Raw genomic sequence first — 144,179 nt, forward strand, 5'->3', positions numbered from 1 at the left:
AAGGGTTTTAAAGGAAAAGGTGAAAAACACCGGTATCATAAACTGTGTTCAGCCACCTTAAAGGGACATAAAAAAAGTTATCAAAAATGATATCTTTCCATGTAAGGATATCTTATATTGTACTCAAACAGAAGCCATAATCGGGGACGGAGACCGTAAACGCGCGCTATTTCTAGTATTGGGGCTGTCCCTATAATATGGCACAATTTTTCTATTTTTAGAACAAATTGCCCCATCATGTGCGGCACACGCGCGTACACGCTGCGAGGATTTTTGCGGATGTAGCGCGGGGAAATGGCGTCCGAAATTTCCAAACTGTTTGATGCCTTTGGCCCACAGCTCAATACATTCATGTCTGTCGGAATTTTACTTCAGTATTTTCGTCGAAAACTGCCCCAGTTTGAGTGAAGTAAGACAGTGGTTAGTTATGTCCCGCTTTATATCACTGACAAAGTTATGTTCCGCTGCTTCTTTTACAAGAGCTCCACATTACCCCACTCTAAGTTTCATATATGTTGAAGATTAACAGCTGTTCCATAACGCAGCAAAAAACTAGTTGGATATATCTGGATACAGCAGCGTCTCAGGACTTCAAAGCTTCCTTCCTCTTGCCACACGCTTGCGAGGATTTCGCCAGAGTCTATTGCGACCGAAAAGTAAAAAAAAAAAAAAAAAAAAATTGATTGCAAGTTTGAGTCTCGCTCAAATTATAAGTAACGCTTGATGTTTCATCAAGACCCAGTGAGTGACAATAAGTTTGTCTGTAGATGCTGCTCAGTTTTTATTGTGTAAAACTCCAACACATTTTCTGTTGTCGATGAATAAGAGCGCCCACCGATGTGCATGTGTTTTGTACAGTCAGTAAAACATTACAAATTGGACTCCCGCACTTTCGTGTGAAAACGTACATCGAACTCAGATAATATCTCTAGTTTTTAACTATGTTTAAATAAATGTTTGAGATCATATTAAAAGCTTAGCTGAAAATATGTGAATACAGCAGAAATAATCGGCGAAGTTACGATGAAGCAATTCCTTAATCAACTTGAACAACAATTTCGATTTTGCTGGTTGAGTTATCAAAACCCCTCGTCTATTTTATTTTCGTTGTAAAATTTCACTGTATTAAAGAAACACACAGATGTAAGTAGCCTTTTGGCGTTGGTGAAAATTGTTGCAGCATCTCAGCACAAAAGACAACGAAAGAAATCTTTGTCAAGATTTGTTGACAATTGAAAACACCGACTCGGACTTGAAAGTGCACTATGCCAGCAGATTAGTGAATAATCCGTAGGTTGTGCGCGCAATCCATGATTTCCAAGAGCAATGTCAAGTTCACGTAAAAACATGGCTTGTCGAAAATTAACTGTGTTCGGTGCGATAATGCGTTTGTCGTTATTTCCTTTAAAACAATGTACAATAAAGCAATTATGAGATTCGCTTTTTGTGATATCAGAAATAATCAAGGTCTGGGTTAGTGACAACACTTACCTCGACCTTGATTATTCCGGATATCACAAAAACCTCATCCAATAATTGTTTATTATCGACATAGAAAGTCATTTAAAGCTATGGGCCGGGTTGTTGAAAGCCCGATTAAACTAACCCAGGATTAGCAAGAATTTTGATTTATATTTTGTAACTTTTCGGGTGAGGTTTTCCGCTTATAATGTTTGTCCTTCATTTTTGAGTTTGTCTAAGCTCAAACTACATAAAAAGTGAGCAGTAAAAGATATTTTTATACAAGAAAAATTAATGGTTCGGTTGACATTTAATCCTAGGTTCGTGTTAACAGGCTTTCGACTAACCCGGCCATTGTGTAAAGGAGATTCATACCGTAATGCGCTTGCGAAATCTGGTGAGGAACTTCCGCTCGTGTTTACAAATTTAAATTGCAAATTATTCCAAGGGCGCATGCTGACGCTTACTAATTATTCATCACGAGTTCAGTTTGCCATCAACTTCGCTACTTCTTGCTTCGTTTATGTAGCTGCAATGGAAAGGAAGTTTGCTGTAAAAATGTAATGAAACCAGAGATTGTTGTGCTAGAACAAGAGGGCAGATGTGCCGCATGGTCAAGTATCGATGTTTGGAGCGAAACTAAAGTTAAAGAGGTGATTTTGACTCAAAATGGCCTTGGTGTCGAATACGCGTGCAGAATTTTGGAGAGCTGATTGAACTTGGAGCTCGTTCTCGGAAGGAGTTTTTCAGGTTGGTAGAATCCTAGAAACAACTGTTGAATAGATTAATGTTTGTACTCATTGTTTTCCTTAGTGGTCGTTACATCGCCGTCACTTATGCTGAATATATTTATTCGGAAGATAATTTTTTTAGGGCTTTGGTACTTCAAGACAACAACTTGCAGGTAAAAAAAGGAAAGAACTCGCTAAACAGTGATTTAGATGCTGAATTAGCCCTTTTTCTCGTCTTTGTTGTATTAATATTAAAGATACACAGCGCTTTCATTTTTTCAAGTACAATATGCGTGACTGCCTTAAACCTTAAAATTCAAATCTGATTACCAATAGGCATGTCCTGATTGATGTAAAATCGTGATCTTGGCAGTCTTAAGAGCGATAAAGAAACTATCAATCAATATTTCAGGGTTAAATTTATAGACCTAAGACTTGCTTCATTAGTGTAATGTACTCCTCAGTATGAAGCCTTATGCGCCACTCTAGTACACGTAGTTTAGTGAGGCTGACTCCTCAATATAGTCAGTGCAGATTTTACCCTCGCTGCGTAACCTTTGTCCACTTCGATTTTAAACTCTAAATCCTATATCGTGTCAAAAAGAGGGTACTTATTTTGTTGTAGAGGCAAGCGGTTCCACGTTGGAGAAGAAGTGCTGTACATATCATAAGAAACCTTACCTATAGTCCTAAGTGAAATGCAATGAGAAAAGTCTGTAAGCTCGTACGACAAGAAAAAAATGTTCTTGAATACATGCAAATTTTCCCAGCAAGCAGACAAACATCAACGTCAAGGTATCGGTGGGAGGAGTACTCAATATTTTTGGTAGGAGTGTCCTCTGTGACCCAAGAACCCTTTACCAGTCCATGTTCAGCTGCAATGTTACCACCCTAGCTATTGTGGACTATGTCTTTGTACTATGTGTGCAACAAAAGCCAACGAAAAAAGCCTACGCTTTGTGAGATAAGTGGGACCTTGCGTGGTACGAACCCGGCTTGTTTTAACAGCCTTTAATAATACACCAATAATTGCAAGTTCAGTAACATGTTTCATCTCTAGATTACTTAATCCACGAGTTTGGCCATAGGTCACCTTTCATTATGAAAGGCAACGAGGCTCTCGTTATTTTTCTCTGTTTTTGTTTGGCTTCTGTTTTATTGATATATTTTGATTGTGTTACGTACTTTTAATTAAATAATAATAAAAGGGCCGCACTCACCGAAAAAAAAAAAAGGAATCAGGTGTCATGTCACGCTCCTACCTTCCAATAACGGCAACCTTTCTACAACGGCTACTTTCCTCTGTCCCAAGGTGGCCGTTGTCGAGAGGTTCACATGTCGGGTGACAGCAAAATAGTTTTATCAGACAAATTCCCAATCACTGTGGAATTAAATATGATTATTTTTCTGATATCGCTATCGTAAGTAAGGCGGCATAACCCGTCAAAAACAGCCTGAAATGTTTTTATATTACTGATTATAAGTCTTGAAGAAACTGACCTTCAGTCGAACAAAGCGAAACGTTCGTGCATGATCTTGTAAAAATGTGGACTAGTTTTTCAGAAAAAAAAAACCTTATGTCTAAGTTAATTACAAATAAATACATAGCTCGGGGAGCTTTTCAGTTACTAAACTTTCCGACGTGCCATGCTCACTTCTTCGTATTTTCCTTCAGGGACCGCGGAGAGGGAGGGGCTGGTAGGGCTAGAGCCCTACCACTTTTATTGATGCTGGAATTTATTTTCTAGGGCTCCAGATGGCGCGCATATGCAAGATAAATGGCAAAACACTGACGTTTATTTGTATTGGCCAGAATTTTTAGCCCTTTCACTTTAAAATGGTGTCCGCGGCCCCTGTCCTTATGATCGAGGAGAGAAAAACCACATTTCAGTGGCTAAAGCCTGGTTCACAATTGTGAGATAGGCAGTGAATAAGCATAAGCGCCAGCACAAGAAAATGGAACATGCTTCTTTGCCTTGTGCTTATGCTTGGTCTTATTTCACTAGTGTTATGGTTATCTCACGAGTGTGTACCAGGCTTTAGGCTATCAATATATCTCGAACCGACTATCAATTAAATGTAGCGCCACAAATCCTTTATCAATATTCAATATGGTCTAGATATGTCTATATTCAAGAATTTAAAGAGGCCAAATTAACACAACCGAACGTGCTGTAAATCTTTTTCGACAGTATCCACACTTCTTCGAGATCAGACACAAATAATGACAACTACTTTTAACACACAAATAACAACAAATAATAACAAATACTTTTAACATTATTTTGTGAGTGGTCGAGTTCTGGTGCCTGTGGTTTCCTTTTATTTCCCTTCTTCTTTACGTCGTTTGTTCTCAGCACACGAAGCAGGAGTCAATTGATATATCTTCGTTCTCATCGTAATAACTCTCATGAGTTTGACGATGTTGGCTTCACATACCCTTCGTAAGTAGCCTGAAAATTTACATTTAATGGGTGGTAATGGACTCCATGATCAATTTCCTGGTAAGTGTCCTCCTGTTGTGGACCAACGTTATCATAATGAGTGACCTGGCCAGAACTTACGTCATCAACAGCTTCATAAGTGGACTGCCTCTCAGTTTCTAGCTCGTTAAGAGTAGTGTTGCAGTAAGTTGGTTCTGTGGATGGTTCACTATAGGGAGACAGCTCTAAGATTTCTTGCGTGGAACCTTGTTGAGGATTCCTTGAAACTGACTTTTTCTCTGCTAGAATATGAAAGAACCAGAAAAAGAAAAGAGCAGCGTGTTTTTCTATGCTGCATTTTATTTCGTTTTGAATTATCATGGGTAGTAATTGTTTTTATACGTCCTTCCTTCCTTCCTTCCTGCCTGCCTGCCTGCCTGCCTGCCTGTCTTGTCTCCTCCCTTCCTTCCCTCTGGCGCTCTTGCTCAACTGCTATCCTTCCCTCTCTCCCTGCATGCCTACCTGCCTTCCCTCTTTCCCTCTCTGTCTGTTTGCCTGCCTTCCTTCCCTTACGATATTGCTAGGTGAAACAAGAAAGCTAATCTACCAAATACCATATCACAACTATCTGTAGTCGAAACCCTATCAAGCGGCCAGCTATTAAACGTCAATCCCTATATAATACGCGGCCAGTAATCAAAGTACCGATGAGAGTTTCCCGAAGGTGGCCGTTTTAATAGGGGTTGAACCGTATACAGATACAAAAGTTAAAACTCACCATTAGGATGCAACCGACGCCACATTACAATCCCACCGGCCAAGATCACAAGAACAAGTAAACCAACTACTATTGACAATATCAAAGTTGTTGTCGGGATCCCATCATCTTTGGTGGTAAACGTAATGAATCCCTCATTTTCATAATCACCATCTTCGTCAAAAGACCGTTGAAAGACCGCGTATCGTGTGCCTTTTTCAAGCTTTCCGTTTTGATACTTTATGAAAGCTGAAAGAAAAGGCGGAGAGGCACCTCGGGATTAAATCAGTTCTGTGCGTGCTCGTATGAGTACTGACAAAATGAAGTATTAGGAGAGAAATGAAGCCCTCCCAAGTCTAGGAAAAAAATGTATCTTGACTATTATATATTAAAGGGACCCTTCAGGTGCTGGTGGAAGAAACAGAAATGATGGCATTGAAGTCGCAACAACACAAGACAAACAACAACAACAACAACAACAACAACAAAAACAACAAAACAAGCAAGCCAGCAAACAAACGGTTTCAGTCTTTACTGTTTAAGTCCAAATTATTAAACTTATCTATTATAAATTATTTTATATATTAAGCGGGGATTGTCCAAACTTAGGCCACAGTGGCGTCATACATTCTCAAAGTTCACTATGGTTTTCAAAATGTTTCAAAAATGTTATTCCAAAGGATGCATAAACTTTGAAGATTTGGGAAGAAATTTTTATATATTTGGAGTCTATTAACAAAATCTCTATTTATGTTCTCTAAGGGGACACGTGCTCGTTGCTCGTCTGAAAGATTATTTTGATAAGGGTGTGGTACTTTGCTACTTTGCAATAAACGTATATTATGCCAATTACGATCTCTGATAACTCTGATCAATTTAAACCCAAAGCAGATCATTTATGAAAACCTGTGGTTCTAGGCTTTCTTTTCATTTTTTCCCAATAAAAACTTGTTTCAATTGTTTTTTTGTTTTTTTTTGGTTTTTGACCTACCCGTTGGTGGTCAAAATTTCAAATTTTAACCATCATGCTCTCAAGTCAATACATAGGTCTATAAAAACTTGTTTCAATTTTCAGTTTTTTTGGTTTTTGACTTAAACTTTGGGGGTCAATATTTCAAATTTTAGCTAGCATGCTTCCAAGTCAATATATACGTTCTTATAAATGGATGTAGACCGTCCTTATTTCTAGAACGCCATTAGGTGTGAACTGACTCACATGTTGTTTCTCTGCGCTTTCTCTTAGCTTCAGTAACACCATCTCGGGAATAATACTTCCGGTCACCAACAGCAAATGATGTCCTTGACTGATCGTTGGCGAACTCAGCCGTAATATAAGGTTCTCCTTTCACTTGGTTATCGTAATTTCGCATGACTTTAACGTATTGTGTGTCCGATGGTTTTCCTAGGTTCTGTCCGTCAGTTAAGGGTGTGACGATCATTTGATAAAAGCTGTAAAAGAGTGTAGTAAGTTGTTTTCACATAAGGTGGCTGGCAATAGTATACCGCATTTTGTAGCAGTCATACTTTGACGGATTGTCACTACCGCTGTTTTTGTTTGTTTGTTTGTTTTGTTAATAAATAACAACATTTACTTACATCGAAGTACAATACATTACATTACTAAAAGGCTACTACAGAACTACTTAGCATAAATGTATCCAGTAAGCTATGAAGATAAAAAGGTCATTACTACGAATCTCAGCTAAATTATTAATATATTCCCTGACATATATGGCTTCCTTTTAAAACGTATATATTGAAATTGTTTTAATTTTATTTTTATGCATTTATTTATTTATTTATTTATTTTTTTGAGGTTTAAGACTCAAAAGGTACTAAAGAAGATAGAAAGCTATGAATTCTGTCTATTTTTGGGAGTACTTCCTTTGTTTTGTAGGACCATATGTAATATCGTGCAAATTACCACCACTATTATCAGGTTTCTACAAAATTGATGCTGAAAACGATTTGGTCATTTACTTGACTTAGCAGGTTACTATAGCTACAGTACAATCAGCCACACCGTTGATTTTGGATTTAGGTGCTAGAAACTCAATAACGAGTTCCGTGACCGCCACTGACCTGACAGGTTTGCCATTACTCAACTCTTTCTTAGTTTTAAAGGGGACAGACACTTCTGTTGTTCCAATGTTGCTATCGGGAAGCGTCGGAGCGGTCGGTGGGTCTGAAAAACAACATATTGATATAGGTATAGGTATTTTAAATGATTAAAACGTTAACATACTATCTGGCAAGGTATAATTTCGGCCGGAACTTACGTTTGGAAGTCGATCGTTTTTCTAAGCCAACATCCAACGTACATTGACGAAGGGTGAGAGATTTAATCCTCCATATGGGCCATACTCCTCTAAAGTAATTTTTAGACATAGTACCCAACTCTACCGTGGATAATACTCCCACGGGTGTTTCTTCTATCATTTCGTTTGAACAGTCCACCTTCAGTTAATTACTGCCATTTAGATGTTTCGCTCAATTTCAAAATAATATTGTTCATTTGCTTTTACTGCTTTACTATACAGCTGAATTTCTGGTAATTGCTATTTGCCGTGTTTATGAAAAGCATATATATCTTTACCTTCAGTAGTCGCACTTTTGGGATCACTTTTTGGACCTGCACCCTTCACAGTTTCAGCCCTAACTCGAAATAAATATGTTGTAGACTGACTAAGCCCATTTACGACCGCTTTCAGAAGCGATGCAGGTACTTCCTTTTCGCCCGTCCCTCTCTCGGCTGTGTAGAATATGACGTACTTTGTAATGATACCATGTGTAAACTCTTCAGGAACTGGCTGCCATTCCACCTCGACACTAGTACTGTTCAGTACCTTTACAGAGATAAGTACAGGAGCACTCGAAGGTACTGCAACATACAACAATTTGAGCTTTTGTAAACTGAGTGCAGGTAGGTTTAATACCAGTTGCTATATTGAGATAAACTACTACTATGTTAAATCATTAGGCAAGAACGCCTCCCGGTACCGATGGTATTTAAGGCAAAGGGACTGTCTATGTACGTATTTTATGGTATACCATTCCATTTAAGATGTTGTTTTTCTTTAAAAATCTTGATCATGATAAAAAAAACGAATTTTCCTGTAAGATAGTTTTCTTCTGTTCAAGACTGTGTGTCCGTCCTGAAGGCCACTAAGCTTTCACGCAGGTTATTACCTTTATCTGTTATCGACTTGTATATTGTTTGTTTTCAATGGCGACAGTGATTTGTACAGGAGTATAACCGTATGGCCAACTTTTCTGCATGATCTTCACCTTAGTTAAGGGCATGAGTTGATAACTTTATCGATGATTTTAACTTAAGATATGAATATAATCTACACCAGGCAACAGCATAGAAAGTCTATTGACTTTCATTTTCGAATCGAATTATTTCCTGTTTATTTCGCGTGACCGTATTAGCTGGAATAACAAGAAGCAGAATGAAAAATCCTTTCTCCTTTTTATCACGGCGCTTGGTTACTTGCTAGCCGATTTCTTTTCCCGAAACAAAAGCCAACTTTGTAAGTAGTGAAAATACGTAAAATGCATCGGTTGATTGCAGAAAGGTATCTTGATGTTGCATTTGTATTGTGCTCTGATAACAGATCTGATTGGCTGAGCCATTGTACAGTATCAGCCATTAGTATAAATCTACCAGCGTTCTATCACGGATGCCGTCCTCTGATTGGCTACGCTACTCGCGTTCTATTCTGTGATAGATAGTGAGTAACGTAGCAGCGTGCGCTGGGGGCCGCTTCTTTGTGTTTTCGAAGCGTCTGTGAAGAGGATTTAGATGAAAGTTTTGAACGACTAGCAGATTTATACTAAAACATTTAGATTATTCGCTCTCGATTTCTAAGCGTGATAGTTGACTCGGGCTGCCCCCACGTCAACTATCACGCGATAGAAATCTCGAGCTCATAATCTAATTAGTGTTCAGTGGTTTGGTGTGGTCGTTAAAATTTCAACGTTTACTCGTTTCTCCGAAGTTTTGAAAGAACATTTAAAAACAAAAGGATAATTAAATTCCTGAGAAGACCGAAAAAAAAAAAAAAAAAAAAAAAATCGAATATTTTGAAAGAAACTGATAAGCGCAGGCACACAACTGAAAATGTCAAATTGACTGCTCAGTCGGCGCGAATTCTGTGAAGCGAGAAGTTTAATATTAAGACCAGAAATACTTGGAATCGTTATTTGAAGCAAATTTCAGTTAGAATTCTACTGAAACAATTAGATTATTCGCTCTCGATTTCTATGAGGTGACAGCTGATTCGGATTTCGGCCTCATCAACTATCTCCTCATAGAAATCTCGAGCTCATAATTTAATTGTTAAATAGAAACGCAATTTTCAACCAATTAGCGCGCGTATTTTCTTAGGACTGTTTTCTAACAATCTTTATTTGTACTCTCTCACACTATAATACTAATTGTACAAAAATATCGATAATGAAAATTAGAGTACTGGCTGCCTGGAGTAATCATAGGGGCTAGCGGAGCCAGGCAGCCAGTGGACATCAGTGTTAAATGAAAATGAATTGCAGATCAGCAAGAGAGCACAAATGCTCACATAAAAAGAAAGGAAAAGAAGAGAAAAAAAAGAGAGAAACAACAAGAACGCTATTACGACGCTATTAGGGAAGTCTGAAATAATTACGCAATAGTGTGGTGCAAATGGCTAAAGAATGAATCAAGGAAACAAGCAAGCAAAGAAAGAACTGAACAAAGGACCTTTTTGGCGATACCGCAGCCATTTTAAATTCTACGGTTTCAAATAGCTATTGTAGGATTCTAAGGGGGCAAATTAATATGTATTCGCCCCCAAAGCATCCCAATAGGGTATTGGGATGAACAGAATTCAAAATGACCGCCGGATCGCTGAAAAGATCCATTAAAAGAAAGTGAAGAATGATCATCGCAGTTAATTTTCCAATTTAAGCAATTGGAAAGAAGAAGCCTGAAAAAATCAGGGCTTCAACGGGATTCGAACCCGTGACCTCCGCGATACCGGTGCGATGCTCTACCAACTGAGCTATATAGCTCACACATCGGGAAACCACACATCGGGAGCGAGGTCAGTTAATTGAGTTCATATCTTCCCGTGAGGAGTGAAAGATCCATTAAAATTACTTTAATTACCCAGGAAAGTTCTGGAAGCAGCAATTCCCCAAAACCAGTGAAAACACCTAATAAATAATCATATTAGGCTCCGCTGTCTGATGTTTTCAATCAGCTTTGTCCTTTTAGTTTCAGAACTGTCAGCATCTCCTTAAAACTAAGAATAAACCTCTTCTTTCTATATTATGCTTAAAGCTTAAACACTGAGAAAAAGTCCTGAAACTACGGGAAGATCTAAAGTCTGCAATGACACAAAATAATCAATTTTATGTAGCGGTTCTCTGTATCTTCAGTTTACAGTTGACACAATTTCTAGTTAAAATAAAGATTAATGATTCAAAAGAGTATGTATAAATCTTTATCATGGTAAGGTCAACGTAACGACCCTAGAAAGTTGTACCCATTCCAAAAGTGTGCTGAATCCGAAAGCTTGACTACTTTAAGAACTTTTACCCATTGAAACGCGGAACTTTTTGCCAAAAATGCATTTTTGGGGCATTTCGGACATTTTTAGTCTGGACATGAGCCAAATTAGCTGCAATCTACTCAAAAAGACATTTGCAACATGACAGTATGCCTTTCTTTCCAATAGCATCAGACTCTATGACATTTTTCTTCGGGCATGTGCAGAAACCTGCGACTTTAGGATTTTCGGGCTTTTTTATTTCTTTTCGCCTTTCCTTTTTTCTCCTTTTCTTATCTTTTTGTTGCAGTGGTTAGCCTTCTACTGGGCTTGCTTCCAGTTCAAGAATTCCCGAGAAATTACTATCGAGACGGAAAATTCTTACCATGGGGTAGCCAAGTGTAGTTGAGGGAAATTATGTTCCGAGTTTTTTGCTCAAACTTCTGAGTATTTTCGTGCATATTTCTGGATCAATGGTCTCGAAACCTCTGATCTGTTATCATTGGAAAGATCTTTTCCTCCTGCAGAATTTGAGTACTGTATAAGTGATGCCAATTTTGGTCAAGCGCGGTGACGTCAGTAGCGGAACAAAGGCCGAACGTTCGTCACGGCCGGTTAAGGCAATGAGTTAAGGCATATCGCAAAAACTTTATATGGGGTTTATATCCTGGTCCTGGAAGTTTTGTGTTCTTGCTTATAAAGCAAAAAAGCTGAAACGTTTTAATTATGCAAACCAATCAAATTGATTCACCTAGTCTTTGAAATATATACCAATCAACGCTTGAGATTTAAACCTTGATTGTAATTTAAGGTTGAAAACAAGAACTGGAGCACAGTACATGAGTTGCTGTTGCCGCTATCCATGATATAACTACGAGATTCTGATTGACTGAGTCAGCATGCCAATCAATTACGAACAGCGCATGGAATTGAGGGAAAATTGGCTTGCCTTAGCAAATTTCACTTTCAATATTACTGTATGTGTGATATAACAAAATATCAAAATCAGATAAACTTACTATCTTCGTCTGTCCTTTTCTCCAAGACTGAGCTCTTTTGACTGACCCCTTTGCTGTTGAAAGCTTGCATAGCAAACTCATACGAGGTGAACTCCTTTAAGGATGATATCACGTACGAAGTGGTTTCTTTTCCATCAACCTTTCTATTTGCCAATGTTGGATTACATTTTATGTTGTACAAAACGTAATAACCCAAGATTTCTCCTCTGGCTTGCTCTCTCGTCAGCACCTAAATAATGACCATTGATAACAATATACCACTCAAAGTTACCAACAACCAAGACTAGTAACATGAGTTGTTAAAACATGGCATTGAAACGGAAAATGCTGAATGGTTTCCTGAATGGTCCGAATTTTGCAATACGGACCACTAAGATGGACTGACCGCTCACGAATTAATTTCGCCTTTAAAAGTGTTTCTTTTTAATATTACAACAAAGAAATCAGTTTGGTGTTAGGTATATATTTTTTTTTAATATTTGGTGGACAATTTAAGTTAAACTTTCACGAAGGCAACCTGAAAAACGAAACTACACTGTAAATCCTTAACTTTGGTCCACACGTTTTCCGTGAATAGATAGTGGAACACATTAGTTTATCATAAACGATCCATTAAAATAATTACTTTAGAAAACTACTGCACATTGTGTCGCTGCATTAGCGAATATTGGTTTCGTTTAAGTTTATGGAGCTCGCCTGCCTATGTCTTTCAGGATGACTAATCTAGGACCGTTGTTTATCCCGGTAATTTCAGATCGCATGAACTTGTGCAGATGCCTTCAACGCGCCAGCGCAACAAAATGTGTTTTGAACAGTAGGCATTAGCAAACCAGGTTAATCCCACACTTCAAGAATTCATCAGTTTTGAACAGGCAGGTACTATAATTCTAAACCTTTCCGATTTCATGTAAAATACCTTCCCGTTAGTGTGCAGTCTGTCATGGTTGTAACATAAAGGTGATTCCTCAGAAATAAAAACTGGCGAACGTTTGTTTTTGTTTCAAAAAACTTTCTCTGAACGTTCCCTACCAAGCACTGTTTCAAAAAAATACAATAAAAAAGATAGGTCACCATGCTCGCAAAAGCGATATGATGGGCCAATCTTACCCCATTTATGCCTAATCATGAGCGTTATTTCATCGGTTTACGTTCCATTTTCGGTAGCGGAAAATATTTCATGAAAAACTTAATAAGTAGAAAGTCTCGACCATTTGGAACAATGTAATATACAATTTCTGGAACATTCACACTGTTTTAAACGAAATCGACTCTAAACGTTCTGAAGACGTTGTTTTCAAGGTCATAATTTGCATCCTCATGTAACGGTTTTGTGCACGCTTTTAGCTGTATATATTTTCCTTCCGAACGATTTTTTTGAAAAACGTTTCTCTTGGAGATGATAAATTACACGTCGCAATTACGTAATAAAGAATATAAGAAGAAACGAGGATTTATTTCGCTGTCGGGCTTAGCTTAAGGAAATCTCTCGAGGTTGTGTACTGTATGTGCACGCGCTAATGTACACGTGCTCGTGACGCGAAAATCGTGCGAAGTAGGGATGCCCAATTCAATTCTGAGGAATCACCTTGATGAATGTAATCAACAATAAAAAAGCTTTCAACGATATGAGCGGTTTCGTCTTTTCAACTTTGACGTTAGTTCGGGCAATCTTGCTGAAGCCGTAAATAACTGTGGCTCCTTTCAAATACAGCTCAGCATTTCGCATTTTCATTAGACAATGAAATTATTTGAGAAATTCTAATAAGGATTGTGATTGGCTTATTTGAGCGTGCTTCCTCAGAGAACAGATGCAGGCCACTTTTCTTCGTTTGGAAAATAAAGTTTGGTTGAAAAGATTAGCTGAATGTATGGGGAAATTAATGGATTCTTTATCATAAAACAAATAAAGAAGCCTTGACTTTGCCCTGTTCTGTTGTAAAGCACGGAAGAAGCGGTGAAACACGATAGAGGAAGGGGAAGCACTCGATTATTTCTCGTGTTTTCCCTGCACTTCTTTCGCGCTCTACTGCTTCCTGATGGCTTTACAAGCTAGAACAGAGCACAGTGGAGGTTTCTTTATTTGTTAAATACGGTAATAATAAAAAGAAATGAAAAGCATTGAGAAAAAACATGGCAACACGAACAGTGATTTTTTTGTAATAAACACATACACCAATAGCAGACTTAAATATTGCATGATGGATCTCATGCTAAGGTTTCTTTGGGTTCTGTGCAGGGTTCATATCAATTCAGGTCAATTGTTTCAAGCAATCATTGTCAATCACATCAGGAGTTCGGAAAGTACTTTCAATGTCTGGGATTTTTGTTTGAACTGTTCAGTAATAAGACTGAGATTGCAAGATGCCATGTGAAACACTGATGTACATGTAATGTGATTCGCTGTCCACGAGGGAACATTTAGTGTATTGGCCTGGGCTGTAGAGCGCTAATTCATTACTCACGTAACAAAATATTGCCGACATTCTCTATGCTCCTCAACTTGAAAGAAGCCTTTATTCTTTCAAACAACTAAATATTTGGGTCAACCTGATTTATTTTTGTCCTAATTGAGGATCTACTGTCTTCAGTGAGATTCCACACAAACAGTTTTCTCCATAGCTACCCATCAAATGGCATTGATCAAGTCGGAATTAAACACTGCAAAGTTAACTTAATTATGGGAAGCTACACAGGCACACAAGATAAATCATATCCTACAAAGAGGAATACCGATTTCTCGGACCCTTAGTTTTTCGAACCTCCCGATGACTCGAACCGAAAGTCGTTTCCCCTCTTCAGTCAAAAGCTGTAATTTTACCCCCGATTTCTTGAACTCTCCGATTTTTCGAACCAATTTTCGTTTCCCTTAAAGGTTCCAAAACTCGGGATTCCACTGCATATCCTATATTAATGGTGTTCTTCTGTAATGCCATCATTAATTGACCATTTTAGTCTTTTTTTTTTGTTCAAGATGGCTGGATGTTGACTTCATCCTTTTTTGTGTGACTATGAACCTCAACTGTATTTCAGTAGGGTAACATGCAAAAAGGCTAACTTGAGACCCAGTCACCTTACTTAGACCTCATGCTTAGTCCAATACGTGTATCATTACAATACCTGCCAAGAGACATTAACGGCAGTGGAATTGACAACAGTCACATCAAAGATTGGAGCAGTACTTGGAACTGTAAAAAGGAATTACACCATGCCTTTAGTAATCAGTAACAAAAGTTTGAACTGATTCACCTCATCATTAAAATATCAGCACCTGAGTAATTTAAGGATGATACAAATGTTACGTAAACATTGAAACAACTACATTGTTTGCATACAGCACCTTCTTCATCTGTGGTAGCATTCACCACAGAGCTCTCATCACTAATGCCAATCTTGTTTCTTGCAAACACTTTAAAGTAATATAATGTCCAAGGTGAGAGGTTTCCAAGAGAAGCACTTGTACTGACCACCACACAGGAACTATCTGATAGGGACCCTTGACAGAGAGCATCTACAAACTGTTCATTATCTCTACTTATCTTCACTGTGTAGTTCTGAATTACACTGTTCCCATCAAAATCAGCAATCCAGGAAATATTCACCACTCGTGAGCTCTTTGAGTCAACTGACACATTCAATGGTGGGTTTGGTCCCACTGTAGAGTTAATAAGATATACACTTCTCAACAACCATTCAAATGTACAATTCAAGCTCATTAGCAATTACCCAAAAGGTAGAAATAGGTACAAGTGGTACAAGGTACAAGGGAAAAGAAAAATGTTCTGAAATTTCTACTGGCAATTAGTCTCGGCAAACAAATAAAACCAGTTTTTTTTTTTTTCACTTTTACTGATGATATCACGGTCTCGTTATTAATGACGTTTGTACTTCATCAGATACAAAATCAGTTGTTATTCAGGGCGTGTTTTGCTTTGAGAAACCATGAACTAAGAGTCCTAGAAGAAACAAAAACCCTCACAATTTTATTTGAATTGGTAATCTTTGTATTGAGGAATGGTCTCTCGTGATTCACTATTTTCCGCACTATAATTTCTTGCAATCACAGTTCCATCTTTTTCCCACTGCATTTCGAACACCGGTGGCAAAGCAGTGTACTGGCATGTCAGCAGGCACTGTCTTCGTTCAACGACTGTTATTACACACTAATTATTGTCTCTTCTGGCACAACTGCAATTATTGCAGTTAATCAAACATCCAGTAAAATGAAGTTGAATTGCAAATGAATAAGAATGAGCAACCATGGAATATTTAGAGAGCAAATTGGAATTTAGAAGTGTTGGTTTTTGTGAAAGGGCGCGAAAAACGAAAAGCTCTAACAAACCCTTCTGAACATAGTCAGTGACAGAGCATATAAATTTAATTGGAATTCAACCTACTTCCGACTCTCGTGGCCTGAAATAAATTAAAATGGCTAAGCAGAATAGTTATAAAGTTCCTCTACGAAATGGAGTGTTCCAGGTACAAGTAGTTGTTGGTATTGCCATGAGTAGCAGATTGTAGATGACATCATTTCACGAAAAACCACGAGTGATATCTGTTTCAGAACATCTAGTAGAGGCGATTTCAAATGTCAGACATATTAAACATAGCGTTTGGTCCCAGAGCCGCCCGTTTGCCTGTTCCATTTGGAAGAGATTTTCTCCAACTAAGGCTTTCAATTATCGAAGAGGCTTTCTTGAATGTACCATCGGAATGTTTGAATGAAGCTACATGCGACATTGGAATATAAAAGTAAAAACTAATAAATAAATAAACAATGTATTAGATGATGGAACGATTAGAGTTGAAGATGGAGCCGTAATCCTAATCAGCGGAAGGCCGCAGCTTGAGGCAGGACTTAACATTTGCAGCGTGGCTGATTCTTGCTAGACACCCAGTGGCTCTCCACATAACGTTATTGAATGACACTCTCTCGAGGATTTTTGTCCGATTTACTTTGAGTTTAGATATCGTTCGTGAATCAACATTCATTAGCATGAATTTCATTTCACTTTGCGCTTAGGCCAGTTTGTCACTTTGTACATGTATATCGTAGTCGACGCATGTCTAGCATAGAAATACCCAGGAGATAACCAATTAAATATAGAAACAGGCTACAGAATCCAGGCTCATTGCAAAGAAGCTAAAGAGTTTCATTGGTTTTGTGAAGCTTTTATGAAGCTCAAGCTATTGACGTCGCCGTCCTATATGAAAATGTTGAAAATACACTTCCCAAGCATTTTGTCTTTGGCAATACGACGAGACAGGTTCCCGCGTCCAGTGCCACTCCCGTCGTGGCCTTCCCGTCCTCGTATATCAAGGTCCCTAATGTTGCGTATACTGATGTAGAAAACATATATTTCGACCAGTCAAATTTTAAAACAATACTTTGCAATAAAACCAAAACTCCGTAACTGCTTTTGCACCACTGTAGTTAGTTATACTGTCCAGTAACCACATGTCCTCTTCGGGGACTTCTGTTCCTTTTTATACACTATACTGGCGGACCCGGAAGCTCACCGACACCAATAAAGCTTTCATCAAAAGTTACGAGGCAATATATAATCCGTCAGAAATACCGTCGTTCACACAAGTACATAATCGATGTAAATTTGACAATATCAAAACGCCTTACAATGATGTAGCGCATTCGTCGTGAAACTGCATAAAACAACTAACCTGCCTGAGCGAGAGGTACAAGGAAGAAGAATGGAAAAAATGCTTTGAAATCCATCCTAGGAACTGGATGGGCAGCCTTCTTCCCTTTAGCGTGCATTTAGTTCTTAATTCTGTCGATCACATGATTCTAACAATTATCTTCCGCTCATTAATAACCGTCTGACAGATTTGTATGCAAATGTTTTTCACATTTCCACAATAATAATGTTAGCTCACGTATTAAGTCAAGGACGTGTTTAGTAAGGGTAAATGTTAGACATGCCTCAATACCTGGAACGTCTTAAAATTGCTCAACACCACAGTTTGAAAGTGTTATTTAATTTCGACGAATGTGATTATTTCTGACGGGTAAAAAAATTAGAAGACGTCGTACTTCTTTTTTTTCTGTGACGACTTTACCACACAGGCACTCTCCAGTCAGCGGGTAACAGTTAAATACAATAATAAACGAATAAACTCTTCTGCCGTTTACAAGAATTAAGAAATCCATCGACCAAACGTGAGCTGTTTTCAATAAAAATATCAAGTGTCAGCGTTGTTATGGTTTGTAAATTGTTCCGCTTCCACGTGGCATTGTATTTCAATTTCGTTTGAAAATTTAGGTCAAAACAAACAAACGTCAAAGAATGCAACTGCAGAAAAAAAGACCAATGCCCGCTGGACGGAAAATGCCTCACAAAAATGTAGTTTGCCAAGCCACAACCACAACACAAGCATCATCAGAATCATACGTGGGCCTCGCCACAAATTTTAAAGAGCGCTACAGGAATCACACAGCATCCTTTCGACACCAAAACAAGAGAAACGAAACTGAGCTATCTAAACACATTTGGACACTCAAAGACAACAAAAAACCTTTCATCATCAAGTGGAGAATCATCAAGCAGTGCAGACCTTATAGCAACATTAGTAACAAATGTAATTTATGTCTTTTTGAGAAATTTGTGATCATCTGTAAGAAGATACTGTAGTTGTAGTCAGGCATAGTAATAAAATCTTAAAAGTTGTTGTCACTGACTTAAAAATCTTAAAATAGACGTTTCGGCTAAAATACTATAACCTTTAGTGATGAAATGAATGTTAATGGCGTCTAAATGTAAATGAGATGTTTATAAGAATGTGAGGAGCTCGCTAGGGATTATTTTAGCATTTTGTAAATGTCTGGAATATGCGCGTGGTCATAAATTGAGTTCGGTTCGCGAATGGAATGCCACGCTTCCAAGAACAATCTACACGACCACAAGGGACAGCGGTCTATGACCTTGACATTATTAAAATCAAATTCTTGGTTGTTTTTCATACAGTGTTGCGCCAAAAGAGATAATAAAAATAATCAGAAATAATCAAAATAATCAGAAATAACCAAAATAATCAGCTTCAAAGCCACAGAGGCTTTGTTACTTTGCCATATTTTCAAGGAATCTCTGAAAAAATTGCAAGAACTTTGGGACAATTCGACGTAAATGTTGCTCATAAACCCGTCAAAACGGTTGGTTCGATCCTGAAGAAACCGAAGGACAAATTTATCAAGACCTGTCAACTGGTGTCATATATAAAATCAATTGTAAAAGCTGTGAAAAACTTTACATCGGTCAAACATCCAGAGCACTGAGATCCAGAATAAAAGAACATAAAAGAGCCGTCCTCACATGTGACAAGAACTCTCTTTTGGCGCAACACTGTATGAAAAACAACCACGCATTTGATTTTAATAATGTCAAGGTCATAGACCGCTGTCCCTTGTGGTCGCGTAGATTGTTCTTGGAAGCGTGGCATTCCATTCGCGAACCGAACTCAATTAATGACCACGCGCATATTCCAGACATTTACAAAATGCTAAAATAATCCCTAGCGAGCTCCTCACATTCTTATAAACATCTCATTTACATTTAGACGCCATTAACATTCATTTCATCACTGAAGAAGGTTATAGTATTTTAGTCGAAACGTCTATTTTAAGATTTTTAAGTCAGTGACAACAACTTTTAAGATTTTATCTGTAAGAAGAGTTTGTGTACTTTAAACAAGCGAAACGAACTAGCAAGTGCGTGCCCCCACAGAAACAGATACCTACTCAAGAAATTTGTGATCAAGTAACGCAATCTTTAAGTAACACGTAATTTCAGATTTTAAATCCCATAGCAACTGCTTTTTATTGCCAGTTTTTCAATGCCATATAGCATCTGTTTTTCCATATCATAGCAACTGTTTTTATATCTCATAGCAGCCTAAAGTTAGCTTTTAATTGCCAGTTCGTGAAATTCAACGGTCATTCGTTGATATTGCCTGATGAGTGTGGTCATTCTTTGACCATACGAAACAGCGTTGTCGCAATAAAACGAGGAATTGAAGTCTTGCTACCACTCTTCATCATATAGGAGGATTTTTAACGTTTTGTTTTTTAACTTGTAAATATTGTTCCAATCTGAAGAAGGCCGAAGGCCGAAACGTCACATTAAAAGCCGGAACAGTTAGAAGTTTGCTTCATGACGCCTCATCTTACACTTAACTATATATATATATATATATATATATATATATATATATATATATATATATATATATATGTATATTAATATTTGAATTTATTTCGATAATTGCTTAAAATCATGCATTAGTTTAGTCAGGCAGTCACAGATGAAGGTGGTAACAGCTGTACTGCGCTACCGCCGTTTAGACTGTCTTGACTTTGGCTGGAACTTGGTCAAGCTTTTAAACAATTCGAGTTATAACCACCAAATTTTATGACTTCGTTATCGTGTGTGTTGTCAGTTTAAATTTTCCCATGACAGCATGTTTGTTATATTAAGACCCATGAAAGATGGCAAATGTTTACAATTAATTATGTATTGCGTCATTGTTGTTGACAATAATAAACGAGTTAGTAGGCATAAGATTTTTATCAAAGACGCAACTAAAGTTGTCTGACTGAACGTTAAAATGTGATGGAAATAAAATTGACCAAATGACAGTGCGGAATCATCTTGTGTCATTTCATTCCAGGAATTTATTAAAACTGTAATATCGGTTCTCGTCATCTACCAAGCCCGTGTGTAATCTGTCATAAGCCAAATTGGAATCCCGTCGAGTCATCCGCTTTTGGCCGTCCCCCACTCACGAGTAGTCCCTCTTTCGCTTAGTCCGTCGTGCGTGACGCGAAAAAAAACCGCGAGAAAAAAATGGCCGCGCGAAATCCTGGAGGCGAGAAGAACGGCTGCGCGAGATCCTGGGGGCGAGAAGAACGCCAAAGGAGGGACTACCGCCTAAGCCCAAGAGTTTGAATTATACGTTGCTCTCACAACGCAAAAATATGATTGGCTAATGCCGGAGCGTTGACAACCAGATGTCAACGGGTCGTCAACACTCGAAATGCTTCAATAATTACGATGGGTGACGTTTTACAGGACTGTTTATCTCGATTTCCGAACATAGATTCCTTGAAACCGGAGCAAATCGGGGCTTTGGAATCGCTTCTCGCAGGCGATGATGTCCTCGCGATTCTGCCAACAGGCTTCGGATAGAGCTTGATATATCAAGTGTTTTGTTTGGCAAAGCAATCCTCAAACTCGAATGCGAGCGTTCTTGTGATTTCGCCGCTCAACAGCATAGTCGAGGAACAAGTCGGGGAGCTGACAAAGCTTGGCCTTCCTGCCGTTAATTTGAAGGAGAACGATCCAAAATGCATGGCAGATATTTCCCAACGAAAGTGCCGCTTCATTTTTGTTCTGCCAAGCGATGCCTGTCAAAAGAATTCCAAGATTTGTTGAAATCTGAGCACGAAGGACCCGAAATCGAAATGGTATTTGTCGATGAATCTCACACGGTCGAATCATGGTAAGATTTAAAAAATAGATATACTTACATTTATAAAGATTGAGCTTATATATTCTCGGTGATGTATTGAGAGCGTGTGTTGGTCGATGTATTTGTGCAATTTGTAGTAAAGTTCATGTACTCGCTTCTTGTTTACCTCTTTTATGATTTTTTCTTTGTCTGTCAGGGGGACCGATCAAACGAAGAGAAACAAACGGATGCCTGCCTTCCGAAAAGATTATGGTAATTTGGCAACACTTAGATCACTTTGCAAACAAGGTAAGGCTCATGATCCTGTTTAACTGTTTTAGTTCCTTTACGTGAACGACTTCCCAACTATGCAGGATATGACATTTATGCATTGCCTGTGGAGCCATTGAAATACATTGAGGTCACACTTCTCACACACAGTAGAAAGGTTTTAATTTCCTGCACTTATCAAAACTTTTTTTTATTTTAACAGGAACACCAATACTGGCCTTGACAGGAACAGCTGGCAAAAAGTTGGCAGGCGAAATAAAGAAGCTGCTATGCATGAGTGTAAACACGAAAGAAATACTGGTGAGTCCTGACAGGAAAAACATAATGTACCATGTGGAGCTGGTGAAAAAAGCAGAAGAACTGGACAAGTTGATGTGGCTGGTAGACCTTGCAAAGAAACAGGGACCTTCTACCCCAAAAACTATCATATTCTGCAACACATACAATAAAATTGCAGCTGTGTTTGTTTACCTACTTCGCATGCTCCAGGATCATGTGTTTGTGCCAGGCCAGCCCAAGACACCAGCCAACAGAATAATTGGAATATTTCACTCAATGACGTTAAAGAAGTACAAAGAAAGAGTAATGGATTCATTTAAAGTTAATTCTGGAAATGTCCGGATTGTGCTTGCTTCTTCAGCATTAGGCACGGGGGTGAACTTTCCTGATGTTCGCTACGTGATCCACCTGGGCCCAGCTCGGAGCATAATTGATCGTGTTCAACAATCTGGTCGTGCTGGCCGTGATGGGAAGCAGGCTTATAATGTTGTTATAACATCTGGCCAAAAACTAGCACAATGCGGGACTGCCGTTAAGAATTTTGCAAGAACAAAGGACTGCTTAAGGAAAGCTTTTATGCAGCACTTGATGTACCGGTTGAGAGTGTATCCCCATAGCACAATTGCTGCTCAAACTGCAAAACCTTATGCAGATGCGATGATGAAGATTGCAGTTGTGAGGACACTCCATTTGCAAAATGTGCAAAGGAAAGTCAGCCAAGGGAAACACGGGTAATTTCCAAAGAAGATGAATCAGTATTGGAGGAGGCATTGAAGGAGTTTCAATCATTTTTGAACAATGGTACAACAACACTGTTAGGATCAACCCATGCCTTTACGGATGAACTTATCAAGGAGATAGTTAGCAATGCTGCCAGTATTTTTAATTTGGATGATATTATTTCAACACTCCCAGTTTTCTCTACTGCACATGCTCATTTTGTTCTAGACATTTTCCAAGATATATTTGGAGACATTGTTTACACTGAAGCTGATGACAATGTTATTAATTTCCACAGTGGATAGTTTATTGTTTGACTCAGAATCCAATGTAGATGACAACAGCCATTATTTAGAGAAATATTTTGACAGTTCAGACAGTGGCAGTGAAAATCCAGAATTTTGTCATTTTTAATGGAGTGAAGAAAGTGTGTATTTCCAACTATCTGTAATTCATACATAATCAGTTATTACATACTTTTGTACCATATATTTGTTATTTTCTATCATGCTTTCTCACGGTATCCAAAACCATTCGAGGTATAAAATCAATGATTCTAAGTACACTGTGAACGGCAATCCTGGACGGCCAGAATGTTTTTAAGCTAAATATAACATATTTTTCGGTATTACGCACGAGTTGTACATTATTTGAAGCAGAAGTTGATTCATTTTTGTTACAGACTTTAAACACAGACTGTTCACAACTATCCTCTTGGGGGACGTTGTATTTCTAAGCTAAATATAACAATTTGTTGTTACTATATTACATCTATAGTTACACATAACTAGTTGTAAATTATTTGATGCAAAATTGATTCACTTATGCTAACAAACTGTGAACCGAGATTGTGCACCGCCATCCTGTTGGGCCCCATGTATTTAAGCTAACTAAAACAATTTTTTGTTAATTGTACCTGTGTACTGTAAAACCCACTTAACCCCCCCCCCCCCCAGGATATAGGCCCACCTAACTGTAAACCAGAAAATACATCGGTTTTAAGCCCCCCTGGATACAAGCCCCAACTCCATTAGCTTTACTTGTTTTGAATTTTTTTATTATGATTTAAAGCTTATCTACCAGTATGAAAAACTAAGGGCCCCCCCCCCCCACACCACCTTTATAAGCCCATCTAAAAGCCCTTACAAAGCTGTATAAGCCCAGGGCTTTTAAGCGGCAGTTTACGCTACCTAGAAACAACCACTTATAAATAATTGGATCCAAAAATTAATCACTTTTGTTAACAGACAGTTTTGTTACCATGTTGTCGGTGCACCATGTATTTATGGCAAATATAACAATTTTTCGTAATAACAAACAACAAGCTGTAAATTATTGGTACCTGTTCATCTCTCATGTAGGAGACCATAAGAGAATAAAAAATTAATGCTCATAAATTTTAGCCCATTTATCTCGCCTGGTTCGTATCCATTGGTACAAGTCCCTATAGTCCATACCACGCACAAGGTTAGCACTAATTTTTGGAAAGGAGGGATAGCCCTCTCTCCCTGGAGTGTAAATAAAAACATCTTGAGTTAACAGGTCAGCCTCGACTTGCTGAACAGCTTCTGTTGGATCAGTTTGTGATCGATTGGCGACTTCTTTGGACTCCTTGCAGTCCACATCAACACTAAACAAAATCTGATTCCGGTTGCCCTGGCTACTCTTTGGGCTGACTCCTCTTTGAAGTTGGACCCTAAGAGATCAGTGTAGGACTTAACAGATTTGTTTTCGTGTTCAAGGAACAAATCCATAGAAATGTTTTTGCCAGGTTTGCCATGGTTATTGCAAAATCTGTTTGCAATTAAGCTTTCTGCTCTTTCTGCTGGTAAGACTGACTTTACCTTGGTCAAGAACAGGAGGGTAGTATAAGCATACTTTGTATGGCCATGGTATTTGTACAGCAGAACCGCAATTTTGTACAAATTGACGAGACGCTTTCCATCCCCCTCGCGGATGGAATCATTGAGGTCAGCTAGAAGGAGGCCAAAGCGCATCTTTGCTTTGTGGTAATTGAATTTATAATCCTCCTTGCTTTCCTTCTCTTTTGGATTTGTGGCATCATTTGCATTACTACTAGTGGTAACTAACTCACTTCCATGCTGCTTTTGGTGATGCCTGAATTAAAAAGATAGAAAATAAACAAGGAAATTATAATTAATTGGTACCTTTACTATTGCGAAAACAACATTTTATCTCGTTCCATTTTACTCCTCGGAAGGGTTTGGGGACTGCTCTCGTCGCGCTCGTTTGCTGAAGCACGTTTAATAAGTTAAGCAAACACTGCGAGCAAACAACTTTCTGGCGTAAATAAGGCCACTAGTGTGACGTTTATTTTTCTCAAATAACCTATCTTAAAATAACAAGCATTTGATGATATCTTCAGCAAAGGTGGGTGTTACGAGTATTGCTGTAGAGCAAGGTTGTTTCCAGACAGAACTCAGGATCGCCGGTAAGAGCAACAAACTAATTTATTTCCGTAAGGTAACTTCGCGAATTTACAGCACTAAGCTTCTTCAAATTTGAATCAATCTCTCTTACAGCAGAACCTCTCGCTCTAATATACATGAGGCTTAAAGTTCTAGAAACTTCTAGTTGGAACTAAATTAAGTAGTTTGACACAATTTCTAATCTGAGTAATTACATAAGGATCAGAATGTTCTGGAATGTTCTTATACAAATCGGTCACGGCTGAATGACATCCGGTTCTAGATTGTTCTAGAAATTGACTTAGACAATTTTTCGTAACATAACCCCCTCTTTGAGAAGAAATTTACAAAATTTCTGCATAACAACCAAAAATTGTCTATGCGGATAGGCAGTATACACTTATTCCAGCAATGAGCTTACTCCAGCACTCGACTTAGTTAATCAGCTCCCACGTTGTCTGATCCCTTATTAGCTTCCACTTTCATATTGTAACTCTGTAAGAACATAGCCCACCACATCAACCGGTTGTTAGTGAACTTTGCACTGTTCATATACTTGAGAGGCTCGTGATCGGTCTGTAGTACAAAGCGCACACCATACAGATGCATATGGAATCTCTTGATACCCCACACGACTACTAGGCACTCTTTCTCTATCGTAGAATAATTAAGCTCTGCATCACTCAACTTCTTACTTACGTAACAGATAGAAAACAATTTGCCTCCATGCTCTTGTATCAGAACTGCACCGATCCCGTAGTTTGAAGCATCCGTTCTTAGAACAAAGGTCTTTTCAGGATCTGGTAGTCGCAAGATTGGATCACTAGTGGGAAGGATCTTGATGGTTCGATAGGCTTTCTCCTGGGCGTCACCCCACTCCACTTTACTTGGTTGACCCTTTCGTGTAAGGTCAGAAAGGGGAGCTGCAACAGCAGCGAAGTTTGGGATGAAATCTCGGTAATATCCTGCCAGTCCCATAAAGGAACCAACCTGCTTCTTGGTTGTTGGTCTCGAAGCTTTTCTGATTTTGGCGACATTATCCTCATGGAGACCAATCAAACCCTGCTGCAATGGATAGCTGAGCAAATCAATGCTGTCAACACCAAAGATACACATGCTCGGTCTAATCGTCATGCCAGCTTGAGCTAAGGGCCTAAACAGCTTTCGGAGGATCTTAAGGTGATCCTCCCATGTACGGGTGTGGACCAGGATATCATCCCAGTCAAACTCGACATTCTTCATGCCTTTGAGCAATTTCTTCATTCCACGCTTCAGTGTAGCCGCAGAATTCACCATGCCGAAAGGCATCTTCAGAAACTCATAGGAACCATCTGGGGTAACAAAGGCCGTCTTAGGAATATCTACTTCTGGTATTGTAACTCGCCAGTATCCTTTGCTAAGATCGATCTTCGAAAAGAACTTGTCTCCATTCAACTTCTGAAACAAGTCAATAGCTGCTGGCATGGGTTCGGGATCGAAGACGGTTAGCTTGTTGAGCTTTTGTGATAAATAATGATAACCAGATAACGTAATGTTTACTATAGGATCTTGATTAAGTTTAATTTTGGTTTCAGTGAGACCTATCAAGGAAAATGTAAAGGCTAATTCAGATAACAGATTTACAAGATTGTCAAAATTGGCAGAAAGGCTCCTAATATTACAATTTAGTGCTGAGAAGGAATTTTTCCCATTAAAGCATTCAATAATGTCATTGTCATTGTCATTATTAAAAGTTTCAGAAGTATAATAGTTAAAGTTTAGCTCACATGGCATATGTAGATCTATATCAGATCTGGTTAAATAAGGTATATTTGATTTTGATGAGCTTATATCCAGGCGAGGTAATAGACTATATTCTTGGGTCCTACTTTGTAAATTACTATTCATAAAGTAAACTTAATATATAAGCTATACTTAGCTGGGAGATGACTTGAGTTACGATGAAGAATGCGATGAAAAGTAAGCTCATCCCTTGATCTTTACAAGGTCATTCATGCCCATTATTGGGAGGACAGGGCTGGTATCATTTCTACGAAAGAATATTTTCCCTGAAGAAGTCCAAATATACTTGAACTGTTTGTCCTTCCTCACTTGGTAAGCTTCCTTGAAGAGCTCCTTATTTTTCTGGGTGAGACTCTCTGCGATGAAGATTCTCTGGGCAATTGGGTAACCAAGATCCTTAGTTGAAAGATCGTTTAACTTCCTTCGGGCTTTATAAAACTTATCCTTGGTTATCCTTCGCACAAACTTGACAATAATTGGTGGGCATTTGTTACCCTTCCCTTTGTAAGACTCGCTGTTCCTGAGTCTGTGACTTATGGAGATATCTCGATCTTCGATATCAACATCCATCAGGTTAGCGACTTTAAGAAGTATTTTATTTGTATCCTCCCTTGACTGGCTACTTGGAAGTGGTATACCACGAATTTCCACACATTCCCTTCGAACACACTGCTCTAGATCATTATGGGCCGCAGATAAATCTTGCAGTTTCTTAGTGGTCGCTTGAAGTTCCATTTTAAGGGCCTGGTTCACATTAGTAAGTTCCTTCCTCTCTTCATCAAAGGTAGAGAATTTCTTAAGCATATGCTCGTATTTCTCGTTGATGAGGGACATGGACAGATTAACATCTTCAATTTTCTGATTCAGTGGTGCTAATTTTTTGTCAAGGATGGCTTCCAAAGCCTCCGCTGTAATTACTGACATGATTAAGGCGACTAGAACAACATATAACATAAAAAAATACTGAAGATACAACAGTTTTGGCAGAGCTCACAAAATTGCCGCCATCTTGTACACCAACCGCTGACCAATCAACCGCTGACCACTTAAAAGTTTTTGGCATAATTTCTCCATAGAAATATAGGAATCCTGAAAATACCCTCTTTCTTTTTAAAATTTGATGTAAACTTTCATACTAGTCATCCATTTGTTTTATTTAAAAATCCAGACAAGAAAATTAACTCTCTCCAATTATCTCAGGCATAAGATGATGATGATGATGATGATGATGACAATACATCTGATAATAACATGAAGGGGGAATGACAGATTTTTTACCTTGTATAAATTGACCTTGGCATGCCAGTCTGCATGAGTGGGATCCAACCCCCCTAGTCTATCAAACTGATCATCATCATCTTGAAACACCCACTGAACATTCCTAGCCCTTTCCTCAGTTAACTGGTCACCATCCAAAAAGATTGGTTGAAGAATCATCTTGCTATCACCTTGGGTCAGTTGTGGCACATACTTTTCTTGGACAGACATCAAGTACTGTGCCATCTCACCAGAAATATTTGTATTGTAGAATTCCAAACCAAGGAAACACTTCAAATATATTGAGAATAAACAACTAAATTAACATAATTATGTATTCCACAACCAATAACTACTTCTTTAATCTACTGAATACCTGTGAACTGAGACACCAGTTGCAACTGCTGTAGGCTACCTACTACATCAATTATTTTTCAATTGTTTAAGTCATGGGTTGCTTCATTTTTACCTTTAAACTTTGCTGAATGAATTTTTACAATGTATAAAATTTATAAAGTTATCAATCATTTTTGTTGTGAAGTGTAAGGTTGATAAACTGGACAAGGTAATGGATTAAGTTGGTAAAATACTGGGTAAATAAAATGGTAAGGTTCTGAAAAAAAAAACATTCTTGTCCTATTTTACAAATAATTCTTACCACATCAGACTTTCTGGCCATTTCGTGGCTATATTGGTGAGGAGTATGGTGAATGACTACATCCCTGAACATTGTAAAAGCTGGCACAAACTTTACAACCATTCGTGTAACCAAGACAAGAAAATCACTCTCCACAGCAAGGTTACTTTCTACATTTGGTAGTAATTCCGAAAGCTCTAGATCTGCAATCTTGCACTGGCCTTTTGTAGGGAAGACAGATGGGCCTGAGCTGGGGTCTAGTATAACCCTATCGCGAATAGCCAGGTGATGTGTCCAATGAATTGACTGATTCCGGAACTTACTGGTCTGGATTCTAGCTGAGAGACTGAAGTCAAGATTGTCAGCAACAATTCTGTAAATGAAATAAAACAAAATAAATAAATCACTTAATTTAAGAGTCGAAGTGGTTTAGCACTGCTGTAGACACTGACAAAAGCAAACAAATATTGTAAATTAAACGGAAACTTGACAAAAATCCCAACTGGCAGGAGGCAGACCAGTTGGCTATTTACTTCAGCAAGTGGAGAAGCCTAAGCCGTGTATTGCACTGTGATAAAAAACGACGAGCATTTGAGAGCACGAGGGAAATGTAGAAAACACGAACCGCAGGCAAGTGTTTTCTGCATTTCTCAAGTGTTCTCGAATGTCCAGAGTGTTTTATCACAGTGTAATACACGGCTTAGGCGTCTTCACTTGCTTTATGATATAGGCAAAAAAAAATAGAATAAAACGCGCTTTGTCTATGCTTTATACTCTGATAAAACATGAGTTTTTTGACCAATCAGAGTGTGCGCAGATGAGATAAGATAGGATAAGATAAAACAATTTTATTTCATGTCAAATTACACAGAGGGTGGTCTCCCAGTCCCCGGAGCCAGAGGCTCATGATAAAGGGTCCTATCTATATCATAAAAGAAATTATAATAGAGTATAGAGTAAGAATTGCTCTCTGAAAAGAACAAGGAAGGGGGTGACTAGGTTTTTCGGATCGACGGATTTGGCCTTAATAAGCGCACGGATTGTGGATTTTTGCGGGGAATAGACATTCAAAGAAAAGCCGCAGAAAACTCAAGTCATCAGTTTTACCTGTAAGACACTGGCTCTTCCTTGAGCAGCTTACACTTAGCCTCTTTAAGATCTACTTTGCTGATGTTTCTTGTGTCACAACCAGCCAGCAGATCCATAAGTTTCTCGAATGCCTGAGAAGAATAATAAATCTTGCTCTCCAGAGATGACTTAGAGACATCTATAATATCATCCAGTAATTGCTGGCCAAGAATTTCCTCAATCAGCGACAACGTGCCATTCCTCTCTTCAATCGCCTTTTTCCATAGCAATACTTTAGAATCATGATTTCTTCCCACCTCGGCTTGATCACGAGCAACCTGCCCGTGTGAGATGCAAATTCCAAGCCGATTTAGACGCGTGAAATCGGCCGCTTTTTCCCCACTGAGGACAAGAACGGTGGAAACTCGCTTTGCATGAGCAGACATTCGTGGATTTCGCAGGCGTGTAATTGCAGAAGTCGCTAATGCCAGGGAATTTATGCTCTCGTCGAATTTCTCATCAGACGGATCGACGCATGCGGCCCCTGTAATGCACGTGTACCACAAAGGGCAAAAGACCTTTATTTCGTGCACCAATTTGCGATTAGAGAAGCATGCAAGTTCTGACGGAGTACTGAATTTTAGCATGCTCTCGCTACGAGTGTACTCGGTCATTTCACGAGCCAAGTGTTTGGCGAGCGACGACAAGAGTTCCTTCTTAAGTTCTTCGTGCACAAACGTCGCGTTCACAACTGGCTTCCAATTTCGGTTGCAGATATTTTTTACGATGTCAGCCGTTGCGGCATCTGGTGTTGAACGAAAGGAGTACGTGTTATCACCAGTTGGAATAACAACTTTCACTGCCGGTTTCTCGACTGCCTGCGCGGACACGAGTTCAGAAATTTCTTGCCGGGTCGCATTTGCAAACCTATGAGAAATGGAATCGTCTGGCCGTTGATGCTTTCCTTGACTCTACTTCAAGTTTTGAAATTCCATCCTCCTTCGGTGAGTCGGTCCTGCCAATTTTTCCAGAATTCGCTGAATGAGGCCGCGAACCGGACCTTCGCTAAAACATTCCGCTGCAATAGGCGAACAAGTCATGGCGATGGCATGGGATGCTCTTGCGAGACAAGAAATCCACTCTTAAGATACCTCATAAGTTCTGAAGCGTTCCGAATTTTAGTGGCACATTTGGCGCACACTCTGTTAGATTCAGCCACATTTTTCTCACAAGAAAAACCAAGTTCTGTGACCAGATCAGCCAGACGACATTTTTCTACTCCCGCTCGTTTGGACAGCTCAAATAAATTCTCCGTCGAAACTCTACGTTTAAAATCGCCGTAAAAACTTTTAAAGTTGCATCTACAAACGCGGCAAAAATCGTTACACGATTGTTCTTTCGTTGGTCTTCCTTTCGCAGCTTTTTTGGGGGTTTTGCGATCGCTTGAGAAAGACATCCTTCACGACATGTTTTGGCACCGCTACTTGACATTTGAGCGATTATTTTCCTAGGCATCTCTCGGGGTTGTCGACGACAGCCGATAATGACAGGACGTCAAGATAAGGAATTCGATTGGATACGCTTAATTAGATTGGAAATTTCACACCAAAAAATCAGTTAACCGTGAAAGGGCAAACTCTTGGGCTTAGGCGGTAGTCCCTCCTTTCGCGTTCTTCTCGCCCCCAGGATCTCGCGCAGCCGTTCTTCTCGCCCCCAGGATTTCGCGCGGCCATTTTTTTCTCGCGTTTTTTTTTTTCGCGTCACGCACGACGGACTAAGCGAAAGAGGGACTACTCGTAGTCTACCCACTCATTAAATTACAGCATCTTGAAAGCAAAAATTTACTTTAATAAATGTACTGATTTATGAAGAGTATTTGACAATGTCACTACAAGGTACTTGATTTAACTCAACAACGTTTAAGCAATAGAAAACATTTTCTGCCCATACACCAAGTTATAGAAACACGAGTGGAAGTTGGGGAGGGAGAAATGCTGCGGGAACACGAGCCGTGGCCAGAAGTTCTCACAGCTTCATAGAGATTGTTTTCCATATCTTTTAAAACGCACCTCCATAATTCCGTCTACAGCTAGATTTGTGTTTCCATCAGGCCAATGCAGTACGGCTTTTAGGGTGCGGTTTCCTACGGGGAGTTTTCTTCATTAAATTATACTGATAGTAACAACCCTGTACTTTGTAAGCACATGTACCTGTTAAACTCACACTAGATGATCTGTTCCAGCCTTCAGTGCTGTTTGCCTCGCACCAGTACTTCCCTTGGTCGTTCAGGCGAATAGAGTCAAAAGCTAGTATGGAGTGACCTTTAAATTCCTTCACAGAAAAGCTTGGCACGCGATGACCATCCTTGAACCACGTAATGACTGGGCGGGGGATACCTGACGCGTGACAGCTCAGATTCGCTGTACTTCCCGCGGAAAAGTTTCTCTGACTTGGAAGATCGACATTGAAATATGGTGGTAATGGGTCTGCATTTAAAATACTTTCCACTGTTAATGACACTTAATTAAGATCTAATCTCGTATAAATCATCAGGACAAAACATTCAAAATGCAATTACCCAAATTTAATGACTCCAAATTAAGCAAGACGTTTTAACCTGGGGCTTTTAATTAGGGAACTTAAGCATCGACGATGAGAGGAAGACGACGACGATGACGACTAGAAGTCAGTTCATAACACTTGCAAGGAACTGAGCATGTTCGTCTCTGTCAGTTCGTCGTCGCGCAGTTATCGACGACGTACTTTATAGTGATTTGCTGTTTAGCTGAAAACGGAAGTAGTTTTACCCGTTTAATCAGCACACTAATGGCTAATACTTTGCTAATCGTTGAATTATAAGAACGCCATTATAACAACAACAGATCACGGGGTAGTGTCACGACTTACCTTTAAATTTCAATGTGAGTTTATCCTTCGTGCATCTCATGCTATTCTCTGACACGCATTCATATTTACCCGAATCGCTCTTACTGGCATTTTGAATGAAAAGCTTGCATACCAGTGATTCTCCGCTGCCATCGCAATCCTTTATATAGTCATCGTAGTTCTCGTTGTAATAGTATTGGATCGTATAAGGTTGAGCAGCCTGATGACTTCCCTCCTTTGAAGAGTTACTGGTGCAAATGATTGTTATGTCGTAGCCAATTGGGAGGACGTCCTCACCCGGAAATTCCAAAATGTTCAGCGACATGGAAGGAGCTTTAGGATCTGGTAGAGATTTTATTCTCTATTAATCAAATTTTCGCTTTACAGCCTTGAAATAAATAGCACTTTCTTAAACTCGATACAAACTGCATAAGGGTCAGTTTCTAAAGTAAGGAGTCGTTAAATCCTGTATTTCGCAACGTTTGCTTATTGAAGCCTTTTTGTGCCTTTTTACTAACCTAAGGTAAAGTCTGCATACGAGCCAAGTGACCCATTAGGTCGGAGCTTATCCCGGTGTCTGTAGCATAAAGCGACTACGAATATTCTAATCTCCCCTCGATGAGATGCTAGTCCATCCCAGGGTTATCCCCAGCCGTTAGCCAATAGTACACCTGGGTGGAGAGAGGCACTGTGAGAGAAAAGTGTCTTGCCCAAGAACAGAGCACGATGTCCCCGGCTAGGGCTCGAACTCGGACCGCTCGATCCGGAGTCTGGAGTCGAGCGTACTAACTATGAGGCCACCACCATGAGACCTAACTGGCTTAGAAATACACTGGCAAAGAAACCAAACTACATTGTTACTCTGTTTTTAGTTTTTTTCCTTAGAATAAATCATTTTCTTAATTAGCCCTTCTTCCATGAAGTCAGTTTCGAATTTTACTCCCCAACACTAGCACTGGATTGATGCTGGTATCTCTTTCCCACAGTTCGTTACACAGAATTAAGCAAACAAAGTCAGACTACTTTTCAGTCGACACGACTTGCGGGAAGGAATTTCAGGGGATGTGCCGTAATTTTAAAACGGATAAAAACACTTTGTTATGATGGCATGACCAGGACTGTTTTCACACTTTAAAAACGCCTTCCCTTCATTGCAAGAGCTTCCTTCCCAAATGAATGGCATTTAATTTTGTAAAAGGAATAACAATAAAAACAAAACGCGTAACAAAACATCAAAAAAGGTAATTATATATGGAAGAATACCATACCCTTGTTTTGCTTAAGGGGTGGGGAGGATTGGAGAGAAACACAATTTCATAAGTGAATTTAAACGATTTTACTATTTTTGTGCTCAATGTTTTAACAAAGAGTAGAAGAGCAAGAAAAGGTAGTCCCTAATTCAAGATGAGTATTTTCTAGTTCTGTATCACTCACATTTATGTAGATATTCAACAGCGACACAGCCAATTTCTGCATCAACGACGATTACATATAAAGCCATAACCAACAGCATGACGATTCTTCGTTTCTTCTCTTTTTCCCCTGAAAAAACAAAAAACAAAAAAAACAATCAACATTATGTTACTGACTAACTAAACACGGTCAACTGATTGGGTACTGAATCTCTAAACTTTCTACCACAATTTGCTTGAAAGGTATTTTGTTTTAATAAATTAGCATATGGTAACTGAAGAGACTTACCCCAAGTTTTGAATGTTTTCATGCGATAAGTCAATTTTAAGATAAACTCTGGTACTTCCCATTGAGAAACTTCCGTCTCTAGTACTACCCAGAAATCCAAAAACATCACAACACCATATTATCAAAATTTCCGCTCTATTACCTGTCAAGAGATCGCTTACGGGAGGATAAGAACAAAAGAAAATTCGAAACTTTTAGCTCTAAAAGTGGTTGCGGTCGCTTACGAGCAAACGTTACAGCAGGAATTGTTTTTTTATTATTATTATTATTATTTGAAAACCATACCTGTAAAAATTGTTGATCTGTGAAATGTCATGCCGGGAAGAAGATGCTCTTGTCTTTGTGAAAATGCACGATTCACAGTTAATGCTTTATGCCGATTATTCCCAAGTTTCAACTTCCTGTATTAAGTTATCTTAATAATTTAAACAGCTGCTGAGCATACACATTGGAAACATTTCTAAGACAAAAATATAAAAAAAAAATATATAGATTAGCTCCTTTGAAGCGCTCATCATTATAAAATCTCTCTATAAAAAAAGAGAAAAAATGCTTTGCGCGAAGATTATCGGCGACTGGGAGTTATGACGTCTTTCTATCAATGCTGACAATTTAACGAGAACAATTTAATTAAATATTATGATTAGAAAGTTGATCTGGAAATACGGCTCTTATTTTAAAAGCTTTTATTTTTCATTAAATTTTATGTTAAAATGCTTCGACATTTTATTTGACACTCTAGGACGTTGGAAAGATGTACTTAGATGCTTCCCTCCCAACAGTTTCTTGCACGGGTACACAACGGGACTATATGACGTTTGATTAAATAGCGTGGTACTCATTACGCCAGACTCGGACAAAATAAATTTGTACTTTAAAATAATAAGTCTCATGCTTTACACGATGAAACGACAGTCGACAGTTACGGAAGCTTGCTTTGCAATAATCATCTATTCCAAAATTTTCAAACATGATGATAATAAGTTTATAGAACAACCGTCAGCAATAATGTTTCTCAACATGAAGCAAAGATTGTCGGTCGCCGTCCAAACTTAAGATTTTTCTAAAAAAAAATTGAAATTTAAGAGAAGAAAATAGTACTTGCTTACCTTTTTTAATCGCGTCAAATCTTAAAGCTCTCAGTCAAAGACATTAACAGTATTCCTTTCCACCTGCCAGAAAATGAAACCACTGGCATCTGTCTTAGCCTGATATTTAACTGCGTTCTTGTCTTTGCCTTTGCCTTTGTTCTTTAATTGCTGATTTTAGAGCAAAATTCCTATTTCGGTGGTGATTTCAACACGTTTGGGTCTTCTAAGGATAAAACTTTCAACTTTCAACTGATGCTAAAAAGGGTTATTTCGACGGAAAAGAGGCACCGTACTTTGTCACACTGCTCAATAAACCACCTGTCTGATGGTGCCATAGCAACGGTGTATTTTATCATATAGCTGGTAATTAAACCTCAGAGATGGCATTTTAATTTTTTCTATGGTTTTCAATTTTTAAAAGAAAATAATAATAAAAAAAAATTACTGATAGATAAATATAAAAGACACAATCCTCTACGGCTGATATTATAAGTTACCTGTATGACGTGCTTGATCCTCGGGGCTTGCCTTCATTTATACATCTTAAGCCATTTCGTTGTCAGCCCTGATACCAAGTTCACTTACCTTACATATCTTTATTTCTATTGTTGTCATTTATTTGTTTATCTATTCACGTTGTGAGCAATGCAGGATTAAAGTGTTAAAGCCCAGACACTGCCTGCCTAAAGGTAGAATGAAAGAAAAACTTAATATTCCAAACGTTTCCCGGAAAGACATTAAACTGCCAACTGGGAATTGAAGGTACCAATATCTGCATGCAACCTGATATGAAGTAATATGTCTGTTCGAGACACCTGCAGAGGTTTCTGAAGGCTGACTTCAAGCCTAGATACCTGCAAAACTGACATTTAGAAATTATCAGGAGACCACTGGGGTAATCAACATTTCGGAAAATTTAACTGTTTCTCTGTCCATAACTTTCTCTCTTTCTTAATTTAAAATGTCCTTTATAATGAAAAACATGTAGATTATATTAATTACTAAAAGAGAAGAAAAAGAAAATTAACGATAAGCACGTTACATGACGTCTCGACGACGTCATGTCATGATTGTGGAATTGAAAAGAAATTAAAATAAGTGACCTATAATGCTATATATTCAGAAATGGAATTCTGACAAAATTCATTCATTCAAAGAGGGTAAAAGCAAGTCCTTAACTGATACGAAACGTTTCGCGCGAATAGAGTCTTATGAGTGTCCAGTTCCGGACATTTCTGTCTAATTTTGAGCATCGCAAAATTTCAACACTTAAGCTTGCCCCGGCATCCCTTAGGGATATTGAAAATCTCACAAAGGTTCACCAGCGGTTTTACATTATGTCCGTCCTTGAATGTCTTTTTTTTTCCTTCTGATCCTGTACACGTTGATGGAGGTAGCGCCACGTGTAGCCGATATATTTTGCATCTCACAGTTCACACTTAAATTCCTCATTTTTTTCCCTAATCTTTCTGCTTCTAAATTTAAGGCTGCAAATCATGATTGTTTTGTTTTCTTCTAAGGTCGTGAAGTTGTCTGTGAACCATGTCGGCAGATTTCTGATCCTTGTAAGGCATATATACTGATCTGTAAAGGACTGCCCTATGGCATACGAGTCAAGTGTGGAGGTTACTGGAGACCGTTGATGTTCGAGGCGATGAGTTTCTCGGGATATTTTAGTTTCAAAAACATCCCTTAGAATTTGGTCTACAGATAAAACGCGTCGCACGATCTAATATAGTTCTTAAACACGGTGACCGTTCGCACTTGCCATCAAAAGGCCTTTTGTAGTAGATGGCGGTTGAGGAGCCGATTGTTCGTATTTTTTTCTGTAAACACAGTTTTCAAGATAGTGATCTGTTTTGATTAAGAAAGATTGAAAGATTGTAGGGAAAAAAAGAAACACTAAAAAGCAAAGAAATATCTTCATGATGCGTAAGCCAGATTTGACCAGATAACTTGGACTGTCAACTACAAAGCTAGTCAGAAATGTATAACTTAGTGGTATTGTTGTGATAGCAAAGCGGTCAACTGTAGCCACTTTCTGCCGTTATGTCTGACGTCATGTCACCAAATAGTAACCCGAAGAACCGTTAACGCTGACGATGTAATTGACTGCTGTTAACTCTGACGTCACACAAAGACAAGTCCGGCACAACTAGCCTTTATAAAAGTAGTTAACTGTGTTGATGTGACCGCGTAGTCGACTGCAGCCATGTTCCACTGTAAATTCTAAAGTCATGTTACAAAAGGCTGCGACCGTTTGTAGAAGCACTCTTTTGGACAACTCCAGGCACACATACATGTATGAACAGTAAACGTGATCCGGGCAGCCAGGGAAGGATTGATAAATGCCACGGCCATTTTATGTTTACAACAGGTGTTTTTAGTTCCCAATCTTCCCGTGAGTATAACAGGAATGTGATCCTCACCGGAACATTGGGAACTAAAACACCTGTTGTAAAGACAAAATGGCCGTGGCATTTGTCAGTCCTTCCTTGGCTCCCCGGATCACCGTTTACTGTTCATACATGTATGTGTGCCGAGAGTTGTCCAAAAGAGTGCAAACCTTTCAAGAGGACTCTACATGATTAAACCGGCTTCGAGGAAAACAATGGTCAGTAATACAAAGAACATCGAAGTATGTGATCGTCACGCTCGACACAGATGAGGAACGTATAAATGTACTTTATATACAAACCTACAGCTGGAAGGAAAAGGTGGCAGTTTTAATGCTACTTAGGTTTCAAGGATCGCTGCAAAGGACCAAAACTCTAACCTTGAAGCCAGGTTAGAGATTTACGTGAATTTATCGGAGCACTTTAAGAAGGCGAGTGTGTTGGTTACTCGCTGGAATATTTTCCAAATTTCCTGAACTTTAAGCGGTCCTTAGTTTTGAAAACCTAGTGGGCAGACAAATTTTATTATTGTTTTAAATTAAGGGACATTTATACTTTCTATTCATGTACTTCAGCGGTTTCAAGCAGGTGCCACATTTTTAAAACATGCCTTCAAAGTAGAGCTATTTTCGCGTTTGCTTCAAAACTCGATTTAACGGGTAGAAAATCTTCTTTTAACCGTTGAAGGAACAACGTTGAATTATAACTGCAGCATGGCTAAACAAACTGCTATGATATTTCTATGGTTGAAAAAAGAATTGGGACTTTTGAGCGAATACTATTTTTTTTTTTGCAGCGCCGGCAATACGTGCTATTTTTTCACTTTGGGCAAACACGTAACTTGTGTCGAGCGGACCGAACTTCAATTAATCCTAGAAAACTTCAATTAGAATTTTTAATCAGATTAAACTCATTTTAGTAATTGACTAGGTAAGGGCTTCAAAATCCCAGCTTATGAGAAAAATCGAATTTTCGAAGTAAAATCAGTGGTCGGTTTTTACAGAGACAGCTTCTTAACTTCTTAGCATAATTACGTAACCTGCATACCAACGAATTTACATACCAGCACAAAACTATCTTACAATAACAACGTGAAAAATTATATTACCTATTTTTGAGAGGAAATGCTGCTGTCCGACGCGAGGTGCTCCTCAGGCAGACTGGATGGTTGGATGGCAGGTTGTTCAAGCTATGCAAAATGATCTACTAAGGGGAGTGGGGTTGGGTAATTGTGACGAGAAAAAAAATCAACCAAGCTGCTTTTAGACAAAAAAATACATACTAACATAACGAGAAAGGAAAATCATAAAGGGTTGAGAAAGAGAGATTTTTAGCGTTCAGTGTCCATAAATAAATTTAATTCATGCCTAACTCGAATCACTGACTGGAAAATTTGACCATTTACAGACTTTATGAAATGGCTGTAGATCCTGAATTTACAGACTTGGTCACTTATCCCGCTTAAAAACAAAATGCGTGTAAATTTATTTTGCAAAGATTTTGTTTAGTTTTTAGTTTTGTTAATTTAAAAATATTTGTAAAATGTTTGTAAATGGTACCGGCTAGAATAAGAGGAAAGAACTCATAATTTACCGACTTAACAAAATCTTCTAAGAATGTTTGTGAATTTACCGTTTACAAAGATTTTACGCGTTTAGCCCTATCATGTAAAATCTCTGTAACTTGACATACACGGGGCACCATAAAATCTCTGTAAATTGACATACTCGGGGCACCATAAACTCTGTGTAAATTGACATACTCGGGGCACCATAAAATCACTGTAAATTGACATACTCGGGGCACCATTAAATCGCTGTAAATTGACATACTCGAGGCACCATAAAATCTCTGTAAATTGACATATACTCGGCTATCAAAAAGAAAGCATACGTTATCCCAGGGACTATGTGAATACTCCTCGTTAAAATTCCGAAGCCAGGTATCATCAATTAAGCACAAATCTGGGCGTACCAAACTCTACCTGGTCAGGTATTCAGTTAATTGGGGCGCATCGCATGTAGATCGCCGACTGGAGATACTCCTTCCGCGAAGCGTGCTAAAACCTACTCAGGAGGTCGACAGCTATCGACCTGCAAATCAAGGTGTTCTTTCTCGAAGTAAAGCTACGGTAGTCTCCGAAGGAAAATCGGGCGAAGATAAATGATAAATATGACATCCGTGAATAGAAGCAACATACTTTTCTTGCGAACAGTTCTAATCAAACAGCCGGGCCCTAATAACACGACATAAAGTACCCTTCATAAACACGTTTGAAACAAAGAAAGGTCGAGAGACCGAGAAGAGAACGGTAAATGTACAAATGTCACGAACCGTATTAGTCGTGTAAGCCCGTTAACCCCATTTTACACTGGCCGCCGTATCGGAACCGAACCGAACCGAACTATTTCGCCCCAACTCAAAGTCGTGTCGTCCCCGAAAAAGTCGATTCGCCCCGATCGACCAAAAGTTAGTTCGCCGAAAGGTTTTTTGTACAATTTACAAAGGAATAAATGGTCGCAGTCATAAAGAATCAATTATATTGTTGCTATGAGAGTGCAACAACACTTCTACGAGCGTAATCCAGCAAATATATTTATTTTAGACGCAATGGCTCCTTAACTACGCAAACCTTTAATAAAATGGTTTAAAAGGCGTTTCATATACTCTACAGGGAAAAGCCGTGGAAGGTTTATTAAGTTGATCAAAGGTTTATTAAATCGATCAATCAACGGACTTTGTTTCTACGCCGTAATGAAACAAATATATTTTTTTCTGGTTAGCATGATTTGCACGAAGTGAAAGCCTATCTCAATTTGCTCAGTAATTTCCTAAAATTTTCATTCTCGGAACAGGGTTCATTTTCGGAACAGCGGCTAATGTAGTAGCTTTGGCCGAGGAGGTCTGGGTACTCAAGCTCGTTTTGTGGCGCTCGTGTTAACGATCTGAATATGTATTTTCCTTCGGAAGTTCAGCGTGAGCACGCATGTGATTTATGCTAACACATCTTGTGTTAGCACGTGGAGTCTCTCGAGACTCCAGTTGGAATATATATAAGGAGTGAATAGGTCGATATATTCATCAAGTGCGACACTACTCGACGGTGCTTGTAGTTTTCTTGTTTGTTTCATCGTGTTTGAGATGCCCTCGAGTCCCGAAATTTCGAAGAACCCTAAAGAGTCTGCTACAGAGGACGTTTTCGAACGTTTTAACACGTACCTTGACCACAAGATTGAAAATCTCTCGTCGGGATTAAGCTCGCAATCGTCAAGTGAAACTGGAAAATTGCAAAGAGCGTCTGAGGCCGGCAAGCTTAAGTTCCAAGGCAACAAAGACCAGTTCCTGTTTAACTCCGAACTTCAGGCGACGGTAGACGAAGCCGCTAATTTTCTTGGCTTGCGCGACGTCGACAAAGCTGCTGAAAAGGTTGAGGACTTAAGAAAAAGTTTGCGACATCGTCAGAAGATCATAAAACTGGCAGACAAGAGCGAAGCAGGTTGGCTTGCGGTGAAGGAATACGAGGCGGAGGAGTTAGCTAGTGATTCGGACGACGAGAAGAGGATCAGGAAGGCGCAGGAGAGGGCTTTGAAGAAGAAGAAGCAAAATGCTTTTAAGAAATCCGAGAAGAATAAGACTCCCCTCAGCGCTCATACTTCTCGTGCTGCTGACGACCGGTCTCTTTTTCGAGGTATGCTCCTTGCCCTTTCTTTGTTTTTTCAACGTGGCAGGCAGGTGCTCTCACTCTGCCTGCCTTACAGTCTTGTGTATTTGTGTTATGCTTCAGCGTTCTGAAGAAGGAAAATGTATTTTCCTTCGGAAGTTCAGCGTGAGCACGCATGTGATTTATGCTAACAAATCTTGTGTTAGCACGTGGAGTCTCTCGAGACTCCAGTTGGAATATATATAAGGAGTGAATAGGTTGATATATTCATCAAGTGCGACACTACTCGACGCTCCTTGTAGTTTTCTTGTTTGTTTTGTTTATTTTTTCCACGTTTTTATTTTTTCTTTAGTGAAGGCTTTCTGCTGTGCGTTCTTTGTTTTTTCGTTTTTCAGGCCGTAGAATGCCTTCTCCAGCAGACATCTGCTTCAGATGCGGAAAGAGAGGTCATTGGAGTTCAAGTTGCGGGAGGCTCAGCGACGGTCCTGGATTCGGGAATTACAGAAACACAACCAGACTTGGCTCAGGCAGTACATCCGGAGAGCAATCCCACAGACCAGACGAGCGACAGTCAACTATTTGAACATGATGATGCGGTCGGATGTTTCGAAGATATCATTAAGGATTTGACTGAAGCCACTTCTTGGGGACGGACCTGTGTTGCCAAAAGGCGTTTAATGCTGAAGCAAGTTTTATCGTCTAAGGCTAATTCTTCTGTTAAAAAGTATGTCGCTCAATGCAGGCTTTTCTGTCTTTATATGAAGTCCAGAGGCCTAAGATTGGTTTTGCCTTATGATAGTTTACTTATATCTGAATACCTGTCTAATCATCACGAAACCAAAAAATCATATGCTGTTGTTTTGTCGGCGTTTTGTGCGTTAAAATGGGTCCATGATCTCATTCCATACGGGATACAAGGTAATCCAGTTGATTCTGCACTATCTCGCAACATTCTGGAGGCTAGTAAACGTATATTTAGCAGACCAGTCAGAAAAAAGGAGCCTATTACTCCTGATATGATACGTCGAATTTGTATTAAGTTTGCTTATGAAGGCTGTAATCTTAGTGGTTTACGTACAGCATTAATTTTTGTTTTAGGCTTTTATGGCCTCTTCAGGGTTAATGAGCTTTTGGATATACAGGCTTCGGATATTGTAGTTTTTGATGATCATCTAGAGATTAATGTTAAGCATAGCAAAACTGATCAATATAAGCAAGGCAATATTGTGTTTATTTCTAAAAGTGGTGGTCTTGCATGTCCTCATTCATTATTAGCCCGTTATTTTTCAGCAGCAAGTATTGATCTAAGTTCATCTGCTCACATTTTTAGAACCCTTAAATTTGTCAAGAAGGGCAATTTGTATACTCTAGGCCCTAGGAGACTAAGTTATACTAGGTGTAGAGAGCTAATTAAAGAATCGCTTTCAGCTATAGGGATTAACTCCATCCCCTATAGTACTCATGCCTTAGATCAGGCGGTGCTACCTTTATAGCAGACAATCTTATGAAATCAGGTGCTTCTGGTAGGTTATTAATGCTTCACGGGCGATGGAAATCAGAGAAAGCTAAGAATATGTATGTTAAAGATTCTCTGGAAAGTAGGTTACAACTAACTAAATATTTTCCTACTTAGGCTTTTTCAGTCGTAAAGATGTAGCCAGTTTTCCCCTCCTCACATTGTTTGTACTTATTTGCCTAGCTTAGTGTGAAATGAATTAAAGCATCGTCGGGCAGGTGCTCTCACTCTGCCTGCCTTACAGTCTTGTGTATTTGTGTTATGCTTCAGCGTTCTGGAGAAGGAAAATGATTTTCCTTTTTTACGAACGGAGTGAGAGAGAAGGAAATATAAGTTTCACGCACAGAATTTACACTTCTATAGAACCAAGTCAGAACTCGCTTCTTTTGTGGGTAGGACTAGCCTTAAACGGAATCTTCTTACTGCGATCTCAGATCTGTACGGCTTTTTCTGCCCAGATCTCGAGTTTCGTAGAGTGAACAGAGTGAAATCATCCGCCATTTTTGAATCTTGCCAGAATGCAGAAAAAACTTCACCTTCTCCATCTATAATTTAATGTATAAAGTATTTGACAAATTTGGTAGATCTTAACACATGCAAACTCTATCAGATCAGTTTCTATAAAAGACTTTTGTCCGTACAAGTGTGATTAATAACCTAAAAATACACGTGGCTCAACGATGCGACCCAGCCTAAATAGCACATTTTACAGTTTCATACTTTGTTATCATATAAATCTTTAGTACATGAATAGTGTTTTTTCTCTTATTATTATTGTTATCATATTATGATAATAATGAAATTCTGTTGTTTAAACGCCAACCGGGCATGTGTCCACCAATTTTAGAAAGTCGATGATAGCATGAGTTTGTTAATTAGTATTTTAGGATCTCATGATATTTTATTTTCATCAAAATTTTAGTCTATGATAGTGGAATTTGTGAAGATTTGTAAATAGGTGTTCTGAGGAGATTTTAATAAAGTTCTTGTTAGTTTTGAAATAATAATAATAATAATAATAAATATTAAATATTAAATGTTAAATAATAATAATAATAATAATAATATTTGTTACAGGAAGCTCACTCACCTACCTGTGATATACAGAGAGGTCATGTTCTAAATATATCAGTAATCACATAAATAAAGGAATAAAATATGTTCTAGAACTAAAATAATGCAGAAAGAAAAAGAAATTACATAACTGAGAATGATTCCAGAAATTTACATTTAAAATCAGATATGGTACACGAGTTTCTTAAATCACTATCTAAATTTTTCCAATCTTTGAAGACATGGTAACAAGTTCTTTCCTATCCCCAATTTCGTTTTACAGATGGAAGTTTAAGATCGTCTTTGTTGCGTGTACTGTAATTATGTACACTGTTGTTTCTTAGCAGTTCTCAGGATACTGTGGGAAGTTATTCCATTACCGCACTTGTAAACATAGAGGCAGCGATAAAAGAGCCTCCTTAGTCTATTAAATGGTAAAAACTATGCATGCACTACCCCGCAAGGGATGTTTCATTGTTTTCATGATATTGGGGCAAGTTTTCGTAATGGAGTGAAAATCTCAACTAGGCACAGTGACCAGGATGAAATCGCACTTGTCTTGTTTGCACTTAAAAGAGGGCAACCTCCTGAGGTATACCCAAATTTTCGAAAAAAGGTTTCCTGGAAATTTCAGTTCCATCTGCACTCTGGAAATTTCGGAATTTTCGGTTGAATGATTCGCTTTACGGAAATTCATCAATTTCCGGGTTTTCTGGAACTTTTCCCGGAAAATTTCCATACCATTTGTCCCTTTTGTTTTGTTTAGTTCAACAAAGAAATGGTACTGTTTTTCGTTTCAGAGTGATTTATTGACATAGTGAGTATGAATGTTATCAGGGTGAACGCTTGCAATTCACAAGGTAAACATGTTCAGCAAAAATAACTTCTCGAAACTAAATTTTATGTCGTGTCACGGAAAGAAAACGAAATTAAAATGTCATGCAGGTAGCAATAATTGGCGACTTAAATGTTCCTAAGTCTTACTGAAACGATGTGTTCTAGAGAAACGAAGATATCTGTTTACGTGCTTGATTTAAATGTGATTAAGATGACAACTACGGCGACATAATTTTGGTCAAACAGAACACTTGTCAGGAATAACAATCCCGCCCCTTTTCTGTGGCTGTTTACGAGAAAAGAACACGCACTTGGTGCGTTTGGACGATACAACAGATACGATATATTGTGGAACGTAACTAATTCATCATATTGTAGTTTAATTAACGTTGGTATAATATGGCTTTTTTATGAGGTTTTCTTGATATCGTAGGTGTCTACATTTTCCAGATTTAGTTGAATTTCTCGAATTTCCGCCACAATTCCAGTAGCTTTACTTCAAAGAGCGCGCTTTTAAAAATAAGAAAATTTGTATTTCGACAAACCGCGGCATTTCAAGAGCTGGTCTCCATGAAAAAACCGATAGCATTTGTATTTTAGCTTCATAACTCAGTATTCAAGCCAAAGTGGAGGAATAATTGCACAACTGTCGTCACACATGAGGCGTCCTTTTTGAAAAGAAATTATAACATAACTAAAGCAAAGCGCGCGCTCTGATTGGTTAATTTAGCGTCTACTATTTTCCCATGGGTGTACGCTGCTGACGTGTATGCTAATGTTTACAAAGCAAATCTTTTGACAGACATTGTTTCCAAAGTAATGGCCGACGTTCTTTTGCCAGAAATGCGAAACTGTCTTCACAGTTGTGTGAAGATGAAACTTTATCGAGTTACTGGTATGCAGTCGGTTGTCATGAATGAATTTTCGCGCGCTTGTTTTCTCTTGTCATGTAAGACTACACGAACATTTTTTTGTGATGTAGCTCAATAAAAGGACTTCTGTTGTTCCAATGTCTCAATGTTATGTTATAAAACAAATGGTAAACGCCATAGCGTGCACTATTGAGTTATGGATGCACTTGGGTGGTTTGCTAAGCACTCAAGAAGCTAGAGTCGCACTCGACTATCGCCTCGTGCGACTCTTACGCTTCTTTCGTGCTTAGCAACCTCCCGCGTGCATCCATAACTCAATAGTACACGCTATGGCGTTTACCATTTGTTAAATATACTGCGTCACTAACAACGAAACGTAAGGTGCCGCATCCATTCGAACCAAGACTGCCTGGCACAGAAATGGAAATATTATGCGTCAAATGCTTTTGCCTCTTAGCTTTATTTAGCCTCACACACAATACTTTGAATTTCTGAAAATTTGGTGGGGCTGTGCGGCCCGCTTCCCAAAGCACTTACCCTATTTAAGACCAAAGTCTGTGATTTTTCTAACCTATTTATGGCCTGAGCCTTAAATTAATACCCTGTTTCAGACCTGCCGTAGTTCTCTAGTTCAGAATGATGTTAAAGGTATTGTGAATGGCTTTAGTTGCTGGTCTTACCGATAATGATGAAAAAAGTAGCTTCTCCTAAAAAACATACCTAATTCAAGACTAGCTTGCTTGCAAAAACCATACCAAGTTTGAGACCAAAATGACCAAGATCGATACTCTACTGACTAAAATGTCTTAAAAAAACATGTCCCTCTGACGCTGGCCATACCTATATAGTAGATATAAGGGAGCATCCCTCCTCCCTTAGGGTAGAGTCAGAGTGAAGTATCACAAGTAAATACATTTCGAAGCGCGTTGACTGTAATAAAAATTAGCCCTTTCTGTTTTACAATAGGTTCTGTACTAAACCTCACCTGGACGAAAAAGCTCAGGCTCTAGCAAATGGGCAGATCAGTGCGGTGCAAGGCGGCGCATTAAAAGCACATATACCCCTCACCCCGGGAATTCTCATGCACAAGATATCAAAACCCCAGCCTTTCTCAGACTTTGAATGAATATCTTTCCGGAAACGAAACACTATTCTTTCTGAGAAATAGCTCCTTGTTGAGTTTACCATTTGAGATTTTGGTTGAATGCAAAGCATCGTTTGACCCAGACCTCTCACGGCTGGAAATGTTTGAGGCACTGCCCAAGCTCCGGACTCCACGCGGCTTCTGTATTCTGTACTTTCGTTGTACCTGTACGAAGCATAATTTCCTCTGAAATGTTGTATTTCTGTTAAAATGCAAGTATGATATTGTCAAAGAAAGTGGCAGAAAGAATTGAATTTTATTGCCCTTCTCAAATCTCAAATCTGGAGTGGAGTAAGGCATCGATCAGCTTGCCTTGAACACGAAGAAATTGATTAGGAATTATTTAGCAGTAAAGACGGACTCCAGAAATGCTTAAAGAGGTAAGGAAATCTTATTTTTAACCATTAAGTTACAAACAGAACACTTCACATTTAAAAAAGAGAAAAAGTGTGGGGTGGAAGAAGGGAGGGGTTAGCACCAATAAACTACTCTTTATGCAAAAGAAATCAGAGTTCATCGCCGACACCGATGAAGTATATTTAATTGGACTTGATCAGAGTTAACCATTTGTGCTCGTTAATTCTTTTGTCTCAAGACTGAAAGCATCCGATTATTGAAACAGTCAGAAGCCAGAAATGCAACAACCATGCCTTGTAAAGGCTGATTTATAATAACATTATTTAAGCGATCCTACTGTCAGCCACTTAACAATGTCAAGGTATGTATGTAAGGTAGATTACATACCGCTCCATCGAATGACGAACACTGAATACTTTAATCGCATCGCATCTACACTTATAGCACGTTCTTTACTTCTGTTTTAGGCCGTTATCTAACGTAGGTTACCAGTTTGTCTTTCCTCTTTTCCGATCACAAACATTGGACGCCCTCAATTTAATTTTTTTTCGCGGAATAGGCTATTTTACAGTTCTGTAAAATGTAAAAACCTTGGCATGAGGGCCAGATTTTGGTTCACCTTAGTTAGTATGTTATGAGATCAAAAACTAGTTAGCACGATACTGAGTATCGAGGTTTGTATAATAACAAAGTCAAATCTAGCCTCACTTCTGTTCAACGGCCTGAACACTACGCAAGGAATTGTATAATAAGCTCTTTCCGAAAATTTCGGTTCAACGGTCACATTACTAAAATTTTATTAGTTTTTGGCTTCTCTGTAAACTTTCCGAGGTGAAGACAATTTGAAAGTGTATTCGGTTCAGTTTCAAATTTGCAACACTGTCACGAAGGAATTTCCGCAGCTGGCAGGCGCTTGAGAAGAGCAAGTTCTCAAGTTGGATCTGCACGAATCAAAGAAACCTACAAACGTTGCTCTTACTTAAACCCACACCTGAAACACGCTTAAACAACAACAACAACAACAACAACAACAACAACACAACCTCGAACTGCCGAATGTGTAAAATTTCAGAGTAGAAACTCTGACGAATATCTTCTGGTACAATAGGCCTATTTTCATACTTTAACATTTTGGTTAACTTGGCTCCGAGCCTTAGAGGAATAATTATGAAAAAAGCTAGTACCTCGCTGGAAACCTGGACTGTTTCTTTCGTATCTAAACGCGGCATTATCATCTTATTAGCTGCATTGTGTCCCGTTGTCCAATGTTTAATAATTCAATGTTGGTCTCGGTGGCAACATCTACCACACTAGTAAGTGGCTGAGACCCCGCCTGGTCAACTCCTAAAAGCTAACAAAAAGATCTCAGAATATTTAGAGAAAGCGCAGATTAACTACGCAAAACACGTTAGTTCACATCTGCAACAACATGCAAAATAACGCTGACAAAATAACTACAAATATTTGAAACCAGCACTGAACACGTCCAGGGTTCCCTCCTGCAGTCTCTGGCATTGCAAGCGCAGTGCTAACATCCTGCACTAGAATCGCATCTGACTGTGCCCCTACCCTGATTAGGGCGTACCCTCCTACTGGCTCGCTCTCTGTTGTCAAGGAAACGGAAACTTTATCTTCCTCGTTGTCTTGCGCAGTAATGTCACAACTGAAAGACCTCTGCCTGCCGTCGGACGAACTCTCTACGATCACGAATTTGAAGACACCGGTTTCGCTCTGAATGGATCCCTGCTTGACATCCCCATTGGTTAAAGAGAACTGGACGTCGCCGCTGCTATGAAGCACCAGTGTGACAAGAGGATTTGAATCTATTGCCGTGCCTGTTGCGTCTTTCACATGCAATGTGATGCTGACACTTCTTTCGCCGTCTTCTCCACCAGTCTTGATGAAGGAAACTTGGCCAACAATTTGTGAAAATTCACGAGCTGACACCTTGTACAGGACTTTTTCAGATACAACTTGACCACCATCTCCCGAAAACATCACACTGTTATGACCAGTTAGCACATCTTTGCAATCCTTGTTAGCGGTGGCTTTCCAGGGGAAACTTTCACTATCACCTTTGCTTCTGTCAGAACTTGCTGCCAGCGCGTCTTTAAACGCTTTCTCCTGATCCGGTGGAAGGTCATAGTAGATTCTCCTCTTGTCAGAAACATTATACCGTAGTGCAACCAGGTCTCGGACATCTGGATTATCCGTAGTGGAAGACCAGATGGTTATGGTGAATGTCTCTGATAGGTCGAGCAACCAGTGAAACTGTTCCCAAGACCTTTGAACAAGATTAGCACGGACAGGAAAGGTGATAGGCTGAGCGATCTGAGAGACAAGTTGCCCCATAGGAAGCACTTGAGACCAGTTGTAGAAGTTTTCTGGGGCTGTCATATTTTTCCCAGTTGTCCAACTAATTGAAAGAGTTCCATTAGGGAAGTACCTTTTGCAGAGAGACAAGAATCTAGCGTGGTCGACCGGAACGCACACCTTATCGTAGCAGGGACCGGGCAAGATGTCTGCATTGAGCCAAATCGGGGTTTTGACCTCTTGCCCGAACGTGATGTTCTGAACCATCTTCAGGGAAGGTTCCACCACCTCGATGGTCTTGAAGTCCAACTTGATTCCTTTTGTCGAATTCGTTGTTTGTGTCAAGAAGCCGTGTAATGTTAAGTTGCTGTCCACGTCTGGGGGATGTGCCATTACAGGAGTTCCATTCACAATGTTGTTCCGCATCAAGACATCTGCCTCTAGCATCATAATGTCTCCTAACAAGCCCTGTTCCAATTTCTCCGGTGAATTAACTGCGTGCAACCAAGTGATGTCAAGAGCGTCTCGCACTCCAAAGAAGGCCAGAATGTCATCTCGTGCGTCTTGGTGATGAATGGGTTTGCAAAGTTTACTTTCTTGACCTATAGCTGATGGATTTAGCAATCCTGAAGAAGACGACATGGGAAATACGTGAGTGAAAAGTGGGTCAACTAAAGGACTTTCTTATTTACGCTAAGGCGGCGTAGTTCACGCTGGCGACGTAACGACATGAACATAACAACATAATAGCAACATAACAGCATGATAAGGAGAAAACCTGATCTTTTCCTTATGCTTGTATGTCGATGTTCACAATGCGACACAAGCTACTATTTATATAGCGTTATGTCGTTTTTGTCGTTACGTTATGTCGCAAGTGTGAACTAGGCCTCACTTAATCATAACAATATTTCTATGAATATTATATGACGCTCGGATTCCACAAAGATGAATATTTAATCAATACTGCTCAAAAGCATCATAATATGAATTACATGGCGTGTTTAGCGAATTCAGTTAAGAGCAAATACTCATGCTGTATTTAGAAAACTTACACATCGACAATAACTGAACTGCCATTCAATTAACAGCGAAAAGAGGTTGAAAACCTCACAACTTGCAATTACTGAGCTTACGTGCGCGTGCGAATAGACCGAGCAAAGTCATCTAGCTTAAATCGACTTCGCAAATAACGAACCACGTAGATACCCAAGATGATAGCTGTCCCAGAATCTCGATAGCTTTGGATAAAAGAGAAGTTTCTAAACTTACCAAGAGCTATTCCAATCAGCACGTATCTCATTTTGCGAGAAATATACGATGCTGTTTCGAGATGTCGTGACCACCTTGTGGCTCTCCACCACGTTATTCAATCATTTACCATATCTGACGTTTCCTAGGAAACTGTCTTTTTCTAATGGACCAGAGAAGAGGCCTGGAGAAAAATATCTCGGTGAAGACAACCTTTCTTTGGGGAAATCAGCCCTCTAAATATCCCTTTCTTAAATGACGATACCATTCGTTTCTTCAGACGCGGCAGAGTCTTAGCAGATGAAGATAGACGCACCACAGTAAACTCAATCGCAAGAAGAGATAAAACGAAGGAGGTAGAGGTGATAGTCCAGTTTTCGATCACAATGATAGAGGGAAACATATTTTTCTACTTCTTTTGAGGAAGGGTTTGTATAATTTGTGTAATTCAAATTGGGTTTCTGATAAGCCAGCTTTTTTAGACATCGAAATGTCGGAGGGGGACTACTAAAAAAGTTATCTATAGGGAAGCCCCGCCCCGAGGTCAAAACCCATACCCATTTATATTTCGACAGAAATGGTAGCCCTGTCACATACTTTCAATAGAAAATGGCATTCCTTTCACATAACTACAGTGCGCTTTTACCGATCCATAAAATTCCAATATTTAATTAACCGTCCGAACAAGAGATTCATCCGATGTTCATCTTTTATACACACAGACGATTGATCCATTTAAGGTAGCTCAAAACAGGTTCTAACACTTAGATTTTGATAGGTCGTTATAACCACTCTTTATCACTAGATGCTACAATCATGGTATCAAAAAACTGCCCAATCATTGGTGAACACGTTGTTATCATTTTCGTGCCTCAATAGGCTACCATAGCAACGGTATGACCTTCTAAAAACACCCTTAATTACTCATCATGCTTATTAAATGTTGATAGTATAAAAAAGTTTCACCGTGCCGTTTTTGAATTATAAGCCCCTAGAGCTGTATATGTATGTAATCAAGGGTGTTTTTAGAAGATCATACTGTTGCTATGGTAACATATTGCGTCACGAAAATAATAACAACGTGTTCACCAATGATTGGGCAGTTTTTTGATACCATGATTGTAGCATCAAGTGATAAAGAGTGGTTATAACGACCCATCAAAATCTAAGTGCTGGAAACTGTTTTGAGCCAACTTAAGCGAATACAGAATTAGTCTCTTCCTAGTTTAAGACGCATGTAAGCAGGTAGCTCGTCTCGACGCACAATTTATCTTGTGCCTGTCTTTGCACTAAGACGCATAATCGGTCGCACTTAAAGCAACTTACCCGCAAGGTCATCCAGACGAATTATGCACCTCTCTACCACGGCCACGGCAACCGTTAAAGCGCGTCTTACCTGACAAATAACCTCTCAACAACGGCAATTTAATTAACGACTGACGAACGGTTCCTAACAAACTCTGTTTTTTTTATTATATAAGGCCACTAGGCTTGATTCCTACTTCGCGTGTGAGGTGTCATATCACGCTCCTTTCTTCCCATAACGGCAACCTTTCTACAACGGTTACTTTCCTCTGTACCCAAGGTGGCCGTTGTCGAGAGGTTCGCGTGTACAATCCCTTATCGGCTGATAGCAAAATAGTGTTCTCAGACAAACTCCCAATCACTGTGGAATTAAATATGATTATTTTTCTGATATCGCTTTCGTAAGAAAGGCGTAAACTGCCTCAAATGTTATTTACTTTCCTAATTGTAAGGCTTGAAGAAACTGACCTTCAGTCGAACAAAGTGAAACTTTGTGGTTGACCTTGCGAAAATGTGTACTAGTTTTCAGAAAAAAAAACCCCGTATGTTTAGCTAAGTTAATTGCAAATAAATACATAGTTCGGGGAGCTTTTCAGTTACCATATAAACTTTCACATTCCATGATTACTTCTTTGTATTACCTTATAACTGAGGAGAGGAAAACCAGCATTCTGTGGCTAAAGTCTAGTTCACACTTGTGAGATAAGCTTAACACTAGTGAAATAATCGTGAGCGCCAGGACAAGAAAATGAAACATGTTTCTTTTCCTTATGCTTATGCTTGGTCTTATTTCACTAATGCTATGCTTATTTCACAAGTGTGTACCAGGCTTTAGGCTATCAATATATCTCGAACCGACTATCAATTAAATCTACCATCGCAAATCCTTTATCAATATTCTAAATGGTGGTAACTTTTTCTGCAGCCGTAACCCGAGCAGGGACTTGTTTTAGTGCGCAATTAGATTCCATTTAGGTCTGTGTTGTAACGCGCGCGCTTGATAACGCGCGTGCATTTTCATATTGCTGCATATAATCAACTAGCACATATCCACAGGTCGTCCAAGCGTAATATAAGATTTTGTAGTGGTGAACTGTCGCTGAAATATAAGAGTTTGTATGGAGATTAGAAGATGGCATTAAATTCGTTCAATGTACGGGTAATTTACCGAACAAAGACTCTTGAACATTCAATGGTGTCATTTTGTCTCATTCTGGAGAGTTTAAAGAAAATTTTGAGCGAATTTTGATTTATTTGTCCTACGCTGTTATTAATAACACCGTAGGGTAAATAAATAAATCAAAATTTCCTCAAATCTCCTATAAACTCTCCAGAATGACACCATTAAATGTTCAAGAGTCTTTATTCGGTAAAATACCCATACATTGATTGATTTCGATGACATCTTCTATTCTCTATACAAACTCTTATATTTCAGCCATCGTTTACCACTGCAAACTCTTATATTACGCTTGGTATTTTTTGCAACGGTACTGATCGCTTGTTCAGTTGCCCTGACGAAGTCTTTGTTAAATAGAGACGAAATATCGGCAAGTCATATTTCCAGTGTTTGTTGTAATATTCTATATGGTGTATAGATGTCTATGTGTTTTTATTTTTGTTTATAATATAAATAGGGCCCTGGCGCTCTGATTGGTCGAAAACCCATGTTTTATTTAACGAGTAAAGAAGCCTCGACTGTGCTCTGTTCTGTTGTAAAGCACGCAGGAAGCGGTAGAGCACGAAAGAAGTGTAGGGGAAAACACGAGACGAAATCGTGTTTTTCTTGAGTGCTCTACCGCTTCCTCAGTGCTTTACAACAGAACAGAGCACAGTCGAGGCTTCTTTATTTGTTTTATGGTAAAGAATCCAATAATAGGCCCTTTGCAGCTGGGGTCACGTGACCAAATTTTTCCTATAAAATTTTTATATTATGAGCTTTAAATTAAAGAATGCCAGAAATGGAAAGAGCGCATCGAAAATACCAAAATGGCCAAGTTTGAGGCCCGTGGAATTAAAGAGTAAGTTTATACGACAGTTTGAATTTTCGGAAAATTTAGAGGATTTGTATGGAAAATGTTGCTGGAGAGCAAGGCCTTGCTCTCCAACAACGCTTTCCATACAAATCTTCTTATTCTTTTAAAAATTTGGAGCGTCATAAAATCTCCTTCTTTAATGATGGGGGCCTCAAACTTGGCCATTTTGATATTTTCGATGCGCTCTTTCCATTTCTGGCATTCTTTAAGTTGTAGCCCATAATTTTGCTGAGTTGAATTTGAAAGGAGCTACAGTTATTTACGGCTTGCAGCCGCTTGCAGCAAGATTGCCCGAACTAGCGTAAAAATTAGACAGGCTAAACTACTCCCACCGGTTTTACTTCGACCACAGTGGAGAATATCTAGAGCAAGCTTTGAGCTGACCACTCGTTGGTTCACTTCGCTGAGATGACCAGAGAACGAGTGTTACTACACTGAATGTGAGTGTTGTTTTGAGCAATTGAGCATTTTTACAAAAATAAAGCTTCTCATCATAAACAGAGACAGCTCAATTGTTGTTTTCTGTCGCTGTTTTACTTCTTTAGTATAAGTTCTGCCTTCGTAAAAAATTTGTCTTTATCGAAGCACTGGTTAGGTTGAGAATTTGTTTATTTCGCTACCTGTTTTGTCGACCGGAATCTAGCAAAACTGGTTATTTTAGTACTGTTTTCACTCTACTATCGCTAACAGTGGTTTCCGTGAGCCATATTTACTGTAGACATAGAACTCGTTTCCACTGAGTTTGTCTGAATCACAGGGGATGTTTAAATTAGGTCAAATTTGGCAAAATTCCGGAGCAAAAATTTAAAAGCCAGCTTACTGTTATCAATCCCTGCTCTGTTCTCTGATAAAGCACGCTGTTTCAGCCAGTCAGAGAGCGCGTTATATGAAAACTTTATTATAACAGAGTATAAAACATAGAAAAAGCGCGTTTTATTGTTCTTCGCCACATTACCTCTATATCATAAAGCAAATAAATAAGCCTAAGCCGTGCATTACACTATGATAAAACACTTCGCACATTCGAGAACACTCGAGAAATGTAGAACACACTAGCACATTTTCCTCGTGTTCTCAAATGCCCGTCGTGTTTTATCACAGTGTAATACACGACTTAGGCTTCTTTATTTGTTAAATATATCCTATTATTGTGTAATCTATGTTAGGTAATAGCTTCGGGGCTCCTACTGATAGCAGAGATGCTTTGTAAGCTCCCTTAAGGGACAACCCTAAAATTTTACGTTTTGACTTTTTGCTGTTAAATACAGGTGTCTATCTATCTATCTATATTCAAGGATTTAGAGGTCAAATAACACACCGAAAGTACGTTTTAACTTTTTTCGACAGTGCCGTCACTTCTACTTTTAACATTATTTGTAAGTGGCCGAGTTCTGGTGCATATGGCTCCCTTTTTTCTTTTCTTTTTTTACGTCGTTTGTGCACAGCACACGAAGCAGAAGGCAAGTGATATGTCTTCGTACTCATCGTAATAACTCTCACGAGTTTGACAGTGGGGCTCGGCCTAAGATTGGCTTCGGCTTCACATACCCTTCGTATATAACCTGACGGTTTACATTTAATGGCTGGTAATGGCCTCCTGGATCGATCTCCGCGTAAGTGTCCTCCTGTTGTGGAACAATGTCATCATAATGAGTAATCTGGCCAGAACGTGCGTCATCAACAACTTCATAAGTGAATTGCCCTTCAGTTTCTAACTCGTTAAGAGTAGTGTTGTAGTAACTCGGTTCTGTGGATGGTTGACTATATGGAGACAACTCTAAGATTTCTTGCGTGGAACCTTGTTGAGAATTCCTTGAAACTGACTTTGTCTCTGCTAGAATATGAAAGAACCAGAAAAAAAAAAAGAGCAGCGTGTTTTTCAAAGCTGCATTTTATTTCGTTTTGAAATGTCATAGATAGTAACTGTTTTGCTGATCGTCCTTCCTTCTTTCCTTCCTGCCTGCCTGCCTGCCTGCCTGTCTGCCTGCCTGCCTGCCTGCCTGCCTGTCCTCCCGCCCGCCCGCCCGCTCGCCCGCCCGCCCGCCCGCTCGCTCGCCCGCCCGCCCGCCCGCCTGCCCGCCAATAAGCGGCCAATACCAATTTCCCCGAGGGTGGCCGTTTAATAGGGGTTGAACTGTATACAGATAAAAAAGTTAAAACTCACCATTAGGATGCATTCGACGCCACATTACAATCCCACCAGCCACGATCACAAGAACAAGTAACCCAACAACTATTGATATTACCAAAGTTGTTGTCGGGATCCCATCTTTGGTGATAAACGTAATAAATCCCTCATTTTCATAATCACCATCTTCGGCAAAAGATCGTTGAAAGACCGCGTATCTTGTGCCTTCTTCAAGCTTTCCGTTTTTATACCTCAAAGCTGAAAAGAAAGACAGAAGGGCACCCCGGGATTAAATCAATTTCGTGCGTGCTCCGATAAGAACTGACAAAATGAATTATTAGGAGAGAAATGAAGCCCTCCCGAGTCTAGAAAAATGTATCTTGACTTTTATATATTAAAGGGATAAAGGGACCCTCCAGGTGCTGGTGGAAGAAACTGAAATGATGGCAATGAAGTCGCAATAACACAAAACAAACAAAAGACAACAACAACAACAACAAAAACAAACAAGCCAACAAGCAAACGGTTTCAACCGTCCAACTAATTACACTTATATATTATAAATTATTCTTTATTTTAAGTGGGGATTGTCCAAATTCTGACACCATCTTACGTCACAGTGGCGTCATACATTCTCAAAGTTCACCACAGTTTTCGAAATGTTTCAAAAATGTTATTCTAAAGGATGCATAAACTTTGAAGACGGGAAGAATTTTATATATTTGAAGTCTACTAATAAATCTCTATAAGTTCTCTTGGGGAAACGTGCTCGTTGCTAGTGTGAAAGACTATTTGATACGGGTATAGTACTTTGCTACTTTGCAATAAACGTATATTATGCCAATTACGATCTCTGATAAATCTGAGCAATTTTAATCCCAAAGCAAATCATTTATGACAACCTGTTGTTCTAGGCTTTCATTTCATTTTTTCCCTATAAAAACTTGTTTTAACTTTAATTTTTATTGGTTTTTGACTTACATGTTGGGGGTTAAAATTTCAAACTTTAGCCAACGTGCTCTCAAGTAAATATATACATTCTCATAAATGGATGTATACGGTCCTTATTTTTAGTAGTCACGCCATTTGTTGTGAACTGACTCACATGATGTTTCTCTGCGCTTTCTCTTATCTTCAGTAACACCATCTCTAGAATAATGCTTCCCGTCACCAACAGGAAATGATGTCCGTGACTGATCGTTGGCGAACTCAGCCGTAATATAAGGTTCTCCTTTCACTTGGTTATCGTAATTTCGCATGACTTTAACGTATTGCTCGTCTGATGATTTTCCTGGGTTTTGCCCATCTGTTAAGGGTGTGACGATCATTTGATAAAAGCTGTAAAAGAGTGTATTAAGGTGTTTTCACATAAGGTAGCCTACAATAGTACCCAGCATTTTATAATAATCATACTTTAAGAGATTATATTACCAATGTTTCCTACAATAATGGTATCAAACAAACGCCCAATCATTGCAGAACACGTTTTGGTCATTGTTTTGACCTAGTAGGTTTACTATAGAAACATTACAACCTGCACCATTAATTTTAGTTTTAGGTGCCAGTAACTAGTAACCGAGCTTGGTAACCGCAACCATTTGTTTTACAAAATAATCATGGATCACCAGGAACCCATGGGTCATGGATTCCTGTGATCACATGTTAAGATGCAACTGTTTGCAAGCTTTTCTTGAAGGGAATTCAGCGCTACCGTAAGTTATTCAAAATTTAAGGTGGCTCTTAAAGTGCACCCAACCCCAAAAATGTTTTTTCGCTGAAACGAATCCACATGTTATTCGAAGCATTTGGGCGAAAAAATTTTTGAATTTGGTTGAATCCTCGATTTTCTGTGTCCTTTCAAAGTCGCACCTGAAGTGTTACGCGACCGCGTTTTAGGGAGTCTGGGGCGGCTTTGCTGATGACGTCTACCCAGGAACCAAACACAATGGCGCCTCAGTCAGCTCTCTGTATTTGCTTGAGAAAATGAAAAACAAAAGAAATCATTCCAATATATTTTGGGACTAAAACGTCCAAGTTTTGTTCCAGAATCATTTCTTTTTCGTCACCGGAGTCAGAGTTAGGTTTCGATTCGGAAGACACCGAAATAAACTTCGATCGAGCACGTTCGACAAATGTGAACTCACTGCTTAGAGCTTTGAGGACAATTTGCAATATTTCAAGCGACGACAGGGAAGACTTCTTTGCGGACGAGCTGCTTGTATATTAGAAATGGAAAGCTAGATACGAAGTGGAGGAGCAGGCAAACGAAAAGCAGGAATGAAAACTCAAGGACTGCTTTGGATGGTAATTTCGTCACCTAAACACAAGACTCCCACGCGTGTTTATAGCCCGTTTACATTTGTCCTTTGCGAGAATGTATTTTGTCAAGGTATGGTTGTTCTATTAAATCCAGTTTGTGTTTTACTTTCTGGGATGCTTCATGTCTGTAAGAGCGACGTAAGTGTTGCAGTTTTTGAGACTTGATGACCTCCAAAACACTGGCTTCGATTGATTGAAAATCGTAGAATTGTTTGGGCCTGTATTTTTGAAGCTGCGGGAAGCAAGGCGGAATTGGGAAGAAAACATTTCATACAATTACCGATTTCACACGTTTTAAGTCGTAACTCCAAATAACCAGTTTAAATTTTTTTCAAAGTTTGCAGTGAAATTCGTCGGATAAGCGAAAAGGATGTGTTCCCTAAGCGGTCCGCAGACATGAATGTTACGCGGTCATATTTTCGACACTATTGCATAGAATGTTTGTCGCACTGCTGATTTCCAAACCTTCGAAAAACTCTGTGAGTGTAACAATTTTGTTATCATGTAATTCTAAAGGATTAATCTTCGACTTTTATCTAAATCGAAAGAGAAATAAGTGTTGGTTGGCGGCGTACAGTTGCGACCTATTTACATATCAGTATATTTGGTCGTAACGCTTCTTGATCGATCACACAACTTTGCCGGCTATGTTATAAATACTGCGGGATTGGAAGACATAGGTTGTCGGTAGTATTTCGACAAATTGCTGGTTGGCTTTAAGCAGAAAATTTTGAAAATAGGGTTTGAAAGTCTACGGAACAAATTCAAGTGAGAGTTCTTCAATGGTTCTCACAGACTCAGTTCGCTCGTTTCGGTTCACCAAAATCAACCATCGTGTATGTCTTTATTGGACCGATCATCGCCAGTAAATTGTACAGTATATCTTTCTTTAGATCTGGGATATTGCTGCAACAGCCGATAGCACTTCTGGAAGGCATTTCTGTGCACTTTTCGAATGTGTATTGCACCATCGTGAAGGAAATGAGAGGACGTGAGATATTCGACCTTCCTGGGTAGACGTCACAACAGCCGCTGGACCCATTCTCCTCAAACTCGGTCGTGAAACAAAATGGCGGTGTTTTGGCGCTATTTTCGAGATTTCGTCGGGGCACAGAAAATCGAGGATTTAACCGAATCCAAAAATTTTTTCGTAGAGGTATTTTAAATAACAAGTAGATTCGTTTTAGCGAAAAAAAAAATTTTGGGGTTAGGTGCACTTTAACTGTTTCTTGAAATTTTGTTTTTAACTTTGAAATTAAAAATTAACAAGCTACTAGGTAGTCTTAGAAACTTTATGTACTTTCTTCTTCAAAATAGAAAATCGTAACGTAAGCTGAAGTACAAAAACCCACAAGATCGATCCCCTACACACTCAGTGAGGCCCAGCACAATCTGCGTTACAGAGCAACCGAAGGCAAAATTTCAAAACACTTACCTGACAGGTTTGCCATTACTTAACTCTTTCTTAGTTTTAAAGGGGACAGACACTTCTGTTGTTCCAATGTTGCCATCGGGAGGCGTCGGAGCGGTCGGTGGGTCTGAAAAACAACATATAGGTATAGGTACATTAGTTTGATTGAAACGTCAACATACTATCTGGCAAGGTGAAACTGATTTTGGCAGGAACTTACGTTTGGAAGTTGATAGTTTTTCCTAGCCAATATTCAACGCACAATGAAGAAAGGTGAGAGAGTTGATCCCACATATGGGCCATACTCCTCTAAAGTAATTTTAAGACATAGTACCCAGTTCTCTCGTGGATAATACTACCACGGGTGTTGCTTGTATCACTTCGTTTGAACAGTCCAACTTCAGCATTAATTACTGCCATTTAGATGTTTCGCTCAATTTCAAAATAATATTGTTCATTTGCTTCAAGTCTTACTGCTTTACTATACAGCTGAATTTTTGGTAACTGCTATTTGCCGTGTTCATGAAAAGCATACATATCCTTACCTTCAGTTGTCTCATTTTTAGGATCGCTTTTTGGACCTGCACCCTTCACAGTTTCAGCCCTAACTCGAAATAAATATGTTGTAGACTGACTAAGCCCATTTACGACCGCTTTCAGAAGCGACGCAGGTACTTCCTTTTCGTCCGTCCCTCTCTCAGCTGTGTAGAATATGACGTACTTTGTAATGACACCGTGTGTAAACTCTTCAGGAACTGGCTGCCATTCCACCTCGACACTAGTACTGCTCAGTACCTTTACAGAAGTAAGTACAGGAGCCTTCGAAGGTACTGCAACATACAAAAATTTGAGCTTTTGTAAACTGGGTGCAAGTAGGGTTAATACCAGTTGTTATATTGAGATTAACTACTATTAGTGCCGATGGGAAGGGAAAGGGATTGTCCATGTACTTATTTTATGGTATACCATTCCACTTAAGATTTTGTTTTTCTTTAAAAATTTTGATAATGATCAAAAAACGACTTTTCCTGTAAAATAGTTTTCTCCTGTTCAAGACTGTGTGTCCGTCCTGATGGCCACTAAGTTTTCACACAGGCTATTACCCTTACCTGTTATCGACTTGTATATTGTTTGTTTTTAGTGGCGACAATGATTTGCACATGAATATAGCCTTATAGCCAACTTTTCTGCATGCTCTTCACCTTAGTTGAGGGCATGAGTTGAAAACCAACCGAGTCTCCCTACCTCTGCACCAAAAATTTAATGTTGTTTTCCTCGTACTTACCGTCTTGGTCCGTCCATACAGTGATGGGATTGCTGCGTGGTCCATCACCTTTCAAAGTTGCAGCTAACACCTGGATGTTGTATGCCGTATACTTTATAAGTTCTGTTAACTCAATTTGACGGGAGGGTGAATCAACCCATACCATCGTCTCTGCATCTCCCTCGGACTCCTCGTAAATGACAGTGTATTTAAGGATTTTACCGTGCTGTTTATCTGCTGGCACTTCACCCCAGGTGACTAAGATACTAGTTGAGCTGGTGTTGTGTCCTCTCACATTCTCAGGAGCAGCACCAGGTACTGAACAAAGAATAATGGTATTGATAGTAATGGTATCGCAGCTATTAAACGGATATATACAGATAACGTTTAAGAGAGCCCGGATCTCTACCGCGAGGGAATGGACAATGACGATCACAAACAAATTAACAGATAGAAATCAAATTACAAGCGGTTTGTTAGCCTCTTCATTCTTGTCCAGGGTTTTTTCCTGTAACTATCTGAACTCCTTAAAAGTTTTCCAGCGTTTCGTGTTTTCAACCCATAATAGATCTTACTATATAGCGTCTCTAGCCTTTATTTGTTACATCTCTTCTGAACACCTTTACTTGTATGATTATTCCCAAATAATGCGAGGAAATCTGAACGCTAACTCACCATCTTGGTTTGTAACGAAAAATTCGGGATCGCTGTAGTGTCCATCTCCCTTGTCGGTAGACGCCAAAACTCTGACGCTGTAGTTCATATTCTTTATCAGCCCAGTTAGATTCACCTCACGTGTTGGAACATAGACTGTTGTGTTTTCAACGAGTAAAGAACTGATCGCCTGGTAGCTCACGGTATAACTACGAATGATACCGTTCTTGTCCGCAGCTGGAACTTCATTCCACCTCACTAAAAGTGAAGTGGAAGTTGTGTCGTTTAATCTTAAATCCTGGGGGGGGAGCGCTAGGTCCTGAAAGGAATATAAAAAGTGTTAGATTTTTATTTGCTAACATGACGTAACACTGTTTCAGCCCGGCAACAACTTCACCATGTACACCATGTACATCAAGCAAACTAAACAATTTTTCTAATTCTGAATAACAAATGCTACTGACTGTAACACTGTGATGACTTTGATTAGCCTCCAAGTAGCTGATTCAAGACTCAAGACGATGCTATTATTACAAATAGGGTGCTTCTTAATCCTAAACAACATTGCATTTAGGAAGGGGTTGACAAGCTTTACCTGATTCCTCTTGCTAATGTATGAAATTGCCCATTTTGCGGAAATCTTGTTGATTTTTCAATGAGAATCACATTTGTATTATTTTAAATAGTATAAATCTACTAGCGTTCCATCACGAATGCCGTTCTCTTATTTGACTGCACTACACGCTGTCTATTCTGTTACAGATTAGTGAGTAGCCTAGAAGTGTGCGGTTGATAACAAATAGCGGTAGCTACTTTGCATTTACAAAGTGTCTGCGAAGAGGATTTAGATAATATTTTTAACAACAAGTAGACTTGTACTAAAACAATCAAATTATTCGCTCTCGATTTTTATCGCGTGATAGTCGACGAGGGCCTAGCCCGAGTCAACTATCAACCGAAAATAAACTTGAAGCAGCTTGGATGCTGACCAACGTTTGAATATAAAAAGTAACCATCATAACGGATGGCGTAGTGGTCAAAGAGCTCGCTTCCCACCAATGTGGCCTAAGTTCAGACACGGCGTCATATGTGGGTTGAGTTTGTTGTTCGTTCTGGTCTGGTTTTTCTCCGGCTTTTGCGGTTTTTCTTTCTCTAAAAAACCAACATTTCTAAATTCCAAAGGGCAAATGGTTTGTCAGTCTTTCGACTGTTATGTTCTTTCCTGGCTAAAAACGTTCTGACCTACTTATTTCGTAAAGTATGGTTAGTTCTTGGTTATTCAAAGTGTACTTATCACTCAGCTAGTCAGTCAGGAAAAAATACTTACTATCCTCGTCCGTTCTAACAACAATGGGGTCATTGGCTGGTCCATTTCCTTTTACAGTAGATGCAAACACTATGATATTGTAGTTGACGTACTCCTTTAGTTCTGTCAAATTCTTTCGACGATCATTGGCACCAACCAAAACACTTCCATTGTCATTCTCTGTTTGTGACTGGTATGTAATGGTGTAACCCGTGATGATACCATTCTGTTTATCAGCTGGGACTTCATACCACGTGACTAAGATGCTTGTTGAGCTGGTGTTCTGGCCTGTTACATTTTGTGGAGCACCATCAGGTTCTGATAGAAAAGTTCAAAACAAGTTAACTTTGCAGTGATCGTTACTAGGCTTTCATATATGATTCCTACGAAGACTTCTATAACAACTGTTTTTTGAGGTTGTCAAGGAAATGTCTAATGTTAGTTGCCTGATGTAGCGTGAATACTGTACACGCGTGATATGTACATGCACGAAACATGGTATAACAGGAAGGTTGTTGCAGCTAGACGTCTAAGCAACCCACGGAAAATGAGCATGGGTCAATTACAAAAGTGAAACCACTTGATAGGTGCTTACCAGAAATTAACACTGGATGTGATGGAAACTTCCATTTCTTAACGCACACAGACAAAAAAAGTTTAGGCGCCAAAAGAAGAACTACAAAAAACCTTGAACAAAAACAAATGGCCTAGCAAGTGGTTGTTTAATCATACTACAGGACACAATCCCCTTATTGTGCTTTAAACAAAGGCATCTATCATGCTGATGTGCCTATGTACACTCTTTATTCAAGTTAAGTTTCTCATTCTTTCCTTTCATTAAATGCAGCAGGATAAAGAAATGCCAAGCAATATTCTCGTTGGCCCTTAAATAGAGTGTTAAAACAATACAAAATCTCTGGTTGGGACGGCAAAGCAGTGACTTCTGCGGCTTAACAGAGATGGTCACTTAACGCAAATCTGGTTTCCAGTATTAAACTGATTATGTACGAAGACATGATTAATCATTGTAGTTATGCACACAACTTAAGCAGTTGTGAAATTAAAGCCTGAAAGGAAAAAAAAAAAAAAAAATTCAAGCCTGAACGGGATTCGAACCTATGACCTCTGCGATAACGGTGCAGTGCTCTACCAACTGAGCTATCAAGCCGTCTGAGAGCTGGTTATCCTAAGAGTTCGTAATATACCCGTAGATGGTGAAGAACATAAGTGAATATATGAAAATCATATATTTGAACTGCGGAGAAAGAAGTATGAAGACATGATTGATCATCGTAGTTATGCACACAACTTAAGCAGTTGTAAAATTACAACCTGAAAAAAAAAAAAAAAAAAAAAAATTCTAGGCCTGAACGGGATACAAACCCAGGCTTTAATTTCACAACCGCTTAAGTTGTGTGCATAACTGCGATGATCAATCATGCCTTCATACTTCTTTCTCTGCAGTTCAAATATATGATTTTTCACATATTCACTTGTAAACTGATTATATTAGTACATTTTTGCGACCGGGTAAAGAGAGGGTGACGACTTAGCTGTACTTCCAATACTGCCTAAAATCGATCGTTTTTGTTTAAAAAACAATCCTTGATGTTCCCGTAATGATTTGATTTAACACACTGAAGGAATGAAAATTATCTGTACATGTATATGGTCTATTAACAGGCATAGTTAGTGCGCTCGCCACGGAATCGAGAGGTCCTGGTTCGAGTTCTGGTCGAAGACATCAAATGTCATTGTGTCGTGTTCTTGGGCGGGACACTTAACTCTCACAGTGCCTCTCTCCACCCAGGTGTAGAAATGGGTACTGGCGAACTTAATGCTGGGGCTTATCATGCAATAGACTAGTGTTTCAACTAGAGAGAAGTAGAAACACTCCTAGTCGCTTGATGCCACTGAAAGCGGAGTTACGCGCCTGCCTTATGGGCAACTTGGCTCGTACTATGCAGACTTTCCCTATATGATCTCTTACCATGTAAACCGTTTATGAAATTCTAATACTAAACATTCCTACCCAGTCATATATGCAAAGCTCACGGGTTATTTTCTTTGAGATCGTTACTTACACAAATTTGATATCAATGATACGTTTTTTTAACCTCTGACCGGCTAAAAAAGCCCATTCTACGCAGGAGAGGTCAGCTCAAACGTGATTAAGAAACAAGAACCAAGTAGCCACAAAATCCACCATAACACCCACAAGAAAAGGATTCAAATTAAAATTACTCACTGTCATGGTCTGTTCTAACTACAATGACAGGGTCATTGGGTGGTCCATTTCCTTTCACAGTAGATGCAAACACTGTGACATTGTAGTTGACGTACTCCTTTAGTTCTGTCAAATTCTTTCGACGATCATTGGCACCAACCAAAACACTTCCATTGTCATTCTCTGTTTGTGACTGGTAAGTAATGGTGTAACCCGTGATGATACCATTCTGTTTATCAGCTGGGACTTCATCCCACATGACTAAGATGCTTGTTGAGCTGCTGTTCTGGCCTATTACGTTTTGTGGAGCACCGTCAGGTTCTGATAGAAAAGTTCAAAACAAGTTAGCTTTGCAATGACTGTCACTAGGCTTTCATATATGATTCCTACGAAGATGTCTAAAAGAAGTGTTTCTTAAGGTTGTCAAGGACCTGTCTAATGTTAGTTGCCTGATGTAGCGTGAATACTGTACACGCGTGATATGTACATACAAGAAACATGTTGTAACAGAAAGTTTGTTGCAGCTAAATGTCTAAGCAACCCACGGAAAATAGGTGCTTACCAGAAATTAACACTGGATGTGATGGAAACTTCCATTTCTTAACGCAAAGAGACAAAAAAGTTTAGGCGCCAAAAAAAGAACTACAAAAAACCTTGAACGAAAACAAATGGCCTAGCAAGTGGTTGTTTAATCATACTTTGGAGTACAGGACACAATTCCCTTATTGTGCTTTCAACAAAGGCATCTATCATGCTGATGTGCCTATGTACACTATTTATTCAAGTTAAGTTTCTCATTCTTTCCTTTCATCAAATGCAGCAGGATAAAGTAATGCCAAGCAATATTCTCGTTGGCCCTTAAATAGAGTGTTAAAACAATACAAAATCTCTGGTTGGGACGGCAAAGCAGTGACCTCTGCCGCTTAACAGAGGTGGTCACTTGACGCAAATCTGGTTTGCAATATTAAACTGATTATGTATGAAGACATGATTGATCATCGCAGTTATGCACACAACTTAAGAACAGCTTCGTCTAAATATCAACTAGACTTGGAAATAGCGAAAAAATCGAATTTCTTCAAATTCGCCCACAATGAAGCCCTACGGGCACTAGTTACAAAAATATTGTTTTAAGCTCGATAAATCAAAAATTATTTTTTTACGCAATTTTTTCGTTTCGATGTCCCAAATCAACCATAATCGATCGAAAATGAGCGGCATATTCAGAGGCTTGTAAACTCAAAAGTAAAAATCTTCATTACAAACTGATGGTACGTCGTATTTGTACTTTCTTTCTTGTCTATTTAGAGCTAAATAGATCGCGATTTGATTAGAACTAAAATATTTGATGAATTTTCTAAATTAACGGCTCAAGACAGCTTAACAAGAGGTCTACATTTAGCCTATTTTCAAATGCTAAAAAGGCGTTCTGGTACACGGCTTTTCCCAAAACGACTAGTTTGGTCTGAAAGAGCATTGTTTTTTCTTCAAATTAGTGAAATAAAATTTTTGGGTAAATAAAATCGTGAGCGCTGAGATAGCGAACTAAATGCAGCACTTCTTTCTGAAAACGTGACCTTTGACCCAAGCGTTACGAAACCGATTACTGCAAGAAAACCCGGAAGAAAAGCAAACGCTTCGTTATTTTGAAACAATTTCTAGTGATATCTCTCTGAAACCATGATTGCAAGATTCTCTTTCCAGATATGAAATCTTACAGGGTCAAAGAAGGAGCTAAAGGGCGCATTTTGTTACAATAACCTTGTTTGCTGAGAATTGACTTGAAGTCAATTCCAGTGAAATTTGCAAACTTGAAGTATGTTAGCCGATACTTACCTGAATATTTATACTTACAGAGGAGTCGTCTTCTTGGATTAACCTTCAAAAGAAGCTGGACTCAGATTTGGAAACCTCTAAAGGAAGAAATGTTTAATGTTCCGTGACCTGCCCGCAGCTATAAATTCCATGCACATGCCAACCGCATGTTTGTCGTAAAACTAACTGACCTCCACTGACAGTTTCCACGGGCAACCCCAAAATAAACAATCCCCAAAAATGTAAAGTGAAATTTGCTGTCTTCATGAACAGTTAGAAGCTAGAGTCAAGTTCCATCACCGTTTCAAAGTGCTTGATTTTATTTGTTTGCGTCGACTTTGTTCACTCAATTCTTCTTACTGTCACTCTCGAATTCCGCGAATCGGTCACGCCAAAACAGTGCAGACCGTGCAGACTGCAGACACTTGTTTGGACCTTTCATTTTGACTCATTTTTTTTGGCTCTAGTTACAAAATAGTGTTCAATATATCTGAACGTTTGTCATTTATCCACAGGCCACACAAGCGCAGTATTTGACGTTAGATTCAATAGACAAACGCATACAAGACTTTGTGTGGGAAACTTACTCAGTCTGCATATGGTCTACAGTGTTTTGGCGTGACCGATACTACGCAGTATTCGAACGTGACAGTAATTATTGAGTGAACAAAGTAAAATCGAGCACTTTCAAAAGGTAATGGAACTTGACTCTAGCTTCTAACTGTTCATGAAGACAGCAAATTTCACTTTACATTTTTGGCGATTCTTTATTTTGGGGTTGCCCTAGGAAACTGTCAGTGGAGGTCAGTTAGTTTTACGACATGCGGTCGGCATGTGCATGGAATTTATAGCTGCGGGCAGGTCACGGAACATTAAACATTTCTTCTTTTAGAGGTTTCCAGATCTGGGTCTAGCTTCTTTTGAAGGGTTAATCCAAGAAGACGACTCTTCTGTAAATATAAATATTCAGGTAAGTATCGGCTAACATACTTCAAGTTTGCAAATTTCACTGGAATTGACTTCAAGTCAATTCTCAGCAAACAAAGTTATTGTAACAAAATGCGCCCTTTAGCTCCTTCTTCGACCCTGTAAGATTTCACATCTGGAAAGAGTTTCTTGCAGGCATGGTTTCGGAGAGATATCACTAGAAATTGTTTCAAAACAACGAAGTGTTTGCTTTTCTTCCGGGTTTTCTTGCAGTAATCGGTTTCGTAACGCTTGGGTCAAAGGTCACGTTTTCAGAAAGAAGTGCTGCATTTAGTTCGCTATCTCAGCGCTCACGATTTTATTTACCCAAAAATTTTATTTCACTAATTTGAAGAAAAAACAATGCTCTTTCAGACCAAACTAGTCGTTTTGGGAAAAGCCGTGTACCAGAACGCCTTTTTAGCATTTGAAAATAGGCTAAATGTAGACCTCTTGTTAAGCTGTCTTGAGCCGTTAATTTAGAAAATTCATCAAATATTTTAGTTCTAATCAAATCGCGATCTATTTAGCTCTAAATAGACAAGAAAGAAAGTACAAATACGACGTACCATCAGTTTGTAATGAAGATTTTTACTTTTGAGTTTACAAGCCTCTGAATATGCCACTCATTTTCGATCGATTATGGCCGATTTGGGACATCGAAACGAAAAAATTGCGTAAAAAAATAATTTTTGATTTATCGAGCTTAAAACAATATTTTTGTAACTAGTGCCCGTAGGGCTTCATTGTGGGCGAATTTGAAGAAATTCGATTTTTTCGCTATTTCCAAGTCTAGTTGATATTTAGGCGAAGCTGCTCTTAAGCAGTTGTGAAATTAAAGCCTGAAAGAAAAAAAAAAATTCAGGCCTAAACGGGATTCGAACCTATGACCTCTGCGATAACGGTGTAGTGCTCTACCAACTGAGCTATCAAGCCCAAGAGTTCGTAATATACCGGTAAATATACCCGTAGATGGTGAAGAACACAAGTGAATATATGAAAAATCATACATTTGAACTGCGGAGAAAGAATTATGAAGACATGATTGATCATCGTAGTTATGTACACAACTTAAGCAGTTGTGAAATTAAAGCCTGAAAAAAATTTCTAGGCCTGAACGGGATAAAAACCCAGGCTTTAATTTCACAACCGCTTAAGTTGCGTGCATAACTACGATGATCAATCATGCCTTCATACTTCTTTCTTCGCAGTTCAAATATATGATTTTTCATATATTCACTTGTAAACTGATTATATTAGTACATTTTTGCGACCGGGTACAGAGAGGGTGACGACTTAGCTGTACTTCCAATATTGCTTAAAATCGATCGTTTTTGTTTAAAAAACAATCCTTGGTGTTCCTGTAATGATTTGATTTAACACACTAAAGGAATGAAAATTATCTGTACATGTATATGATCTATTGTGAAGGCACGGCGGCCCCATGGTTAGTGCGCTCGCCACGGAATCGAGAGGTCCTGGTTCGAGTCCTGATCGAAGACATCAAATGTCATTGTGTCGTGTTCTTGGGCAGGACACTTAACTCTCACAGTGCCTCTCTCCACCCAGGTGTAGAAATGGGTACTGCCGAACTTAATGCTGGGGCTAATCATGCAATGGACTAGCATCTCAACCAGGGAGAAGTAGAAAAACTCTTAGTCGCTTGATGTCACTGAAACCGGAGATACGCGCCTGCCCTATGGACAACTTGGCTCGTACTATGCAGACTTTCCCTATATGATCTCTTATCATGTAAACCGTTTATGAAATTCTAATATCGAACATTTCTACCCAGTTATACTTGCAAAACTCACGGGTTATTTTCTTTGAGATCGTTACTTACACAAATTTGATATCAATGATACGTTTTTTTACCCTCTGACCGGCTAAAAAAGCTCATTCTACGCAGAAGAGGTCAGCTCAAAAGTGATTAACAAACAAGAACCAAGCAGCCACAAAATCCACCATAACACCCACAAGAAAAGGATTCAAATTAAAATTACTTACTGTCCTGGTCTGTTGTAACTACAATAACAGGGTCATTGGCTGGTCCATCTCCTTTCAAAGTAGATGCAAACACTGTGATATTGTAGTTGACGTACTCCTTTAGTTCTGTCAAATTCTTTTGACGATCATTGGCACCAACCAAAACATTTCCATTGTCATTCTCTGTTTGTGAGTGGTATGTAATGGTGTAACCGGTGATGATACCATTCTGTTTATCAGCTGGGACTTCATCCCACATGACTAAGATGCTTGTTGAGCTGCTGTTCTGGCCTCTTACGTTTTGTGGAGCACCGTCAGGTTCTGATAGAAAAGTTCAAAACGAGTTAATTTTGCAATGATTGTCACTAGGCTTTCATATATGATTCCTACGAAGATTTCTAAAAGAAGTGTTTCTTAAGGTTGTCCAAGACATGTTTAATGTTAGTTGCCTGATGCAGCGTGAATACTGTACACTCATGATATGTACGTACAAGGAACATGGCATAACAGAAAGGTTGTTGGAGTCAAACGCCTATTAAGAAGCCGGCCCTGAGAAATGAGTATGGGTCACTTACAAAAGTGTGACCATTTGACATGCGTTTAATCAGCATAAATTTGCCTTGTATGTGGTGGAAACGTCCAATGTTTCAACGCCTAACACAGAAAAAACGCGTAGCCGCTCAAAAGAACTAGAAAAAAGCTTAAACGAAATCAAATGGCCAAGCAAGCGGCTGTGCAATGATACCCTGGAGTACAGGACACAATCCCCTGATTTTGCTTTCAACAAAGGTACCTAGCATATTGACGGATGTGCTTATGTACATTCTTTATTTAAGTAAAGTTTCTCACTCTTTCCTTTCATCAGCTGCAGCAGGGTAAAGAAATGACAAACCATATTTTCGTTGGCCGTTTAATAGAGTATGGAAACAATTCGAAAATAATTTTCTGGTTGGAACGGCAAAACGGTGACCCCAGCCGCTTAACAGTGATGGTCGCTTAACGCAAATCTGGTTTGCAGTATAAAACTGATATTTTAATACATATTTTTAGAACTCTGACAACTGTCCGCTAAAGATAGGGCACTGGCCTAACTGTACTTTCAATACTGCGTATATATTTAACAAATTGACGTCATCTTTTTATGCGTCTGTCTATTGATGATAAGTTGCGTCATGACATTGTCAAAGTGGCCGTGGAGACACGAGCCGAAGGCGAATGGTTCCGCAGTAAACTTTGAAAATGTTATGACGAAATTTATCATCAATAAGAGGACAGGCCTATAAAAAAACTGACGTAAACTTGTTTTTTACAATAACAAGACCCCAAAATGGTCAAATGCTGGTAATAAATGAGGGGAAAAGAGGCGTTAACTTGCCGTAAATAAAGATAAGTAAATTTTATTCAAAAGGTCGCGAACATTGTCAATAGCTTTTGTCGCTTTTTGATTGGCTACTCAAAGAAGTCCATAGAATCTCATTGACTAAAAAGTTGACAGTTTGACCGCTGAAAGTGGAACGTGAAAGTTTGCATAAATTAAAAGTTTATTCGTCTGTACTCTTATTGATGATAAAAATGAGACAATCAGCGCGCGAGAAATTAGACAGTTATTGTAAAAATTGGGTCATTGACCAAGTGTGAGCTCAAGATGGCTGGATATTGGCCAAATTATTTTTTTGCGTGTTTGTGGACCGAGACGAAATATCCATCCATCTTGATCAAACAAGCTTGTAGGTCAATAAAGGATTTATCATTTGGCTAAATTTAACATAGTGCCAAGAAAGCTGAATCTTGCCCGCTTGGATAGCCAATCGCAGTACAGGAGTTGATTCATTTTGCCCGGTCACAGAGCTAGCCATATAATAACAATAGTTCATGTTTAAAAAACAATCTTTGGTCTTCCCGTAATGATTTGATTTTAAAACAAAGAAGAGGCAAGAAAATCATTTCTACTGATATGATCCCTTACCATGTAAACAGCTTATGGAATTCTAATACCGCACATTTCTACCGTCCTTCAAAGTGCACGGGTTATTTTCTTTGACGAAATTCCTTTCATTGATAATTTCAGTTTTCTGTCTCTAACTAGTTAAAGAAACCAATTTTACACGGAGAGATCAGCTCCAAAGTGATTAACAAACAAGAACCAAGCAGCCACAAAATCCACTTTAATAGCCCCACAAGAAAATGATTCAAATATAAAGCACTTACTGTCCTGGTCTGTTCTAACTACAATGACAGGGTCATTGGCTGGTCCATTTCCTTTCACAGTAGATGCAAACACTATGATATTGTAGTTGACGTACTCCTTTAGTTCTGTCAAATTCTTTCGACGATTATTAGCACCAACCAAAACACTTCCATTGTCATTCTCTGTTTGTGACTGGTATGTAATGATGTAACCCGTGATGATACCATTCCGTTGATCAGCTGGAACTTCATCCCACGTGACTAAGATGCTTGTTGAGCTGGTGTTCTGGCCTGTTACATTTTGTGGAGCACCATCAGGTTCTGATAGAAAAGTTCAAAACAAGTTAATTTTGAAATGATTGTCACTAGTCTTTCATATATTATTCCTACGAAGACTTCCAAAAGAACTGTTTCTTAAGGTGATTCCTCACATTTGCATGGCGCATCCTTATTGCGCATAATTTATGGCGTCTTTAGCGCGCGTTCGTGCACGCGCACATTGAAAACATGGTGGATTTGCCTTAATATTGAGTTCTGTCAGTTGAAAAATGGCTATAGCTCACTAACGAGCTTGAGCACCCCAAATTTTTTCCAGTCATGTTAATCAACTAATCATTAGCTTTGCGTGACAAAAGACTGATCTGATTTCTACAGTAGAAAATTGAATAAATAAGGAAAATAGCAGCTGCACTGTAGTATTTTCTATTTTGCAGTTTGATAGCCGTGGCAAGCAATTTGGTTCCAATATTTTAACAAGGATTCAGCTGTCTGTTAAAATCAAACTTAATAAGTTTATTTGTGTCCGACACAAGTGTTGACTGTAGTTTGAGGCGTGTTTTCATGAGTCTGGGCTCACAAAGAGTTTACAATAACTTGGAATGCGTTCTTGTAATAAGCATCAAATAGTGCTAAAATGGGACAGTTTTAATGCCTCACTGCTCCTTAACGAGCATGGGCACCCCCTTTTTTATTTTATAATTAAAGTTCTCATATGATAAATATTCAGTGGACAAAGTTTGAACCAAAATCTATGTGCAGTTTTATTTCAGGCGAATTACCTTAAGGTTGTCAAGGATATGTCTAATGTTAGTTGTCTGATGTGGAGGGAATACTGTACACGCGTGATGTGTACATACAAGAAACATGGTACAATATAAAGGTTGTTGCAGTCAAACGTCTATTAAGAAGCCGCCCCTGAGAAATGAGCATGGGTCACTTACAAAAGTGTGGCCACCGGATAGGCGTTCACTCAGCAGAAATTTGCCTTATACGTATATGGCGGAAACCTCTATTTTTTTTAACACCAAGCAGTATTCTCGTTGGCAGTTAAATAGAATTAAAAACAATACAAAATCTCTGGTTGGAACGGCAAAGCAGTGACCTCAGCCGCTTAACAGAAGTGGTCACTTAAAGCAAATCTGGTTTGCTGTATTAAACTGATTATGTACGAACACATGATTGATCATCGCAGTTATGCATACAACTTTTAAAGCAGTTGTGAAATTAAAGTATGAAAAAAAAAACAAAAAAGTTCAGGCCTTAACGGGATTCGAGCCTATGACCTCTGCGATAACGGTGTACTGCTCTACCAACCGAGCTATCAAGCCATCTGGAAGCTGGTCACTTCGTGAGTTTGTAATACACCCGGGCCGTAGATGGTGAAGAATACAAGCGAATATATGAAAAAACATATTTGAACTATGGAGAAAGACATATGAACACATGATTGATCATTGTAGTTATGCACACAACTTAAACAGTTGTGAAATTAAAGCCTGAAAAAAAAATTCTGGGGCTGAACGGGATTCGAACGCAGGTTTTGATTTCACAACTGCTTAAGTTGTGTGCATAACTGCGATGATCAATCATGTTTCTCCGCAGTACCAACATATGATTTTTCATATATTCACTTGTAAACTGATTATATTAGTACATTTTTGCGACCGGGTAAAGAGAGGGTGACGACTTAGCTGTACTTCCAATACTGCCTGAAATCGATCGTTTTTGTTTTAAAAGCAGTACTTTGGTGTTTCCGTAATGATTTGACTTAAAACACACAAAAGGAATGAAAATCATCTGTACATGAATATGATCTATTGTGAAAGCACGGTGGCCTCATGGTTAGTGCGCGCGCCACTGGATCGAGAGGTCCTGGTTCGAGCCCTGATCGAAGGCATCAAATGTCATTGTGTCGTGTTCTTGGGCAGGACACTTAACTCTCACAGTGACTCTCTCCACCCAGGTGTAGAAATGGGTACTGGCGAACTTAATGCTGGGGCTAATCATGCAATGGACTAGCATCTCAACCAGGGAGAAGTAGAAAACCTCCTAGTCGCTTGATGCCACTGAAAGCGGAGATACGCACCTGCCTGATGGGCAACTTGGCTAGTACTATGCAGACTTTCCTTACATGATCTCTTACCGTGTAAACCGCTTATGAAATTCTAATACCAAGCAGCCACAAAATTTACCATAACACCCACAAGAAAAGGATACAAATATAAAGTACTTACTGTCCTGGTCTGTTCTAACTACAATAACAGGATCATTGGCTGGTCCATTTCCTTTTACAGTAGATGCAAACACTATGATACTGTAGTTGACGTACTCCTTTAGTTCTGTCAAATTCTTTTGACGAATATTGGCACCAACCGAGACACTTCCATCGTCATTCTCTGTTTGTGAGTGGTAAGTAATGGTGTAACCGGTGATGATACCATTCTGTTTATCAGCTGGAACTTCATCCCAAGTGATCAAGATGCTTGTTGAGCTGCTGTTCTGGCCTGTTACATTTTGTGGAGGGCCATCAGGTTCTGACAGAAAAGTTCAAAACAAGTTGAATGGTGGTTGATTGGGCTTTGCTGTGTTACTATGATGAGTTACTAATTAATGACGTGCTTCTTTTAGCGTTTGCCATAGACCTTCCTATTGGTATTTACTAGTGTTAGATCTGGGTGTCCTGCTCTGTGATGTCTATGAAAACAAAAGCCTGCCAGAGATCACTATGCCACTTTAAGCTAGTAGTTTATGAGAGGAAGATCATTGGAGCTTACTTTAATGTATTGATTGGACTTTAAAAGCATGGCAAGAAAAGAAAATGAACTGCATCACCTCTTACCTTGCAAAGCCTCTAAAATCCCTAACGGTGTACAGTATTTTGAGAACTTATATTAAACAAATTTTTGAATTGACAACATGCGATTATAGTTCTTTAAACTGAACAAAACAGAAAGAAACTGCCACAACATGCACAGCAATTTCTAAGGAAAGGTACGGTATGTTGTCTGGTTTCTGACCAGTACCAGTATCTGACCAGTTTTATATAAAACCCATTTTTACGTTGTGCGTGTCATTTAAAAGGAAATTTTCCGAAAGGAATTTAAACGTTTCAGCTTTCGAATAAAGGTTTCAGCGCGCTGTTAGCTTGAGAAACAAGCCTTCGCGGTGAGTAAAATGGTCGTGGTTAAAATTTGCGATATTCAGAGGACGGTAATACTACCAATGCTAAACAAAGAGTCTGATACATGTGATAACGTTTTCAAAGGAAGTTCTTTTATTTTTGACGTGAAGAAACTCGAAGAGTTCTAGTGATCAGAACATCGTTTAATTTGAAATGAACTTGAACTTTTCTGAAATAACAGAAGTCAGAAACCTTAACTAAGTTTTGGTTTAGTGCGCCCAGTTTCCGACCATTTTCTTCTAAATTTGCAAAGTGTAACAATTTGTTTGGATAACTTTGTCCATGATTTTAAGATATGAATATAAGCTACACCAGGCAACACCATAGAAAGTCTATTGACTTTCATTTTCGACTCGAATTATTTCCTGTGTTGATTTCGCGTGACTGTATTAGCTGGAATAACACGAAGTAGAATGAAAAATCCTTTCTCCTTTGACCACGATGCTTGGTTACTAGCTAGCCGATTTCTTTTCCCGAAACAAAGGCCAACTTTGCAAGTAGTGAAAATAAGCTAAATACATCGTTTGACTGCAGAAAGTTAACTTGATGTTGCAAGTGTATTGTGCTCTGATAACTGACTCGCTGTTCGGATAGTGGGCAACTAATTAGCTTTGCAGATATTGAAATGTACGACGGCTACAAGTGTAAAGATGTAACCTTCTGATATCACATTAAGAGTAAATGTGTTATATCGGGCCAAATTTCAGATTTCCAGTGAGTACAGGAAGATACAGCAGTTCAATACTGAAGTCGGGTACGTTACTGGGAACATACTGAACTTACCATCCTGGTCTGTTCTTACAATAACAGGGTCACTGGCTGGTCCATTTCCTTTCACAGTAGATGCAAACACTGTGATATTGTAGTTGACGTACTCCTGTAGATTTGTCAAATTCTTTTGACGATCATCAGGACCAGCCAAAACACTTCCATTGTCATTTTCTGTTTGTGAGTGGTAAGCAATGGTGTAATTAGTGATGAAACCATTCTGTTGATCAGCTGGAACTTCATCCCACGTGACTAAGATGCTGGTTGAACTGCTGTTCTGTCCTTGTACATTTTGTGGTGCAGCACTAGGTCCTGATATAGAAAGTTCATTTGAGTTTCAAATGGCATAAACATTAATTATACTCTACAACAATAATAATCTTTCTTTGTACTCTCTCACACTATGATACTAACTGTACAAAAATAAAAATTAGAGCACTGGGTGCCTGGAATAATCATATGGGGCTAGCGGAGCCAGGCAGCCAGTTGACATCAGTGTCAAATGAAAATAAATTGCAGATCAGTAAGATAGCACAAATGCTCACATAAAAAGAAAGGAAAAGAAGAGAAAAACAAAGAGAGAAAAAACAAAAACGTTATTACGACGCTAATAGGGAAGTCTGAAATAATTACGCAATAGTGTGGTGCAAAAAGGCTAAAGAATGAACCAAGGAAAGCAAAGAAATAGGCTAAAGAATGAATCAAGCAAGCAAAGAAAGAACTGAACAAAGGACCATTTCGGCGATACCGCAGCCGTTTTAAATTCTACTGTTTCAAATAGCTATTATGGGATGCTAAGGGGGCAAATTAGTATGTATTCGCCCCCTAAGCATCCCAATGGGCTATTAGGATGAACAGAATTCAGAATGACCGCCGGATCGCTGAAAAGATCCATTAAAATTACTTTAATTACCCAGAAAAGTTCTGGAAGCGACAATTTCTCAAGACCAGTGAAAACACCAAATAAATAATCATGTTAGGTTCCGCTTTCTGATGTTTTCAATCAGCTTTGTCCTTTTCGTTTCAAAACTGTTAGAATCTTCTAAAAACTAAGCATAAACCTCTTCTTTCTTTATTATGCTTAAAGCTTAAACACTGAGAAAAATTCCTGAAACTACGGAAAGTTCTGAAGTCTGCAATGACACAAAATAATTAATTTTATGTAGTGGTTCTCTATATCTTCAGTTTATGGTTGACACAATTTCTAGTTAAAATAAAGATTAATGATTCAAAAGAGTATGTATAGATCTTAAGCATGCTAAGGTCAAGGTAACGACCCTAGAAAGTAGTACTTTTTAACTTTTAGGATATTGGCGCTATATATATATTTTATTATTATTATTATTATAAGGAAAGGGTGCTGAATCCGAAAGCTTGATTACTTTAAGAACTTTTACCCATTGACATCCGGAACTTTTTGCCAAAAATGTCTTTTTGATGCATTTCGGACATTTTTAGCCTGGACATGAGCAAATTAGCTGCAATCTACTGAAAAAGACATTTGCAACATGACAGCATGCCTTTCTTTTCAATAGCATCAGGTTTTATGACATTTTTGCTCGGGCATGTGCAGAAACCTACGACTTTACGGTTTTCGGTTTTTTTAAATTTCTTTTCGCCTTTCCTTTTTCTCCTTTTCTCATTTTTTCGTTGCAGTGATTGACCTTCTACTGGGCTTGCCTCCAGTTCAAGAATTCCCGAGAAAGCATCATCGAGACGGAAAATTCCTAGTATGGAGAAGCCAAGTGTAGTTGAGGGAAATCTTGTTCCGAGTTTTTCACTCAAATTTCTGAGCATTTTCGGCTCAGTTGTACCGAAACCTCTGATCTCTCATCAATGGAAAGATGTTTTCCTCCTGTAGAATTTGAGTATAAGTGATGCCAATTTTGGTCAAACGCGATGACGTCAGAAGTGGAACAAAGGCCAACGCTCGTCACGGCCGCCTAAGGTAATGGGTTAAGGCATATCGCAAAAACTTTATTTAGGGTTTATATGCTGGTCCTGGAAGTTTTGTCTTCTTGCTTATAAAGCGAAAAAGCTGAAACATTTTAATTATGCAAACCAATCAAATTGATTCACCTAGTCTTTGAAATATATACCAATCAGCGCTTGAGATTTAAACCTTGATTGTAATTTAAAGCTAAAAACAAGAACTGTAGCACAGTTCATGAGTTGCTGTTGCCGCTATCCATGATATAACTACGAGATTCTGATTGACTGAGTCAGCATGCCAATCAAAATTGGCTTGCCTTAGCAGATTTCACTTTCAAGATTACTGTATGTGTGATATAACAAAATATCAAAATCAGATAAACTTACTATCTTCATCTGTCCTTTTCTCCAAGACTGAGCTCTTTTGACTGACCCCCTTGCTGTTGAAAGCTTGCATAGCAAACTCATACGAGGTGAACTCCTTTAAGGATGATATCTCGTACGAAGTGGTTTCTTTTCCATCAACGGTTCTATTTGCCAATGTTGGATTACTTTTTATGTTGTACAAAACGTAATAACCCAAGATTTCTCCTTTGGCTTGATCTCTCGTCAGCACCTAAATAATGACCATTGATAACAATATATCACTCAAAGTTACCAAATTTTGCAATACGGACCACTAAGATGGACTGACCGCTCACGAATTAATTTCGCCTTTAAAAGTGTATCCTTTTAATATTACAACAAAGAAATCAGTTTGGGTTTAACTAGAACTTTTTTTCCCTTAATATTTGGCGGACAATTTAAGTTAAACTTTCACGAACGCAACCTGAAAAACGAAAATACACTGTAAATCCTTAACTTTGGTGCACACGTTTTCCGTGAATAGATAGTGGAACACATTAGTTTATAGTAAATGGTCTGAACTCAGGAGTATCAGTAGTTCGTATAGCGTGTTGAGGCGGTTCTGTCTCATCAGCGAGACTTATTAGAATCTGCCAAGGATAACATCAGAAGCAGAATTCCTTCCACGGTACAATCGGCCTCTATACCTGACAATAACTTGACAAAAGACGAACAACAAGCACTGAAACGACTGAAAAACGACAACAACATTGTCATACTACCAGCCGACAAAGGACGTGTCACTGTTGTTATGGACAAGACTGACTACTTCGACAAAATGGACGCACTTGTTAACGACAAACAAACTTACGAAGAACTTAAACGCGACCCGACGCCAGCACTTCAACGTAAACTTAACAGCAAAATACTTACGCTTAAAAAGACTGACGCTATTGACACTCAACGCTGCTATCGACTGAGGTGCTCAGTACCTCAACCACCGAAACTTTACGGACTACCGAAACTGCACAAACTTGGTATACCGATGCGACCTATAGTGTCATTCTGTGGGTCCCTTTCGTATCAACTGTCTAAATACTTGACGACCATACTGCAACCCCTTACTGACAAATCAAGACGCAAACTACAATCTACGGAGAACTTTATTGACGCTATTAAGACAGTACAGATACCTGACGACTACGAGCTTGTGTCTTTTGATGTGAAATCGCTGTTCACCAGTATTCCACTTCAATTGGCATTACAGTGTACCGAGACCGCTATACAACAATCTACCGTTAAGCTACCGTTACCGACAGAAGACATCATGGACTTAATGAACCTTTGCCTTACATCGACTTACTTTCAGGACAACGGTAAACACTACAAACAGTTGCATGGAAGAGCCATGGGGTCGCCTGTTTCTGTTGTGTCGCAGAAATTGTGATGCAACACGTGGAGGAACGCGCCCTTGCAACTTGCCGAAAAACGATCCCGCTTTGGTTACGCTACGTTGACGACACCTTTACCGCCGTTCACAAAGACGAAATTGACGATTTTCACGACCACCTAAACGAACAGAACGCCGACATCCACTTTACTAAAGAGATCGAAGGAAATGGAAAACTTCCTTTTCTAGACTGTTTGGTAAGCTGCGACAACAACGAACTACGAACGACAGTGTACAGAAAACCGACGCATACCGACAGATTACTTGACGAATCATCCTACAACCCGACTTCACACAAAGCCACGACTATAAAGACTTCGACGAGACGAGCGCAACTAGTTTGTGACACACCGGACAGCTTACGTGACGAAAACAGATACCTTGAACGTGTTTTTCACAAAAACAACTACAACGCTGACTTTATTAGACGAAACATTTACCGACCTACTGAAGCTGACGCTACGAACAGGAACCCTACACCTGTTACTACAGTGACTATACCTTACATTAAAGGCACTTCTGAGACCATCTCACGGATCCTACAGCCCTACAACATTCTTGTAGCCCACAAACCTACAACTACGTTACGACACTTACTGACCAACGTGAAAGACAGAGACGAACCTAACAACAGACAGGGAGCAGTTTACAAGATCAAATGCTCCGACTGCCAGGCTTCCTACATTGGTGAGACTGGCAGAAACCTTAACACGAGACTGACTGAACACAAACGAGCCACGAGGAATGGTGATGCCAACAATCACATTGCTGTACATCATCAACTGACAAACCACAACATTGGCTGGGACTCTGCTCAGTGCTTAACCTACGGTACAAACTATTTTCAACAATTGACTCTGGAAAGCTGGTACACTAACCTAGAACAAACGCCTCTTAACAGATGTCAACAACTACCGGCGCCTTGCAAACGACTTATCCATGACGGAAACGAAACCGACAAACGGACTTCTAATAGACCGACTTAACAATACACGGACCAAAAACCGACCTATGGACGGATCGAAACCCACCAATGACTGATGACAAACTTTACACGAGTCTTTCAGCCAATACCGTCATGGCTATACTGACCAATCACGTTCAACGAACCACACTTATAACATCATCGACTGACAAAAACTATTCACTTGACGCTGAAGATGACTTCCGCTCAGGTTGTCGAAACGTCAGTCACCAACAACAGTTCTTCTCAGAACTACACTCACCCGGACGATCACACTATACGAACATTAGTTTATCATAAACGATCCATTAAAATAATTACTTTAGAGAACTACTGTACACTGTTTTGTCGCATTGGAGAATATTGGTTTCGTTTAAGTTTATGGAGCTCGCCTACATATGTCTTTCAGGATGATTTGTCTAGGAACGTTGTTTATTCCGGTAATTCCAGAACGCATGAACGTGTGCAGATGCCTTCAATGCGCCAGCGCAAAAAAAATGTGCTTTGAACAGCGGGCATTAGCAAACAAGGTTAAACCCACAGCCAGGTACTATGATTCTAATCCTTTCCGATTACATGTAAAATACCTTCCTATCAGTATGCAATCTGTCATGGTTGTAACATAAAGGTGATTCCTCAGAAATAGAAATTGGCGAAAGTTTGTTTTTTTAAGCTTTCTCTCAACGTTCCCGACCAAGCACTGTTTCGGAAAATACAATAAAAAGGATAGGTCACCATGCTCGCAAAAGAGATATGACGGGCCAATCTCACCCAATTTATGCCTAATCATGGGCGTTATTTCATCGGTTTACGTTCCATTTTCGGTAGCGGAAAATATTTCATAAAAAGACTCGATAACTGGAAAGTCTCGATCATATGGAACAATGTAATATACAATTTCTGGAACATTCACACAGTTTTAAACAACTCAAAACGTTTCTGGAGACATTGCTTTCAAGGTCATAATTTGCATCCTCAAGTAACGGTTTTGTGCACGCTTTTGGCTGTATGTTTTTTTCCTTCCGAACAATTTAAAAAAAAAAAAAAGTTTCTCTTGAAGATGATAAATTGCAGGTCGCAATTACGTAATAAAGAATATAGGTCACCCAGCTCGTTTAAGAGAAAATGAGGATTTATTTCGCTGTTGGGCTTAGCTTAAGGAGATCTCTTGATGTTGTGTACTGTATTGAGAGAAAAGAACGAGAAAAAACATGGCAACACAAACAGTGGTTTCTGTAATAAACACATACACCAATAGCAGTCTTTAATATTGCATGATGGATCTCATGCTGAGGTTTGTTTGGGTTCTGTGCTGGCTTCATATCAGTACAGGTCAGTGGATTCAAGCAATCCTTGTCAATCACATTAGGAGTAGGAAAGTGCATTCAATGTCTGGGTTTTTTGTTTGACTTGTGAAGTGATAAGTCTGAGATTGCAAGATGCCATTTGAAACACTGGTGTACATGTAATGTGAATTTGCTGTCCATGAGGGAACATAATGGCTTGGATTGTGGAGCAGTAATTCATTACTCACACAGCAAAATAGTGCCTACATTTTCTATGCTCCTTAACTTGAAAGAAGCCTTTATTCTTTCAAACAGCTAAATATTTGGGTCAACCTAATTTATTTTTGTTCATATTGAGGGTCTACTGTCTTAAGTGAGACTCCACAGAAATAGTTTTCTCCATAACTACTCTTTAAATGGTAAGGGTCGGTGAAAACATTGATAAAGTCGGACCTAAACACTGTAAAGTAAACTTAATTATGGGAAACTACATGTACACAGGCACACAAGATAAATCAAATCAGTGGAATCCCTATTTCTTGAACCCTTAGTCTTTTAAACCTCCCGATAACTCGAACCAAAAGTCGATTCCCCTCCTCAGTCAAAAGCTGTAATTTTACCCCTGATTCCTCAAACTCTCTGATTTTTCGAACCAATTTTCTTTTCCCTTAGAGGTTCAAAAAATCCGGATTCCACTGTATATCCTATATTAATGATGTTCTTTAGTAATGCCATCATTAATTGACCACTGAGTTCGCGGTTTGCTCAAGATGGCTGGATGTTGGCCTCAACCTTTTTTGTGTGAATATGGACCTCAACTGTATTTCAGTAGGGAAACAAGCAAAAAAGGCTAACTTGAGACCCAGTCATCCTACTTGACCTTATGCTTAGTGCTATAAATGTATCATTATAATACCTGCCAAGAGACATTAACGGCAGTGGAATTGACAACAGTCACATCAAAGATTGGAGCAGTACTTGGAACTGTAAAAAGGAATTACACCACACCTTTAGTAATCAGTGACAAATGTTTGAATTGATTCACCTCATCATTAAAATATCTAGGAATCATGCAGTGCCTGCGCATTTTAAGGGTGAAAGGTAGAACTTGTATAAAATTATTACAAACGTTAAATGAACGTTGAAACTGCATTGTGTATATCGAGCACCTTCTTCATCTGTGGTAGTATTCACTACAGGGCTCCCATCACTAATGCCAACTATGTTTCTTGCAAACACTTGAAAGTAGTATGGTGTCCAAGGTGAGAGGTTTCCAAGAGAAGCGCTTGTGCTGGACACCACACAGGAACTATCTGACAGGGATCCTTGACAGACAACATCTACAAACTCTTCATTATCTAGACTTCTCTTCATTGTGTAGTTCTGAATTGCACTGTTCCCATCAAAACCAGCAATCCAGGAAATATTCACTACTCGTGAGCTCTTTGAGACAACTACCACATTCACTGGTGGGTTTGGTTCCACTGTAAAGTTAATTAATATAAACACGTTTCAACAACAGTCCATGTACAATCAGAGTTCAACAGGTAACTATAGATTGACAAAGACTACATGTACATGTAAGCGGACCAAGTGAAAAAAAAAATAGTGTTTGATTAATTGAAGCACTATGAATCAGAATAAGCCTAATCAAGGAGGCTATATTCCTCCTGGCTATTAAACTGAACAAACAAATGAAACCAGTTTTAAGGGAGCAGGGATGGCGCAGTGGCAAGAGCATTTACCTGCCAAAAATGTGGCCCAAGTTAAATTCCGGCTCCGTGCCATAACTGAGTTGAGTTTGTTGTTGGTTCTCGCCTTGCTCCGATGGATTTTCTCCGGGTTCTCCGGTTTTCCTCTCTCCACAAAAACCAACACTCCAAATTCCAATTAGACCAGGATAGAGGACTGGCATGAAAACCAGCTAAGGCTGATGTGACTTCCTATCTAAATATTTGTTTATTTATTTATTTTTATTTGTTTTGTTTTTCAGTTTTACCAATGATATAAATTGAGAAATGCTAAATACAGTTTCATTAGATCCTGGCTGATTCTTCTCTTTCCTGTGAATTTCCTTCTGAGGGGTCAGATCTCTAAGGCCACTGAAAATTAATGGTGTAAAACAAAAAAAAAAGGAAATGCAGATGGCCAATTTAAAAAAAGTTAAGAGGGTTCTCGAATTTAGGAAGAACCATAAAAGCAAGGAGTGTTAAAAGCAACACAGAAACTGGAAATACCATCTAATTTTAAGCACAAGTTGCTTCTGCATAGTTATACTGACAGAAGTTATAAACCCACATCAATATAATACAGTTATAGCAAAACACACCTTGAATAACAACTGATGTTGTATCTGATGAGTTACCAACATCATTAATAACAAGACAGGCGTAATTCCCAGCATCTTGTGGTGTAGTTGCATTTATTAGCAGCTGTACTTGGCTTTCATTAAAAAATGGAATATCCACTTGTGAGTCTTTAATCTCCACACTAGCATTTCTTGCTATCGCAGTTCCATTTTTTTCCCACTGCACTTCAGACAATGGTGGCAAAGCATTATACTGACATGTCAGCAGTAACTGTCTTCCTTTAATCACAAACTGTACTTGAACACCAATAATCGTCACTTCTGGTACAACTGCAATTGTGAAATTGTTTCAGTTATTTGCAAAATTGTTTCAGATGATCAAAAATAATAGAAAGTGAAATGAAGTCAAAATATTAAATGAAGGGAATGAGGTGATCTACTGCATCTTAAAGCCTATCTGGCCGGGCCAACTGGGCAACTGGGACAGATAAATACATTTGCTGAAATTATTAATAACTCATCAGTCATGAGCCAAGATTAAAACATGTACAAGGAACAATATGTACTTTGAAATGTTTTCTTTAAACAGTTTTCTTTGTTTGTACGAGAGATTTTAAGACCCATTCCAATGGTGACACTGAAAAGAGCACATCACCTTCAACCCTTGTAAAATTGCGATCACAGCCTATTTTCCTTCAAGTTGGGTGACATTTCCACAAAATTGTTGAACTGAAGGTTCCACCATTCCAACAAAGTAAAATGTCAGTCCACATAATCTGTTTGTACATCGTAATAAAAAAAATAAAAACACCAGGAAGTGATTTGCACTATATATGTATTCATGCACTAATTGGTTGGTTCTAGAAATCTCACTCATTCCTGACCATTTCTGACACATCAAACCCTCATATAAGATTACAGAACATAAACATTCCTCAAACTACTCTTTACTCATTCTCAGTGGCAGCAACACTGAGAATTATCAATGATGTTGTTGGTTTTGTTCTTGTGTTGTAGTTAGCCTTAAAATATGCATAGAAGTGACATTAACCAGGCTGTGATCTTGGTTGATAGAAACATGATGTGTATAGCACCAGTAGATGAAGTAATCAATTGAGTATCAGGTGAAAACAACACAATTAAGCACTCACAATGTACTGTCAGTGTTCCTGGATAAGAAGTAACATCATTTATACTGTTATTTGCCACACATCTGTACAGCCCTTGATCTGCTTGGTCGACACTGACTATTGTCAAAGTTGAATTATTTCCTGTAAAAGAGACATTTATCCTCTGATCTGCTACATTTACTGCTTCTCCATCTTTTGTCCATCTCACGTCTGGTAAAGGATTTCCATAAACTTGGCATTGCAATTTAACATTCTGACCCTCTATCACCGTTGAATTCTCTGGATTGCTGATGAATTCAGGTTGAACTAGAAAAAAGCATCCAAATGACTTAGATGTGTAAATGTTCTTTGTTATAATTATATGCTACATGATCAAAATATACATGTGTGAAGCTCTTCTATATCACACTATAAAATAAGTGATGTCATATACAACGTAATAACACTTGTTCTAAAAGAATTTCTTATTGGCAAAAGCAATTCTAATATTGCTAATCACATGGAAATTTCGGATACCATTTTGAGCTAATTACAAAGAAACATAATATTTTTCACACTTTTTTAACAGAGGGTGTCTGGCAATAGTTTCCAGCACTTTTCCAACAGCTACAGTATACCGACCTACCACTCTTTATCAAGTAATGCAACAATATTGGTATCACACAAATGCCCAGCCATTGGTGAACCAATAGTGGTGATCTTTCCAGCATAATAACATAACCATAGCCACAGTACAACATGTTACATCTGTTTAATTAAAATGGGGTTCATTATACCGAGGTTCTGTTCAATAAATTTTACTCTGAATAACTATGGCCTGATTGTTTGTTAATATACGACCCACACAGCACTGTGTGCTATTTCCTGAAAAAACTATAAGAAATCAAAGGCCTCACACAACCACAACTTCAAACAATCACAAGTACATCCAAATTTTATTTTGTCATCCTGTTTTCTTTATTGTTTGATTTATCAATCACAAGTACATCGGATTTCTATTTTGTCATCTTGTTTTCTATATTGTGTGATTCATTGCTTCCTTCGAATAAATCTTTGGTTGATCTTACTTGGTTTCTCTGGAATTTACTCAATTGCTGTGCATTCCAGAGTATTTCAAGCTCCTGGGTTTGCTCTTACTCTAAACTACACAAGGCTTCGATCCTGGAAAGTCAAATCAGATTCCTAGATTTTTCTTATGTTATGGTAGTATTTAGTTTTTCGGGACTTCAGTATTTTCAACCCTTTATCAAAAGGGTTTCCTAAAAGAGATTGAAACGCAGTTCTGAATTACATATCTTCCATTCAGGAACGTTTACACGGCTGATTTAAGACAATTTTGGCTTAAATCTGTTGTTTATTGCTTTATTTCTACTGATATATCAGAGGAATCAAAAACCAGTCAGCGAGAATAAATTCTGGGTAATTCGCGTATTGCTTCAAAGTTTAGACTATGCCCTCATGCTGGCCTGTGTGTAGGCTACTCTGATGATAAAAGTAAAATGTAAAGTAAACAAAATGCAAGCGTTACACTTCCAGTAGTATTACGAATGCAGTTTGATCTGACCTGAAGTCCTGATCTGACCCATGGTGGTATATATATCTAAGCAAATTCGCAAACACTGCCCGCTAGGTTTTTGCCTGGATTCGCCCGAATCCAGGCTAAGCTAGCGACCTTAAACCCAGGGGGAACTCCGTCAAGGCTAGGCTGGGCACATGGCCCAATGACTGGCCTATCTGCTGGTGGCTTGCTGGGGGCCAGCTGTCAAAAGCAGGGGGGAAGGGAGGATGTCTTTCACTGACACCTCCAACTAGCTAGAACTTGAGTTTTCAGTGTTAAATAAGCTTGATGTTGACTGTGTTTCTGGGTATTTTACCCAGTTGTTTGACCTTGTTTGAGGCTTCTGTGTTGACATGGCACCCTGCTGGAGTGGTCCATGCCACATGCATGCGTGATTGGCCAATCTCCTAGCCAGGGGGGTGGTCAGAGGACTTCTAGCCGCTGGGACTGTCTTTGAGTCGATGCGGGCATGTTTTTGCGAATTCGGTTAGATATACAGTGAGATATTGATCCCGAACCTAACAATTAATTTTTGTGAGTTATACCCCTTTTTGCTTATTCGCAGAAAATGGGCTTTAGAGGTTACTTGTTAATCCACTCATCGTCATCTTTAGATTTTTCTGCGTAACTGAACGTTTTAAGCCTGTTATTTGTTGTCAAGCAAGCGAGTTGCATGAACAGAGGGCTTGGGCACTAACAAAATAAAATGCTATAACAGCCTGTCACAAATAGCTACAAATGCCGAATCAGGATCATAAATGTAAAATAAACGGAATACAAGTGTTACACTTCCATATCATTCCGTATCTGGCATGATGCCCTGATCTGACCCATGTTGATATATACATAAAGTTAGATATTGATCATAATATTAACAATTAATTTTTGTGATTTATACCCGTTCGTTTATTTGCAGAAAATATGCATTAGTTGTTAGTTTTTAATCCGCTCATTGTGATCTTTAGATTTGTCTGCGGGACAAAAACCCATCACTTGAACGTTTCAGCCTGTCATTTGTTGCCAAAATTGATTAAATTGCGGGTGAGTTGTGTGCATCGTGGGCTCGGACACAAAACAAAACAATAAAAACAGTACGTCACAAATGCCAATCACACATGCTAGTCCCCATTGGAAAAACGAATACTGGTAGATAGTGTCTTGAATCTGTACAGCGTGGTTGCCTCTCGTACAGTAAATTCAATGGTTTATGCCTGTCTTTCAAAAAACAAAATTGATTGTAGCCCAAGAGTTTCCACAACTGCCCTTCACAGGAATCTTACATGTACATAAGGAATGCAAAGAACGGTTTACACAGGAATTTCTTACACAGGAATTTAACGATGGCCAACATATACCTTATATCCATGTGACGTGGACACGAGGCAAAAAAGGTCTGGTATAAGGGCCATATCGCAAAAATGGTACAGCCCTAGCTACAAGTTAATGACAAAAACAATCAAGTTTCTTTTCTTCAAATGAGCAATGAAAGTGAACATTCTGGTAGTGAGTTTTACTTCTCATCATTTGTTACAGTATTAATACTGTGCAACTAAAGGGACAGAGTAATTTCAGTCGCTCGATATGAAATGAGACAGGAGTCTTGCACTGTTAAATGAGGCCCCTTCTGTCACACAGAGCCTGATCTAATTTAGCTGTTCTGCATGACACCTCGTTAGCAGTCAAATGATACAGCCTTATTATAAATGTTTTGTTAAATGGGAATCAAGCCAAATGTGGTCGCCAAAAAGTATCAATAAGATTTTTCCTTCACAGCAAAACACAAAAATGCGTAGTTTTTGAAGATATTTCTTTGCATGAAAATATTCCTACTCCTGAACGATCGTAAGAGTCAGACTCCAAGTGTGAAGGCATAGAAGAACACGTAGCTTACAATTTAGTTGAAATTGAGTTTTCGTCAAATAGATTTCGGACCCTGCAAGCAGTAACGAACTGACTCAGTTGGACATCTGTTAGCTGACTGTTGGTTTCTACATCTACATCAACATTTATTAAGTCAGAAGAAACTACAGCTGTATTTGCAGTTATCACGCTAACTTTTACATAAAAATTGTAAAGTAGTGCCAGTTAACATCTATTGTAATAGAAAACTAAAAAAATATGTAAATTAAACAACAACAATAATAATAATGATAAAAATAAATAAGTAATTGCTCAATTTGGACTTAAAAATTTGTAAATATTCTGAGGTTACAACATCAGAGAGGCGACTATTCCATTCCCTGACTGTTCTGTTGGCGAACTGACTTGGTTGACAGACAGCTGACAGTGTAGAGCAATGTTTCTTTAATACATGTATTAGCTACAAACACTTTGAAACTGCGGGCACCATAATGGGAAACTATCCATGAGATAATAATGCGCTAACTACAAATAAAATAACCCAAACTTATGCTTACAAGGAAGTATTACGAATTCCATCAGTTGCAATGTTTAATTTTGATTAGTTACATGTAGAAACATATAAACAACAGCAAAATATCGACTGGATCTATCGGTTTTAAAAAAGAAATGACATAATGACAGCTGTGTAATTGAAGCTACGACAATCACAGACAAATCGAGAAGTGTCGGGCTTCGGAGAGAAGTATTTTACGGAGAATGCGACCACAGAGGGCGATGAAAGTTCCGATTAATGCTCGTTTATTTCTGCACAAGGTATGTTGACTCTCGTAAACTGAAAATAATGATTGTATAACTAAATAAACTAATGTGAACGTACAAAGGCAAAAACTACACTAACTATAACCGAAAATAAGGTATAAATAAAGAAACTAAAACGATTTTAAAGGTTAAACTTGCATGCTGAATTCATATTTGGGGGCGGAACCCGCTAGTTACATAACAACAATACTACAAGAAAATACATGTTCCGCACGAAAAACGACAGAAAAATCTAACAAAATATGCAAGGTATAAATGCTGAACAATAATTTCTAACAGCTAGGGACCAATACACTTGAAATAAATGCACAAAATCCTAGCATTTGCCACGCTGGAATGCTCCTAACCTAAACACGTGGTCCCTCGATAAACTTACTAAAAGCTTAAGAGTCACTGACTGGAAATATCGAGAATGGCTGGCCAGGTTGGAAAAATCGAAAATCCTGAAACTTTGCCTAAAGAACACTTTTAGGGAGCCACTTTCGAAAATATTATTCCGATTTTCTTAGAATTTAAAGTCTTCGAAAAATTCGCAAAAAACGAAAATATAGCTTTTTGCCTCATTAAATATGCAAGAAATATCTGGAAAATTGACAAAGTTCTTGGTATTCGCATTGAAACAATTTACAAAACTAGAACTCGGGGTAAACTTAGCATAAGAGCTTTACTTTTCTTCTTTCTAACAATAGGAAGTTTTAAATTTTTCAAGCATTTTGAAGGATTCCGTCGGCCGTTGAAGAATTGCCTTCTAAAGCCCCTATGAAAACGGCAAAAATTGCGTAGTTTTACGGGCTTAAAACGCATCTTGGTATGTCCGATATGGAACTAAAACAAGTACTGTGCAAAAGAGTGTTGTTTCTACTATAATAATATGGAAAAAAATTTCTGGGCAATCGAGGTTCACACAGGTAAAATGCAAAAGTTCGCGACAGTCTCTTCTCAAATTTGCATAATGCGGTATGTTCAAAGAACTGTATTGTTGAGCACTCTAGTCTGTTTTTGTTCCATTTGTGGGCCTTGCTTTGTGGGAAATATACAAAAAGAGAGTTGATCCATGTCGTTATTACAACATTGTTTCATTATTTCACGCAAGGTACATAAAACTACAGACAAAGCCCAAAATATAAGTTCAAAGACGCTACATGTATTACGTGACTGGCGTCACGTAATATTTATTTTCAGTTAGCTCCAATTGGAATTACTAGATTATTGAGGTTTAGACACTTGCTTATTTAATATAAAGTTTTCAATATGCTTAGTTTATCCCATGTTCTAGTCTTGTAAATTGTTTCAATGCGAATATCGAGAACTTCGACTCAAGCGCGGCAGTAGCACGACGTTTGACTGACGATGCATTCACTCAGTTCGGCAGGCTGAATTAAAGTCGGCGCGAATACTTATAGCACGGCAGGCCTAATGCTGTTCCGCACGGCAGTAGCGCGACTTGGCTTCGAACGGCGTTCTCTTGCCATGCACGTGCCAAACTGAACCAGGGACGGCGGAGCCGGGATGGGGGTTTAAGCCTCCCCCACTCCCCTCCACTTTTTACCACGATGACAGTTTATTTTGTTTTAGTATGAGGTACAGATGAAGAAATAAAGAAGAAGGAAAAGAAGACGAAAAAAGTCTGGTTGACTACAGAATTACCAAGAATTCACAAAGCTACAACCTCGTACCAAATCTGTAGGAAGCTTTTCATGTTTACATAGTTTTAACCTTTCCGCTGCGTGCACTTCCTTCCCACACACCGGGAGGCTTGTGTAGAAGCGCAGGTCAGTCAGTACTAAGGCCGTGATATATCATAGAGGGCTCAGAAAGATGTATCAAGCTCACAATACCTTCAAAATATATTGCTGTAAATGCACTAAAAGTACCTGTCATTTTATAGTTCATCCACTAGGTTGATTTTCTTAAGAACTACACCATGGAGAATGTCAAAAATACCATTTCCGAGCCCCTAGACTTAAAAAGGTTTTTTGGGGGGAGGTTGCCCCTAGACCCCTCTACAAACTTGCGCCGGCACCGCTCGTTTTCAAGCCCCGCACCATCCCCCCCCCCCTCTTTCTTTCACTTGAAAAAAGACTCCGCCGTCCCTGTGAATTAATATCCTGCTGCATCAGCTGCAGTTGCTTTCTAGCATTTAAAAAGGTCTTCAACAAAGCAAACTTCTTCTGATCTTCTGCGCGAATGAATTAAATTCGACGTTTGAACTAGGCCGAATTCCAATCGAGATCAGATCGCAGGAGAGACATCAAGCAGTCTTACTCTATTTTTCAAGAAAACCTGCTTCCTTGGTCTAGCTGGATTACGTTAATAAAACCTCTTCGTTTCATTTAGTACTTCTAATTAATCCGTTTCCCATGAAGATCAAAATAGACACACAATGGTTAAAAAATACTTTAAAAGACCAGTCTCCTTTCGAATATTTGCAGACTAATTGAGTGTATATAAACGGGAAAGACAAACCCTGCTATGTCTCTATTATAAGCAAGTGTCTCAGGCCCACTTCAGACGTCGTGCTTTTGCCGTGCCGAACTAAATTCAAGAATTACGTTTGACAAAAGCACGGCAGAAGCACGGCGTCTGAATCAAACTTTTGAATTAAGTTCGGCAAGCAATTAAGTTCGACAAGCTCTGCCGTGCTACACGACTCTGGAACGGCAGTGACTCAAACGTCGTGCTTCTGCCGCGCTAAACAAAATTCATAAATTATATTTATGTATTTTGGGGAGATTGCGTTCCCACGGGGAGTTAGGAGCAGAATTGTTACGAGGCATCAGTATATCCCGAATTTGGTTCGACTGTGGCACGACGTCTGAATGAGAGTTGTTTTCCTGCCGTGCTACAGTCAAACCTACTTGTATTTAGTTCGGCACGACAGAAGCACGACGTCTAAACTGGGCCTAAACTTCGATAATCTAGTAATTCCAATTGGAGCTAACTGAAAATAAATATTACGTGACGCCAGTCACGTAATACATGTAGCATCTTTGAACTTATATTTTGGGCTTTGTCTGTAGTTTTATGTACCTTGCGTGAAATAATGAAACAATGTTGTAATAACGACATGGATCAACTCTCTTTTTGTATATTTCCCACAAAGCAAGGCCCACAAATGGAACAAAAACAGACTAGAGTGCTCAACAATACAGTTCTTTGAACATACCGCATTATGCAAATTTGAGAAGAGACTGTCGCGAACTTTTGCATTTTACCTGTGTGAACCTCGATTGCCCAGAAATTTTTTTCCATATTATTATAGTAGAAACAACACTCTTTTGCACAGTACTTGTTTTAGTTCCATATCGGACATACCAAGATGCGTTTTAAGCCCGTAAAACTACGCAATTTTTGCCGTTTTCATAGGGGCTTTAGAAGGCAATTCTTCAACGGCCGACGGAATCCTTCAAAATGCTTGAAAAATTTAAAACTTCCTATTGTTAGAAAGAAGAAAAGTAAAGCTCTTATGCTAAGTTTACCCCGAGTTCTAGTTTTGTAAATTGTTTCAATGCGAATACCGAGAACTTTGTCAATTTTCCAGATATTTCTTGCATATTTAATGAGGCAAAAAGCTATATTTTCGTTTTTTGCGAATTTCTCGAAGACTTTAAATTCTAAGAAAATCGGAATAATATTTTCGAAAGTGGCTCCCTAAAAGTATTCTTTAGGCAAAGTTTCAATATTTGCGATTTTTCCAACCTGGCCAGCCATTCTCGATATTTCCAGTCAGTGACTCTTAATAATCGATGAAAAGCGAACCTAATGGAATATAACTAAAATAAACAAAACAATAAAACACTTACATATCTTTTCCGCGCAGTAATGCCTCTAGCTGGCTTATAAAGGTCCTTAAAATTCGACGATGATTCCTACAACAACATAACACCGACGATCCTCTAACAGAAGTGCGACAACTAAGCAAGAACGTGACATGTCCCAAGAGTCATAGCGTGGCGAAATAGATAAATGAAAGAAAAACAAAAGAAACACCGGAAATGAAAGGAAAACTAAATACAAAACCGTTGTCACAGTGATATGTGTATCCCCGTGATATGTGTATCCCCGCACACATAACACTAGTGATATGTGTATCCCCTCCAAAATGGCGACCAGTGATATGTGTATCCCCCACCCCCCTCCCCTCCACTTTAAAAAGCAATATCCTCCTTGAAAGCGCTCTCGTCGTCCGGTCGCTTACTGGACGAACGACTAACCCAAACAGGCTTAAAACACAAATCTCAATTTTTGTAGTTGAAAAAGTTTACGTATCTGCTGCTGGAATTGCGTTCTTGATCCTAACTGGTTTTCTGCGAGCAGGATATAATGAATTTAAAGTTGAACACCAAATGGATCTAGGTATATTTCAATTTGAGTTTCACGGCACCGGATTTCTAGGACGATGTTAATTGCGCGGTGCATTCTCACCCTTCGAGTAACGCATATTCTCCACTGTTCATCGCCTTGTTTGCATCTGAATTATTCGTGGAGTGAAACACATATCACTGCTTCGACCCGCTCGCCATAAAATGATTAGTGGCACTCGTGTATCCCCTGCACCCGCTTTTCAGTTCGACTTCTTGTAAGATATGTTGTCTCAAGCTGTATACATTGCTATACTGCGAATATTGCTAGCACGTTTCATAATATTCGACGTTTATTCTTCGGCAGTTAACCTAGATAACGGCTGTCTTCAGGGGATACACATATCACTGCGCCATGTAATAATTAGTGATATGTGTATCCCCTGCATGCGGTCGGCGACGGTGTACAACCGACGTCAGTGAAACTCCAGAAATCCCAAGCTATGAATAAATGCCGGGTGTGAATATTTCTAGCAAGCCAGTTTTGACAATGCAAATGTTATGGGCATTTTTCTTCTTGGGTAGAAAGCCAATATAACAGCTGTGTCCATGGGGATACACATATCACTAGTTCATGAAATAATCAGTGATATGTGTATCCCTTATTATCCCGTGCACGCGTGCACGCGTTTTTAGTGGAATTATCGAGTTTCAAACTTCAGTGAACCCAAGCCGTGTAAAAACGTCGGGTGCTAATATTGCCTGCAGTTTTGGCAAGGTTGATGCGCTATATTATAACAGTTGTGTTTCTGGGGATACACATATCACTGCGCCATGAAATAATTAGTGATATGTGTATCCCCTGCACGCGATTTCAGTTTAGATATTTAGACATTCGAGTTGCAAACTCCGCAAAACTCAACCTGGGTATAAACGTCGTAGCGAGTAAGCAGCCAGCACGTTTCGGGCCATTTTCTTCGATCAGGTAGATAGCCAATCTAACGGCTGTGTTTAGGGGATACACACTGAGATCACTGCGCCATGAAATAATTAGTGATATGTGTATCCGCTGTTCGAAGTTTTAGTCTGATATACAACCGCGTCGGTTGGAACTCAACCAAACTCAAGAAATCCTAATCTGCTCCGTTGGGCGCGAATTCATTTCTGGTTTCTTCTACTCTTTACAGCGCTCGTTGGAACCTCGCAACCGAGTCGCTATTTTGTTCGTTGAATGCCCAGGCGCGTATCAGTGTTTTGTGTATCCCCACGGGGGATACACATATCACTAGTGATATGTGTGCGGGGATACACATATCACGGGGATACACATATCACTGTGATAGGGGCAACTAATAAGCAACATCTTTATCAGTTTCTATTTTGGCGGTTCTGGTTCGAAGCCATTTTTTTAGTACGTGAAAACAGAAGTATGTAATATCGAAAAATCGATCTTGAGCAACCGGCTGAAGCAATCTACATGTATCGTTCTACATGTACGTATAGCAAGGTAACTTTCTTTCAGAAAATGTGGAGCGCTTGTTTTCAAATACGAAATATTTGTTACCTTCTTGAGCGGACGAATAGGATACCAACAACAAGAAGAATGGAACCCAGCGGAGAAGAAGTTGTCTGGAGGTACTAGTTTTGACAAGAAGTTCGTCCATATCTTGGAAGCATAGTATGGTTAAACGAGAGAAGTTAAGGCCGATTTCAGTGCAGCGTATAGATCCGGGTTTTTGAAACATGATTCGGCCGTACATGATTCGCCCGTCATGATTCGACCATAATCACGTGATTCTGACAAGAAGCACCTGTACGTGGTATGGAAAATGGAGGATAGTTGCGAGATCGTGGAAACGGACAGCAAAACTCTTCCATAATAAGCGGGAGGCAGAGCCTGCGTTATATACAAATAAAGGATGACAAAGCAGAAGGTGTCCCTACGAACTGCTTTCTACCAGATGAAGAACCTTGAGCGTTTGGTAAAAGGCAATTCGAGGTTCGGCGGTAGAACTGATATTTCTCGCGGTTGTCGATGTCATAGCCGACAAAATATAATTTGTGAACAAAAGCTCGCTGAGGCTCGCATTCTGTCACTAACAGGCCCGATAGGAGACGATGGTGTGTTAGCAGCGTCGCTGGAATTTTGGAACACCGATTACGCAGAATGGCAAAAAGTACGGCCATCACAAAGTTACCCTGCGACTGGCACAAAAAGGGTATTTAAAATAGCAACATTTGACTAAAGAAACACATTCTGCTAGTATTTTTCGATGGCTAATTATATTTTCCTTTGATGTATATTCTTGTTGAATGTTTTTTTTTCTATTTACATTATATCGCTCTAATTATTTACACTATTTCAATTACAATATCTAAACGACTTACATTACTAACAAATACAGTTAAACGACTTACACAACTAAGAAATTCAGTGACGACAAGGGGCAAAGAAAAAAAGAAGAAAAATAGCTAGGTATTATTACAGCTTGAGGTTGTAGTATAGAAACATGAAAAAAAAAAAAAAAAAAAAAAAAAAAACAGACCAAAGGCATGTGGTACATTAAAGGTAAAATGAGTTATGCATCTGACAGGAGATTAGGAATAGACTAATGGGTAGGAGAGAGATACCGATAGGTATAGAAGATATAATCTAAAATATTAATTAAATCCTCATATATCCTGTAAGAGGTTTCCATTTCTTTGTGTCTGCACTTTTTGTTTCTATTTCATATCTTGATTTTAGTGTGCATATGAAATGCGTGAGATTTGGATGATCATCCTTTGTTTTAGCGAGCCATATGTGATATCGTGTTAGGAGAAAGCGGTAATTGATAAGAAGCGCAAATTGAAAGATATCTGGCCTCAGACCCAAATCAGTAATATTTGTCAAAGCATAATCTCTAGGGAGGAAATTTAAGTTTTTCAGCCATTCAGTAAGTTTATTCCAAAAGTGAGATGTTTGGCGACATGACCAAAAAAGGATGAATTATTGATTGTTGAATTTTTAGCATCATGAATATTAGTTTATATTGCCAAGCGTAGATTAAATTTGCATCGCTTCGGCGGAGCAAATATTCAATATGTGTTCAATATTCTTTTCTTTCAAGTTTCAACACAACGAGTCGAGAATGTGTCACGCCTTCCTGTCAGGAAATGTTTGCACTCATTATTGCAAGCGACAATTTCTGTCATCGCATGCACGTGTACTAGTGTTCATTTTCGTCTCCTGTGATGAATTCAGTGAAAATACCGCTGAATCTAATTGCTGTTAAGAGGCTGTCTCTGTAAGAACCGACCACTGATTTTACATCAAAAATTCGATTTTTTTCATAAGCTGGGATTTCGAAGCCCTTACCTAATCAATCACTTGATTAAAAATTCTATTTGAATTTTTCTGGGATTGATTGAAGTACAAGTTGCGTGCCTGCCGAAACCGGAAAAATAGGACATATTGCCGGCGCTCTAAAAAAATTAATAGTCGCTCAAAAGTCCCAGTTCTTTTTTTCAACTATAGATATATCATAGCATTTTGTTTAGCCATGTTGCAATTATAATTCAATGTTGTTCCTTCAACGGTTAAAAGAAGATTTTCTACCAGTTAAATCGATTTTTGAACCTAACACGAAAATCGCTCTACTTTGAAGGCCCGTTTTAAAAATGTGGCACCTGTTTGAAACTGCTAAACTACATGAATAGAAAGTATAAATGTCCCTTAATTTAAGACAGCAATAAAATTTGTCTGCCCAGTAGGTTTTCAAAACTAACGACCGCTTAAAGTTCAGGATATTTTGAAAATATTCCAGTGAGTAACTAACATACTCGCCTTACGTAAATCTCTTACCTGGCTTCAAGATTGAAGTTTTGGTCCTTTGTAGCGATCCTTGAAACCTAACTGTTCCCAACAGGTGTTTTAGGTCCCAATCTGATGTGATACTCAAGGGAAGATTGGGAATTACAACACCTGTTGTAAACACAAAATGGCCGTAATATATATCAATCCTTCCTTGGATTCCCGGATCACCGTTTACTGTTCATACATGTATGTGTGCCGAGAGTTGTCCGAAAGAGTGCTTCTACAAACCTTTCAAGAGGACTCTAAATGATTAAACCGGCTTCGAGGTTAACAATGGTTAGTAATCAGGCAAAGAACATCGAATTATGTGACCGTCACGCTCGACACAGATGAGGAACGTATAAATGTACCTTGTATACAAACCTACAGCTGGAAGGGAAAGCTGGCAGTCTTAATGCTACCTAGGTTTCAAGGATCGCTACAAAGGACCAAAACTTTAATTTTGAAGCCAGGTAAGCCTCCCGTGTTGTGTGAGTACCGTTATTGTGGCCAAAGTCAAGAGAAAGCAACAGCAATGAAATGTCTTGCGTTCGGAAAAGTCTGTAATAACTGCAAGAAAGAAAACCATTTTGCCGCGAAATGTGCAGCAGAAAAGAATCATCGCAAGAAGAAAACAAATATTGGCCGCAAGTCACGAGGAAAATTTGTCAATCAGCTGAAACAAAGTAAAGATAAAATCCTGGTAGTCTCTCACACTCAAGAAAAAGTTAACATCTTTACACTGGTACTTCAATCCAAAGTCCTGACTACAATGAACGTCGCAGATAAGCTAATTAAAATGCTCATCGACTCCGGGGCACCTTTAAAGGTGTTGCCCATCAAGTTTCTTTCCGAGGGATCGAACCTCAGGAGTCAAAATCGTAAATGGTGACTTCACCCCGCTGCATTGATTGGAAACAGCCCAAGAAATAAAGCTTTTGACTGGACAAAGTGAGAACATTCTAAGCTTCGAGGATGACACCTCCCGACTGGCACGAGAGACAAACTTCTGAAGAGCACGGAGGGACCCACAGCTACAAGAATCGAGAATCTTACAAGAATCTCATGCAAATAACCATGATTCGCTAGAGATTCAAAGTCTGTTAAGACATCTAGGAAGAACTTTCTGTATTCCTGATTTACGACTGCAGATTCACGACTGGCCATGAAGTCAACACTTCTTATATAGCTTCAGGGCCCTTAAACAGCGACTTATAACAAAACCAAAGCATTTTCTTTAGGTGTCCATCAATGGAAATATGTGTTTTAGGTATTGGCAGTTAAAAGGGGGTTTTTCGAAGAGAAAATTATCAAAATCGTTTGTGATGACTTTTAATTAATCCATACTGGATTGATTCAGCATGGATTCAAAGTTTAACGAGGAACTTGTCGAATTTAGCCTGTATTGCTCTTCTGCTGTTTGGTTTATTGAAGAGACTTGGTCACCCCTTGCAGGAAATTTTAAAATTACGCGTGCCACGCTTGCAAAGTAGGGTCACTCTCTTTCCACAAACACTCAATCTCGTTTTCTTCCACAATAGCCTACAATGTGAATGACAGTCTCAAAACGTTCTCCGTGTAAAACATGTCCAATTTGTTTAAAACCCTTGATTGCCACTCATCCGCAAACACTCAACGAAAAATTAGGATTTTGTCTCGTGAAGGATTGAATGTCCCTAATGTCATCTGTATTATGAAGCCCATTGGTCACCTGTCACATGGCATTTCCAGTTTTTTATGTCTAACCAGCGTGTTTCTAGCACGGATCAGTTTCTCGCATATTTTACTGATGCACACGGATATCTGTACAGTTTCCATCTAATAATAGCCATGGGGTGTCTTGAGTCATGAGGTGACTAAATTTCAGTAGTTTGCACAAACAGCGTTTACATAGAAAAGTCGGGCAAGCATTTAAGTGGCACGCATGGTGGAACTAGTGAGAGCCGCGGTGGCCTCATGGGGAAGACTTTAAAATGAATAAATCTCATGCCAATGTGGTAAGCTTTGATGAGAACGTGATTTATTCGTCGATCTTAATAAACTTATACGAGCGAAACGAACAATTTTTAATGAACGAAACAGCTATTGACACGGCACGAAAAATCGCCTTTACCGCGCGTCAAATGTGTTGTTAAAGGTTTTGTAAAGGTCGCCTTTGCACGCTTTTGACGATCTGTGACGCGAATCAAAGATCATCTGTGAATAAACCTTTACCACCAAATCAAAGGCGTGAAAGGCCGTTTTTACTCACCTTTGAACGCCTGTGTTTTTAGGGTTAAAGGTGATCCTTTGATACGCCTTTGCGCACTGTCAAAGGCGGGTCAAAAGTGTAATCAAATTTGTCTGCGATTCGAGTCCAAGGTTTGCTAAAGACGTGGTCGAAGATGCCTGTGACGCAGGCCAAAGGTTTGTCAAAGGTACTCTGCGCGTTCCGCGCTCGCGCGTCTCGCCCGAACTTCTCGCTCGCGCGTCTCGCCCGAACTTCTCGCTCGCGCTCCTCTTTCGCGCTGCGCGACCGTTGATCACGTTTCGCGCGATCCACATCTTATACGCTTTTTTCTGCTTACTACACTAGCTTTGTAGCTCCGCATACGATAGATGCAATTAGATCCGTACTCTTGATTTATGTCTGACAAGTTTTGAAGAATATATCAGCTTTAATAAGGTTATTTTGTACCAAACTATTGACAAATGTTAACGGAAAAGCGGCCCGGAAAGATCATTGCGCCTAATTTTAAGAAAATAAATATGTTCAACTTCATCTCAGTTTCAATTTTTTCCCCGTTTTTACCAAGAGTAAATACCTTCAAGTACCTTACATAAATGTTTTGGGCTTCAGGTTTCAAAAAGCCACATTACAGGCTTGGTTTCAAACTACACGTAATGAGACTGATCATAAGGAAAACATTGTTCTGTCTATCGTGAAAACAACAGTCAACAAATCTTCCATGGTACAAAGTCCATTTATCTAACATTGAAGTACTACGGCTAAATTCTCAGTTCCTTAAATTTACTAGACCAGACTAGACAATAGGGAAGACAACCGCAAAATTTCGGGAAAGATATAGCAAACTTCGCATAAAAGTCAACTAGTGTATAAGCGTCCTTTCCAGATGGCACGTACAGTCCGTTGCATGGAACTCCTTATGTTTTGGCAGTTCTCCTTTTCTGCTTCTTGCACTTGCTCATTCTTGCATTATAAGTGGAATGGAATACAGTGTTTTCCACTTCTTTCTCATCAAAGTGGTTAAACTGCCTTGTTGGGGGTCAATGCCAACTAAATCCCCATTATTTCTAGGGAAGACACATTTTGACAAAGTCTAAGGCGTTGACGAAATTAATCAATGCATCTTCACTGGATAAGTCCATCCTGTCGACCACTGCTTGTCCGCATTGTCTAAACAGAAGCAAACAGACAAAAACGTTGGAAATGAATATTAAGGGTGAATCTTGGCATTCTATTCATAAAAAGTTTGCCTATAGTTTTTGCTAAAATCACATTAATAAAACGTGACCAATCAGATCATTACTCCTCCTTCGAATAGTTTGTGCTTCTGTCAATAATAGCCTTTTTTCTGTATTTCTCTCCACTCTACTCAGAGATTTGGTCACACAGGTGTGTCATTAAGAGCCAGTTTAACAAGCTAATTTCACCAGCTGAACAAGGGTTATCCCCAGCTAGAATTTCATAAGAGAACAAAGACTTGGGGTCATTTTAAAAGTGTACAGCTTGGCACAAATAAACAAAAAGCCTAGAGCCAGTTTATAAGTCCATCTGTCTGCCTGTCTCTTAAAGACATCTTACAGACCTCTTACAACAAAGATCTTTTATGGTTGCAGAATAGCAATCTAAAAATCAACAAATCTGACATAAACTGTGACAAGAAATGAGGAATACACACACCTTTGGGAATATTGCTGTTCCTGTGTAATTTCCACAGATCTGTTCATGTTCAGTGGTGTAATCTTTTTCCTTATTTTCCTTGTAGATCATATGTGAAAAGGAGCATATAAACATATCAAAATAATTGCACATTTGATTAGTAAACAGTTAGCAACTACTTGTACACTTTTTTCCACTGAAAAAAATTCCTGAAATTAAATGATTTAACATGAGACATGCCAGCATGGAATCGCATGGCTCATTCATTGAAACAAAAATCCAGTCCAAGATGATGAATACAACCACTATGATTCCCAGTGCAGCCACATCTCATAGAGGGAAATGGCTATTATCCAGTCAAATTTGCCAACAAAATTTTAAATTGAGTAAAAGCAAATAAATGTCTTTGTCAATTTTCTTTTACTAAGTTATTATCAAATCCTCTACGCCTTAAATTTTCTACTGATCCCATCAATAGTTATGAATTAATCATATTATTAATTTTGCTTGGAAAAATTTGGTTTGGAAACCTGATGGCCAAACCAAAACAGTCGATATTGCAGACAACCACTCAAAATTTAGATTCAAAACTCAACTTTTACCAGTCAAAAACCAACATTTCCTGAGACTGGTTTGCAACATTCTGCAACTTTGATTCATTTACCAAAAAGATTCCCACCCCTTGCATGTTTTCAATAACATTTTAATTACTTAATTTTCATCCAGGTGAGCCAGTTGATGTATTTGTCCCTTAAGAAAGACAACATTTCCTTACTTGCCCTTAAATGAACCAAAAAGAAACAACTTTTTTTTTCACAGAGTGAGACTGTAATAAAAATGATCAATTAAAATAACATTAATAAGCTATAGCCAGGTTTTCAAAATCTATTTATATCCTTTCTTTACTGGAAAAAGATATTAAAAGTTGTGGCTGAAGAAATTATAAGATGGTCTATGCTACAACATATAGAAATAACAAATGAATATTCCAGCCTTTTACTTACCAAAATGTTCTGATGTTTGCACACTTTGGAGCATTGCATGATTTAACTGCATCTGAGTTGACTATGAGCTGCAGAGTTGTATATTGTATCCTCTCCCAGAATTTATTCTGTTAATTTCTTCAGTTCTTCTAGAGTGGCTAGCTGAAGGATAAAAACAACATTCATAAGCAAATTTCCACTAGTCACATATTTATTGGCATTTAATTGTCTACTGCTCAAAAGACCAAGACATGAAACTCTAAAACTACTGGTATTGTCCAGAGAGGTCGCATAATAATATTATTATGGGGTCAGCTTTTTAATTTGCAACTAATGGCAAGTTTGATTTTTTATCAAACATTGTAACAATTTCACCTACTAACAGATAAGCTGGATTATGTGTACTAAAGGCATCCGTGGTCGAGTGTCAATTGATACCCTTGATCGATCCTCTAAATCGACTCTCTATCAACACCCGATCGATACTCAATCAACACTCCATTGACACCTCGGTTGACACTCAATCTACATTTCTATTACTCAGTTTTGCAAATGTCACAGGGTAGGTGCATTTGCCCAGGAGACAGTTCAAAATGTCAAATGCCTGGCAGGTTCGGGGTGGGACGGGGGGGATGGTTGGGTAGGAGATAGTGGAGTTCCAAATGACTGATCCATAAGCCTGATACAACAAATACAAAACATATTTTTACTACAATTGCTACTGATCTCGCTATCTCAGTGGTCAAAATTTGTTGTGGACTCACTCAGCTGCGCTTCGTGAGTCCACAACATTTTGACCACTGTGATGGTGCGTATCATTGTCGATAAGAGTACAGACCACACTAAACCACATGCAATTTGTTAAATTCAACCCAGTGAAGTCATTTATCAACATTAATGAACAAACATCATCATAATTTCAACTGTGGCAACAAACAGAGCTTTTTTTTCAATAGAATGGTAACTAGAGACAAAAGCAGAAACTTATCCATAGATTAAATTTTCAGAGTCAACAACTCTTTTAATGGTATAATGAATATGATAATTAAGTCAGGTCGTGATGGATTGTCATGCATGGCTGACTGAGTGTTTCCTTCAATGCAAATTTCCTTTATATTTACATGAGCTTTCTTTCAAGGGAATTGTTTAAGCTCAGAAATTACCAGAGGCATTGTGCACAACCATTTATACGTAAATAGAGTTAAGTTTAAGCTTAATTATTAAGTTACGTTTATTTCAAGCACTGATCATGCTAAAATCTATGCTATGACAGACACTTCAATTTAATGCACAAGACTTGACTGAGTGAGAAAAAAAATTATCTTTGTCAACGTTTGTAAATAAGTATATGTGAATTGAAAATAAAGTTGGTCTTTCTTAACGAAGAGCTTTGCCGATCAACTGTGATTCAGTCAAGTGCAATTAACCTTCGACCAAATTGTTTTCACTGCCGAGGATCTGCCTTGCCATAAATATACGCAATTCACAGCTCATTATGTAGCCATTGCTGCGTTTAATTTATAATGGTAATTGAACTGAGTGGAGTGCAATTTGGTCTGAAATCATACGCGTGATTTCAAAATCGAACGAGCGCGCAGCGCGAGTTCGATTTGAAATCACGCGTATGATTTCAGACCAAAATTGCACTCCACTCAGTTCAATTACCACTTTATTAAATCCATTTTGAAATCGCACAGTTTAATAGCCTAGTACCAGTATTTATTGAACCAATAGCCGGTTTGTCAAAAAGCGGAACCGGAAACGCGTTTACATCTCATTTTGAAAACATGAAGACTTACATGTCAACGTCATGTGTCAAAAACTCATTCGAGCGTAACGAAGGAAAAACACATTCCATCTCAAGCGGTTAAAATTTGCTCAAGTCATTAGCAAAACAAAACAGTCCACTTGAGAGTTCAATCTTCGTCATCCGACTCAATGATGTAAGCCCTCCGTTTCTTCCGTGGTTCTGACTTCTCATTGACGTCTTTGGAGTAGAAATTGAACGTGCAACCCGTGTAACTCGCCGATGGAACGGGGCTGCCAGAAGAAGTGAAAGCTGCCATGCGGTACTGGAACCGGCGTCGACAAAAGCTGGATCGGACCGGATCGAATCACGGATCGGATCATAGAAAAAAAAAACAAAGTTTTAAAGAAAAAAAAAAATCAAAAACAAAAATCAAACCGTTTATAAGATAATAATAAATAAAAAATAAAAGTGGAAAACTAAAATATGTTAAATGAAAATAAGAATCCCGAATTTGACGCAATGACATGTTAATTACAGAGAATGACAAGAGGTCATTTAAAAAGCCCCATAAGCGCCTAATTTACGACGAATTTAAATTGTAATGAACAGGCAGATGTAGTTGTATTTGAACGTTAGTTGGCTCGAAGCTTGCGTGAACCTCCCATTCTCGTTTTTGAAATTGTTTTCAGTGGCTAATTCTCGGCTACATTTTCGTGTCAGATGTGAGCGTTACAGTTGGCGTTACACACAATACAGTTAATGAGAAAACTTACGAACGAAAGCTTAAGGACATGACTTGCTTTGAAGGAGCTACGTCACGATTTGCACATGTTGAAAAAACTAGCCTAGTTTTTCAAGTTCGTCATTTGCAATCCCCGTTAATCTTTGCCATCCTTAACGATCCTCATTCCGTTTTGATTTGTTCTTGCCTCTTAAGTGTTTTCTATCCTAGAACACGATCATTTCAAGGTTTTATTCCATTTAAAGGCAGCTCTTTACAACCCTAAAAATAACTCTAAAAATCGTGACGTAACTCCTAAAATGTTGTTTATTCTCGGGTTGCGTTATCGTTCACACTATCGATGTTATTCCTAGAATTTTTTGAAAAACAGCTATATTTCCTTGAAATACAAATGGTTTGTTTCGTTTTATTCCAGTGCGAAATATCGTATTCCAAACTCACATCTTGTAAAAGTATAGACTTGTCTCAAAAACGGAAATTGTTTGAAATCATCAGGTGTTTAATTTTTTAGTGTTTTTAGTTTTTGTGTTTCTATTCATACGTTCGTCCTATTATTACCATACTGACTCGTTTTATAACAGTTTACCTTTGATGCAAGTGATTACAAGAAATATCATTTATCTGAACTGCGGAGAAAGATATGAAGACATGATTGATCATCGCAATCAAAACCCAACAGCCTGAAAAAAATTGATCTGTGACCAGCTCCCAGTTGGCTTGATATTATAAAAGAATAAAGGAATATCACACCTGAATTAAATAAAACGTTCTGCTCACAGTAGTCACTCGAGTGCAATTTGCTCAACAAAATTTTGGATTTTTTTCCTTGATCCGATCCGTGATCCGATCCGTGATCCGATCCGTGATCCGGTCCGTGATCCGATCCGTGATCCGATCCGTGATCCGGTCCGGTCCGATCCAGGTTTTGTCGACGCCGTACTGGAACTGCGAAGGAAAGCTTGGTGGAAATCCGGACCATCCAGTTGGCTGAAAATCAGGATTGAAACCCATCATTGCCTGATGTATTTGGCCTTGTTGTTGGTGAATAGGAGCCAGTGGTGCTTGTTGGCGCTGGACTGCAAGTGCTTGATTGGAGGTTTCATTTGCACTGGTTTGGTTGGAGACCTCGTTTGGACTTTTTTCGTTATGCCCTTCTTTATATCGGAATCCACTGATTATGTGAGACAGTTCTTTCCTTTGGTTCTCATTTATTTCATCGTAGTCGTCTAAGGAAGATTCACGAGCATGGCCTGTTATTTCGCAGATGACATTGCGTGGTTGACCAGAATTCTTCAGTTTTGACACCAATGTTTTCCTCATGCTGTGGTTCGTCAACTTCTTATTTGTCTTGAGACAGGAGGCCATGGATTTCATGATATTGCTGATGGTGTTTTGTCCCATTCGAATTTTGGTGTACCAGACATCTGGTGACTGAGGACGATTTATGATGCTCAGATAGAGAGGCCCTGTGTCCTTCATTCCCTCGGGTCGCTTAGACAACCAAAGCTTCAAGAGCCGCACTGGATCGGTTTTTCCGCCGTCGGTGCTGTACATAACCTGTGGTGTAGTTCTTCGCCTGATTGACAGACCACCGCTTCGTGTTTTGGTTGGACCTTCGCAGAACTCTACGACTTCAGTGCCATCTTCTTGCTGTCTTATCACAAGGTCCTCCACGTACGCGTCGTCGTGTTCCTGGCGACCGCGTAAGCCAAGTTGTTCAGTCAAGTTTTTAAAGTTCACATTGGTCAGTACCGTTCCATTGAAATCCCCCAGCTGACCTTTCTCCCACAGGGCAGATTCCTCGTCTGGTGTTAGTGGCTGGGCTTTGTTTGGTCTCTTACCCTTTCCTTGCTGGCGCAGAGAAAGCGCCTTCGCGTTGAGGACTTCTTGTGAGTTATGGAACTCTCTCGATCGCACGATACTCAGTGGATAGTTTTTGTCCTTTAGATGACGTTCAATCGCACTTTGCATGATTTTCAGTGATTCTGGCTCGTAATCATCTCCGTCCCTTCCGGCGACATTGTTTCGATGCTGACATTTTCAAGATGGCGGGACTTTGCCCAGCTTTGGAACACGTTCATCCACTGTTTTGTAGAGCGGGACGTATTTTTATTCACTGCAACAGACTTCAGCTCTTGTATTTCATCGCTTGACACTACAGGAAACCTCGAGACGTCTACTTCATTGGTTGTCTCTGGATTTGTTGCTGTGTTTTCTTCGTTTGTTTCTGTTTTCCTGGACTCGGGATCACACGGAGCTTCTTCAGCAGATGGTGAAGAAATATCGCCAAAATAATCGTCACAAACTATACTGAAAGTTGGAAACGACTCCCGGAAAAGTTGATTTTCAGCCTGGAGGAGCTGTTCATCATTTAGATACTGTAAGTAATTAAATTCATCCATTTTTCAAACTTTACGAAATTTTGGCAAACAAAAGTTGCCAAATTTGCCAAACAATGGCTTTTTTTGTCTTTCATTTTCCTGCAATGTGATTGGTTAATTTAAAAAAGCCTTGAAAAGTGATTGGTTGTTTTGTTTTAGTGTCCCATTCTCATTGGCTGAGAAAAAGATGCGATTTGGAGCAAAAAATAGTGCGATTCGTGAATAAATCGCACCATTGAGAGCCAATCAGATTGCAAGGATAGCCAGTGATTTCAAAATGGATTTAATAAACTTTTTAAACTCCGTTATTCTCTGAACATTGAAAACAAATGAACGAAATTCAGGGACTTACCTTTTCCTGGTCCAAAACACAACGAAAATTTCACCAAAGCCGCCATAATGAAGCCAAATGAAGAAAAATGTCTGCTTTCCTCACAGCCGACTTCGTTGACCTTTATTCCGATTGGCCAGAAAAATGCGGGAAGCCGCTGGCAGCCGCGTTTTCCCGCTGTTTTCGAGTTGTTTCCTTGTGCCACCTCCAGGTCAAGTGAAAACTTTTTTATTAAAAAAATACACATTGACAAAAAAGCAAGCTTTCATTTTATCGTTAAAACAGCAAAAAATACGAAAACGCAGGTTATTAGGGCGTTATGAAAAGCGGAGTCGCAAGATATGGCCATATTTGACCTCGCCTTTGACATGACATGACGTAGGATCAAAGTTGTACAAAGCCATGCCGCCTTTGAACGCCTTTGACATAAGAGATCAAAGGTATGCAAAGCCGTGGTGTCTTTGAACGCCTTTAACGCGCGTCAAAACTGTAGTCAAAGTTATTGACATGTTTGACCTCGCCTTTGGCAGGGATCAAATGTATGGCAAATCCATAAGATATTTGATTCCCCCTTTTACGTGGGTCAAAGGTGGAGTCAAAGTTAAGATCAAATTTGCCCTCCTCTTTGTCATAGATCAAATGTATCGGCAAAGCCATGACATTTTTGACACACATTTGACGCGCGTTAAAGTTTGGATCAAAGCTATGATCATATTTGACTTCGACTTTGATCAGGATCAAATTTAGAGTAAATCCAATTTTTCGTGCCGTGTGAAAACAGGACAAACATCGGCACCATTATATAATATTGTAATTTCATTTTAAAATTTAGCAACATCTAAATCTGAAGTTGGCGGGTCTGGCCAGCCGAAATATTGTTTTAAATATGCTACGTTGTGTCAGCCTTGCAGTAGTCTTTGACTTATTATCGTTTTACCTTTCAAGTTTGGCTGATTAGATCTCCTGTGAGATCTAACGTTCAATAAAGCAGGATTTTCGTTCACGGCTTTGCAGTTTATAGCACGTCAGTTTTTTTTCTGTGTTGAGTTGTCTACGTTCAACCGTCATCGAGTTAAGTTTAGATTAAAGTGGTGTTCTCTATACTTGTCTTGCGACGGTTTATTTTAGTACATTGATCTGATCTGTGAGTGGGATGTCAAATGCACATAAACTTGGAAAGAGATTCCCAAATACTTGATTTTAATGAGCTTAAATGATTTTTACCCTGTCTTTTGTTTACATTTTTGCTTCCTGATTGAAAAGATAACAAGAGGAAACAAACCCCCTGTGAGCTTGTTGGAACACCTATTTATGGGTTGACAGATTTTTTGGATCAACACTGAAATGCTTGCAAAAGAGGGTACTTATTTTGATGTATTTTACGTGCAATATATAAAGAGACAAGCGGTTCCAAATTGGAAAAGAAGTGCTGTCTCATAAGAAACCTTACCTATAGCCTTGAATGAGCTGCAATGAGAAAGGTCTGTAAGCTCGTGCGAAAAGAAAAAAAAGTTCTTGAATACATGCTAATTTTCCAAGCAGGAAGACAAACATCAACATCAAGATCTGGGTGGGGGGAGTACTTTATAATTTTTTGGGCAGGAGGGTCCTCTGTGACCCAACAACCCTTTACCAGTCCATGTTCAGCTGCTATGTTACTACCCTAGCTATTGTGGACGTATGTGTTTGTAATACCGGTATGTGTACATGTGCAACAAAAGCCAACAAAAACGCCTACACTTTGTAAGGTAAGTGCGACCTTGCGTGGTACGAACACGGCTTGTTTTAACAGCCTTTAATAATGCACGAAGTGTGTACCAGGCTTCAGATAATTGGCGAAACACTGACCTTAACGTTTATTTGTATTGGCCAGATTTTTTAGCCCTACCACTTTAAAATGGTCTCCGCGGCCCCTGTCCTTATGACCGAGGAGAAGAAAACCATCTCTAATTTCAGTGGCTAAAGCCTGGTTCACAATTGTGAGATAAGCAGTGAATAAGCATAAGCGGCAGCACAAGAAAATGGAAAATGCTTCTTTGCCTTGTGCTTAATTATGCTTGATCTTATTTCAATAGTGTTGTGCTTATCTCACAAGTGTGTGCCAGGCTTTAGGGTCTCGATATATCTGGAACCGACTGTCAATTACATGTACCGCCGCAAATCCTTTATCAATATTCAATATGGTCTAGATATGTCTATATTCAAGAACTTAAAGAGGCCAAATTAACACAACCGAAAGTACTGTAAATCTTTTTCGACAGTGTCTAAACTACTTCGAGATCAGACACAAATAACCTCAAGTACTTTTAACACACAAATAACAACAAATAATAACAATTATAATCCATCAAATATTTTCGCTCGCGCGCAATTGGTCTAAACACGTCACGTGACCGAATATTCCTCAGCTGAAAATGGGGAATATCCGAGAATATTCCACAATTTTCACTAAAACTGCGCGTGTTGCGGAAAAGATTTGAAGCATAATAAACGCAATAGCCTCCATTTTAAGCGAAAATATCCTCGGATATTTGCCCTTGGACATTATCTGTTCCTCGAAGCTCACAGTTTTCCTTGAGCTAAGCTCTCGGAAAACTGTTCGCCTCTCGGAACAGATAATGTCCGCGGACAAATATCCTAGGATATTTTCGCGCCAAACGGAAGCCATTGTTTAAATACTTTTAACATTATTTTGTGAGTGGTCGAGTTCTCGTGCCTATGGTTTCCTTTTACTTCCCTTCTTCTTTACGTCGTTTGTTCTCAGCACACGAAGCAGGGGGCAATTGATATATCTTCGTACTCATCGTAACAACTCTCATGAGTTTGGCAATGAAACTCGGCCCGAGGTTGGCTTCACATACCCTTCGTAAGTAGCCTGAAAATTTACATTTAATGGCTGGTAATGGACTCCATGATCGATCTCCTGGTAAGTGTCCTCCTGTTGTGGACCAACGTTATCATAATGAGTTACCAGGCCAGAACGTACGACATCAACAGCTTCACAAGTAGACTGCCCTTCAGTTTCTAACTCGTTAATAGTAGTGTTGTAGTAACTTGGTTCTGTGGATGGTTTACTATAAGGAGACAGCTCTAAGATTTCTTGCGTGGAACCTTGTTGAGGATTCCTTGAAACTGACTTTGTCTCTGCTAGAATATGAAAGAACCAGAAAAAAAAAGAACAGCGTGTTTTTCTATGCTGCATTTTATTTCGTTTTGAATTATCATTGGTAGTAATTGTTTTACTCGTACGTCCTTCCTTCCTTCCTTCCTTCCTTCCTTCCTTCCTTCCTTCCTGCCTGCCCTCCCGCCTGCCTGCCTGCCTGCCTATCTACCTGCCTGCCTGCCTACCTGCCTGTCTGTCTTCCTTCCCTCCTTCCTTCCCTATGGCACTCTTGCTCTACTATTATCCTTCCCTCCTTCCCTCTCTCCCCCTGCATGCATACTTCCCTTCCCTTCTTCCCTTCCCTCTTTGCCTGTCTGTCTGCCTTCCTTCCCTTACGATATTCAGTAGGTGAAACAAGGAAGCTAATCTACCAAATACCATATCAGAACTATCTGTAGTCGAACCCCTATCAAGTGGCCACCTGTTAAACGTCAACCCCTATGTGATACGCGGCCAGTAATCAAAGTACCGACGAGAGTTTCCCGAAGGTTGCCGTTTAATAGGGGTTGAACTGTATACAGATATAAAAGTTAAAACTCACCATTAGGATGCAACCGACGCCACATTACAATCCCACCGGCCAAGATCACAAGAACAAGTAAACCAACTACTATTGACAATATCAAAGTTGTTGTCGGGATCCCATCATCTTTGGTGGTAAACGTAATGAATCCCTCATTTTCATAATCACAATCTTCGTCAAAAGACCGTTGAAAAACCGTGTATCTTGTGCCTTCTTCAAGCTTTCCGTTTTGATACTTTATGAAAGCTGAAAGAAAAGGCGGAGAGGCACCTCGGGATTAAATCAATTCTGTGCGTGCTCGTATGAGTACTGGCAAAATAAAGTATTCGGAGAGAAATGAAGCCCTCCCAAGTCTAGCAAAACTGTATCTTGACTTTTATATATTAAAGGGACCCTCCAGGTGCTGGTGGAAGAAACAGAAATGATGGCATTGAAGTCGCAACAACACAAGACAAACAACAACAACAACAACAACAACAACAACAAAAAGAACAAAACAAACAAGCCAGCAAACAAACGGTTTTAGTCTTTACTGTTTAAGTCCAAATTATTAAACTTATCTATTATATATTATTTTATATTTTAAGCAGCGATTGTCCAAACTTAGGCCACAGTGGCGTCATACATTCTCAAAGTTCACTATGGTTTTCAAAATGTTTCAAAAATGTTATTCCAAAGGATGCATAAACTTTGAAGATTTGGGAAGAAATTTTTATATATTTGGAGTCTATTAACAAAATCTCTATTTATGTTCTCTAAGGGGACACGTGCTTGTTGCTCGTGTGAAAGATTATTTTGATAAGGGTGTGGTACTTTGCTACTTTGCAATAAACGTATATTATGCCAATTACGATCTCTGATAACTCTGTTCAATTTAAACCCAAAGCAGATCATTTATGAAAACCTGTGGTTCTAGGCTTTCATTTCATTTTTTCCCAATAAAACTTGTTTCAATTGTGTTTTTTTTTTTTGGTTTTTGACTTACCGTTGGTGGTCAAAATTTCAAATTTTAACCATCATGCTCTCAAGTCAATACATAGGTCTATAAAAACTTGTTTCAATTTTCAGTTTTTTTGGTTTTTGACTTAAACTTTGGGGGTCAATATTTCAAATATTAGCCTGCATGCTTCCAAGTCAATATATACGTTCTTATAAATGGATGTAGACCGTCCTTATTTCTAGAACGCCATTAGGTGTAAACTGACTCACATGTTGTTTCTCTGCGCTTTCTCTTAGCTTCAGTAACACCATCTCGGGAATAATACTTCCGGTCACCAACAGGAAATGATGTCCTTGACTGATCGTTGGCGAACTCAGCCGTAATATAAGGTTCTCCTTTCACTTGGTTATCGTAATTTCGCATGACTTTAACGTATTGTGTGTCCGATGGTTTTCCTAGGTTCTGTCCGTCAGTTAAGGGTGTGACGATCATTTGATAAAAGCTGTAAAAGAGTCTAGTAAGTTGTTTTCACATAAGGTGGCTGGCAATAGTATACCGCATTTTGTAGCAGTCATACTTTGACGGATTATCACTACCGCTGTTTTTGTTTGTTTGTTTGTTTTGTTAATAAATAACAACATTTACTTACATCGAAGTACAATACATTACATTACTAAAAGGCTACTACAGAACTACTTAGCATAAATGTATCCAGTAAGCTATGAAGATAAAAAGGTCATTACTACGAATCTCAGCTAAATTATTAATATATTCCCTGGCATACATGGCTTCCTTTTAAAACGTATATATTGAAATTGTTTTAATTTTATTTTTATTTATTTATTTACTTTTTTGAGGTTTAAGACTCAGAAGTTACTAAAGAAGATAGAAAGCTATGAATTCTGTCTATTTTTGGGAGTACTTCCTTTGATTTGTAGGACCATATGTAATATCGTGCAAATTACCACCACTGTTATCAGGTTTCTACAAAATTGATGCTGAACACGATTTGGTCATTTACTTCACCTAGCAGGTTACTATAGCTACAGTACAATCAGCCACACCGTTGATTTTGGATTTAGGCGCTAGAAACTCAATAACGAGTTCCGTGACCGCCACCTTTTTTTATTGTAAAACAATGATCACATGTTAAAATTCAATATTTTGCAAACTTTTAAAAGGGAATTCAAAGTTATCTTAAGTTATTAAAAATTAAAGGTGGCTCTCGACTGCCTCCTGAACATTTGTTTTTAACTTTGAACTCAAAAATTAACCAGCTACTGGTATTTGCCAAGGTTAGAAACTTTATGTCCTTTCTTCTTCAAAATGGAAAATCGTAACGTAAGCTGAAGTACAGAAACCCACAAGATCGATTCCCTACACACTCCGTGAAGTCCAGCACAATCTGCGTTACAGGGCAACTGAAGGCAAAATTTCAAAACACTTACCTGACTGGTTTGCCATTACTCAACTCTTTCTTAGTTTTAAAGGGGACAGACACTTCTGTTGTTCCAATGTTGTTATCGGGAGGCGTCGGAGCAGTCGGTGGGTCTGAAAAACAACATATTGGTACAGGTATAGGTATATTAGTTTGATTAAAACGTTAACATACTATCTGGCAAGGTATAATTTCGGCAGGAACTTACGTTTGGAAGTCGATCGTTTTTCTAAGCCAACATACAACGTACATTGACGAAGGGTGAGAGATTTAATCCCCCATATGGGCCATACTCCTCTAAAGTAATTTTTAGACATAGTACCCAACTCTACCGTGGATAATACTCCCACGGGTGTTTCTTCTATCATTTCGTTTGAACAGTCCACCTTCAGTTAATTACTGCCATTTAGATGTTTCGCTCAGTTTCAAAATAATATTGTTCATTTGCTTTTACTGCTTTACTATACAGCTGAATTTCTGGTAATTGCTATTTGCCGTGTTTATGAAAAGCATATATATCTTTACCTTCAGTAGTCGCACTTTTAGGATCACTTTTTGGACCTGCACCCTTCACGGTCTCAGCCCTAACTCGAAATGAATATGTTGTAGACTGACTAAGACCATTTACGACCGCTTTCAGAAGCGATGCAGGTACTTCCTTTTCGCCCGTCCCTCTCTCAGCTGTGTAGAATATGACGTACTTTGTAATGATACCGTGTGTAAACTCTTTAGGAACCGGCTGCCATTCCACCTCGACACTAGTACTGTTCAATACCTTTACAGAAGTAAGTACAGGAGCCCTCGAAGGTACTGCAACATACAGCAATTTGAGCTTTTGTAAACTGAGTGCAAGTAGGTTTAATACCAGTTGCTATATTGAGATAAACTACTACTAGTACCGACGGTATTTCAGGGAAAGGAACTGTCTATGTACATATTTTATGGTATACCATTCCACTTAAGATTTTGTTTTTCTTTAAAAGTTTTGATAATGATCAAAAAGCGACTTTTCCTGTAAGATAGTTTTCTTCTGTTCAAGACTGTGTGTCCGTCCTGATGGCCACTAAGTTTTCACACAGGCTACTACCCTTACCTGTTATCGACTTGTATATTGTTTGTTTTCAGTGGCGACAATGATTTGCACATGAATATAACCTTATAGCCAACTTTTCTGCATGCTCTTCACCTTAGTTGAGGGCATGAGTTGAAAACCAACCGAGTCTCCCTACCTCTGCACCAAAAATCTAATGTTGTTTTCCTCGTACTTACCGTCTTGGTCCGTCCATACAGTGATGGGATTGCTGCGTGGTCCATCACCTTTCAAAGTTGCAGCTAACACCTGGATGCTGTATACCGTATACTTTATAAGTTTTGTTAACTCAATTCGACGGGAGGGTGAATCAACCCGTTCCATCGTCTCTGCATCTCCCTCGGACTCCTTGTAAATGACAAGGTATCTAAGGATTTTACCGTGCTGTTTATCTGCTGGCACTTCACCCCAAGTGACTGAGATACTAGTTGAGCAGGTGTTGTGTCCTCTCACATTCTCAGGAGCAGCACCAGGTACTGAACAAAGAATAATGGTATTGATAGTAATGGTATCGCAGCTATTAAACGGATATATACAGATAACGTTTAAGAGAGCCCGGATCTCTACCGCGAGGGAATGGACAATGACGATCAGAAACAAATTAACAGATAGAAATCAAATTACAAGCGGTTTGTTATCCTCTTCATTCTTGTCCATGGTTTTTTTCTGTAACTATCTCAACTCCTTAAAAGTTTTCCAGCGTTTCGTGTTTTCAACCCATAATAGATCTTACTATATAGCGTCTCTAGCCTTTATTTGTTACACCTTTTCTGAACACCTTTACTTGTATGATTATTCCCAAATAATGCGAGGAAATCTGAACGCTAACTCACCATCTTGGTTTGTAACGAAAAATTCGGGATCGCTGTAGTGTCCATCTCCCTTGTCGGTAGACGCCAAAACCCTGACACTGTAGTTCATATTCTTTATCAGCCCAGTTAGATTCACCTCAGGTATAGGAACATAGACTGTTGTGTTTTCAACGAGTAAAGAACTGATCGCCTGGTAGCTCACGGTATAACTACGAATGATACCGTTCTTGTCCGCAGCTGGAACTTCATTCCACCTCACTAAAAGTGAAGTGGAAGTTGTGTCGTTTACTCTTAAATCCTGGGGGGGGGGGGGGGGGGGGGAGGGAGCGCCAGGTACTGCAAGGAATATAAATTGTGTTAAATTTTCATCCGCTAACATGGCGTCAACTCTTTCAGCTAACTTCACCATGTACATCGTGTACATCAAGCAAACTAAACAATTTTTCTAATTCTGAATAACAAATGCTACTGACTGTAACACTGTAATGACTTTGGTTAGCCTCCAAGTAGTTGATTTTATCCTAAGACTCATGGCAATGCTATTATTACAAATAGAGTGCTTCTTAATCCTAAACAACGTTGCATTTAGGAAGGGGTTGACAAGCTTTACCTGACTCCTCTTGCTAATGCATGAAATTGCCTATTTTGCGACAATCTTGTTAATTTTTCAATGAGCATAATTTCCGTATTATTTTAAATAGCAGTATAAATCTACTAGCGTTCCATCACGAATGCCGTTCTCTTATTTGACTGCACTACACGTTGTCTATTCTGTTACAGATTAGTGAGTAACCTAGAAGTGTGCGGTTGATAACAAATAGCGGCCGCTTCTTTGCATTTCCAAAATGTCTGCGAAGAGGATTTAGATGATATTTTGAAAAACAAGTAGACTTCTAGTAAAACAATAAAACTAATCGCTTTCGATTTTTATTGCGTGATAGTCGACGAGGCCGGGCCTAGCCCGAGTCAACTATCAACCGAAAATAAACTTGAAGCAACTTGGATGCTGACCAACGTTCGAATATAAAATGTACCCATCATCAGGGATGGCGTAGTGGTCAAAGAACTCTCTTCCCACCAATGTGGCCTAAGTTCAGACACGGCGACATATGCGGGTTGGGTTTGCTGTTCGTTCTGGTCCTGGTTCCAAAGGATTTTCTCCGGCTTTTGCGGTTTTTCTTTCCCTACAAAAACCAACATTTCTAAATTCCAAAGGGCAACAGGTTTGTTAGTCTTTCGACTGTTATGTTCTTTCCTCGCTAGAAACAATCTGACTAACTTATTTCGTAAAGCATGGTTAGTTCTTGGTTATTTAAACTGTACTTATCGCTCAGCTAGTCAGTCAGGAAAAATACTTACCATCCTGATCTGTTCTAACAACAATAGCAGGGTCATTGGCCGGCCCATTTCCTTTTACAGTAGATGCAAACACTGTGATATTGTAGTTGACGTACTCCTTTAGTTCTGTCAAATTCTTTTGACGATCATTGGCACCAAGCAAAACACTTCCATTGTCATTCTCTGTTTGTGAGTGGTAAGTAATAGTGTAACCCGTGATGATACCATTCTGTTTATCAGCTGCAACTTCATCCCACGTGACTAAGATGCTTGTTGAGCTGCTGTTCTGTCCTCTCACATTTTGTGGGGCGCCATCGGGTTCCGATATAGAAATTCGGAATCCATTTATTTTGCAATGAGTGTAAGTTTAATTGACAACAATGCAGTCTAATTGTTTACTAAGTGCGCCCTCAGAATACCATGTGTAATGCATTGCGTGACTTCAGTTGTATATGTTGTGGTCAGCCTTTAAGTTCTACTTCAGTTCAGTAATCACGTTTTTACACCAATCTAAGGGACCGTTTTATCATCCATGAACTGAATTCGTTCATGATAAAAACGTGAACTGATGTTTGTGAGCAATGCTCTCCATCGTACATTTTACCCTAGTACATACTTCGTAGACAATAATGACTTTGGAACCACTGCTCAATAACATGCGGAATTAACCAATCAGGATGGAGCTTTAACTTACACAGCCGTACACAAATTCGAAATTAGCCAATCAGAAGCCGTGTGTACTGTCCTGATATCGTGTGATATCAAGTCACTGACCTGATATGACTACCCCGACATGGTCACTTGGACCTGATTTCGTATGTTATTGTAATTCGGCTATTAAGGCATGGCCCGCCTAGCTTAGCCTTTGCTAGTTGCGGGCATGTCCTTTTTTTGTAACATATAATTTGAAAGTAATTAAGTGTATAGAGTGTAATTTGGGTACGGTAAAATACCTAATAGATTTCAGTTGCATATCAGGCTCGTTTTGTCTCACCATGGTTACTTTAGCTCGACCAAACCCGCCTGAAGGTTCGCCAAAGCGTCACAGAAAGGTACGATTAGGTGAATATCGCGTCGCTGACCTTCCAATCTACTATATCATAAACTGCGCGAAGAAACACTGCACATCCATAACTGGATTTTCCAACACTAAATATTTCAAAGTATATAACAAATTGAAGTAGCGTAATTTGTTTCATGTTTAAATTTATAAAATTACTGAGATACTACGCGCGCTCCAATTGGTCGATGGATGTGTCTAGATGAGAGTCTGTAAACACGGTTGTAACGATATAGATTCGCGCGTATTTTTGAAAAGTATTTTATACCAGCGCGAGAGAACTTAAATCCGCGTTTCCAGAGGCTCATCTAAACACTTAGGGGATTAGGAGAATTCTCGAAAGCTATGCAAACCCGCGACTGCGTCCCGGGTTTGCATAACTGCCTCGAATTTTCCAAATCCCCCTCGTGTTTAGATGAGGTTGGGCGAAAACGTAACCTAATTTTCACACTAGGAAGGATCTTCTTGCACTCGCGATTGTCTCTTCAAATCCGATCAAACCAGTCCCGTTCCTAGAATCTTTGTTTCCTACTGTGCAAACTTTAGAAACGAGCGACTCCCGGAATTCCGTTGCAGGTTCGATTTTGATTGGTTTCAAATCAATGAAAATGACCTGAAGTACAAAACTAGAGACTCGACTGAGTCACGTTTGCCATCTAGCCAAGCCCAGTTCAGCCACAAGTCCGATATATCAATAAAAAAATAACGGGACAAGTATTCTTGGGTAGTGGTCGTTCACTATGTGTAATGTGAGAGGAAGTGGACAGCAGAAAATGTGCGTTCATTTCTTTTATGCTACTAAATCACTAGGAACTTCGATCAAACAGAGGTTTGTCAAGTCCCTCAACTATCTCTTCTACTCGTGCTCAAAACATTTATTGAGGGAGAGTTAAAACAGGGGTAAGCCAATTAACCCCACCCATAGCCTGCGTAGCAAGCGTTCCGTGGGGTTTGGAAGTAAAGAAAGACCGAGGAACGGGATTTTCGGTGTTTTGTCTGCGCGGAAAATGGGGCGAGAGCCAAAAAAAAAAAAAAAAGAAAGAGGGGGGTGGGAGAGGGGAAGGAAGGAAACGCTTGGATTTTGAAAACCTCCGTTAGCCAGCTAACGGGGCTCGTGATTGGCTGGGCTAATCCAATATTATGGACATGTGTCGATCAAAGGTATTTTAATGCCTTTGAGTGCCAGACAAAATGGGAAGACGCGTTCGAAGCTTGTTTACAAAACGCTTTAACTTTTCTCGCTGAACGAGGATTTAGTCGTCAGCTTCGACAGTACGGTAGAAATCGTGTAGTGCAATGCCGACGCTTTGGTTTTTCGAAGCCTGCACATTATTGTAGAAGAAAGCGCGACACAATTTGCAGCTGTTCTCTTAATTTCAACATCACTTTCGTGAATGCCGCATGCGCCAAGGACAAGATAATAAACCACGGAACAGGAAATTCGCACTACTGCGTGGGAAAACCTTCTAATTTTGTCTGGCTTTTTACATGGCAACATGTTGTCGTAGTCTGACATTTCATTTGAAGCATTTTCGTTGACAGTATTTAGAACCTCTGGGTACAATTCTGAATGATTTGTTATAGTGTTAGCTGCGACATGCCAGTTTTTGTTACATATTTACCTTACCAAAAATTTAGTCGTCTCGTCGCGGGGAATTCTTACGAGGATATTTTATAAACCACTTTGACTTGGAGGCCGCCTTGGGGAAGATTATCTTTCTTCAGACACTGGTCAAGATTATCGTTATTTTCCCTCTCAGATGTTTGAAGCCTCTCCTGCCCAAATTCCAAAGTTGGCCGAGAAGACTTTCCGTTGTTTGTTTTTGCTGCAGGCGATAACACTCGAACCGATTTTCGGATCTGGCGTTTCCAGCAAACGCTTCTTTACTGGAATTGCCTTTGTGGGAGTTGACTTGATAATTTTACCTTGTATCGATTCCTGGACGAATGAATACAGTGATCCAAGATTTCGAATCATGCGAGCACAAGGATTACTAACGCGACTTGAATACTTCTCACATTTTAACTTTCTGGCAGATTTGTGCTAAAACTTCACCCTTGCAGTCCTTCCTTTTAGACAGATTGAGTAGAAATATAGCTTGATTATAAATTACCAAATTTAATTCATCAAGATTTCTCCGTTCCCACCGTGCGCTCGTTGCTTCAGATATATTTTGACAAGTAAAGTTTATTTTGGTTGAAAGTTCATTTCCGCTACGGAAGGCCGAAGATTTTATTGCTTAATTTATGACAGCCGATGACAGCACGAAATCTCAGTGTGCGCACTCAGGCATGAAAGGCCAAGTGGGCGGTTTTCAAAATCCAGGGGTTTGTCTGCAAGCGTTTCCTTCCTTCCTTCCCCTCCCCTCCCCCCTCTTTTACTCGCTCCATTTTTCGCGCTGCTCCCGAACCCCACAGAAACGCTTGCTGCGCAGGGTACCCCACCCATAGCACCTTTTGGCGTTGTCGAGTACACTTTTACGCTTTTGTAAGACAACCTAGCTTACTCGAAACAGCTGTATACGCCAGATAAACTGGGCAGATAGACTTACCTACAGATTTGAAGTAGGTCCAGTTTAAAAAGAGAGCAAATGGACAAAAGAATAGCAATCTGACTGCTTCTTGTTTCGTCATTTCAGTTGGTTCTCTTTCTTCCTTTAAAAAAAACTAATAATCATAACTATAGATAATAAAGGAAAAACTGAACAAAAAACCGCCAGTTTATCAACTCAGTGATGTTTTTTGGAATATGTTGAAGTATTAAGCCATAAAATATGGTTCGAGATAACCTTAGATAACCTTGATGAAAGCCTCAATAACAAAATGACACCCTTCGCGCTGTTGCCATGACAACAGTTTTGCCGCTGGTGCTGTCTTAATAAGAAATGATATTCCTAGTCTTTGTCGTAAACCAAGAACCATCTACCCAACCCAATCTAATGATGGGAGTTAAAGACAATATGGGAACTACGTCTGTGCAAGGAGGACTCTTTGCTTCACTTTAGAGGTTGCAAATGGGGATATTTGTTTTTTTTTTTTTTTAACCAAAAGAGACTGGAGCCGAAACAGTTGCTATGGCAACAGCACTAAGAGTGTCATTTTGTTTCTTTTGTGATGCTCATTTGTGGTGCCAACTTTCAAGAACACTGCTTCAATATTTCTAGAGATATTGTTTATTTAGTATTTTACCATTTTTTACTTGCAAACGATATGACGCCATCACTACTCTAATTTGCATAATAGAAAAACGTCAATATCTCTAAAACAAAAAAAGATATTTCAAAAAGAAAAACGCTATTCTTCTGTAATTGGAAAGGTCTTTCTAGACTTTCTAGTAAGCAGAAATTTTTTGGTATGCCATTTACACTTTAAGGTCTTCCTCAAGTCTTTAAATTATATGTTGTAACTGAAATGGGTTACCATGGAGAGAGAAAAACTCGTCACAATACAGTTCACTTCTACTCTTTACCTATTAGCCGTTTGTTTGTCACAGCTGTGTTCGCTCCAGTTTAGTTGATGCTTTCAAATACGTGGAAACAATGAATATGCGTCTCTCTCAGGGAGAAAGCGGGCCTCTGTATAAACATAAACTTCTTTCATCGCTTTTTCTAAAGGCAGAAAGTCAATAGCTCATGACGTTTAAAAATGCCCGAGTTATAACTTCCTCACATTTGAAGTTTGTTTAGGAGCAAGAGCTTTTCCGTCCGTGTTTTTGAATGATGCTGTTAGAATACGCGTCCCTATTAGTATCATAAAATTGGGGGCAGGTCTGTAGCTGTCCAAACACTGTTTGTTTTTGGCTCACGAAACAATACATAAATGATCTAAACAATGCCCCTATCTCTTGAAACAACAGAAGCTACAGGTTACCAGAAACAACAAAAATACAGGTCGGGAAGAAGTGCTGGACTACTCTAAAATTGGTCAAGAAATTTAACCGTAGATTCAAAAGTAGATTTAAACGGGAAACTTACTAAGATGACCTCCAATTTAACTCCAAGTGAGGATAAACAGTAAAACGTCCTTGGTTTTAATAATTAGTTAATTAAACTGAAAATTTGGATCAATAACTAACATGTTGACAATCATAAAATAACTTTAAAAAAGGAATACAGTTCCAGATGAGATCAATTTTCACTGCGAGCTGTCAAAGGCAGCTGGAACAGTAGACTTATCGTCAAAGACTGGCAAAGAGTAAGCTTTTGGGGATTCCTGTCATTAATTACAGCCACTGCCTTATACTATGAAAGGAACTGCATGGAACCTTAAACGAGCTACGTCACGGTTTGTTCATATTGATTCTCTCCGCCTCAATTTTTCAAATTCGTCGTTTGTAATCCATGTTAATCTTCTCCATCCTTAGCCATCCTTGCGCCCCTATGGTTTATCATTATCTCTTTGGTGTTTTTCTCTCTTATTAAACTGTTATTTTCAGGTTTCCTACCATTTAAAGGTAATTTTGTATGTGGCCAAAATAACTCAAAATACCGTGACTGAGCCCCTTTAATCACAACATGACACTTTGTTCGGCATCAAGCAACAAATGCCGCTAAAAATGTAACTTGACTCTATTCTGTGCGAAAACGTTCCAAACAGCTGATTGAAGATCATATCAAAATAGATGTTGTAAAACAGTACGAGAAATTTTGCTACCTAGTTTTGTTAAATTGAGGTTCTCGTTTTACTTACAAACGCACCGCCTAGCTTCTCACTGGAGGGCGTCTAGCTGAAGTGAGTACCAGCTTTGACTAAGTTGTCAACCTATGCGGCAGATCAGAATGATTACAAAACGAAAGAACAACAGTTAACATCACAATGAAAAGAGAGATTTCTTTTGTCTACTAAGCTGTTTGTTTAGCTGTCTGAGAGCTACACAAAGATATCTGAAAGAGAGCCTCATGTTATTTTCCGTTAATTCTGCTAGCGGGCAGTTGTCATCTGTATTGTTCGCGGAATTTTCAAATCATGCACCTGTCAGAGCAAACTCTTATTTGTACCTGAAATTAAACAAACATCACTCACTTTTCTGAGACAATCATCTAAACTAAATCTCTTTTATCTTGATTTTTTTTTAAATAATGCAAATGTCATTATCGTATGGAACCCAACGGTGAATTAAACGTCTTTTGCACAGAGACTTAGGTGCGAAGCAGAGTAAACACCCACATGTAGGAACAAGTGGATTAAGAACATCAGGCTGAAAGTTAGCCAATAGAGCATCATATATATAAGAACGAGTTCAGCCTAACAAATACTACATGTTCTTATATGTCGTATATAAAAAGAAAGAGGGTGCCAGAATACAAAGGCATTCTTATTAAAGTACTATGGTATGATTACAATCATACAGTTTCATATGGGTTCAATTTGTAATTAATTTACAGGAATGAGTTTTTCAAAAAGCTGAAATTGCACGAGCCGCTTCGACGACAATGGATACTGAAGGAAATAGAACGTTAACGTTAATGAAGACGTTAAAAAGGAAACGTACTAGGGAAACAAAAAAGGAACACAGATGAGTCACCTAACGTCAAAATATAATACGGACTGCAAAATAAAAAAAAGGTGATTAAGTCGAAAGGGCAAATGGAACAGGAAACAGGGAACGCATACTGGATCGCAGGTACCTTTTTTCGAGCACCCCTTATTTGTTTGCTCACCATTCACTTGTGTGTGTCTGTGTGCCTTTCGAATTAGTTCCTGACTCCTTAAGGACAATTTTTTCAACTTCCCAACCTTGTTCCCAGGGCCTTTTCCCCTGCTCGGCGCCGCGGCCCCAAGCAATGAAAAGGCCCTGGGAAGGAGGTTGTCAGCTTCCTTGTTTGCGACACCATCGTTCTAAACCAGACGTTTGATGGGCAGAAATGTCAATGAAAGAAATTGCTCGATTTTTCGTCAAAATGAAGAGTAATATACAGACTTTACTTGGGAGTTTGACATGACCTCTGCATAGAAATATCATAAGTTAAAGAATCGACACATATGGAGGATATTACATGGTCGAGCGGATATACGATATTTATCTTCGAGTGTTGACACGAGAAGATAAAGTTCGAATCTCAAAGCGACCATGTAATTTTCTTTTTATTTTATAAAATATTCACAATACATAACGACGTTTGTGGTGATTTTCCGAAGGTTTCTGAGCACTTTCCGAAGATTTTCGAAGATATTCCAAAATTTGTCCAAAGTCCAGGCGAACGTTTCCACACATTTTTCGATGATTTCCGAACATTTTTCGAAGATTACCCAATATAACCGTAAATTGCCGAAGACGACCGAAGAAGATCCGAAGATGTTTCGATCATACACCAACAAATCCACGTGTAGTTAAAATTACCGAACACAGTTTTCACGCGCGCTCTTGCTAATGTAATTCAGCGTGCGCACAAGGATTGCAAAAAGAAAAAAACAAAACAAAATAATAATAAATAAAATGAAAAAAAATTAAAAAATGGCGTTAATATAGCTATCTATACTATTTTTCTTCATAATTGAACGCAGAGTGCTGATGATTTTGGTCTTTTGTTACAAAGGTATGAGCCCAGCAATTCTCAGCTTTTTCTTGTTACCAAAAGAACCCAGTTAAATGTAGGGAATGCGTAGTAAGTCGCAAAAGTGCGATTGAATGCGGAATAGCTGTCTCGGAAATACGGCTATTTCCCGAAAACCACTCATTAAAAATTTTGCACGAAGATACGTTAAGAAATAAGTACTAGCCGGAGTGTTGAAAAATAAATTGCACTTCAACAAAGGTAGTTCTAGATATTCGAAGGAAATTCTAGATATTCCAGTGAACCTTCAACAAGAGATAATTAAAGATCTCTGTTAAATTTTTATTGACATAACTTGGGAGCATTGTTACAAACTTGTTGCATGCGAATTGTAAAGAAAATCTAACGGATTAAAATTTCTGCAAATAAATAGAACCGATTCTAAAGGCCTGTTTATATTTATTTATGCAACGACACATTAGTCAGCTTAACTATCATAAAACCGAAGTTTGTGTTGTTAACTTGCTTGCTGCCATTTTTGGCGACCAAAGAATCAAGGGTTTTAGAGGAAAACGTGAATAAAACACTGGTATCAAAGACTGTATTCAGCCACCTTAAAGGGACAAAAACAAGTTATCAAAAATGATATCTTTACATGTAAGGATATCTTATCTTCAAATGTGATGATATCATATCGTTTTTATCAATTTAATTTGTTGCCACTCGGTATACCACTTACTTTTATATATAAAAGTACATTATCCACACTAACAGGCTTAATGATTTTATGGTGCCAGGGCTGTGAGTGAAAACAATCTCTTTCAGTGCGTGGTTTTCTACACGGGTGTGGTAATTCCAATTATGTTATACTCAAACTTCTCCTCTGAGTGTTTGACTTCTGATTCTACCGTTTATTTCCTCGCAAACCCTCCACTCAGTGTTGGCAATGTTATATCAGACGTCCCTGTTAAAAGGCAATGCATTCAGTGTTTTTAAAGGTTGAATTGTTTCCTTTTCAATGAAGGCTTGACCCTTCACACCCTCTTCCTGCCCTCCCTATATCCACCCCCTTGTCGTAGACTTATTGTTAGGTCATTAAAAAGCCTCCCATATTCCACTCCCACATTTGAAGATATGCCACGTCTATGTACATTCTTTATGCATCTCCTTTACTGTTGTTATGATACATTGTAGTCACAATCTGTCTTCTCATTGGCTAAAAGCCTACAGTTAATTCTAGGAAACAGCGCAACCTACAGATTATTCACTAATCTGCTTGCAGATTAGTGAATAATCCGTAGGTTGCGCGCGCAATGCATGATTTCTCAGAGCAATGTCAAGTTCACATAACAACATGGCTTGTCGAAAATTAACCGTGTTCGGTGCGATAATGCGTTTGTCGTTATTTTCTTTAAAACAATGTATAATAAAGCAATTATGAGATTCGGTTTTTGTGATATCAGAAATAATCAAGGTTTCAGTTAATGTTATCAGCCTCAGCCTTCGGCTTCGGCTGATAACACTTACCTCGACTTTGATTATTCCGGATATCACAAAAACCTCATCCAATAATTGTTTATTATCGACATAGAAAGTCATTTAAAGCTGTGGCTAAAGGAGATTCATACCGTAATGCGCTTGCGAAATCTGGCTCGGAACTTTCGCTCGTGTTTACAAATTTAAATTGCAAATTATTCCAAGGGCGCATGCTGACGCTTACTAATTATTCATCACAAGTTCAGTTTGCCATCACCCTTGCTACTTCTTGCTTCGTCTATGTAGCTGCAATGGAAAGGAAGTTTGTTGTAAAAATGTGATGAAACCAAAGATTGTTGTGTTAGAACAAGGGGGCAGATGCGTCACATGGTCGAGTATCGATGTTTGGAGCGAAACTCAAGTTAAAGAGGTGATTTTGACCGAAAATGGCCTTGGTGTCGAATACACGTGCAGAATTTTGAAGAGCTGATTGAGCTTGGAGCTCGCTCTGGTTATGGCTGTTGACCCGGAAGGAGTTTTTCAGGTCGGTAGAATCCTAGAAACAACTGTTGAATAGATTAATGTTTGTATTCCTTGTTCTCCTTAGTCGTCGTTATAGCGCTGTCATTTACGCTGAATATATTTATTCGGAAGATAATATTTTTAGGGCTTTCGGAAATTACTTCAAGACAACAACTTTCAGGTAAAAAAATAAGAACTCGCTAAAAAGCGATTTGGATGCTGAATTAGCCCTTTTCTCGTTTTTGTTGTATTCTATTAAAGATACACAGTGCTTACATTTTTTAAAGTACAATATGCGTGACTGCTTTAAATCTTAAAATTCATATCTGATTACCAATAGGCATGGCCTGATTAATGTAAAATCGTGATCTTGGAGGTCTTAAAGGTGATAAATTATGAGCGATAAACAAACTACCGTATTTTTTCGATTAAGCGCCCAGGGCGCTTATTTGATTTTTGGACTTTCAGGGTGGGCGCTTATTCGAGGCTGAGCACTTATTAAATTTTCACCATTTTCAGTAAGTGCGAAGTTTATTTTGTAACAAAACAATAAATAAGAACAAAACATGACAAAATATTAAAGCATATTAATTGTAACCGATCATTGTTCGATTTATGCTCAGGACTAACAACTCATTGTTCAGTTTTCGCAGGAGTCTCTTCAGCTATCATAATTGTCAATCAACATCATAAAATTTTCAGACAATGAAACTAGAGATTGTAAGCCATTAAAGAAATACCGTAATAATCAATACCCGTATTCCTCTTGTGCACTTTAATATTATTATTATTTATTTCATTTTTTCTTTAGAGGGGGGGGGGGGGTGGGTGGGCGTTAGGCGCTTATTCGAGGTTGGGCGCTTAAAAAGTACTTTTTGGGGGTGGGGTGGTGGCGCTAGGCGCTTATTCGAGGCTGGGCGCTTATCAACTTTTTCTACCTTCAGGGTGGGCGCTTATTCAAGGTGGGCTCTTATTCGAGGTTGGGGGCTTAATGGAATAAATACGGTATCATCAACATATTAGGGTTAAATTTATAGACCTAAGGTTTGCTTTATTAGTGCAATGTACTCCTCAGTATGAAGCCTTATGCGTCACTCTGGTACACGTAGTTTGGTGAAGCTGACTCCTCAATATAGTCAGTGCCTGCCTTTCTTCGCTCGTTGCTTCCTTGCTTCCTGATAAGGGAAGGATGCATTATGCTAGGTCCATTCCCCAACCAGGAGGACCAGAGGATGTTACTTGTAAAGTTTCTCTCCTTTCATCAGTCCAACATGGCCAGTCTGCCAGGGCCAGAGGTTCTAGGCGGTATAGCTCTTCGGGTCATTGAGTCCCGCAAACATGACAAAGCGTCGTGCTCAGGGTGAAAGCTCGTAACTTAAAGGCTGTTCTGTTTGTATTTGGTTTTTTAGCTCCAAGCTAGGTAATGATTTTTATTATTACTCTCACCTGGCTTCTTAGTTACGATACTGTCAGGTGAAACAAGAAAGCTGAATCATCAAATACAATATTAAAAATATCTACAGTCGAACCTCTAACAAGTGGCCACCCATTAAAGTTAACCCCAATATATCACGCGGCCAGTAATCAAAGTCCGGATGAGAGCTTTTCTATTTTTACCTCTATTAAGTGGCCAGCCCCCTTCAAGCGACTATAATCCATTTTCCCGGCCATTTTCCCGAGGGTGGCCGTTTAATAGGCGTTGAACTGTATACAGATATAAAAGTTAAAACTCACCATTAGGATGTAACCGACGCCACGTCACAATCCCACCGGCCACGATCACAAGAACAAGTAACCCAATCACTATTGATAATATCAAAGTTGTTGTCGGGATCCCATCATCTTTGGTGGTAAACGTAATAAATCCCTCATTTTCATAATCACCATCTTCGTCAAAAGATCGTTGAAAGACCGCGTATCTTGTGCCTTCTTCAAGCTTTCCGTTCTTATACCTGATGAAAGCTGAAAGAAAAGACGGAGAGGCACCCTGGGATTAAATCAATTCTATGCGTACTCCTATAAGAACTGACAAAATGAATTAGGAGAGAAATGAAGCCCTCCCAAGTCTAGAAAAATGTATCTTGACTTTTATATATTAAAGGGACCCTCCTGGTGCTGGTGGAAGAAACTGAAATGATTGCACTGAAGTCGCAATAACGCAAAACAAACAAACAACAACACCACCACCAACAACAACGAACAAGCAAGCCAACAAACAAACGGTTCATTATTTACTGTTTAAGTCCAGCTTATTAAACTTCAACATTATAAATTATTTTATATTATTATTTTATATTTTAAGCGGGGATTGTCCGAATTCTGACACCATCTTAGGACACAGTGGAGTCTATTAATAAATCTCTATTTATGTTTTTTAAGGAGACACGTGCTCGTTGCTCGTGTGAAAGACTATTTTGATAAGGGGGTGGTACTTTGCTACTTTGCAATAAACGTATATTATGCCAATTACGATCTCTGGTAACTCTGATCAATTTTAATCTCAAAGCAGATCATTTATTAAAACCTGTTGTTCCAGGCTTTCATTTCATTTTTTTCCCTATAAACTCTTGTTTCAATTTTTAGTTTTTTTGGTTTTTGACTTACAGGTTGGGGGTGAAAATCTCAAATGTTAGCCAGCGTACTCTCAAGTCAATATATACGTTCTTATAAATAGTAAATTGAACGCTATTAGATGTGAACTGACTCACATGATGTTTCTCTGCGCTTTCTCTTAGCTTCAGTAACACCATCTCGGGAATAATACTTCCCGTCACCAACAGGAAATGATGTCCTTAACTGATCGTTGGCGAACTCAGCCGTAATATAAGGTTCTCCTTTCACTTGGTTATCGTAATTTCGCATGACTTTAACGTATTGCGTGTCCGATGATTTTCCTGGGTTTTGCCCGTCAGTTAAGGGTGTGACGATCATCTGATAAAAGCTGTAAAAGAGTGTAATGAGGTGTTTTCACATAAGGTGGCTGGCAATAGTATCCCGCATTTTGTAGCAGTCATACTTTGACGGATTATTACTACCACTGTTATCAGTTTCCTACAAAATTGGTATAAAACGAATGCCCAATCGATGCCGAACGCCATTTGGTCATTTTCTTGACCTAGCAGGTTACTATAGCTATAGTACAACCTGCCACACCTTTCATTTTAGATTTAGGTGCTAGAAACTCAAAAACGAGCTCCGTGACCGCCACCATTTTTTATTGTGAAGCAATGATCACATGTTAAAATGAAATATTTTTCAAACTTTTAAAAGGGAATTCAAAGTTACCTTAAGTTATTGAAAATTAAGGTGGTTCCCAACTGCTTCCAGAAAGTTTATTTTAAACTTTGAAATAAGTAGTCTTTACCAAGGTTAGTAACTTTATGTCCTTTATTCTTCAAATTAGAAAATCGTAACGCAAAGCCCGGCTTTGCTGAAGTATATAACCAATGAAGCTTAGCACAGCCTGCGTTACAGGCCAACTGAAGACAAAATTTCAAAACACTGACCTGACAGGTTTGCCATTACTCAACTCTTTCTTAGTTTTAAAGGGAACGGATACTTCTGTTGTTCCAATGTTGCCATCAGGAGGCGTCGGAGCGGTCGGTGGGTCTGAAAAAACAATATAGAAAAAAAGAAAAGGAAACAATACTACCGCTATTACCGCTACTACCGCTACTACCGCTACTACCGCTACTACCGCTACTACCGCTACTGCCGCTACTGCCGCTACTGCCGCTACTGCCGCTACTGCCGCTACTGCCGCTACTGCCGCTACTGCCGCTACTGCCGCTACTGCCGCTACTACCGCTACTACCGCTACTGAAAACAACAACAACAACAACAACAAAAAGTACTGTGTAGGTATATTAGTTTGATGGAAAATATATAAGCGTTCTCTGACTAGAGCGTTGAAATACTATCTGGCAAGGTGAAATTTCGAGAAGAACTGACGCTTGGAAGTTTATCGTTTTTTTCAGAGCCCATATTCAACATACACAAGAGAAGATGAAGGGTGGAAGAGTTAATCCCCTACATGGGCCATATTCACGAAGTAATCCTTCTAAAATTATTTTTAGGCAAGTATGGTAACCAGTTCTTCCCCGGATAATGCTACCACGGGTGTTGCTTGCATCACTTCGTTTGAACAGTCCACCTTCTGCTAACTGTTATTTAGATGTTTCGCTAAATTTCAAAACAATATTGTACATGTACATCATTATGTGCATCTGAATTTCTGTTAATTGCTATTTGCTGTGTTTGTGAAAAGGAGCTATATCCTCACCTTCAGTTGTTGCATTTTTAGGACTGCTTGTAGGACCCGCACCCTTCACCGTTGCAGCCTGAACTCGAAATGAATATGTTGCAGACTGTCTGAGCCCATTTACAACTGCTTTCAGAAGGGATGCAGCTAATTCCTTTTCGCCCGTCTCTTTCTCAACCGTGTAAAATATGATGTACTTTGTAATGATACCATGCGTAAACTCTTTAGGTACCGGCTGCCATTCCACCTCGACACTAGTACTGTTCAGTACCGTAACAAACGTTAATATAGGAGCCTTAGAAGGTACTGCAATATGCAAAAATTTCAGTAAGCGTTTGTTAATAAAGTACAAGTAGGTTTAAGTTCATTTGGCCGACCAATGTCGTCTTAAAGATTATTACAGTACCTTCTCCAGATATTTGTTTCATGTGCCCCTCCTTGGTTTGAATTCTAGTCGTAATATAAGAGACGGGGTCTTTTCCTGTATGTATCTTAACGAGTATAGGTGCTAAGGTGGAAACGCTCTCCTTTTATGATACTCGTTAAAAATGGCACGACGTGGTTGGTATGCACATGTGAGTCATTGATAACCTCATGACGTCGAAATAATGTGATTGTTATCTCCAAATTGCTTTAGTTGTAAACAATTATGGGGTCCAGTTTTGTTAACTGAAAAATAAGCACATTATTGAGAACAATCGAGAGCAACCGCCGGTTGATACACTTTGTATTGTCTATGGTGGCCTCATTTCTGTCAAAAGAATGCTTCACCTAATTGGACTTCGCAGACCCAGACCTCTACCCTCAGTTATTACTTATTGCAAATGCTATTCTTTTACTATCTTGCCATCTTCATTTACTTGCAGGACGGATATGGATGGTTACACAACTAAGTGTTTCTACATTAGTGACACCTTAAACTGGGGAATTAATTAAAACCAACCAATCATCCCAACTCTGCGTCTGTGATAAACACAGGCTTTCTTTACTAGGTGATTATTCTAACTACCTCACATATGTAATATGCTTTCGTCTACTTAGTCTACTCACTGCCTTGCTTTGTGCTGACAGTGATAGGAACACTGGCTGGACCATCGCCTTTCACAGTTGCAGCTGACACTTGGATGCTGTATTTCGCGTACCTTTTAAGACCTGTTAACTCAACACTAAGTGTGGGTGAATCAACCCGTTTCGAGATATCTGCACCTCCCTGTGTCTCCATGTAAATTACTGTATAATAGCGGATATTACCGCGCTGTTCATTGGCTGGTACTTCATCCCAAGTGACTAAAATGCTGGTCGAGCTCGTGTTCTGTCCTCTCACATTTTGAGGAGCAGCACTGGGCACTGAACATAGAAGAATCGATGATAAGAGAGTAACAATGATGAAATCGCAACTTCAATAAACACAGAGTAAGAGTTATAGATAACGTCCAACAAGAACAGAAGCCTTATTCTGAACGACATGGAAAAAAACGGAATTTCTTGCAAAGTTTCGGATGATCACACCACCTTCCACGAGTGTCTTGAAACTGGCAAATTTTCAAAATGAACACATGCCAACTATACCCAGTCGATTAATTCTCTCTAAAATTCGTTTAGAGTAAACACGAGTATAAAGCGATCTTTAGAGAGCTCGCAGATCGCACTATTTGCTCTTCGTGGAGTGAAAAAATGGTGCTTTCTCCCCGTGTGGAAGACGTAAATTAGGTAAAAAAAAATTATCTCTACTTTCCTCAAAACATTCAAGTTGTGGCCTCTTTTTGCCATCGTAGGGTTCATGTTGGGCGGGTTATTTGATGGAAATCTGAATACTAACTTACCATCTTGGTTTGTAACAAAAAAATCAGGATCGCTGTAGTTTCCATCGCCCTTGTCGGTAGACGCCAAAACCCTGACACTGTAGTTCATATCCCTTATCAGCCCAGTTAGATTCACCTCACGTGTCGGAAAGTAGACTGTTAAGTTTTCAACCAGTAAAGAACTGATCGACTGATAGTTCACCGTATAGCTAATAATGATACCATTCTTGTCTGCAGCTGGAACTTCATTCCATCCGACTAAAAGTGAAGAGGAAGTCGTGTCTTTTAACTGTAAATCCTGGGGAGGAGCACTGGGTCCTGAAAAGGTAATTAGAAAGAATACTTTTTCATTCGCGAACAAGAAGTTATACTGTTTCTGCCAGGAGCCACTTCACCATGTACATCAATCAAACATGTCTTTGAACTAACATTTGCTACGACCGGTTGTATTTAGCCTCCAGGTGTCAATTTGATTTTGAAACTCAGTGCAGTACTTGTTTTAATTTGCAGACAGGGCGTATCCAAAAGAACATTTCATCGGAGGGTAAAGGGGAGGCTGGTGACAAGCTTTACCTGAATCCTTTAGTTGAAGCCTGAAAATGACCATTTTACGGAAATCTTGTTGAGTTTTTAAAGTACACAATTTCTATATTATAACATGGAATGCTTAGCAATGTTAGAATTTTTGAAAATGCCAACCAGGGATGGAGTGGTGGTCAAAGTACTCGCCTCCCAACAATGGGGCCCAAGTTTAAATCCCAGACTGGACGACAGATAAGGGTTGAGTTTGTTGTTGGTTTTAGGTCTGGCTCAAAGTTTCCTCTCCGGGTTCTCTTCCGTCGTAAAAACCAACATTTCTCAAGTCGTTTCCGATAAGGAATCCAAAAGCCACAGGTTTCCAAATGGTACTGCTGTTATGTTCTTTCCTCAGTAAAAAGATATTTATTTACTTATTTCGTAAAACCTGATCCGTTCCTGGTTATTTAAACCGTACTTATATACACTCAGTCAGCAAAAAAAACAAGACAAAAACAAAAACAAAAACAAAAAAAAAAAAACAAAACAAAATGCTTACTATCCTGATCTGTTCTAACAACAATAACAGGGTCACTGGCTGGTCCATTTCCTTTTACAGTAGATGCAAACACAGTGATATTGTAGTTGACGTACTCCTTTAGATTTGTCAATTCGGTTTGATGAACAGAGCCATTTACTTGAACATTCCCATTGTCATTCTCTGTTTGTGAGTGGTAAGTAATTGTGTAACCCGTGATGATACCATTCTGTTTATCAGCTGGAACTTCATCCCACATGACTAAGATGCTGGTTGAGCTGCTGTTCTGGCCTGTTATATTTTGTGGAGCACCATCAGGTTCTGATAGCAAAGTTGAAAACAAGTTAACTTTGCAATGATTGTCACTAGGCTTTCATATATGATTCCTGCAAAGACTTCCAAAATAACTGTTTCTTAAAGTTGTCAAGGGCATGCCTAATGTTAGTTGCCTGATGTAGCGCGAATACTGTACAAGCGTGATATGTACATACAGAAAACATAAAGGTTGTTGGGGTCAAGCGTCTATCACCAAGCCGTTAAGAAAATTTTCTTTACGTACAACGAGGGAAAAAAAAAAAAAAAAAAAAAAATGCGGCGCGGCTAGGAAGAACTACAAAAAGGCCTCAACGAAAACAAATGGCCTAGCAAGTGGTTGTTCACTGATACCCTGGAGTACAGGATACAATCCCCTTATTGTGCTTTCAACAAAGGCACCGATCATGCTGACGTGCTTATGTACACTCTTTATTTAGTTAAATTTTCTCACTCTTTCGTTTCATCAGCTACAGCTGAGCAGGATAAAGAAATGCCAAGCCATATACATACATAATTACATACATATCCTTTATTAAAGTGTCTGGTTGTTCATCCAAAATAACAATGATATTATTAATAGCGACAATAATAATAATAATAATAATAATAATAATAATAATAATGATACAACTAACAGATATAATACTACTACTGCTACTGATACACAATTCTAACAACTAACGAAAGCAAAGATGAGCGAAAAAAAATATAAGGCCATGAAATACTATGTTAGAGCTGTTCAATGAAAAGGAGAACCTAAATGTTATCCAATTAAATATCATTTGTTTTGCGCGTACACTACGCCATCTGGAGGTACATGTATACAGTTGGATTTCAGTTTAATTTTCGACAGATAACAGCTAGTTTTTCAGCTGGAAGACGTTAACAGTTAGTGGCTATCGATATGCTGGTGTTCCTGGTTTAAGTACAGGTTCAATAAACTTGATTTGGTCACAGTAGGAAAATTTTGCTTTCATTTTAGTCGTGTACTTACATGTAGTAGCGTAGTTGATTGTGTCATTGTCAACCCAAGGGCGTGCGTGGCGCTTAAACCATGCCTTGCATGATGCGCAGAACGTGTGCACACTAACAAAAGAAGGCACCGTCCTTTATAAGAGTTTTTATAGCATGAAGCAACTATACGTATCACAAATACTCCCCCTAAATGGGCAGGTAGTCTATTGCAGGTAATCCCCCTGCATTTTAGACTGTCCTCACAGTTCATCAATTGTCAAGAATTCAGGGGTGAAGACAAGCATCATAGGAGAAGAGTGCTGTGTCTAGAAACACAACAGAATGGCTTGGCCGTGCCAGTGCTCAAAACAAGACTGATTGATCCGAGCTGTCACTCTGCTGACCACTAGGCCATCAGATCTCTCAGCAGCACTGAACGTGCACTCTAGCCTCTTAACTAGTAGCTTTGAGATGACAAGCTATTTATCTCTCATGTGAGTATAAAAAGCTTCTCTTCACAGATGGGAGTTCCTCACAGATAGCATGGAACGAATGTTAATTGAAAAGAAAAAAGTAGTTACTTACTATCCTGGTCTGTTCTCACAACAATAAAAGGATCACTAGCTGGTCCATCTCCTTTCACAGTAGATGCAAACACTGTGACATTGTAGTTGACGAACTCCTTTAGACCGGTCAATCCCTTTTTACGCTCTTCAGCACCAGCTGGAACAATGTTATTGTCATTCTCTGTTTGTGAGTGGTAAGTAATGGTGTAACCCGTGATGATACCATTCTGTTGATCAGCTGGAACTTCATCCCACATGACTACGATGCTGGTTGAGCTGCGAACCTGTCCTTTGACATTTTGTGGAGCATCATCAGGTTCTGATGTAAAAGTTAAAAACAAGTTAACCGCTTAGCATGATGGGTTGGTTGAGCTTTCGTACATATATGTGTAAATGCTGTGAGGGCAGTTATTAGCAATATTCTTCTTTAGTAGTTATCATAATCATTTTGTATGTTCTTATCTAGTCTCTTTTAATTACTTAATCTGTATACCAACAAGGTACAAGGAAACATGTCACACTGTGCGAAATTTATACTTAATGAAATTAACAACAACAATAGTAATAATAATAATAATGATGATGACGATGATGATGATAATAATAATAATGATAATAATAATAATTGTAATTAACACTAATAATAATAATTATAGCTACATTTTTATCGGAGGCATTTCTCAACTCGATCAAATTGCGCCTAACAGCAAATAGCTAACTAAACGAAATAGAACAAAATACATAACTAACCAACCTTTAAGTAACTAAAATAAATGACCAATTTATCACTTAAGAAAAATAACAGCCAAATTAATTAATTAATAGATGATATTTGCAACGTTAGACCAGGGGTTTGCAAGAAGGACATCATCGAAAAATAAAATCGCATTACATGTATCTCTAACACGTATGTCACAAATGCGTTCTAAAACCTCTAATGGCCACTTAAGTGTTCAGTATTTTGAGATCAATTACTTCAACATCAAGAGTTCTTTCCCTTCAACTACAAAACTAGTTGCTTTCAAAGGGCACACCTCTACTGATTAAAGTTTTTGAATCAGTCTATACAAAGCACTAAGAAATTACCAAAACATCCAAAAAAGAATTTGATAAGAAAGATAACTTACTATCCTGGTCAGTTCTTACAACAATTGGATCACTGGCTGGTCCATCTCCTTTCACAGTAGATGCAAACACTGTGACATTGTAGATGACGAACTCTTTTAGACCGGTCAATTCCTTTTCAGACTCTTTAGCACCAGCTGGAACAATGTTATTGTCATTCTCTGTTTGTGACTTGTAAGTAATGGTGTAACCCGTGATGATACCATTCTGTTGATCAGCTGGAACTTCATCCCACATGACTAAGATGCTGGTTGAGCTGCGAACCTGTCCTTTGACATTTTGTGGAGCACCATCAGGTTCTGATGTAAAAGTTCAAAACAAGTTAGCCTCTTAGCATGATTGGTTGGTTGAGCTTTCGTACATATATGTGTAATTGTTGTGAGGGCGGTTATTAACAATCTTCTTCTTTAGTGGTTATCATAATCATTTTGCATGTTCCTATCAAGTCTCTTTTAATTACTTAATCTGTGTACCAACAAGGTACCAGGTAACATATCACACTGTGCGAAATTTATACTTTATGAAATTAATAATAATAATAATAATAATAATAATTAACACTAGTAATAATAATTATAGCTGCTACATTTTTATAGGGCGTATTTTTCAACTCGATCAATGCGCGTAACAGCAAATAACTAACTAAATGAAATAGAACAAAATACCTAACTAACCAACCTTTAACTAACTAAAATAGCTGACCAATTTATCAATTAAGAAAAATAAGACTAATTAATTAATTAATAGATGATATTTGCAATTTTAGACCAGGGTTTGTACATGTAAGAAGGACATTACTAGAAAATGAAATCGCAATACATGTATCTCTAACACGTATGTCACAAAATGCCTTCTAAAACCTCTAATGGCCACTTAAGTGTTTAGCATTTTGAGATCAATTACTTCAACATCACGAGTTCTTTCCCGTCATCTACAAAAATAGTTGCTTTCAAAGGGCACACCTCTACTGATTAAAGTTTTTCAATCAGTCTATACAAAGCACTAAGAAATTACCAAAACGTCCAGAAAAAAAATTGATAAGAAAGATAACTTACTATCCTGGTCTGTTCTTACAACAATTGGATCACTGACTGGTCCATCTCCTTTCACAACAGATGCAAACACTGTGATATTGTAGTTCACATACCCCTTTAGATTTGTCAGTTCCGTTTGACGAACAGAGGCATTTGCTTGAACATTTCCATCGTCATTCTCTGTTTGTGACTTGTAAGTAATGGTGTAACCTGTTATGATACCATTCTGTTGTTCGGCTGGAACTTCGTCCCACTTGACTAAGATGCTGGTTGAGCTACTCCTCTGTCCTTGCACATTTTGTGGAGTACCATCAGGTTCTGATATAGAAATTGAAAGCAGAATTATATTGCAACCAACGTGATGGTTGTTCAGTAATTTATTAAGCACTTTAAGATACGGTCACTACGGACTACGGTAGTGCGCGGCGCGGACCTGGTTTGAAGTTTAGTGTGCATGCTCATTGGCACGTAGCTCTCGTAGTCCGTCGTCTAATCGCTCGCTACTGGGAGAGGTCGGGCTGTTTTGTGTAGTGGGGACTACCTACATATTTTTTCTTTTAAATTTCGACCCTCTATCCATTCCTAGACTTCATTTTTGCAAAACTGAGTATATTCGCTTTCTGAGCGCTGCTTCGGTTGACAACACTTCCAAATTTATTCACGTTGATTTCTGTTACGAGTATCGTTGTAGAGCAGGGTTGTTTCCAGACAAAACTAAGGATCGCTGGTAACAGCAACAAACTAATTTATTTCCGTAAGGTAACTTCACGAGTTTACAGCACTAAGCTCCTTCAAATTTGAACCAATCTCTCTTAAACAAGAAACTCTCGCTCTAGTATACATGAGGCTTAAAGTTCTAGAAACTTCTATTAGGAGCTAAATTAAGTAGTTTGACACAGTTTCTAATCTGAGTAATTACATAAGGATTAGAATTTTCTGGAATGTTCTTATACAAGTTGGTAACGGCTGAATGACTTCCGGTTCTAGATTGTTCTAGAACTTGACTTAGACAATTTTTCGTAACAATTACAGACGACCAAAAACCCGTGGGAGACCACCTAAACACTACCACCCGCTCCTTCAGAAAGAGAAAGAGTTGCGCACAACGCTACATGAAATGCTGTTAATGAAGATGATATTCTGGTCTCCTATGACGTTACAGGTGTCTTCAACAATGTGCCCTTGGATGAGACTATCAACATCTTGGTCAACTTCTTGGCCTTCACGGATGATTGGTTTAATAAAATCTATGGGCTTAACCTGCAAAGAGATGATCTTGTTAAGTTACTTGAAATTGCCACAACCAATCAACTTTTTCAGTTTGATGGTCAGTACGAACAAACGGATGGATTGGCTATGGGCTCCCCTCTTGGCCCCCCAATGGCGAACGTCTTCATTTGCCATCTCGAAGAGACACTCACGCGCGATAGCTTGATGCCTCATCTGTACAGAAGATACGTTGATGATAATCTTGCAAGAATGCCGAAAACTGATGCTGCCACTATGTTTCTTACCACCCTGAATGGCCTACATCCCAGTCTTACGTTCACGATGGAGCTTCCTGTAGATGAAAGGATCCCTCTCATCGGCATTGAAATCATGAAGAATGGAACAAAACTCGAAACTCAAGTCTAAAGAAAGTCAACCAGGAGAGTGTGTTCACGTGAGGTCATCAAATTCTCAAATCCAAAATTAAAGAGCCCCTGAAGGTTTTATTCTCGTCAGGCATAAGAGGTACTTAATTTATATCTGTTTACAACTTTCCAGCTCAATAACGTCCTTCGTTTGGAAACCAGCGCATTTTGAATTTCGGAGTTATGGCGGTGGGTGACATGAAGCTAAGATCGCGTTTGTCGAAAAATATACTTATCTCGTGATTTTTAGCCATTCTAGGGGTTACGGTATTAGGAAAAGTGCTTGTATAAATGTTTTTTGGTTTGGTCCACATAAGTAGTTGTCTAGATAGCTAAAGTAAGTTCCAGATGTTTACACTATTTCCGGGCCGCCATATTGGAGGACTAAGTAGGTCCTCCAATATGGCGGCTCCATACTAGGCTTTATAATTTTGCGCGGAACATTTCGACGAACATCTCAACTTTGGGACAACGCACTCGCCGTAAACTTGGAGAACCGTCTATTTTATTTATCGTCTATAATATCACAATTTCTTGACGTTTTCCACTGAATGGTTTTTGATTTTATTTTTTACTGCGTAACAATGCACACACTCTATACTGGCTTGCTCTTACATTTTCATAGTCATACTGATAAACGTTATAAAGACTCTTCATTAAAGACAATGCTACATCGCGCTTATGTGTTATTGTCCACAACATAAGCTTCTAATTAATAATGCACCAAATTGCGCTCCATTTTTAGCCGCCTTGATTACCCGTTGAGTGTTATAGATTCTTTTTTTTTCCAATGTTGATTCGGTAAGCATATCGGAGAGAAATGCTGACGAGAGCAACATAGTAGAGACCTTAAGCATAGACGACGAGAACGGAGGACGAGTACGAACCGGAAGTAACTTTGAGCCGTAAGATGATACTGCGCATGTCATGTCTTGTCTTCGCTGACGTCATTCGTCGTCCAGCGAACGTCGAGAACGTGAGAAAAACTGTGTTGCCGTCCTCTGCTGTACGTAAGTATTTGTCAGACTATTTCTTAGCCTTTTAGAGGTTTAATTGAACAAAAGCTAAGCGATCAACAGTTTGAATTTAGTACGTGAAAGTTTCTTTTGTTTTTTAGCTAAAACTTAAAGTAATTAGCCTCTGTAAACTTCTCTTGCAGGAACTGCACATGGCGTGTCAAACTCCCGCGTCAGGGTAAGATCTAAAGTCTTAGTAAATTGGATCGTTCATGATGAGCTTAATTTCCTTGTCAAAAATAACAGTCGCTTCGGGACGGTTAAATTTGTGGTTCAGTCTATCCTTTCTGCAGCGTTCCTCGAGAATAAAAGCAGAGCATTTGCAGCTTTATAAATATTGACTGAGTTATCAAGTTCAACTTTATTCATTGCTCGATCCGTCTGAATATATAAGCTTTTTCTAGTAATGATACAGATAGGGTAGTTTATAATATATAAGGATAAATCCCAGAAACAAAAAGCCATGTCGTTGTAGCAAGCTTGATTGAGGAATTCCAAGAGATTGAAACAACAGTCCTGTAGATCGCAGACTTGCAAATTTCCTAATTTTAAATTTGGGGATTGCTTGTATCAACGAATATAAGCTAAACTGCATGCAATGCAGGGCAGAGTAAGCCTGATTAGCACTAATTTAGATTTAACTGTCATGGTGTATGCAATTAACATATGATATGCAATTAAAGCAGGGTTAGTCTTAATCCCTGCTCAGAAGTGTAAAAGGAATTTTAAGACATTCACATTTTTCTTCTCCAGAAACAACTCTATGAAATGGACAGAAGACCATGACTTAACCCTCTGTGGGAGAGTTCTTCTCCAGGAGCCTTTCAAGCATCCCAAAAACAGTAAAGAAAGGGGTGAAGTATGGGGGCAGATAGCCCTTAATCTTAACAGTCTTGCAAGTCCCATATTCAAAGTGTCTAAGAGATTAGTGCAGACGAAGTACAAGGAGAAAAAAAGAGAAGAAGAAAGAGCATCAGACATAGACTGTGAGGAGACCCAGCTAGATGCAGCAGTTGAAGAGATTCTTGACAAAGAAAAGGCAGCATGGCATGCAAAGGAATGAGCAAGCTGGCACTCTCACCAAAAAACACCAGAGTGAGAAGGCAAGTGCCGAAGAGGTTAGGCGCCAAGCTATGGAACGTCTAGGCAAAACCCAAAAAAGAAATGCAGATTCAGAAGAAGGAAAACCCAGTAAAAGAGGGAAGAGAAGAAGTTCGGATGCTGTTGAATACCTCAAGGAGAAGTTTGAGTTAGAAGGTAAACTGAGGAAGGATGAAATGGAGTTTAAAAAAAATGAGCAGCAAATGTTGATGGATCAGCAGAGTCAAATGCACAAGCAGCAATTAGAAATGATGAAGATGGTACAACAACAGAGTCAGTCATTAATGGCTTTATTGGAAAAAGCTACATTCACAAAGTGACTACCACAAATCTCCTCAAGATTTTGAAAACTTATTTTAAAACAGGTTGCACTTAAGGGGAGTATTAATCTTAGAAACCTCTTCTTTTGGAAACCTAAACTATGTTGAGCATTAATTTACTTAAACTTTGTTGAACTATGTTGAAAGTTTAGTTAACAAATATTTCACCCTGTTTTTCAACATGATTTTGTGATGCAGGAAACTTGTTCCTTTATTTCAATACAAAAATCATACTTCACTTGCTTAGTGAGATAATGACTTGAAGAGAAGATCGGTTTTTTGCCTTATGTCCATGCTGTTGTGTTGGCATTTTTTGTAGATAGTGTGAATCTGGCATTAGTGTACTCTAACAGTGTACAAAAAGCTTGTTGGTAAAATTAAACCTCATTTTGAATTCTCATTTGCTGTGAGTTTACATATCATACATAATGCCCAGGCGCCATGTTAGTAAGTTACTACAAAAAGTTATTAAAAAAGGTTATTAAGAAAAGTAGTCTTCTAAGGAACGAGGTTCCAGCTGAAAAAAACTTGATGTCTGATTTCCATAGAGACATGTGAGGGCATTTCTAAGTAGGGCGCTGACCACATACATTTTACCCACACTACTGAGACCAATTTTAAAGTTTTTTTTTAAAGTCCAAAAACTTGAAGTAGTTAGTGACATCATTGAATAGCCACTCTACTGATTCTCTGACACTGCCCATTGACTGGTTGAAATCCATCATTTGAGGGGTCAAGGCTCTATTCCTGAAAGGGGCTTGAAGGTGTACCCTTAAAGGGTATGCTGGATAACCATAAATGCAGTATGGATTCCCCAAAGGAGAGCTTGCAAAAGCTTGAAGGTCATTAAGGAGTCTTGAGTCAGCCAGCATGCCTGCATCATGCTTCCTTCCTTCCAAAAAATAGAAAAATATTCAAAACTTTTTTCATAAATGACATAGAAGTATATGACAAAATATAGAATTATTAGAACCATTTCTTACCTACGGGGCCATATAGATGACCCATCAGACCATTGGGAAGGGCAACACACTGAAACTTCAAAGCATGTACTCTTTTGTGGCCGTTATAGACTGCTCTCTGATGCTCCGCAGGTCTGCAAATTGGACGAACCGTCCCGTCAACAAATCCAAAACAATTGTCCAAGGCAGAACCCTGGGCAGCAATAGTGTCACTATACAGTTGCAGCGAGGGCTGAAAAAGAATTTGGTGATTCCACTGAGTGATTCTGTGGCCGTGTGTATCGTATATGTAGTCAAGCATTTGGTTGCTAACCATGCTTAACACTGGAACCGGCCGACCAAATCGTGGAATGATATCACTGAATTTGCAGGGGTAAGACAATCTTCTCAGAAGAATACAAAGCGCTTCCATTCCACTTGATACGGTTCTTTGGTAACGAGTGAAGCTGTCTGGTATTTGAAGGACTTCGGCAAGAAGTGGAAGGTCGTGCTTCCTGAATCTAAATTCTGCTAAACACTCTGCATCGTTTATATCTTCCAGAGAAAACCTTCAAAGTTTTC

General features: G+C 39.0%; 9 protein-coding genes and 4 pseudogenes across 9 annotated transcripts in view; 4 read left to right on the forward strand and 9 right to left on the reverse strand.

Moving 5' to 3' along the window:
- Positions 1-2,738: 2,738 nt before the first annotated feature.
- On the reverse strand, positions 2,739-6,965 carry LOC145467437 (uncharacterized). Its single transcript, XM_081450992.1, has 3 exons — positions 6,589-6,965; positions 5,394-5,621; positions 2,739-4,917 (listed from the first exon to the last, which is right to left on the reverse strand). Exons 1-3 carry the CDS (start codon positions 6,809-6,811, stop codon positions 4,601-4,603), a joined length of 768 nt encoding a protein of 255 aa, XP_081307118.1. The 5' UTR covers positions 6,812-6,965; the 3' UTR covers positions 2,739-4,600.
- Positions 6,966-7,250: 285 nt separating this feature from the next.
- LOC145468651 (neogenin-like) lies at positions 7,251-36,059 on the reverse strand. The gene is made up of 9 exons (XM_081452366.1): positions 36,023-36,059; positions 34,435-34,518; positions 34,168-34,275; positions 32,755-33,075; positions 32,058-32,354; positions 15,263-15,577; positions 15,043-15,110; positions 11,926-12,154; positions 7,251-8,253 (listed from the first exon to the last, which is right to left on the reverse strand). Exons 1-9 carry the CDS (start codon positions 36,057-36,059, stop codon positions 7,931-7,933), a joined length of 1,782 nt encoding a protein of 593 aa, XP_081308492.1. The 3' UTR covers positions 7,251-7,930.
- On the forward strand, positions 20,902-22,938 carry LOC145467412 (uncharacterized). The gene is made up of 2 exons (XM_081450970.1): positions 20,902-21,693; positions 21,878-22,938. The coding sequence occupies exons 1-2, from the start codon at positions 21,579-21,581 to the stop codon at positions 22,687-22,689; spliced, it is 927 nt and encodes a 308-aa protein (XP_081307096.1). The 5' UTR covers positions 20,902-21,578; the 3' UTR covers positions 22,690-22,938.
- LOC145467446 (uncharacterized) lies at positions 22,946-26,146 on the reverse strand. The gene is made up of 2 exons (XM_081451000.1): positions 25,803-26,146; positions 22,946-24,792 (listed from the first exon to the last, which is right to left on the reverse strand). Exons 1-2 carry the CDS (start codon positions 25,829-25,831, stop codon positions 24,210-24,212), a joined length of 612 nt encoding a protein of 203 aa, XP_081307126.1. The 5' UTR covers positions 25,832-26,146; the 3' UTR covers positions 22,946-24,209.
- A 4,552-nt stretch (positions 36,060-40,611) lies between the features above and the next one.
- On the forward strand, positions 40,612-43,431 carry LOC145467492 (uncharacterized; annotated as a pseudogene).
- A 3,418-nt stretch (positions 43,432-46,849) lies between these two features.
- LOC145467356 (protein FAM151A-like) lies at positions 46,850-52,170 on the reverse strand. Its single transcript, XM_081450906.1, has 2 exons — positions 50,947-52,170; positions 46,850-50,300 (listed from the first exon to the last, which is right to left on the reverse strand). Exons 1-2 carry the CDS (start codon positions 50,975-50,977, stop codon positions 48,775-48,777), a joined length of 1,557 nt encoding a protein of 518 aa, XP_081307032.1. The 5' UTR covers positions 50,978-52,170; the 3' UTR covers positions 46,850-48,774.
- Positions 52,171-55,512: 3,342 nt separating this feature from the next.
- LOC145467322 (protein sidekick-1-like) lies at positions 55,513-96,856 on the reverse strand (annotated as a pseudogene).
- Positions 79,383-82,229, forward strand: LOC145467401 (uncharacterized). The gene is made up of 2 exons (XM_081450959.1): positions 79,383-82,106; positions 82,147-82,229. The coding sequence occupies exon 1, from the start codon at positions 80,481-80,483 to the stop codon at positions 81,468-81,470; it is 990 nt and encodes a 329-aa protein (XP_081307085.1). The 5' UTR covers positions 79,383-80,480; the 3' UTR covers positions 81,471-82,106; positions 82,147-82,229.
- An 8,276-nt stretch (positions 96,857-105,132) lies between the features above and the next one.
- LOC145467376 (uncharacterized) lies at positions 105,133-108,249 on the reverse strand (annotated as a pseudogene).
- A 20,760-nt stretch (positions 108,250-129,009) lies between these two features.
- LOC145467256 (receptor-type tyrosine-protein phosphatase F-like) lies at positions 129,010-134,144 on the reverse strand. The gene is made up of 7 exons (XM_081450804.1): positions 134,111-134,144; positions 133,559-133,855; positions 132,786-133,082; positions 131,757-132,041; positions 130,981-131,083; positions 130,183-130,415; positions 129,010-129,436 (listed from the first exon to the last, which is right to left on the reverse strand). Exons 1-7 carry the CDS (start codon positions 134,142-134,144, stop codon positions 129,198-129,200), a joined length of 1,488 nt encoding a protein of 495 aa, XP_081306930.1. The 3' UTR covers positions 129,010-129,197.
- A 192-nt stretch (positions 134,145-134,336) lies between these two features.
- Positions 134,337-144,179, reverse strand: part of LOC145467257 (receptor-type tyrosine-protein phosphatase S-like) — a 17,152-nt gene continuing 7,309 nt past the window's right edge. Inside the window, exons 3-7 of the mRNA XM_081450805.1 lie at positions 138,607-138,903; positions 137,554-137,850; positions 136,446-136,745; positions 134,613-134,912; positions 134,337-134,458 (exon numbers count right to left, since the gene is read on the reverse strand). Of these exons, the coding sequence (XP_081306931.1) occupies positions 134,337-134,458; positions 134,613-134,912; positions 136,446-136,745; positions 137,554-137,850; positions 138,607-138,903 (1,316 nt within the window). The remainder of the gene's footprint in view (positions 134,459-134,612; positions 134,913-136,445; positions 136,746-137,553; positions 137,851-138,606; positions 138,904-144,179) is intronic.
- On the forward strand, positions 141,130-142,663 carry LOC145468652 (uncharacterized; annotated as a pseudogene).
- LOC145467493 (uncharacterized) overlaps positions 143,104-144,179 on the reverse strand; it is a 1,868-nt gene continuing 792 nt past the window's right edge. The window contains 4 exon segments of the mRNA XM_081451047.1: positions 143,104-143,287; positions 143,289-143,548; positions 143,640-144,170; positions 144,173-144,179. The exon segment at positions 144,173-144,179 is cut by the window's right edge and continues 792 nt beyond it. Of these exon segments, the coding sequence (XP_081307173.1) occupies positions 143,138-143,287; positions 143,289-143,548; positions 143,640-144,170; positions 144,173-144,179 (948 nt within the window). The 3' untranslated portion in view covers positions 143,104-143,137.

The sequence above is a fragment of the Orbicella franksi genome, chromosome 14 (assembly GCF_964199315.1).
Source record: "Orbicella franksi chromosome 14, jaOrbFran1.1, whole genome shotgun sequence".
NCBI lineage: Eukaryota > Metazoa > Cnidaria > Anthozoa > Scleractinia > Merulinidae > Orbicella > Orbicella franksi.

Coding starts and splice junctions, on each gene's coding strand:
- LOC145467437 (XM_081450992.1), bottom strand. CDS start 6,811: ATGATCGTCACACCCTTAACTGACGGACAGAACCTAGGAAAACCATCG. Junction 5,622..6,588: donor AAAGCGCAGAGAAACAACAT/GTGAGTCAGTTC, acceptor CTTTTCTTTCAG/CTTTCATAAAGTATCAAAAC. Junction 4,918..5,393: donor GCGTCGGTTGCATCCTAATG/GTGAGTTTTAAC, acceptor TTCATATTCTAG/CAGAGAAAAAGTCAGTTTCA.
- LOC145467412 (XM_081450970.1), top strand. CDS start 21,579: ATGATTTTTTCTTTGTCTGTCAGGGGGACCGATCAAACGAAGAGAAAC. Junction 21,694..21,877: donor TAGATCACTTTGCAAACAAG/GTAAGGCTCATG, acceptor TTATTTTAACAG/GAACACCAATACTGGCCTTG.
- LOC145467446 (XM_081451000.1), bottom strand. CDS start 25,831: ATGGAGGCAAATTGTTTTCTATCTGTTAC. Junction 24,793..25,802: donor AATTGTTTTCTATCTGTTAC/GTAAGTAAGAAG, acceptor TTTTTAATTCAG/GCATCACCAAAAGCAGCATG.
- LOC145468651 (XM_081452366.1), bottom strand. CDS start 36,059: ATGAAGGCAAGCCCCGAGGATCAAGCACGTCATACAG. Junction 34,519..36,022: donor GGATCAAGCACGTCATACAG/GTAACTTATAAT, acceptor ATTTCTGGGTAG/TACTAGAGACGGAAGTTTCT. Junction 15,111..15,262: donor TGCTACCACAGATGAAGAAG/GTGCTGTATGCA, acceptor TCCTTTTTACAG/TTCCAAGTACTGCTCCAATC.
- LOC145467356 (XM_081450906.1), bottom strand. CDS start 50,977: ATGAGATACGTGCTGATTGGAATAGCTCTTG. Junction 50,301..50,946: donor GCTGATTGGAATAGCTCTTG/GTAAGTTTAGAA, acceptor CGTCTTCTTCAG/GATTGCTAAATCCATCAGCT.
- LOC145467401 (XM_081450959.1), top strand. CDS start 80,481: ATGCAACACGTGGAGGAACGCGCCCTTGCAACTTGCCGAAAAACGATC.
- LOC145467256 (XM_081450804.1), bottom strand. CDS start 134,144: ATGGTCATTTTCAGGCTTCAACTAAAGGATTCAG. Junction 132,042..132,785: donor TGTCAGCACAAAGCAAGGCA/GTGAGTAGACTA, acceptor TGCATATTGCAG/TACCTTCTAAGGCTCCTATA. Junction 129,437..130,182: donor AAAGCGCAGAGAAACATCAT/GTGAGTCAGTTC, acceptor CTTTTCTTTCAG/CTTTCATCAGGTATAAGAAC.